The 121896-nt window shown below is 40.4% G+C and overlaps 5 protein-coding genes across 25 annotated transcripts; 4 read left to right on the top strand and 1 right to left on the bottom strand.

Moving 5' to 3' along the window:
* Positions 1 to 2327: 2327 nt before the first annotated feature.
* idh3g (isocitrate dehydrogenase (NAD(+)) 3 non-catalytic subunit gamma) lies at positions 2328 to 8745 on the bottom strand. The gene is made up of 13 exons (XM_003448163.4): positions 8604 to 8745; positions 8322 to 8369; positions 8009 to 8020; positions 7135 to 7232; positions 6919 to 7034; positions 6718 to 6778; positions 6480 to 6612; positions 4548 to 4681; positions 4335 to 4437; positions 4091 to 4237; positions 3860 to 3954; positions 3695 to 3755; positions 2328 to 3156 (listed from the first exon to the last, which is right to left on the bottom strand). Exons 1-13 carry the CDS (start codon positions 8682 to 8684, stop codon positions 3055 to 3057), a joined length of 1191 nt encoding a protein of 396 aa, XP_003448211.1. The 5' UTR covers positions 8685 to 8745; the 3' UTR covers positions 2328 to 3054.
* Positions 8746 to 8890: 145 nt separating this feature from the next.
* fam3a (FAM3 metabolism regulating signaling molecule A) lies at positions 8891 to 15202 on the top strand. Its single transcript, XM_003448164.5, has 10 exons — positions 8891 to 9183; positions 9626 to 9657; positions 9741 to 9848; positions 10183 to 10206; positions 10308 to 10431; positions 10725 to 10783; positions 10889 to 10939; positions 11055 to 11139; positions 11735 to 11861; positions 13262 to 15202. Exons 2-10 carry the CDS (start codon positions 9645 to 9647, stop codon positions 13358 to 13360), a joined length of 690 nt encoding a protein of 229 aa, XP_003448212.1. The 5' UTR covers positions 8891 to 9183; positions 9626 to 9644; the 3' UTR covers positions 13361 to 15202.
* A 3305-nt stretch (positions 15203 to 18507) lies between these two features.
* wnk3 (WNK lysine deficient protein kinase 3) lies at positions 18508 to 56048 on the top strand. 6 transcript variants are annotated; one of them, XM_025901656.1, is made up of 25 exons: positions 18508 to 19118; positions 27405 to 28570; positions 36439 to 36611; positions 37049 to 37269; positions 37671 to 37828; positions 38037 to 38125; positions 38243 to 38462; positions 38708 to 39029; positions 39220 to 39335; positions 39437 to 39637; positions 40079 to 43360; positions 43660 to 43703; positions 45314 to 45443; positions 45564 to 45680; positions 45770 to 45871; positions 45979 to 46024; positions 46128 to 46280; positions 46382 to 48408; positions 48629 to 48875; positions 50561 to 50640; positions 51378 to 51715; positions 51849 to 52084; positions 52175 to 52270; positions 52363 to 52526; positions 52850 to 56048. In XM_025901656.1, the coding sequence occupies exons 2-25, from the start codon at positions 27851 to 27853 to the stop codon at positions 53396 to 53398; spliced, it is 9831 nt and encodes a 3276-aa protein (XP_025757441.1). In that variant the 5' UTR covers positions 18508 to 19118; positions 27405 to 27850; the 3' UTR covers positions 53399 to 56048. The 6 variants fall into 6 exon arrangements, with proteins under 6 accessions (XP_025757441.1, XP_025757442.1, XP_005478154.1 ...); XM_025901657.1 differs by having other exon boundaries at positions 39217 to 39335; positions 39437 to 39604; XM_005478097.3 differs by having other exon boundaries at positions 39217 to 39335; positions 48629 to 48734.
* A 1228-nt stretch (positions 56049 to 57276) lies between these two features.
* Positions 57277 to 68203, top strand: phf8 (PHD finger protein 8). 2 transcript variants are annotated; one of them, XM_003448165.5, is made up of 22 exons: positions 57277 to 57369; positions 58227 to 58511; positions 58670 to 58755; positions 58860 to 58986; positions 60136 to 60296; positions 60411 to 60552; positions 60660 to 60846; positions 60968 to 61130; positions 61689 to 61776; positions 62068 to 62174; positions 62281 to 62372; positions 63225 to 63314; positions 63426 to 63707; positions 63816 to 63898; positions 63989 to 64158; positions 64359 to 64444; positions 64716 to 64837; positions 65102 to 65433; positions 65524 to 65619; positions 65701 to 65810; positions 65893 to 66253; positions 66351 to 68203. In XM_003448165.5, exons 2-22 carry the CDS (start codon positions 58414 to 58416, stop codon positions 66437 to 66439), a joined length of 3072 nt encoding a protein of 1023 aa, XP_003448213.1. In that variant the 5' UTR covers positions 57277 to 57369; positions 58227 to 58413; the 3' UTR covers positions 66440 to 68203. The 2 variants fall into 2 exon arrangements, with proteins under 2 accessions (XP_003448213.1, XP_005478153.1); XM_005478096.4 differs by having other exon boundaries at positions 57334 to 57649.
* Positions 68204 to 68492: 289 nt separating this feature from the next.
* Positions 68493 to 117129, top strand: huwe1 (HECT, UBA and WWE domain containing E3 ubiquitin protein ligase 1). 15 transcript variants are annotated; one of them, XM_013273138.3, is made up of 82 exons: positions 68493 to 68624; positions 70593 to 70662; positions 73894 to 73943; positions 74149 to 74218; positions 75589 to 75687; positions 76331 to 76537; positions 76678 to 76830; positions 76916 to 76978; positions 77136 to 77213; positions 77331 to 77378; positions 77467 to 77635; positions 77732 to 77832; positions 78051 to 78201; positions 78336 to 78463; positions 78548 to 78688; positions 78783 to 78888; positions 81249 to 81356; positions 81437 to 81538; positions 81691 to 81771; positions 81953 to 82059; positions 82212 to 82389; positions 82490 to 82581; positions 82663 to 82865; positions 83021 to 83078; positions 83221 to 83397; positions 83574 to 83819; positions 85178 to 85311; positions 85392 to 85504; positions 85594 to 85776; positions 85929 to 86145; positions 86243 to 86365; positions 87551 to 87788; positions 89524 to 89871; positions 90479 to 90601; positions 90701 to 90796; positions 91251 to 91520; positions 91834 to 91986; positions 93536 to 93663; positions 93781 to 93862; positions 94313 to 94489; positions 94594 to 95145; positions 95271 to 95466; positions 95588 to 95755; positions 95858 to 96006; positions 96107 to 96173; positions 96340 to 96563; positions 96652 to 96863; positions 96988 to 97170; positions 97385 to 97557; positions 97637 to 97776; positions 97958 to 98033; positions 98300 to 98398; positions 100428 to 100555; positions 100635 to 100794; positions 101184 to 101412; positions 101525 to 101703; positions 101792 to 101881; positions 102330 to 102490; positions 102613 to 102655; positions 103472 to 103786; positions 104021 to 104231; positions 105477 to 105601; positions 106872 to 107092; positions 107214 to 107605; positions 107729 to 108389; positions 108507 to 109221; positions 109361 to 109449; positions 110678 to 110834; positions 110946 to 111078; positions 111231 to 111433; positions 111539 to 111774; positions 112759 to 112861; positions 113128 to 113277; positions 113376 to 113621; positions 113715 to 113832; positions 113950 to 114090; positions 114176 to 114463; positions 114659 to 114764; positions 114939 to 115056; positions 115363 to 115544; positions 115964 to 116154; positions 116249 to 117129. In XM_013273138.3, exons 4-82 carry the CDS (start codon positions 74174 to 74176, stop codon positions 116349 to 116351), a joined length of 13659 nt encoding a protein of 4552 aa, XP_013128592.1. In that variant the 5' UTR covers positions 68493 to 68624; positions 70593 to 70662; positions 73894 to 73943; positions 74149 to 74173; the 3' UTR covers positions 116352 to 117129. The 15 variants fall into 15 exon arrangements, with proteins under 15 accessions (XP_013128592.1, XP_013128589.1, XP_013128590.1 ...); XM_013273135.3 differs by having other exon boundaries at positions 82663 to 82883; positions 103472 to 103837; positions 110946 to 111102; XM_013273136.3 differs by having other exon boundaries at positions 77328 to 77378; positions 103472 to 103837; positions 110946 to 111102.
* Positions 117130 to 121896: the final 4767 nt, after the last annotated feature.

Below are 121896 nucleotides of genomic sequence, written 5' to 3'. Positions count from 1 at the left end.
TAAAAACAAAAACTTTATTATTTTTGAGTTACACTGAAACAGATGTGTTTTAACCAATAAACAAGCACAAGAATACATGTGGAACATTTTAAGTATGAAAAATGATTTGAAATCTAATTGAAATCTTACCTTGCATGTGCTTCTGGTTGTACACAGAAATATTTCCAGCAGAGTTTTTGAGATATTTGTACGTCAGCCTAAACCCTCATACAAAGGAGGTCTGCTGACATTTTTTGTTTGTTGTGCTCGCAAAATCAAGAGTACAGCTGACACAGCAGTGGCGCTGGATAATTTCATTTGAATGTTCTCACTGAAACCATTTTGAGATCTGTAGATTATTTATAACCAAGGACAAAGTTTCAGAACAGAAAAGATTGTGTTGAATTTTCCAAATGCGATTATTGAAAATTAAATTCCACGTACCTCAGACACTGATCACCATAAATCTGGGCATAAAAAATTAACCATTATGATGGCAAGATGATACTTTATGTAATATGGTTGCACCAGCCTTTTACATGCCGCGTTTGCAGCAAAAAACCTACAGTGTAGATTTTATACAGAGTTCCTACAAGGTCTGAATAGTAGCCCATGAAGGTCAAATGTCCGGTGGTTTATTTCAACATCTCTCTCACCCCTCACAACACCAGATCATTTGCCTAATGGCTTTGGCTCCAATGGAGGCGCAGAGAGGAGCAGCTCAGGAGAGGTAATAAGACGGACAGTGTCTAATATATCGACAATGATGAGGAGTGATGGGAGATGTAGTGAGGTAAAAAGCCTGTTCCCCTGAGAGGAACAAGACCATTCAAAAAAAAAAAAAAAAAAAAAAAAACTAGTTCAAAGTAGGAAACCTCCCACAGAAAGTACAACATTTAAGAGTGAATCCAAGTAAAACGGAGCACATGTAAAAGTCTGTCCATCATTTGTGTCCGTGGAACAGACACAAATAAAGACGAAGCAAGAGATTTAAAGACAGCCAACTGGCAGGAGTTAAACTACACGCAGCACATTTCACACACTACACGTCTTGATTCCCTGTGACAAGTAAATCTAAAAAAGGATGTGCCTCATCACAAAGGATTTTTCTCCTCAGTATGTAAATGTGCACACAGGGAGAACAGCTTGTAAGTTTCCCACAGAACTGCACAGATGATAAATTGTCTACTATCACTACATTGGGATGTGCGCCTGTGACTGGAGGCCTTGCTGAAGATAGTGAGCTAAACTACGATTGTTTGTATTCTGTAAGCAGCAGGCCGGTGCTGTACTAGATTTGCTGCCTCACAGGACCGGACAGTGTATCTCAACATAGCTGTGTGGGCAGAGAATTTTAAATAACTAGATGAATCAGTGGCAAATGGTTTGGTTCGACCACATGAAACTATAATAAATTACTTGGTTTCTAACATTTTCAGGCAGTGATGATAGTAAAGCCAAAATCCTTCACATTTTTCCTAAGAAACACGTGGTCTAAGCCCAAGAACCTGCTTCCTAGAAATTACATTAAAAAAAAAGCACAAGAATTATCTTAATGTTCCCATTTTTATCCAGCAGTCTTCCTGCCAGAGATCTTTGCATCCACGATTCCCCTACCATGTTCACGCAATGCAGTGAAAAACAGCGACAGACAAAGAGCACACTGTGTGTTCTGCATATTGTCAGGACAGTGTATGTAATGGAGCACACATCCAAGCAGCTGTGAGTTTTTTGAGTGGCAGCTATAGAAAGTTGTGTTGCCACCTAGTGGCGACATGTAAAACAGCAACCTACCATCTAATTTTGAAGGTTAAGAAGTTGATGGAGCATGAAATTGTAAAACAAACAGAAAGATCAGCGAGCTTTCTCTTACTTACTAATCTTTATCCCCAGCAAGAGGCCAGAACACAGAGCTTCAGAGTCAAAGTAACAATGAGACTTCCTCTTGTACACTCAGTTGTCCATTTATGAGATACAGCTAGTCAAAACAAATCCCAGTTATTAGAATAATCGGTATGACTTGTCAGCATAAAGCAGTACAGTTCTGCAGACTCACAAATTAAAGCCTGAGAAATGACCATTAAGGCGATTTTAAACATTTCCAGAACAGTTTCAACAACAAAAAAAAGCACTGTTAAAGAAAAGATTTGTTGCAAGGCTAAGAATTATTTCAGTGGACAAGCTTAATTTTAGCTAGGTGTATCTAACAATCTGGCAGCTTGCTCTCTCTGCATTTATATCCAATTAATTTCAGGAGGGAAGGTCAGCCACGTGCATCCTAATTCTTCGTAGTACTCAAAATACGTCTCAAATATGCTGAGAATTCAAACCTCTGTTCAAAAGAAAGGTGTTAAGACATAATTTCTTTATTGATAACATCTTATGCTCACACACATACAAACAAAGTGAAACCATTCTTTTCATATCAGGCGTTATGAGCATTTTCTTGGATAGACCCAAAAACAGTATAATATTGTGATATCATCCATAGACCAAAAAAAAAAGCCATTATGGCACAAGCAGTAAAGTTCAGGTTTGACAGCAGTCACGCTCCTCTATAGTGTATCACCTTTTTAAAGTACAGTTGCTGTGATAAGAACATAAACGATGTAACAGGACATAATGAGCACTTTACATTTATATTAAGCATTAAGCACATTTTGGTTAATTTAAAGTCTGTGATGTAATCACAAAGTGAAAAATAAATAATGGCTGCTGCAGAAGGTATAGTGGACGATGCGTGGCTATACTTGTATATTTAAATATCTAAAGTAGGCCCTTTCATGTTTCATATGAATCTCTAAGATTCATATTTAGCTGGATAAGCTTTGTGAACTCCAGCAGTAAAACCGATGCTTGCAGGAGTGATAATGGAATTTTATTAAAACTAAACTGTTAAACAGGTCATGTGAAACCTGGAGGTGAGAAAGCAGGGTCATTTGTATTGTGAACAGGTCAGTAAGCTGTGTGAAACGAGATGCTATGGAAACACGGACATCCTCTCTCAGAAGGTACGCCTGTTTAAACTCACACCACCTGATAAGAGCGTGGGTGCGTGAACCTTCCCAGTCATTCTTACAGCTCTGCCGTGAACTGTCCTTTACTCTGGATGACCCTCATGACGGACTGCACCACCTCTAATGTGGTTCCTTGACCCCCGAGATCTGCTGTGTGCAACTGCAAATAAAGAGAAGAAAAAAAAAAAAAAAATCACAAATAAGCTACAACAAACAAAAGAACAGGGAGCTAACAAATATGGTCCAAAATCTGTATTAAATTATTTAACACCTCAACGTATGCTATGAAATTGTAGCACTGTGGATTCCGTCTCATGCCGCATACTGTATTTGGATAGACGCTTTGTATTTTCTTTGTGCGTGCAAAGTGTAATCAGTTTCCCACAGTAACTAGTCAGATGCTGCACATGATAGGCAGATCAGGTTTTGGAATTTACTCAAGAAACATAATCAAGGCCAACAAACACGCATGCAGGCACAACATCATGTAAAATCAGATCCCATACAGTGTAGAGCTGCACAAGAGCTTTGTGAAAGGAAAAGGGACACAATGCTGCTTTGTGTGAATGTATTGTGATGCCTTCTAGGAAGCATGCCAGAATTGCCACTACGGCCTTAAATCCTATGTCACGCAACAATGGCCTGTGAGCTTCATGGCAGCACGATAGGTGAGGAACCCATCAGTGAGGAAGGCTCACCCTGGTTTCGTTCATTGTGGTGAGGACTGCATTCCGGATCACACTTGCATAATCATTAAGCCTGGAGACATAAAGAAGAAAAAAATTATTTAAATATAATACAGTCACACCAATACACACACACACACAGAAAACAAACGAAGAATTCTATCTGGAAAAGCTTACTTAAGGTGGTCCAGCATCAGGCAGCTAGCTAGCAGCATGGCAGTTGGGTTTGCAATGTTTTTTTCTGCAATACTTTTTCCTGTGTTTCTTGTGGCCTGAAATCCAGTATAAAAAAGAAAGAAACAGAAAACATTGATTTAAAATATTACAGACATGACTCATACATTTTCCATCCTTCAAAATTCTGAGAGAACAGTGTCCTACAAACCTATTCAAGCCTCCAACACTCACCGTTTCAAAGACAGCATAGACATGACCATAATTGGCCCCAGGCACGAGGCCAGGTCCTCCCACCAGCCCTGCGCACACGTTGCTCACCACATTCCCGTACAGATTGGGCATGACCATCACATCAAACTGCTGTGGTTTGGACACGAGCTAAACGACACAAATGGAGTTAAGTAAAACAAATAAAATCAGAAGAAGAACATTTCGAAACATTCCCTGGATTCCCTAAAATGTCATCATCCGTTACCTGCATTGTGGTATTGTCCACAATCATGCTGTCGAATGTGATTTCTGGATAACCCGAGGCCACTTCTCTGCAGCACTGCAGGAACAAGCCATCACCGAGCTTCCTGTTGAAACAGAAACGCCACACTCAACATTTCCAGGACTAAGAAACTCACCATAGTAAACAAAAGGCCAGACGTGTTTGACAGAATACGTTTTCCAAAAGGTAACTTACATGATGTTAGCTTTGTGTACAGCAGTGACCCTGCGGCGACCTCTCTCCCTGGCCAGTTTGAAGGCATAGTCAGCAATCCTGAGGGAATTATTCCTGGTGATGATCTTTAGACTCTCCACTACCCCGGATACGCTCTAAAAGTAGGACAAGAAGACAATAACAAATGAAATACAGCGACATGAGTTTAAACTTTACTAGAAAGATCAATAAGATTGTAGTGGGAATAAAGTGTCGCCTGTAAAACTGCTATCTACAAGGTAGTACTAAACATTCAAAAATGATTAAGTGCAACAAACATAGAACAAACTTAGCAGTAAATAAAAATAATCATATTAATTAGTACTAAGTGGTTAATAATATAACAATATTTTTCTGTACAAATTGTAAAACAGCATCTATAACTGTATGGAACTGAATGGGACACTTTGTGTAAGCAAACATGGCTCAACAGCTACAGTTACTGTGCTCAGAAGTTTATATACATTCATCATAGAGAATAAATGTCATGTAATGTGATGATTTCTTTGAACTGTTCTGTTTTCCCAGGGTGGAATGATTGTACAGCATCCATCTTTAATGACTTAAAAAAATAAGAATTGGGTGCACAGGTTTTTATTTAGTTTCTCTAATTTACATATGGCCAGAGCATAAATACGGCCACAAATATAAACATACACTTACTTAAACCTTTTAATAAGTGGTGCTGAATCTTCTTCAGTGTCTTTTAACTTGACAAAGTCAAGGAGTATCAACTTCTTTTTAGTCATTATGATTGACTACTGGTTCTTTTTCTTTACCAGTGTAAAAATGATTTGTCTGAGAGCACTCATTGGACTGATCAGTACTCTGAAAAAACTCACTGAAGATCTAAGAATGAAAACTGTAAATTTACACAAGGTGTGAAGATCTCTCTGAACAATTTTAAACAACGGCAGATTCCAGGATCCTCAGTTCAAACAACTGTACATGAGTACAAGTTATTCAGAGATGTCATCACTTCCACCATCATCATCCAAGATCTGGAGGAAGACCCAAACCGCCACCCACAGGTGAGAGGAAACTGTTCAGGTACAACCACCAAGGCTCAAGCCTACAAATAATGGACTATGTTAGAGCCTGAATGTATACCAGGGGTCTCGAACTCCAGGCCTCGAGGGCCGGTGTCCTGCAGGTTTTAGAGCTCACCCTGGGTCAGCACACCTGAATCAAATGATTAGTTCATTACCAGGCCTCTGGAGAACTTCAAGACATATTGAGGAGGTAATTTAGCCATTTGAATCAGCTGTGTTGGATTAAGGACACATCTAAACCCTACAGGACACCGGCCCTCGAGGCCTGGAGTTCGAGACCCCTGATGTATACCTTTGACCATGTGTGCATAAGAGAAACTGAAATAAATTTGGACTTGTGCACCCAATTCCTTCTTTTTAAGTCATTAAAGATGTATGCTGTATAATCATTCCACCTTGGAAAAAAAAAAAAAAAAAAAAACACTTAAAAGAAATCATCGAAAGCCCAAAATGACCACAACATTCATGCTAACGATGAGTGTAAACCTCTGAGCACAGTGGTAGCTTCATGCACAGCAGGTAAACATCCCGGCACACCAATGCCCATTTTAGTCTGCTGTAGATTTGGATCTAATGCAGGATTTTCATGTTTCCTTGCAGCCCAGAAGTCTTATTTAGTTTCAGATAATCATATTTTATCTGTTGCATTCTGAGGTCAATATTGTCGATATTAAATTCTATCATATGACCAAATCAAAAGATTTTGCACAGTTATTTCATTTGGCAAATTAATGATGCATAGATGGTACCCAATTCCCTTTTCCAAAAAGAGCAAAAAGAGACAGATAAGAAGTGTTTAAGGGACCATAAACATGTTTTTCAGCAGACAGTAGTATTGATTGTTTTTCCTCTTGCATCTGACCTCATGCTCCAGACTGCTGTACTCTCCCTCTGTGTTCTCCCTGATGATCATGATGTCAATGTTCTTGTGGCGAGTCTGGACCCCGGGGAGGGACTGACAGTGCATCACATTGGCGTACAGGTCCAAGCTCGTGCTGTTAGTACACACACAAGACCAAATTACGTAAGAAATGAGAGCTATTTCACACAAAAAAAAAATGACCTTAATCTAGGAAACTAAAGATTTCATCTAAACTTACCGCAGCACATTATTTCTGGATTTGACAGATGCTGGCAGGGTATGTTTGGTTTCTATGTTACCTATCAAAAGAGGTAAGCAATTTCACAGTTACTTTAGTTCAACCTTCTTATTAAAAATTATACTCTACTTACAGCTATGTTCTGTTTTTCATACTTTCATACTTTGATTGAAAGAAAAAAAAAAAAAGCTGTTTGCTTACCCTTGAGGGCAACTCCATTTCGCCGGATGGCAGTGATGGCATTATTCATGTCATCATCGGTCTCCAAAGCAGAGTTGACATTCACCACCTCAAAGTCAACTGGCACACAGGTGAACCTGCAGCACAATGTTCACAAACCACACAATGGATGCAATTCTTATGTGACTGTAGATGATATGTAATCACTAAACAGGACTGAGAGTCAATCTAACCAACCTGAAAACTTCTCTGACATGATTGAGAAGCTCTGGACCGATCCCATCACCAGGTATGAGGGTCACAGTGTGCCTGCCTCCATACTTTGCTGGAGGGGGCTAGAAGATAAATGCCAAAGGATCAACTTCAATAAATAGAGAAAATTGGAGGTTTGGCACCTTTTAAAGACAGATCATCCACTACAGTAAACATATGTTATGAAAAAAAAAGTTTAGCTTTCTAAGTCTACAAAGTAACATCATGAAAATAAGGTATACAGTGAATTTGATAGTTTTTGGTATCTCATGTCTGCTTATGTCCAGATTACCAATGACATAATAACAAATAGATAAAGTGTAGTAACGTTCACTGTGGTGGATTGACAATATCATGCAATACTTTAATACACAGAAGCAGTAGGAATTCTGAAGTCAAAAGAAAAGAATAATAGTAATAGTAGTCGTATTAGTAGCAGTAGGAAATGTAGAAAATGCTGACAATGGACACAGTTTACAAATCACTGGCCTAAAATCAACCAGTACATGTCCAAAGCAACAAGTAAGTTTGAGAGATTATTGTTAGGCAGTTAATAGTGTTTTTTTAGGTTTGAGAAATATTTAAATAGATCTGATGATGTCATTACTGTGTTTATTATTGTGAATCAAGATGGTTAGAAATTCCAGTTGAAAATGATGGTAACAACATTTCCATACATCCATGCAATCCATGCAACATGATGTTTAAAAACTGTTATATTATTTTGATAATCCTAGTGCTTTTATTCTCACCACACATCTTTTTTTTTTCTATATCACAACCCCGTTATAGGAAATATTCTCGTTTAAGAAATGATGCAGTGAATTGCAGTGAACCGTGTCACGAGTCAGCTACTTACAATGTTTTCTCCCTGTTGTTGAAGGTGAACAGAGAAAAGCAGAAGGACAAGAGTCAGTTTGACAGCTGCTTAGAAGAACAGGTTTGGTCCAAATAGTGGCAAACAGAGTAGTGTCATAACCTTCACCCCACAAGAAAGTGGAAAAACACATATATACACACAATCCCCAAATTGTACTGAAAAAGACAACAACTTCCAATGCTATACAGCCTGGAAATAAAGACTGATCAACAGCAGATATTTTTATAGTACAGTAGTAATCTTAAATGTGACAAACTGACAACAATCCCATGTACCGATCTGACTCACTCACAGTAAGCGAGGTCTTATTCCGGTGACTGATCAAAGTTGTTCCAAATACCTGGAAAATAAAAAGTGCAAATGATTTAGAGCGTGTTTGTAAATGGATCCTGTGCACGGATGCCGTAAAACCTGTGACCACCCCACAGATGTGGAAAAGCCCGCTAGCTTTGCTAATCAAATGATGTTAACAGCATGACCTTGTGTTAAAAAAAAAAACTATAACGGAGTTTAAATTAGAGCCACGCAACACCATTCACAAGCGAAAGAGCAAGGGCAGCGTGTCTTGTCTTACTTTAGCAGTGTTTCCAAGGCGTCCAACCCAGAAAGGATTAATTATTTTGGACGCGCAGAGTACGGCACTGTGGGCAGCCATCTTGATTTTGCAGTGCTGATCGCGTGTTTAATAAGAGGAGCAGATGTGCCGATGTGACAGAAAAACTGTTCCTTTTTTTTAGTTATTTTAGATATTTTATTATTTCTTAACTGTGATAAATGTTGTAAGAATTTGAGTAAAACAAAACAAAACACTAAAAATAATTTTTTATAATTTTTTTTTTTGGTCACGTGAACCACTTCACGCAGACTCTGTACTAACGGGTTGAGGTCCGTAGAAAAGGCTCGGGGTGGGCTGTAGGTTATATCCGGAAGACAAATGGGTTAAATTAAACCAGGTCTTTTTCCATGTTCGTCGAAAGAGGGTACCAACTTCAGCCTGTCTTCTTATTGAAAGCGTATTTATATCAGGGACGACTCAATGAGGAAACAGCGCAAGAAATAGCAAAAAGTCCAGGGTGACAAGAGCAACAGCTCCTCGTTACTGTTCGTTGCAGCCGGGCATAGGCGGCGAAACAAGGCGATCCTCTCTTGTAAAGGTACGCAAGTGAACTTTTACGGTTCTAATTCTAGTAGAAATGTAATTGACAATATCGCTAAGGGTTCATTCTTCACTGTCTCCTCTCTGAGATTGTTTGGGCTCATTTTATAACCTTTAAACGTCATCTCTGCAGAGCCATTTTGCAGGGCCACTGTAAAAAAAATTAATAAATAAAAAAATAAAGCTAGGAAGAGAAACGTCACACAGAGGAAAATTACCCTTTTAAATTATTTAAAATAATTACATTTTTTATTCATGACTGTGTTTCTTTCAAATTTTGTCATCTTTTAAAACTAAAGGTAGACTACAGGCAAAGACTAATATTTAGTATAACTAGAAGCTGGGAAATGTTATTTTAAATAAGAACGTTTTACTAAAAAGTCTCCTGTCTTGTTAAACTTCTTTAGCCACTCTAATGTCAATGCTTTTCTTCTCCCCAGGTCTATGAAACAGTGAAGCATGAGATTAACAGGTGGGTTGATATTTTCAATAGGAACTTCCTGATAAACCCATATGTTTCTGGCTTGAGCTGATGTGTCCTGATCATTGTGACAGGCCCCCTGCGAGCTGTGGCTGTGGTGCTGCTGGTGGGTCTCACCTGGCTGCTAGCAAACACCTTATTTGGAGGGGAGAGTGCGTCATCTATGCTGCATTTCTTCAGCGGTAAGAGGAATCAAGCGGAAACCAGTTAACTAACAAGGAATAAAATTTTCCAAATATGGAAGAAAATATGACTTTACACGTTGGATTGTTAGGTCTGTTTTATGTGAGTTAAATCTTTTGGGTTTGCATTGCTAACTGGTCAAAACAAGCAGGTGGTAAACTGCAATCAGAGTTTTTAATGTGTCTGCCATTTTAGTGACAAAGCTACAAACAAGTTATGTGTGTTGATTTTTAAGCTGATGCATGTTTGATGGATGGACTTTTCCGAATGTAAGATTGGTAAGTTTAATTAGGAAATCTGTTTTTTGTTTTTTTTGTTTGTTTCTTTTTTCAGGTACAAGTGAAGAAGCAACACCAGGTAAGCAAACTGTACAGCATATCTTTACTCATTTACTAATTAATACTTTCACAAAGTTGCATTCTTATCTTCCTTCTTATGATCAACATGTTTTTTAACAGAACCCCGCCCACGAAAATATAAATGTGGACTTTCAGCCCCTTGTCCTCCAAAACATCTGGCTTTCCGTCTGGTGTCTGGTGCTGCCAACGTCATTGGCCCTAAAATCTGCCTGGAGGACAAGATGTGAGATTCAGTGTTAATTATTTCTGGTTCTTCATCTATGTCTTTGTCTCTCCTTAGTCCCTCCTTTTTTCCCCCCCTTTTTTGTTTTGTTTTGTTTTCACACTGTTCTGTTTTTTTCCTCTGTGCTGTCATAACCAGGCCTTCAAGCCTGTCTGGGGAGCTGAATGCAAGTATTGTTTCTTTCTGCTGGTCCCTCTCATCGTTTTGCCTGTTGTCTTGGCCCGTATAAGTGTTACATAGTGTGAATAAGAGTTTAAATAGCTATGTATAAGCCTTGTGGTTTTGTCTAATAGGTTAGTGAGCAGTGTGAAGAACAATGTTGGCAGGGGACTAAACATAGCCTTGGTGAATGGTAAGGCTCTCATTCTTCATGTTTTAGCAGACTATGTTGTTTTTGTTTTTTTAGCTCCTTTTCATGGTGCTGTTTTAACATTTTACTGATGTATCTTTGCTCCAGGGTTGACTGGCGAGCTTTTGGAGACAAAAACCTTTGATATGTGGGCAGGAGGTAATAAAAACCAGACATTAATGTTTAATATGCCTCTCATATCCTGTAGTCCATACACTTTGGCAGTAACAACCCATAAACTGCACTTCAGATCTCATTTGATGCTCATTTTCAGATGTTTCTGACCTGTTGAAGTTTCTCCGGCCTCTTCATGAGGGAACACTTGTGTTTGTGGCCTCCTTTGATGATGCAGCTACAAAGTAAGGATTTGTGTTGTGCTCCCAGTTCCTCCCCTTTCACATTAGCCAATTTTAATAGAAACCTGGAAAAAGTTGATATTATGAAGGATTGTGTTATAAATATTTAGTAGAGTAAAACAAAGAGGATTTTGGCTCATGTGCTGTCACATTTTTCAGATAATTAATTTCTGTTATAAAATAAATTTGAATGCATTTATCTGGGAAGCCTAACAAGTTAAACTGTCACTGAGCAGTGCAAGGAAGAATGTATGATAATGTGATAGTGAATGGCAGGCTTGGCACAAAAGCCTTTCACCTTTAAGATTTATCGGGGTTGCTACATGTGAACACTGACTTCATGATTCGATTTAAATTAGATTTACAAAGTGTAGAACTGAATTAAATTAGACTGATTCAATTAATTCTTGATGTCTTGGATGATAATTATTAAAGTGTTCATGATGAGAATTTATTGCAGAGACCACAATATCTTCCTTATTAAGCAAATGGTGTTTGTAACGTTGTGGTTTCCTTGAAATAAATGTTTAATGTTTAAAAAGCCCTCTAAACTTGTTTGTTGTCTTTGGTTTTTTGTTTGTATTTTTCACTATGTCAGGCTGAATGATGAGTCTCGACGGCTGTTTGAGGAGCTCGGGAGCACAGCGGTGAAGGATTTGGCCTTTAGAGACAGCTGGGTGTTTGTTGGAGCCAAGGGTATTGAGAATAAGAGTCCCTTTGAGCAGGTTTGTTCCTTTTTACTATTAGTGCTGATCGAGGGCTGGAGGTGGAGTCTGTGTGCTGTCTTTGATGTGACGCCAATGTTCAGTTGAAAATATTCTTCCTGTGTGAACAGATCACATTGCATAAGGTGCCAACTGGCAGTAAAGTCAGTATGATTTGGTTACAGTCACAGCAGTATTACAAAACAGCATTAACTATAACCACCGGACACTTTATTAGGTACACCTTGTTAGTACTGTTGGCTTCAGAACTGCCTTAATTCTCAAAGATTGGGCAAAGAGGTGCTGGAAACAGTCCTCTGAGATTATGGTCCATATTGATGTGATAACATCACACAGTTGCTACAGTTTTGTAGGCTGCACATCCATGATGTATGTTTTTCCATTCAACCACATCCCAAAGGTGCTCTGTTAGATTGAGATCTGTGACTGTGAGACTAAGACTACAGAGGCTCTGTTTGCACTAAAGGCCAGCACACGACCACATTCTGAACTGCTGATACAAAGCAGGATGGATTCATGTTTTCATGTTGTTTACGCCAAATTCTGGCCCTACGGTCTGAATGTTGCAGCAGAAATCGAGACTTATCAGACCAGGAAACATTTTTCCAATGATCTATTGTTAACTTAATTTCAGTGACCCTGTGTGAATTGTAGCCTCAGTTTCTTGTTCTTAGCTGACAGGAATGGTACCCAGGGTGGTCTTTTACCACTGTAGCCCATTTTCTTTAAAGTTCAACAATCATAGCTCCTCTTCTGTAAACCTGGGTTTTAACAAGTCATAATTTAAGTTAATGCTGCATTTCTATGAACTCGAAGCAGTGTGTCAGTTCTTCTCTGGCGTCGACCTGCTGAGGAAAATCCCAGCAGATCAGCAGTTTCTGAAATACTCTCAAGAGCCTGTCTGGCACCAACAACCATGCCACGTTCAAAGTCACCTTTCTTTGGGTTTCAGAGGTTTAAACATTAACCTGCTTAAAAAAACAAAACATTAACCTATTAACCTGCTGAAGTTTAAAGTTCAACAGGTGGTGTTGGCCATGGTAGCAACTCTGTTACTACATGCTTGGTGTTGCTGCCATGTGATTGGCTAATAAGATATTTGCATTTTTGATTTGGTTTGGGGGGTTTTTGCATTTGGACTACCACATGATAATGCAGATTTTTTTTTTAAATGGGCTGTTTTGAAGTCTGGTATTCAAAATGGGAAGTGATGAATAGGGAAAAACCCAATGCACACTTTTCAACAGTGACTATTAACTGCTAAATGGCTAAAACACCTTTGACTTGAAAAACTCAGTCAGGTTCAGCACTCTGTACAATTATTCAGCAGCTAGTGTGCTAAAGGAACCTGATCCCAGTCTGTTTTGCTGACATCATTTATGTTTGTCTTTCCCCCTTAGCGTATGAAAAACAGTAAAAGCAGCAACAAATATGAAGGCTGGCCCGAGTCACTGGAGATGGATGGCTGTATTCCTCTGCGGCCACCACTGGAAAGTTAACTCTGCCCGGTACCCCTCATATGCATTACAACAGAACCTGGAGGAACTGTCAGAAGGGCCAGGAACTGCTTAATGAGTGACAAAATTCAAGCTCTGGACCACAAATAACTTTTTCATTTTTCCTCTCATGGCAGTGGCATGAGCTCGGTGCAAAGATCGTCTTGACTTAATATATTTAAAGTTGCTGAAACCTGCTGTAGAGGATTTCTGATTTAAGCTTTGTGAGCCACTTTTGAGCTGAAGTAATGCTTTGGAATCAAGTAAGATTATGTTAGGCTCTGGGAAACTTCAAAGTCCAACTCAGTGTTTCCATTATGAAAATTACTGCACCTGAGAAGAAAAAAAAGAAATGGAAAAGTTAGTAGATCGAGGCAGCCCTATACTCTCACTATGCAAATGTATAGAGCTTTTGGACTTAGGCAATTGCTCTGCTTCCGCTCTCACATGAAACAGCCTGTCAGTGTATACAGCTTTGATGAGAGGATGAAGACTAGTTATCTTGTTGGTTTTAAAAACCAATGGACGAGTGTGGATTATAGAAAGAGCTATCAGGTGAACTCAGTTGTCCTCCAAGTTTTATGTCCACATATGTAAGGCTAAACCTGAGGTTTCCTTTAAGTTGCTATAAATGTAATTTTTCCGTTACAATAACAAAATCAATTGATAATGATAATGTTGACTGATAATGTTCTGCTAGGATTATGAGTGTGATGGCAGATGGAGAAAAGAGAGAGTGAGCAGAGATAAAGTGCACAGGCTTTAGGTAAATACACACACACACACACACACACACACAATGTGTATGATACTTATCAGGGAAAAGAACGTGCTGCCAGCTAGGCTGCAAACTTGCCAATGACTTAATTCATAGTGCCCTCTGTACATATTTTCTTACATTTCTTTTCCAGTAAGGCACTGCTTTTTTGACATTTACGGTGTGATTTATTCACTTCAGTCATGACCCAGGTATACTTTCCCTGAACGCTGGAAAAAAAATCTTACAGGAAACACTGCAAGTGTCAGATAACCAAAGTGTAACAGTGATGAGTGGATGAATACAGCTAGAGTAGGTCTTCCAAAGCCATTGTTGGAACTAGGTACATTTCTCTCTCTTCAGGACTGCCTATAGATTTATGTTTTGTTTTTTGTACTTGAGCAACAACATAGATAAGTGTTCAATACTCTGATGTAGAAAAACATAAACACCTGAGTGGTTTCATGCTGGAAACAATAATTCAGAGTAGGAAGAAAAACTGGGTCTGTGGACGTATTTTATATTTCATACTTTAATATATTTTTGTTGTGTAACGTAAAATTCATTAATAATAGTGCTTAGCTGCCATTGTTTCGTAGAACTTGATGTACACTAGTTGTTGCTCATCACATGTTTACAGTTTTGTTTTTTGTCTGGTTTTTTTTTTAATTAGTCTTTGTCATTGTCCTTTAATAAAACTATTTATTTTTAAATACTTAAACAGAAAGCAAACTATTTGTGTGGGTTCATCACAACACTGCCGGTGGTTCTGGAGTTGTCCCAGGCCTGCAGGCATCTTTACACTCTTTGCTTTGCTTAAAGATTATTGGTATGGTTATTGATTGGTTATTTTTTCTTTCTTTTTATGTTGAATGGATTAATTTTGCTTCTTGAAAGACTAATATATATATGAAGTGTAAAGACCTAGTTCTTCTCTATCGCTCTGTATGGTTAACTCTGTTTCAGTTGCCTTTCTGAATTAGGTTGTGCTACCAAAATGTAATTTTTTTTTTTTCTACAAAAGATTACAGTCTGTGCTTTTATTGTGACAACAATGATGATGATGATGAATAAAGTATGTTCTAATATCGGTGTGTTTTTATTCCCGTGGGCCCTAATATTGAGTCATCTGCCATGCTTGGAGAAATTCACCAGAGGGCGACAAAAGACAAAGTCTCACTGGGGTTACTCAGTTCATCCTGCTCAAGGCATTTGCTTCACTAAGCATACGCTCTGCTGGGGATAACAGCTTCGGACTGAATGCACTGTTTTTGCTTTGACAGGGAATTCAGTGACAGCAAAGAATAGCGATGGTCGTTGAATCGATACACTGTAACGTAGTAATGTCAAACACGATCAATTTCATTGTTTCATTGAAATGTGTTATGAGGCCTTCAGGTCGTGGGGGGAAAATCGTGAATTCGCGTTATGCGTTATTTGACGTTCAAAAGCACAAACTGGGGTTGAAAACCTGAGGTAGAAAAGCAAATCTGCACCTTAAATGCCTGACTTCTATCTTTCAGAATTATATTGGGCAATTCAGTTGTTTTCACTGTCACAAAAGTAGAACTAAAGTCCGTGCTGGATAGAGACCGGTGTATCGGAAATTAGAGTTTTTTGCTCTTGTGGGAATTTTGTCATTAGCGTCATACCTTGCAAGAAAAACAGTATAACATGGATGTATATGCATGCATGTGTCCATATGCAGTTACACGAGTAGTACATACTAATTTTTATATTCAAGTATTGCATTAAAATAAATTTTGAGGTACTTGAGCGTTTCTCTTTAATACTGAGTATTTATATTAAACGCTGCTTTGCACTTGTACTAAGGTGTGTGTTTGGTGGATGTGCAATATCGTACTTTTTATCTGATAGTTACAAGTTTCTATTTTCATTTATATGGATAATGTGGTGAATTATTACAGAACAGAGAGTGAAAGCTATAGTTAAAATCAGCTTCGCCTTAACCAGCTATGACTGAAAAATACTAATTGCAATGAAAGCATGAATAATGTGATGTCAAAAGACTCCAATCCGACCCCAATAAAAACGTTGGAAAACATGAGAAAGGCATAAATTATGGACTTTTAACTGTATTTTCATATACAGGGAGTGCAGAATTATTAGGCAAATGAGTATTTTGTCCACATCATCCTCTTCATGCATGTTGTCTTACTCCAAGCTGAAAGCCTACTACCAATTAAGCATATTAGGTGATGTGCATCTCTGTAATGAGAAGGGGTGTGGTCTAATGACATCAACACCCTATATCAGGTGTGCATAATTATTAGGCAACTTCCTTTCCTTTGGCAAAATGGGTCAAAAGAAGGACTTGACAGGCTCAGAAAAGTCAAAAATAGTGAGATATCTTGCAGAGGGATGCAGCAGTCTTAAAATTGCAAAGCTTCTGAAGCGTGATCATCGAACAATCAAGTGTTTCATTCAAAATAGTCAACAGGGTCGCAAGAAGCGTGTGGAAAAACCAAGGCGCAAAATAACTGCCCATGAACTGAGAAAAGTCAAGTGTGCAGCTGCCAAGATGCCACTTGCCACCAGTTTGGCCATATTTCAGAGCTGCAACATCACTGGAGTGCCCAAAAGCACAAGGTGTGCAATACTCAGAGACATGGCCAAGGTAAGAAAGGCTGAAAGACGACCACCACTGAACAAGACACACAAGCTGAAACCTCAAGACTGGGCCAAGAAATATCTCAAGACTGATTTTTCTAAGGTTTTATGGACTGATGAAATGAGAGTGAGTCTTGATGGGCCCGTGGCTGGATTGGTAAAGGGCAGAGAGCTCCAGTCCGACTCAGACGCCAGCAAGGTGGAGGTGGAGTACTGGTTTGGGCTGGTATCATCAAAGATGAGCTTGTGGGGCCTTTTCGGGTTGAGGATGGAGTCAAGCTCAACTCCCAGTCCTACTGCCAGTTTCTGGAAGACACCTTCTTCAAGCAGTGGTACAGGAAGAAGTCTGCATCCTTCAAGAAAAACATGATTTTCATGCAGGACAATGCTCCATCACACGCATCCAAGTACTCCACAGCGTGGCTGGCAAGAAAGGGTATAAAAGAAGAAAAACTAATGACATGGCCTCCTTGTTCACCTGATCTGAACCCCATTGAGAACTTGTGGTCCATCATCAAATGTGAGATTTACAAGGAGGGAAAACAGTACACCTCTCTGAACAGTGTCTGGGAGGCTGTGGTGGTTGCTGCTGCACGCAATGTTGATGGTGAACAGATCAAAACACTGACAGAATCCATGGATGGCAGGTTTTTGAGTGTCCTTGCAAAGAAAGGTGGCTATATTGGTCGCTGATTTGTTTTTGTTTTTGAATGTCAGAAATGTATATTTGTGAATGTGGAGATGTTATATTGGTTTCACTGGTAAAAATAAATAATTGAAATGGGTATATATTTGTTTTTTGTTAAGTTGCCTAATAATTATGCACAGTAATAGTCACCTGCACACACAGATATCCCCCTAAAATAGCTAAAACTAAGAACTACTTCCAAAAACATTCAGCTTTGATATTAATGAGTTTTTTGGGTTCATTGAGAACATGGTTGTTGTTCAATAATAAAATTATTCCTCAAAAATACAACTTGCCTAATAATTCTGCACTCCCTGTAAGTTTTACAGAATTATCTTTACTGATAAAGACCTCGCGTTTGCTCATTCTTGCTACACCAGATTAATAAGGCAATACATTATTCTTTTTATGACAGAGATAGAAATGTATAGAAATATCTGGGGTTTTTTGGGGGGTGGGGGGCTTGAAACTGTTAGTTCATACGGTTAAGGCCAAAGAGTAGTGCTGACACTTTTTTTCTTTTTAACTACAGCAGCATTTATATATCATAAAGAAACAAACGGTCATGTTCTGTTGAAACTGTGCTTCTTTTTCTTATATAAAGACATCCTAATGAGTCAAAGTGGGGTGTATGTACAAGATAACGTCAGTCATTACTGATCTAATGTATCAAATGAAAGTATAACATGCACATGATTTATTTAGAGTTTTCAGCTTTTTAACTTTTTCTTTTACCTCTATTCATGCTTTTACTTTTAAACTTCAGATTTTTAATTGAGAAATTTCTTGTAGTTCTACTGAATACTTTTTCCACGAAAAGCTAACAAACACACATATAAACATAGTATTTTAATTAGTAATAGTATATAGATTTATGCAGCTGTGTCTCTGTCAGTCACACATAATGTTTCAATTACCTTTGCAGGAGTTTAAAAAAAAAAAAACACACCCGCTGAAAACCCTGCTTCCTCCCCTGAAACAGAATTTTCACGACGAGCATTTGAATGCATCACCATATCCATATAATAAACTGCGGACATAAACACGCGGCGTATCGCCCTCTAGTGGTGTAGTAAGCTAACTGTCGGTTTGTGTTCGTCCTCTGGCTGATGATGAGCCCTGTGGCAAGTGAGAACGGGCAGGCGGCGCGCGCTCAGTACACGCGAGAACCTGCTGAAGGCCGTTGGACTCGTACGTTGTAAATTATGTACATAAGTTACTGATATTTTCCGGATACACATGAATGGTGTGTCGGTCAACTTTGAGCCGACAAACCGAGCAGCGAGTGAGAAAATCTGTAGACCAACGGCAAGCATCGTCTAAACTGGATACACGTATCCCAAGTGCTCCGCGCCCGTGTCTCACACAGACCGAGGATCGACGACTCCGGTGGGGATTTTCAACCTGACAACACCGCGAGAAGCCTGTAAAATGTAAAGAGGAAAAAAAACGACAACAACAAACGAACCCAGCGGAATTTTTCTTTTTGGGTTGCCGAAGCTTTTTTATTATAATTTTTTTGAGCGTGTGTAAAATATTTTTGTAGGCAGAAAGTCCAGTGTAAATCTCCTGTAAATAACACCAAGGTTTGTAGATAGATAGCCTACTATATCCAGTTTTCTGTGAGTTTGCTAGCTATTCAGTCTAAATAACGCTGGACCGACGAGCTGCGATGTTGCATTTGGGTGAGTGATGATTGTTGTTATTTTCATTTACAGTGCAAATAGTAATTTGCGTGATTACTGAACTGTGGTGCCCCGGTGAGGTACTGTTGTTATTTTGTCCGTCTGTTTGGGCATTAAGAGATCGCTCAGGAGGTGTTCATCATCCCCGGTGACACATAATATTCCATTTTAATTCACGCCGCGTTAAAACACTTAAGTGCAGACCTGCGGGCCCTCACACACCAAGACTGAGCCCATCATTCGAGTTATTTGAAATTTGCTCAGGGCAAGTCCTGGAGGTTTGATGATTTATTTATTTATTTTTTGTGATGGTGTCAGCCGTCTCAGTCACTATGCTCTCGCCCTGTATCGTGATTGTACTCTATGTTATGCATGGCGTTTCCAAAGTCAGCTGAGCTATCTGCTAGCCAATAGCTGTACATCATGGTGCATACACATCCAGGCATCACTGTGTTGGTACCATGTATTTTATATACCTATAAATAACATGCACGAATCAGTCAATGCTGCGTGACCGGCCACATCATTGGGGCTTTAAGCAATTTGCCAATTAATGTTAAAAAAATGAAAATCACCCCTGCTGTCTCCCATCAGCAGCAAAAGGTATTGATATAATATTTATAAATGTATGCATTCCCTTGACTTCACCATTGATCTATATCAAAACAGTGGTTTTATCCAGCTGAGAGTAGTAGTGGTGCATTCAAAACATTAGAGAGGGCGCTTCCTTCTTTAAAAAAAGAAAAAGGCTGACAGGTGCTAAACTCCTGAAATCAACACTATGCTGAGCTCAGAGTACTCCCGCATCCATGAAAGTTCAGTGACTGAGGGAATGGGAAGGCTCATTGGAACTCCAGGAGTGGTAAGCCAATTTAGTGACATGTAATCCTGTTTCAACTTTGGCTGATTAAGGAGCCTTTCCCGCACCTGGACCATAGGAATCTCTCAGAACTGGACAGCTCTGCTTGCAAAGGGGAATGAAAGAGAACAAAAAAAAAACCACAAAAAAAAAACAGGGTTAGATAACATATTCACTCTCTCAGTGAACAGTACTCTGTGTGTGCTACCTACACTCTACTCTCCCATGCTTGACCTGGATTGGACAAAAGTCCTTGTTGTGTTTTCAGCCTTGCGTTTCCCTAATGGGAAGAGAACAAATAATTGTGTGTTTGATCCTGGTAACCAGGATTTGATATTTTTCATTGGACTTCAGAGAAGAAAGCAACATGTGCGGAAGCACTTGTGTAGTCGAGGTGGAGAAATAATCACTTTAGTCTCAAGTTTTTTTTAATTTTGTATTGAAATTTAAAAAGTATTTATACCTGTTAAACACAGACACATCTGCCTTTATATTTTATCTGTGGTCTACAGCTGAGACCTGTGTTGTTCTAAATAGCTTCCGCTTGACATTGGGCCCATTCAAATTTTGGCCAGCAGCTCTCAGACCTTGTGTTACCTCTAGCCTGTCTCCCCATATCACTCGGCCTCCATCTCCTCTTTAAATCTCTGTGGGACGAATTTGCAGTCGTGAGAATTTGGACAGATTCAAGTTGTTGTATTAGTTTTGTGTGGAAAAGTTAGTGTCGCAGACAGGAAGTGGTTTTATGCGGTTAGGTTTTGATCTGCACACAAGACATATTCAATTAATCAGTCACTTAAATGCAGCCAGATTTTTTTTTTGTTTTTTTTTTCTTGCCAATTGGATCTGCTAAACATTTCTACTTATCCCTGACTCCCTGGTACACTGTAACCGAGCTCATTCAGTCAAGAAAATCAACAAAGGGATAATATGCAAAGTTCTGCTTCTGACTAGACTAGACTGCAGCATATGCAAATGACCTGATAATACACTTTGCTATAATAACTTCATGCCTAAACTGCATCTGAAACTACCAGTTTAGCCTTGGAAGTTTGATTACAAGGCATTCGTTTTGTTATTTTTAATGAAGAACGAGTTGATGAAAAACTTTTTGCCCCGTGGTAATTGTGTCTCTGTAGAAATAGTGTTCTTATCATTTCCATTACAGAGCAGCTAGCGCAATCTCCCATTTATTTGCTTAATTAACTTTTTTTGATCTACATTATGCAAATGTGAAAAATAAAAAATAGCAGAAAAATTCACAGTTTTCTAAATCCAGTGGTAATATTTTCACATGGCCTCTTCTGTCTTATTTTAACCGTGTGAGTTTAACCGCTCACATGAGACCAAGAAGAGCGAGTCCTAACAGTCGAGACGTTGTCATGACGGGACATTTGGTGTTTATTGCTTTAAAAATGACGGGATTAATGATGAATGGAGAACTGAGCTCTGTTCATTTAAATATTTTTTAATAATGTATTTCTGTTTTTAGGCGTGCACTTAAAGTACATTTATATGTTTATGGTCCTTTAACCTGCTCTCCCTCAGCCTTCTGCACCGAGTCGGGCAGTGACACAGAACATGCCACTGGAAACTATTCCTGCGCTAATATAATCACCTCATGTTTTCAGCCTTTTCTAAACACTAAAGGTATTTCTCCACTCCTCTCCGTGCACAACTGTAGCTGCTTTTGTTGGTGCAGAAATTTAGCTATAGTCACTGCTTTCATTCACACAAACATTGGCACATATTTTATCAGGCAGCCCCCACCTTTTGTCTGTGCCAGCCCACCGCCCTCCCTTTTCGCTCTCTTGTTCTCTTTCACACACACACATTTTTCCCACCCCTTCTGCCCCCACCCCACCCCCACTCAACTCACTCCTTCCCTCTGCCTCTGCTGTCCGCCCGCTCCCACCAACTACAATCCCTTGCTGTACCCCTCGCCACTTTATAGTCGCTCATTTTTTTTTTTTTTCATCTGTATGTCCCCCTCAATTGCAAAAACATAGCCGTCTGCGCTTACACACATACACACACACAGTCCCCTGGCTCTTCCTTTGTATGCCTGCTTAATTTTTCAGCGGCTTTTTGTTTCGAGGGATTATTCTGCTTCCCTGTGAAGTGATTTATGGAAGTTGTGCAACCGGATTGCAGCATATTTGTTGTGTTTAAAGCTATATGTTTGTCTAGGGCTTGTGCTTTTTTCTTTAATGAGTGTAAACATAAGTTACACAGAGCACATTTTTCCTATGCTCCACACTTTTAAGCATAGAGGTAAAAGTTATAAGTGAAAACAAACAGGAGCTTCAGTGGGTATTGAGAATAGAACAGAAATCACATCACTGAAGCAAAGTTGTCACATTGATTTTTGGTGCACATTTCAAAAATGATTAGGCAGCCGCAGGTGTTCTCCCATGCAGGAGCCTCACAGTAGCCTGCAGGGCAGGAGGATTGCTGCACGTCAGTTGTTTAGTTCTCATGTACTTAAGCGCTGATAGAAAACTGAACAGACAACGACTCTGACATGGGAACGTGATGTGCGCTACGCACCAGAGTCATTTTGCTGCCAAGGCAAGATGTCATAGTTTTAGCTGCAGCGTTGGTTTTATTATCTTCAACTTTAGTTTACCACGCTTGCCCACACGGGCAGTTGCTTGGTCATTTGGCTGGTGTCAGGAAATTCCTTTCGGCATTCTTTCATTGAAAGGGGACATGCGGTTTGGGTGCTAGTGACAGTTTGCTTTTGATGTGTGTCTGTGTGTGTGTGTGGTTTTTGTCTGTGTATAAAAGATACAAAGAGTGCTGAAGGGACAGAGGGATAAAGTTTGTTCTAACCTGCCGTCTGATATCTGTATCTGTGAGTCTATGTGGGTGTGTTTGGAAGGGAGACTGATCGGGTGTGAGAGACAGTGATGGTTGAACGTGTTTGATGTGCTGTGATAACTCTGTCCGGTATGTGGCTTTCATGGGAACTCCTTGCCCTGGGGACATGGGCAAATAAGCTCTTGCTTAAAGGGCAACTTCCCTCTCTTTATCGGCTGTTGTTTTTCCCCCTTTATGCTCCCTACATCCTGTTAGCCTTTACCTTTTTAGACTCACTGTACACTACAGTATGTCCTTGTGGGTTACCCAAACATAGCCAGTTTTCTGTAGTTTTTTTTATCACTGTACAGCAAGTCTTTTTGATATTCTAGTGATAGTCCAGTACAGCGTGCAGCACTTAAATGAGTAGATGACTGAAAATGAAAAAGGGTTATGATAATTGAATCAGTTCACACTTACTAGATTCAGCTTTTCAAAGCATGAGGATTTTCTGCTTTTTTTCTTAAGTGTTTATCCTTTTAAATTTGGATGCAAAATAATAGGGCCTCTATTTTGAATTTTAAACATATACTGTTAGGTCCATTAGTTCTTGAAACAGTGACACAGCTGTGCTTCTGTAAACCAGATCAGTCAAGAAGTGATTGAAGTGCAGACTTTCAGCTTTTTTTCAAGGGAATTAAGAAAAGTATTGCATTAACTGCTTAGGAATTACAGCTGTTTATATATAGACCCTCATTTCCAGATGCTGAAAAACTAACTAAGATATAACAATTGTTTTTAATACTTGGATGAAAATCCATTGAAATCAATGACTGCCTGAAGTCAAGAAGCCATTGGCATCATCAGATGCTGTGCTTCCTCTTTTGAGATGTTCCTTGAGCATCGCATTGCTGAGTTCCTTCAGCAACTGAAGTTCATGTGTGGGTCTCTCTGCATTTTTTTTTGTTTTCAGTAACTGAAAAGCATGCTTTATTACGTTGAGATCAGGTGACTTGGCCATTGACGAATATTGTTTCTTTGCCTTGAGAAACTCTTGGGTTGCGTTTGCTTTCAGTCATTAATCATTTGCACTGTAAAGCTCTGTCCGATCGGTTTTGCAGCATTTCTCAGTCTGAGCAGAGAGTATAACGCTGTGTGCTGCATACTTCAACCTGATGCTTCTATCAGCATTTGCATTATCAATAAACACTAATGACCAGTTCCACTTGCGACCATACATCTGCATGCCATAACATTGCCTCTGCAAATAATGTGCTATGCTTTAGCTCATGAGCGGTTTTCTTTCTTCCTCCATACTCTTCACTCCCTTTCATTCTGGTATAAGCTTATCTTGGTTTCATCTGTCTATGAAACTGCTTACTTTTTCAATTTCTCCATTATTTTTTGTGTCATTTTTTGCATATTATAATGACTGTAATTAGTAAATTACTGAGCTCCTAAACAGTAAATAAATACTTTTGCAAAACCACGTAATTTAAACTAGTCTGCACTTCAGTCACATACAGTAGCAAAATTATTTAAAAAAAAATGTCTCTGTCCAGAAACTTATGGACCTAACTGTGTAGGGTGCCTAGTCTTGGTAAGGGGTAAGGATAAACAAAATAGCAGCTGTCCCCACATTCCTTTCTCCCATGTTAACATTAAGAAGTACACTCTTCACTATTTGTCAGATTCTAAACATAGTTACAGGCTGAGAGCCTCTCACCAGAAGCGTTACCTGCAGCTAGTGAATCAGAGGGAAGAGTACAGGGGAGATGCTGCCGCAAACATTAGTTAATCTTCTATCAACTTAATTGAAGACTACTTGATTCAAACACTGTTGATGATTTTCTTTTTCTTTTTCTTTTTTTTAAAAAAAGGTAAAAGTAATAATAACAAACAAATTTCTTAGTATTGTAAAATAATTAATTTTTAAAAAATACAGAAAAGGGTAATCAAAAATATTACAAAGACCTTTCTGAAAAAGCTGTAAAGTTTAAATGTAAGGGACATCTTGCAACTAATTAGGTTAATTAGATCAGTAACATGATTGGGGTATAAAAAAAAGAGCATAGTGGCAGAGGTTTACCAATCTACAAAAATAAAAATAATAATAATAAAAATCACATCTGAAAATTGTGGAACAATTTCAGAATAATGTTCCTCAATGTAAAATTTTTAATATTTTGTCATTATCTCATCATCTATAGTACATAATATCACCAACAGATTCAGGATCTGTAGAAATCTCTGTGTGCAGGGAACAAGGCCAAAGAGTCAATATTTCATGCTCATGATCTTCAAAAAGCAGCACTGCTTTAAAAACAGGAATGATTCTGTTATAGAAACCACTCAATTGGCTCAGAAACACTGCCACAAATGGTACATGAATACTGTGCCATCCACAAATGTGGGTTAAATCTCTGCCAGGAGAAGACCCAGTACTGTTAGAACCCTATATCAGACAAGAATGGTACAAAATTGCTCTCCTCTAAGTCCAGTGGCCGGTCTCCTCAGTTCAGAGATGTTTACAGACTGTTGTTGGTCCTGTCCCAACTTTTTTGAGATGAAAAACAAAAGAAAACAAAATTATATGTTTTCTGTGTTTTGATACGAATAAAATATGGGTTGGGCATTGCAGTCTATGTACATTTTACATAACGTCCCAACTGGAATTTGAGTTGTAGAATAGCCTTATATTTATTATTAACAACTGGCTAGTGGCTGCTGGACTTTGGAAATAAAAAAAAGAACCCTCACTTGAGTGGTGTAGCCACAGCACCTAAACCAACCAAACTCTGAAATCAACTGTATAAATAATGTGCATACAATATGTATTACACGTCATTGATTGCTACTGATCTATCCATTTTCTTTATTACTTAATCTGTTTAATTGGAGAACTGCAAGAAAAAAGACAGATGGAAGTATTTAATTTCATTCAAGTTACTGAATGGTGGTGAATATTTGAATATTTTATTCATCAATCGAATTCCTAGAAAACAGCCTAAATAACAACATATTACATCACATTTAAAGGTTATTATTTGATGATTTTTTACGTTTGCTTTCTTTCTTTATAGTATTTGGGTGTGTCTTGCTTAATGCTGATGATAGTTTCTCTCTTAGCTTACGTGTCTGTTCCTTATAAATGTTGCTAAACTTGAATTGCTTGTTCTTTGGGAGCTTAGCAGCTAGTCTACAGTCAGTGTATTGTGCATTAGTTTGACTGACAGCTACTAGCATTGCACTTCAGACTCACTGGGTTTGAGCCTGGAGACACAATAGGCTTGATGTGAGTGTTAATGTCATTGTAATAAAAGAGATAATGGCTGTTGTGAGCTTCCAGATGATTCCCCTGTGGCAACAGTGGGCTTTGTTTGAGCTTAAAGACAAGTTCAGATTTGCAACTGTGACATTTCAGGGTCTGAGGCCAGCTGCTTCGGTGTGTGTGATCTTTGTGGGTTTCTTCATAGCTAAGTTGCTGTAACCACAGATTGTTTGGGTGCCTAATTGCAGTAGGTTTCACATGTTCACTTTCAAATTAATATGTGTGAAGTTGTAAACTTATATGCAAATTTTGTTAATAGCCTGAATTGGACTGCACTTCCTATTCACTACATTCCCATAACAATCCTTGTGTACGGCTGTTGTTGTTATCCATTAGTATGCTCTCTTCCTGTAACTTCAAATGCTTAATCATAAGGCGACTTTGGGCCATATTGCAACTTTTATTAGTAGTTGGACCCTGTCTTTAAGATACTCTCTCCAAAGTAACTCCAGGCTATGAGCCACTTAGAGATCATTTGCTGCAAGAAGGCAGGGGAGATACAATACCATGGGACAGGTGGGGAGTGATAGAGGAGAAGTGAAGATAAAGATGTTACTGGAAAGCTGCCCACTTTTGTCCACACACTGACACAAAATCACCAAAAAACTAACAGCAATCGGGTACTTTTTTACAGGAAGATCACCATTTCAGAAGAAACTTGCTTTGTTCACATCTACCTCACTTTACCTAAGGGCCAGTCAGTAGTTTTCAAAAATTACACTGCTTTAAATGGTTCCCAGGGTATGAGTTATAATGTAGTGATGATAATCATAATCACAGTTGTGTAATCTTATGAGGCTTTTGTTGCATATGTGTGGTAGTATCTCTCATACAATTCAACAATCCCTCTGAGTATGAATTATTCACACTCAACCGAACTGGCCCATAGTTCATCATCCATTTTTAATGGTTGGGATTGTATACTCCTAACTGCAGCTTTCTGTTCACTAATGGAGCTGTTGAGCACAACTTCAGACGCTAGACTCTGGTAAACATGTGATTGATGAAACCATGTGTGATCACTGACCAGGCTCATGGGATATTCTTCAGAGACTCTTTTGGTTTAATTGTACACAACTGAGGCTTTTGTTGTATTACAATTACAGCTGAGAATTTTTCTTTCTTAAGGTTCACCCTCTATGTGATTATGATCATATCTTGAAATCATTCTTTCCATCCATTCACACTGGGCTCTTGGGGCTATTCCAAGTGTATTAAATATAAATAATGTACCTGTGTTTTTCTTAACAGATTTAAATATGTCAGTTGACTGTGTTTTGTTTTTGTCTTGCAGGTTTACTTGAAGATTTCCACATGAGAGTTTGAAATAATAACAGTGCTGCTTACCCCAGCTGGCTTGAAAAAAACCTCCTGGTTTCCTGTGTTTGCTTGAGCCCAGAGATGTCTGATTCTTTTTGATTAGCACCGCACAAGTTGCTTCTGAAGAAAATGTAGGCAATGTTGAGAAGGAAAGTGAAAACAGAAACATTCCAACTGTCGTGATCTCACCCTGCTTCTGTGCTTCTGTAAAGCAGCAGAGTAAAAGAGTCAGGGGAAGACGACAGAGGAAAAGCGTGACAGAGTGACCAGTTTGATCAAGGACAGCCTTCACCTGTAGCAGTGTCTTAATACGTTAAAAGAAGTGAGAGGGTGACCACAGAAAAAGAGAGAGACGGGGACTGACGGAGGAACAAAGGTTTGGAGGAGGAGGTCTAGCAGGGGTGGGAAAGCCCATTCCCCATGGCTACTGACCCAGGAGAGCCCACAGGCACCGAGGATTCCTCGGAGAAACCTGATGGACAGAAGGAGGAGGACCCGGAGTGGGAGGGCAGGGTCGACCAACAGAGGGAGAGGACAGACAGCACCCCTTTGGACTCATCCTCCTCCCAGACAGAAGCAGGGAGAGCAGCAACAGAAGAAGATGGAGGAATCAGAGGAGGTGGTGGTGGAGGAGAAGCCTCCCAGGAGGAGACCGTACTCAGACCTATTTCATTCTCCACACCCTCCCTACCTATCGATACGGGTCAGAAACGACTGAAAAGGGAGAAGCGCTTCTTCAGGAAGAGTGTGGAGATTTGTGAGGAAGACGATGAGGTGGATGTGCCCACCTTGGCATCACATAGTGCCCCCCACCTGGAGCTGCGCTCATCAGACTCAGTCTTTAGTAGTAGTCCCCAGCAGCATGGGGTTGCTTCATCCTGTGCAACCTTGGGACATGAACTGTCTTGCACCAGCTCAGTCCATGAGCCTGGGAAAGATGCTCCTTCATCTGCACCTGTACCGAGGGGGAAGGAGAGGGACCGAGAACAGGAAGAGGAGGCAGAGATGAAAGCTGTTGCTACCTCTCCTGGAGGAAGGTTCCTCAAATTTGACATAGAACTGGGCAGAGGAGCCTTCAAGACTGTCTACAAAGGCCTAGACACCGAGACTTGGGTGGAGGTGGCTTGGTGTGAACTTCAGGTAAGACAGTCTGTTTTCTGTTTTTTTTTTTGTTTTTTTTTTAATTATTATAATCAGTGCACTTAAAGAACACAATGCCGTAAGTTTACTGATAATACTTATACTTTATTTATCCACTTCAGAATTTTAAACACAGTATTGCTGTTGTAAAATGAACAAAGATCTGGAAATCTCAGCACGTAGTCTGCTTCCTATTCAGACTGTGTGACTGCAGTTCCGTGGAGACTGAGGTGAAAACGAGGAGCATCACTTGTAGCTGAGTGACAGCACACAGTGAAAGTGGAGGCATTGCCTTTTCTAGGACTGTATGAATAATAGAATAATAGACTGTCAGCATATCTTCTTGTTGTGATAGGTGTCCTATCAGAAAGACTATGCCATGCATTTACCTAAATTGTATGAAGGGGATTATTGTTTTTCAGGTTTGTATCAATGCTTGTTATAGGTGTAGTAATCAGGAAAGAGACAAATATCAGCACACACCATAAAGGGGATACACGGCATCTGTCTTGCTTTATAGAAATAAATTATTAAACAAGCTGTTTCTTTTTGTAATCATGCAGTCCACTGCATGTATCACAAGTACTAAGAGAAGATAAATTAATGTTTGTATTATTTGTTTTTGTATTATTCCTTTAGGTGTAACCAGGTCTACAATGCACAGCCTATCTGTTGTTTATGAAATGGAATTATGAATGAGATGTATTTTGTGAGAACAGAGTAAATAGGAGGACTGTAGCATATGTAGGGGTGACTGCAGCAAACATCACTCTGAGAAAATCTTTTTCATCCATTGTAATTGAAGTGGGAGGAAAATGACGAATTATTATAAATGTTTAATATGGCCCCTCTGTCAAAGCCTTTACACACTGTAGCCCACCAGACTTAATTATGTGGAGAAGGAATGGGAAACATTGTTATATGGTGTGAATATTAAATATGGTGGGAGGCAGCCTCGTGGAGGAGCAAAGAAATGCATCCCTCTGACTCTTAGCCTCACAATAGACAGCAGTGTTACAGTTAGCCATCTGATCTGACTGCTGGCTTTGTGTGAGGAAAGTCAGTCATGTGTTTGGTTTGGAGCTAATTCCAAAACAAGAGCCTTGGATAATCCTTGAGATCAGGCTCTTTCTGTTGGACTAACAAGCAGCAGGAATGCCCTCATCACCTTCTCTGGTATTACTCCCAACACTTACTGAATCAGGTTCACATCAGCAGTTGTGCTCTGCTGTTTGATATGTCATACTGACACAGCACTTGTTCAGAGCTACTTAAATAATCGACCTGCCCTTTTTTGGGGGAAATTTACCGAGCTTGCAAAGGTAGCATGTTTCACCTTCAGTATCAATGTTAGAATTGTTTTGCCACCAGACAGTTTTTTGTCATGACATCAGCAACAACATTTTTTTGAAATCATTTTATGAAAATGAAAAGCCATCAGGGTTAAGCTTCACCCATCCAATCCTACTGAGAACAGCAAGTTTTGGGGGTAATTGTTATAAAACAGGCTGCTTCAATCCAAAATTATTAAGTCATTTGAGAAGATAATAGATAATTTACTGTATAATTAGATTTTGTATTACAAACAGATAGTGAATTGAGAAAAACAAACAGACTGTGATTCTGACACATAGAGCAACAGCTAGGAGAAGGAAAAAAGGCAGCGTGTGAGAAAGAAAAGTGACAGACACAGGAGGTGATCGTGAAGGGGAAGAGAAGGAAAGACAGAGGGGGACACAATGAGCCAAACACAGGATTACCATGGCGCCCCTCCCAGTGAGCAGCCATGTAGCTAATGCTAAGCTACCATACGCAGGGAGACACATGAACACACACAAACGTGCACATACACAGAGGCAGTACACAGAGGCCTGGTCACACGCCTATAGATGCATCCAGTGTCACATTCAGTGTAACATTCAGTGCAACATTCTAGTCACTCGGTGCACATGATCTGACCCATTTACTCTAAATCACCAAAGTGTACTCATGGTTTCAATGTTTTCAGGTTGCCATTGACTAGACAAAGGTGATCATAATAATAATGATTTAAAGCCGTGATGGCAATGATTAGACAGAGTTGATGTGGGACATTAATTTGGTCCTAATAACGAATGCAGTGTGCAATGTCTAAATCTAAGTTAATTCCTCTAAAAGACTTCAAACAGTGGTCATCCTATTTTAAAGCACAGGGAATTAATAACAACTATATAGGCTGAACAGGATGATAAATGACTTGTACATGACTAGCCAGTGCACTGTTTGATGCTGTCCACTTTACTGTGAGACTGCAGCCTGGGAGCACCATACTCCTGTCCTCCTGTGACCATAAAGAAAGGGAAGCCGGGGGATTAGCTGTCCAAATGCAGCTTGAATGAGTGGGTAATTAAAGTTCACAGTGTGGACACCATCCCTCTTCTTTCCTCTCCCTTTCCCAGGGAATTCCACACCTCACAGAGCAGAGCTATACATCGACCTTGCTATTGCTTAGGTCGTATATTGCCATCCATACAGGGGAATGTGTTTGTTTGAATCCCATAACTGGGAGCTGTTGCCCTCTTGTCTGTCTGTGTCAACATATCACTGTATGTGTCTGCCTGTCACCCTCCCTCCCTCCCTCTCTCTTTCTCTCTCACCCCACTTTCCCCCTGTACCCATACTCTCCCCCATCACTTTTTTGTCTGTTTGAGTGAGCATGCAGAGTGATCCAGGGAGTTAATTACAGTGGGTGCCTGTCAGGCTGGAACAAAAATCCTGCACAGACAGCATAACCCGGGAGGCAGAAACCAGACTGGTTCAACCCAGTCATCCCAGACAGGTCCAGCACACCCCAGGCCAGTTACATTCACAAGACTAGAAGCATTTAGGACTGAGTTTAACAGTAGTCACCACTTTGGGTTTGGTGATTTTACTTGTTTTGTTTCAGAGAATTTTAGCTCCATATAAAAAGGTAAATGTCAGCTTAGGAGGCTGCCTTCTCCAAACACTTTACCATGTGTGCTGGCTTGGTAAAGACTCCATACAGTCAAGTCTAACAGTTTGGAAGTGATAAGAGAACACATTTGGATTTTTTTGTTAACTGTCATATTGTGTATGTTCTATTAAAAACTGTCAATTTTGCAGTGATCAAAGTATCTTAGTGAACTTCAACATGCTCATCGACTTGAGAATATTTGCAAAAGGTGTTTATTCTGGATATACTTCTTTGGGTTGGTCTGATATGATAACAATAAAAACAATAAAGGGAGGAGTCGGGGATTGTGTTTGTTGTTTCTAATTGTGAAAGACCAGTCTGGTCAGGAAAAGCAATGACATAGTAATGATGGGTGACTAAAATTAGTTCAGGCTAAATCAAATAGACTACAGCTGAACTGACTAGACCGATTGGAATCAATCTAATCAAACTGGCCAGGCACATATTTGCTGGGTCTCTGATAGTTGACAAGTGTCCTTGGGGCTGTATCCTCCCCCCAGAGTCTTTATTACCTAACCAGCCAGCCAACTGAACCAGAGATTCAGTTGCTATTGATTGCTGTAAACAAAAACCGCATAACACTACCATTAACTGTATAGCTTGATTAGAAATCAATAAAACGTAAGCACTGGTGATCCATTTTTTATGGTATGATAATTGTCAAAGGCAGCACATTGAAAAAAACCTGTTTGGTCAGATAGCAGTCAGTTAGCACACAATTTCATCTGAAGAGTAGGTTTCTGGTTTGACAACATGCCTAACCAGAAATCTGTGAAGAATGTGGGACTAACAAAAAGACACCTGCTTTGTTTTTAAAACAAAAAAGTAGACATTATAGTATAAAAGGTGTCTCTACCACTGCACAACAGTAGTACCACAGTAAAACAAGAAACAATTGAACACATTTCTTGTAGTGGTAAAGGCTAGCGTGTTGGCTAAAGGAGCTAATAGATCTTTGTAAACCTGGCCCACTGGCCTGGAGTCTTAATCTGGTATGCAGGCAACCCTTTTGCAGCAATCTGTCTTGTTAGTTTGAGCTGTTGGAGCTTACAGTAATCTAATCTTAGCCATCCACCACCTTAAAACTCTAACTTCAGGACAAGATACGGTGCATGCACCCTGATAAATGTATAAATATGCACCTTCAGTATGAATAACGCTCCTCGGATAGTGCTCCAAATTAGTCCCCTTTATCCTGCTATAGCCATCTCAAATAAGAATGTAACCCCAGTGTTATATACGTAAATGTGATACCTACACAGTGCTTGCCAAAATAGATGGTTTAAGGCTCACATGGTGCGTTCATGATCCCAGCTTCATGCCGTCGACTTGTGTACTTTGTAAGCTATATCCTGCCCATTTACCCCGGTGTTTTATGAGGCTACTTAATAACCCGCGGCTTGACCTTCTGCTCTACCAGATGTCTGATCCAAAGAAAATCTCACGGTGCACATGGTGCTTAGATCTTATTCTGTTTACTGATTTATAGTACTGAAGTCCCTGCCACAGATGCACCATGTAAAAATGACATGATGTTGAAAGTATTAACAAAATAAGAGGAACATCACAAAGTATTACATACTTAAATATTTTGTGCAGTAACTATGGCCAAAATCAGTCATTGTAATGCAGGGTGAAATAATTACTTCGCATGTCTGAGATTCTACAATTACCACTGTGGGCCCATCTATGACACACTTTAAGTAAAAACTGAATATCAAATTATTTTTGAAAGGGAAAGGTTCCTCCTTTTAGGGTTCACCACAGTGGATCAACTGCCTCTGTCTCACCCCATTCCTAGCATCCTTCTCTGTAACACCAGTCCCTCAGCATCCATTATCCAGTATATCTACTGTCCTTCCTCTGCACATGTCCAAACCCTCTTAGCTTTACTTCTCTAACTGCTTAACCAGAGTTACCCATCTAATGTACTCATTTGTAATCCAGGCTCACTTGGTCATTGCTGTCTTTTTGCTAGTTCCATAGTCTTCAAATCATACATCATGCATAGAAGATTGACACTAGGAGTACAATAGGTTTCTGGCCTCTCCCATGCCTGGATAATATAGTAGACAAGCAAACAAAATAAATACGGTAGGAAGTAGTGTGGTAAAGTTTTATTCATAATCCTGATGACTATTGTCCACCTTCTCCAGTGTACACATTGAAAAACAAGTGCATATAATTTTGAGTTTTCTTGTTAACAGTCTAAAGTATTAAGAATAACAGTGCTGGAACTAGATTCATTGTCATTCCATCTGCATTTATATACACAGGATATGTTGAATTTTTATGATTTCTCTGTTTGAAAGCAGAAATGTAGAACTGTCTGTGTGTTTCAATGTTGCTTTCTCATTTAATTGATGGTTAACAAATTGCTCTGCAACTGTTTTTCTTTCCCCCTCGTGTCTATTTATCATTTTGTTTGTGAACTCTTTGTCTGCGAATTGCTGTTTTTACCAATGCATTATTTGTACTGTCATATCTATTCATTTATATTTTTGACTGTTAATCCAATTAAGGATCTAAGGGGGATGGAAGAAAGGGCAGCATCCACCTTGGACAGGATGCCACTGCATCACCGTCCCAACACAGAGTGATAGACAGCCCTTCACACCAATAACCGATTTGTAATCACCAATTAATCTAACAATATCAGATTTTTGCTATCTTTTTTATATTGCACTTAGTCTGTGTAATTGTAATTTGGTGCAGGTAGCAGTTTGAGTAAGACAGCTGTGGCTTATTAATAATACACTTAGAGGGATTTCTTCATTGATGCTGTGTCTCCGTTTATGAGAATATTAGTGTGAATGTGTGAGCTGGTTCACAGTGGGCAGTAGGCTTGTGTGAGTACGTCTAGACAGATATTAACTGAACTCTTAATGACCTTTGCTGACCCTAAGGGTGGCTGATGATGCAATGCTCTGTGGGGAGACAAAATAGACGCTGAGGAGGCAGCAGACAGAGTCACACTGTTTCACAGTGTGCCAGACAGCGAGGTAGACTGGAGCTCTGAATGAGGACACAGACAGTACTCCTTGACAAAATACAGCACAGCATGAGCACACGCGAAAATATGAGAAAAGGTAGAAGCAGGCGGCATTGAGACTCACATTTGCATAAGAATGCTCATACATAGTAACATGACAGACTTGGTAGTAAAGGCAGGAAGGTGTAAGGGCAAGGCTATTCTGAGGAACTAATTCTTAGTGAGTGCAAAAAGGAGCAGCTTTTTTGTTGATGCGTCTTCTCCGTTGAGAGGGGAGGGTGAAGAGATTGCTTAGTATTTCCAGAAAAGGACACCAAACCAGTATCGACACAGAGAGCAAAAGTGCTCTGAAAAAATAAGTACAGAGCTTTTAGTGTAGGCAGAAAAATGTATATCAATATATAAAGTGACAGAAAGCTGCATAACAGGATATCGACATTACATGAAAATCTGTTGATCTGTGTCCAAATATCTGCAGTACTCCACCTCCCTGTGGGGGGGGGCGGGGTTTGTGGGGAAAAAAAAAGCAAGCTTAACATCAATGAAATCGATCAGTGGAAACCAAGTGTTATGATGACTTCTATTTATAGTGAGGTCTGTTTGCGACACAGTAGTGGCTGCCACCCAACTCCCTCATTGATAATAAGTGAAACATACTGTATTGTTTGTTTTTTATTTCTTCATAAGTTTCTTTGCATAAATGGCATAAAATTTGTATTTCTTTTAATAATACAAAACCATGACACTTAACTTTCCTATTAAAACTGTGATAATTCCCTGAAATAGCAGATCCCTAGGTTAATAAAGCTCAAAAGACCGCATACCTGAAAAGCCGGATTTGTATACATGGATATAGCAACAGTTGTTAATGACAAAGTCTAAAAATACACACTCACTTAGTGGAGCCAGCAAAGTCATCTCTCACAGTGAAATGCTTTAATTGCCAGTTTTATGTGACTCTTAATAAATTCTCAAATCACTATCCAACATAGCATATTCTGAAATATTTTTCCCCACCTGCTGGGAACTTAATGTTCGTGTATTTTCTATGTGAATATAGTACAGCAAATTATATTAATTAAAGTGTTAGTATTTTAAGAAAAAGCAGTATAATGTCTAGAAATGCAAAAAGAAGAAAACAAACATGCTTTATATGTTCACAACAGAAGAAAAAACCTTTATGCGATCCGTCTTAGATATTGCAAAAGACTATATACCAGTGTGTAACTGAGGGATTAGTCAGTGGCTATCTCTGTTCCTATAGGAAGCTGCTTGTGCCAGTGAACTGTATTTTTGCAACAGCCATTCTGTCCGCCATACTAGGGATGTGTGGCAGATGCAGTAGAAATGTGTTTTATAAAGCCAGTGACTGGGTGTTGTCTTTGCAGAGCTACATCTATATGCTGCTAGCACCATCTAGTGGCAGTAGGTTTTATTGCTTCATTATGGAAGTGCTGTCCAGGGCAGGCTTATATTTTGGGTTCCTTTGAGTAGTCAAGGAGTAAGGGAGTTAAACAGATGCTGAGGTTCATGACATGACATGGTAAATGGTAAATGGCCTGTATTTATACAGCGCTTTACTAGTCCCTAAGGACCCCAAAGCGCTTTACATATCCAGACATCCACCCATTCACACACACATTCACACACCGGTGATGGCAAGCTACATTGTAGCCACAGCCACCCTGGGCCGCACTGACAGAGGCGAGGCTGCCGAACACTGGCGCCACCGGGCCCTCTGACCACCACCAGTAGGCAACGGGTGAAGTGTCTTGCCCAAGGACACAACGACCGAGACTGTCCAAGCCGGGGGCTCGAACCGGCAACCTTCCGATTACAAGGCGAACTCCCAACTCTTGAGCCACGATCGCCCCATGACATGACATGTACCTCTTATTTCAGGATCGTAAGCTGACCAAGGCAGAGCAGCAACGCTTCAAAGAAGAGGCAGAGATGCTAAAGGGGCTTCAGCACCCCAACATCGTCCGCTTCTATGATTCCTGGGAGTCCGTACTTCGTGGAAAGAAGTGCATTGTACTAGTCACTGAACTCATGACATCAGGAACACTCAAAACGTTAGTATAACCTTCTCAAATCTGGTACAGATAGCTATTATTGAGTCTGTGTTTATTATGTTCTAAAAAAAGAATTATTTCAGTTAATCTATAAAATGTGTTAATCCACATTCATTTGTTTGTCTTGCCAACACCTTGGCACTCACTTCTGTTGATGAATATGATGAATGAGATTGTTCATACTGCAAAACACAGTTTTTATTGTGCATAGAGTTAATGTACTATTAATTTGGACAGATGTGTTGCTTTATACAGAGATATATAATGTGATTCAGGTGAAGTGTCATGACATTATCACAACACATTAAAATTCAGGAAATATAAGTAATTCATAATATTCCCCTATCGCTGTCAGTGTTTTGACTTACACGTTTTGTCTATTGGTTGTTTATTACAATATTCTTTTGAGTTTGATTGCTTTTATTCTCTATCCACAGTTACCTGAAGCGCTTTAAGGTGATGAAACCCAAGGTCCTTAGAAGTTGGTGTAGACAAATTCTGAAAGGCCTTCACTTCCTTCACACCAGGACTCCACCAATTGTCCATCGGGACCTCAAGTGTGACAACATTTTTATAACAGGCCCCACAGGATCAGTCAAGATCGGTGATCTGGGACTGGCCACTCTTATGAGGACCTCTTTTGCAAAGAGTGTTATAGGTAGGCTGCTTGCAGTTTATAGATTGAATGCTTTTTAGATAAATCATGCCATGTCTCTATAAGATTAAGGCTTTTCCTCTGCATTCAGCACTACTAAGATTTTACAAAAGCCTCACTTAACTTCAGTAGATGTATAGTTTATTTCTATGTTAGTGCTGAGTGTAGAAAGAGGGCACTGATGATGAAATGCCATCTCTCTTAGCCTGCAGAAGCAGTGCCCAGTAAAGATAAATTAGATGATCAGTAGGTAGATTATTATCAATTTGAAAATTCTTACATTGAGTCTGAGGAAATTTCTGCTTTGTGAATGGTATTACATAACTGTAAATACAAACTCTAATCTGTAGTGAAATAATATATAGATGTTTGGGTTGTCATAGAGTACTGCTTGGTTTTAACAGGAACTCCGGAGTTCATGGCTCCAGAGATGTATGAGGAGCACTATGATGAGTCTGTGGATGTATATGCCTTTGGGATGTGTATGCTGGAGATGGCTACTTCAGAGTACCCCTACTCTGAGTGCCAAAATGCTGCTCAGATCTATCGCAAAGTCACAAGCGTGAGTCTTTGAAATATTCGCAAGCAAACTCTGTGCATTTGTGGTGATGATGCATAAGGATCTAATTGATTGTTGTTTTATTTAATTGTGATCTAAACTATTTGGCTCAACTCTGAAAATGTTTTGATTGTTAAATGCAGGACTTAAAATCCTAATTACATACGTTCCTGTAGAATACAATGAATTTCCTGTTTCTTTTATTTTTCAGGGTATAAAGCCAGCCAGCTTTGACAAAGTAAATGACCCAGAGATCAAAGAGATCATTGAAGGCTGCATTCGTCAGAACAAAAGCCAGAGGTAAGCAGGATTTACTTTCATAACACTATAGCATCCACTCTATTATGCAGAGTGACTGGTAAAGTGATCATTAAACATCCCAGTCTCTTCTATCATCGAATTCTCCTTTCTTGACAGACTCTCCATTCGAGACCTGCTGAACCATGCTTTCTTTGGGGAGGACACAGGCGTCCGGGTGGAACTAGCTGAGGAGGACACGGGCACCCAGGACTGCCTGGCTCTCCGAATTTGGGTTGAAGACCCCAAGAAGCTGAAGGGGAAGCACAAGGACAACGAGGCCATTGAGTTCAGCTATGACCTGGAAAATGATAGTGCTGAAGAAGTGGCTCTAGAGATGGTAAGGCAGGAATAATTAATGCCTGATAAGCTGATCGGCCCCGTAGGTGTCAGGTACTGTTGACTGGGAAAAGGCTTTGATTTGATATTTGAAAGCTTAAATGTAGATTAGGAATTACAAGCCCTTCACTTTATCTATCAGCCACTTCAAGATTTCTCCAGCTGATCTAGATTTCCTCAGCTGACATTTGCCCATTAATTAATTACTCTCTCTTTGCCTCTGTGTTTCCCACTTCCTTATTACAGGTGAAATCAGGCTTCTTTCATGAAAGTGATGCCAAGGTGGTCGGAAAATCCATCCGGGACAGAGTGAACCTAATCAAAAAGTCAAGGGAGCGTCGACAGCAGCAGGTCCTTCAGCAGCAGGGCTTTGAAGAACGAAGAGACTCCACTCTCACTTCCTACACCTTTACTCATCCATCTTACCCATCCTCACTGGTGCAAGGGGCAGCTGGACACACAGGAGACGGAGGGGGAGGTGGAGTGCAGGAGTCCGAGGAGCTTCCTGAAGTGGACCAACATGTCAGGCAGCAAAATATTTTCAGTGGGGCAACCCTAAATCTGCCAGGTACAGTGTGCTCCTTAGTGACATATCCCATGTGCCAGTAGCTGATCAAAATGTGAAATATGAAACAATTATAATGGTGAAATTTTAAATGAAAATTTAAAATACATGAATATGATTTGGACAAGTACTTTTTGTGTAGTCTGAATTTTTATAGCGTCTTACTTTTTAAATGTCTTTGACTACTCAGAAGGAGAGAGCATTGGATCTGCAAGCTGTGAATCTTATGCAAGTGGACAGAGCCAGGCATACTCTCTGCAAGGGGACTCATATACCCACTCACAGACCTCACTAGCCACAGTTGCATCTGTAGGTGTATTTTTATATCTTACTGATAAAATTACTGTTTTTTGAACTTAAACACTGTATATATATTTATATATGTATTCATTATTTTTCTTGCACAACAGAGCACTGGTGCATTGCCTCACCCTCAGATGCCCCCCATTGGTGAGAGTACAGGTGTTGCTACTGTACCTCTTGGGCCGAGTGTTAGTATGACAAGCATGTCCATAGGACAAAGTGGAGGAGGACCCATGGGTCAGACATTTCTTCACTCCGGTACCGTGGTTCCGCAGGTATCACCAAGTGTACCTCAACAATACTTTCAGGTGAAAATGGTGATAATGTGCATATTAAACTGACAGCCTAATTTAACATCGGGGCAATGAAGGTTAACATTAATTTTAATGTGTTCTTTTCCATATAATAACTGTTTGTGCCATCATAAATCATCCTCATAATCATCTGAGATTTGCCATCTGGTTTTACACTACACAGGGTTTCCCCCAGGAAGTTGTTTGTCAGAGGTGGTGAGATGTCTCTCTCATTAAATACTATATTACCTTGGAGTGTGAAATTGTGATTCTGGTTAATTTTGTGGGGAGGCAGCCAACCTCTGCTATAAAGCACTGTGGGACACCCTGATTAAAATTAAATGTGTTGATAATTTATGCTTGTTTCCAAAGCTTAATCTTAACCCAGTTTTTCTGCTACTTTCTTTTCCCCCTTCTTTCAACTCCAAACATCATTTTGCCATTATCACTCAATAGTCACAAACATTCCCATCAGATGTTTTTCAAACCGCCACTCCCCACGGATCAGTTGCCCCTTCACAGTCATACATACCACCTGTTTCCCCACAGGCACCCATTAATGTTCTCACTGCATCCATGCCAGTCAGTGATACTGCTGGACTAGCAAGGACAATTGTGCCCCACGCTCAGCAGACCCAACACCCTGCCACTCCCTTGCAGATCACTGACATCATTTCCCAGGCTGCACCCCAACAAACACAGTCTGTCGTGATCCCCCAGCAGACTATTGTCCCACAACAACAGATGGGAATGGATCCCCAGACCTCCACCCTTCATTTGCAGCAGCAGCAGCAGCAGCCACAACTGCAAATGGGGGGCCAGTCGGCTGAGCTTGAACAACAAGTTACTGCCGCTCAGCCTGCAACAGAACAGCATCAACACAGCCTTTCAGCTACGTCCATCGAGAAACATCAGTCTGAGACTCAGCAGCAGATCTGTGTACAGCAGTCTGCCCCACATGTCCAGCCAGCTTCACAGCAGCATGTGTTCACACCACAAACAGGTATGGAGCAGCGAGCTATGCAATCAACAGGGGATCCCTGTGAGCAGATAGTGCTACAATCACAACAACAGCTTCAGCAACAGCAAACTTTGTTACAACAGCAGCAGCAAAAAGAGCAGCAGCAACAAGCTTTACTGCTTGAGCAACATCAGCTGTATGTCCAGCAACAGCTTGATCAGCAACAACAAAGAGCACTGCTTCAACAGCAGCAGCAAGCCCAGCTACAGCAGCAGCAAGCGCTTAAACAAAAGCAACTGTTGGATCAACAGCAACAGCAAGCTCTCATTCAACAGAAACAAGAGCAGCAGCAACAAGGTCTTGGACCGCAAGAGCAACCAATTTTTCAGCATCAGTTAGAGCAACAACCACCAAAGCAACCTCCTTCACAGCAACAGAGTCAGTTATATCAACAAATTGGACAGCGCCAAACTGGAACACAAAAGGAAACAGAGAATCAGCAACAAAGTGGGCAAAACGAGCAACAAATGTTATTGCAGCAGCATCCCCAGCAGACGCAGCAGCAGAATGAACAACAACTGCAACAGCAGGCCTTAATCCGGCAAATGGAACAGCAGCAGGCACTGATACAACAGCAGTTAATGCTACAGCAGCAGCAGCAGCTTCAACAGAAAGCTCAGCTGCAGCAACAAGAGCAGCAACAAGCGCAACTCAAACAGCAGATAGAGCAGCAGCAGCAAGCTCTGTTGCAACAACAGTTAGAGCAGCAGCGTCAACAGCAAGTCCTGTTACAACAGCAAGCAGAAAGATTACAGCAACAGGCTCTGATGAATCAGCAGATTAAAGAGCAGCAGCAAGCTTCCATCATTCAACTTCAGCAAACTGAAAAACACAAAGCTGTCCCTATTCCACAAAGCAACAGTGAGCAGCAGATTCATCATCAACCAACCGATATACAGCAGATGTGCATCCCACAACTGAACTCTACTCAGTTTACACCTCATGCGTCTCAGCAACAGCTGATAGAGCAACAGCAGCAAGTAGCACTGATGCAGCAGCAGCAGGCATTTGTTGCCCAACCACAGCAGCACACATCTGTAATGGAACCTCACATATCAGTTGGCGCACCAGTCAGTACTGAGGTAATTCATCACCAAACTCATATTATATCTCAGGGCCAAGTGCCCATGACCATTCCTACTACTGTTCAGACACCTGCAAGTGTCCCAGCGCAAATCCTTACACAGCAAGGACAAAGTGAGGCTCAGCCCCAGAACCAAGGCCAGAGCCCAGCCAGGTTTATAGCTCAGTCTGCAGCCCAAGCACCTCAAGCTATGACAGAGGGCCAAGTAACTACCCCATTATCATTGATTCAGGGACACACACAAGTCATCCAGAGCCAGCAGGTTCCTTCCCAAAGTAGTTACCCTGGGCCTGTTACTCCCACACAGAGTCAAGTAACTTCTCAGCCAATCCAGGCTCATCCTCTGACCACAACCTTTACTCAGTCACAGCCACTGCATGGCCAGGTCCCAAAGGCTGATGTTCAAATGATGGGCCAACAAAGTCAAACTACTGTCCAGCTTTCAGGTGCAGTTGCTTCAATCCCCAGTCAGATTCAACATGAAACTCTTATTCAGCAAAATGCTCAAATGCCAGCGCTCACCCAGCCCCAGATCCAACAACAAACTCAAGGCCAGCAAGCTAGCCAGTTGCATGCTCAGTCTGCTGCTGGTCCTTTGACCAGTCAGTATGTCCCTCACCCTACCCAGCAAGCCATACCACCTGTACAGTCTGATATAACTCATATTACCCAACAGCTGGAACAACAGCACCCAGTAATCCAGTATCAGCAGATGATTCTGTCACCTGGCTCAGCTGGAAGTTGTGGAACTAAAACAGATGGTCTCAGTTCAGTAGCTGCCCCTCTTCGTCCTATACAGACCAAACAAGCACAAGTCCCAGGCCAAAGATCACTACATCCAGTTGTTCAGGGTGACCCTTCAGTAATTCAGTCCATCTGCCAGCCTGCTGTTCCTCAGTATACTGAGCAGTACCAACAACAGCTGCAGAAGCTTTCTCACGTGCAGCAATCTCTCGCCATGCCACCCCCACAGACCCAGTTACCGGCACTGCCCAGCTCAACTCCTGTTCAGCAACCACTTCCTCTGAAACCAGCTTTGATAACCTTTGACGAGACTCAGCTTCCCTCACAGTGTCAACCTACTTCACCTCTAATGACGATTGCTCCTGGACAATTAGGCCCCAATAATGTGGCTGAGCCTCAGTCCCAGGGCAAGACCCTGTCTCTGTATAGCCACCTAGTGCTAGGTGCCCCTCCTTCTCCACAGCACCATCCCAAGCAGATGCCACCAGCTCACACACAAACACAAGCCAGCAATCAGGCCCAAGCACACTCTCAAACACAGATGCACAGTCAGACACACTCTGAGACACCAATATCTGAGCAGCCTATTTTGCCCCATGCTGTCTTTCCTACACAGCAAGTGCCCCTAAGCCCTTTGCATACCTCATGTCCTTCTACACTATCATCTCTTACATCCCTGCCATCCACCTATCCTGCTGCTGCCCCTGCTCCAGAGCTGCCTACATCTTCACCAGCAGCCCAGGTAACCTTACCAGGGCAAGTTGACTTTATACCCACCTCCCCTCTGCCTGTTACTACTCTACAATCACTTGATTCTAATGTCCCCAAACCCAAACTGACCCAAGGCTCGCTGCAAGACTGTGACCTTTCCCTGCTGGGCATTGCTCAGGTACAAGAAGTATGAAAGTTTGCTTTATAAATTTGATAATAACTTTACTGACATACTGGCAGAATAAGTAAGAATACTGCTAAATCTAAATATTTGAAAATAAGCTTTGACTGCACCTTTTTGATTCATACTAACAAATTTTGATTCCTAAGTGTATTCATAGAACATGTCCTATATGTCATTTGTCATAATCACATTATTGCTTTACTTGACGTTAACATAGCTAATCTATTTTTGCATTCTTTTCTTCATGCTGGCATGGTTTGTGTGTGTGTGTTTGTATATATGTCACTTTACAGGATGGTCCTTGTAAGACAAGTGCAGATCGTCATTCTTCATCAGGGTAAGTGATATCATTATAGTCTGATTTCCATATAAATGTAATCTCAGTACTGAGTGAAGCTGTAATTTGCCATACAAGGACTTAAAACTTGCTCAGAGACTTGGTTTTTCTTTTTAAATTGAATTCATTTTGCAGCTAAGTAGTAGTGCAAAAAGATTATGTTTTTTAGAAATCCTAAAAGAGTCTTATGATGTAATAATGTTTTACATTTGAATCCTTTACAGTTTCACATTTAATGTTGAGTGAGAGCCTTTAAACTGCTTCAAGCATGGCTGCTGTTTTTAGATCTCCTCTGCATTTTTCCCTGTGTTGCACTAGATTTTAAACACTGTGGCCAAATGACAAGCCTTTATCTTTAATCTCATTTTGGGTAACAGTGCATAGTCTCAGTGATCTTTCTTTGGCAGGCCAGGAGTATTTGGTTTTGGTTGTTTTGGTTCAGCCAGAAAAGTCCATTGCACTGTGTGCTGACATGCAATAACATGCTGACAGAAACCATAGTTCAAGTGGTTTTTGTTGGATGTTCTTCTCATTGACAGTCTGACCCTCAGGGTCAGATTCCTCGCACATAGAACTGCCGGTATTGAAAACAATGAGAAGCTTGCTTCTGTTTGGGCCTCTGACCAACGTGCCACATTTGGAATCGGACACACAAACTTTTCATCTGAAAACTAGTGTTTGATCTCTGCTTCATAGACAGGAACTTTGCTGTTATTACCAGTGATGATTCTGGACAGCCATTCACAAATGCAGGTTAAAGCTTTATTATGCAAAGAAGAATCCATATGTAAACATAATTCAGAAACACTGCCATCTTCTTTGGGCCAAAGTTCATTTAAAATGGACTGAGGCAAAGTGTAAATATGGTCTGTGACAAACAAAATCTGAAATTTGAAAACATGAATGCTGAGGCACCACACTAAATAGGGAAGGGACCATCCAGTTTGTTATCAGAACTCAGTTCAATAACCTGCATCTCTGACAGTATGTGGTTACATTAGTGCCTATGTAATAATAACCCTGAACATCTGGAAAGGCACCATCAGTGCTGAAAGATGTATACAGGTTTTAGAGCAACACATGCTCCCATCCAGATGACATCTTTCTTAGGGAAGGTCTTGCATATTTTAGCAAGACGGTGCTAAACCACATACTGCATCTTTTACAACAGCGCTGGCTTTTTAGTAGAAGAGTCCAGATGCTGAAGAGGCCTGCCTGCAGTCCAGATCTTTCACCCATTTAAAACAATTAATGCATCATGAAATTAAAAATACCACAAAGAAGACACAGGATGTTTGAGCAGCTAGAATCCTACATGAGACAAGAATAGGACAATATGCCTCTCCCAAAAGCTCAGCAGCTGGTCTCCTCAGTTCACAGATGTTTACAGACTATATTTAAAAGAAGAGGGGGCGCTACCAAATGGTAAACAGGGCCCTGTCCCAACTTTTTTGAGACATGTTGCTCCAATGAAATTCAAAATGACCTTTTGGAGATTTGGAAATCATTTTTATTTCTATTTTATACAGTATCCCTACTTTTTCATAATTGAGTTTATACATTTATACACACTTAAGATTTACAATACAATTTCTCCATGACACCTTTAGGTCTATACCAGCCAGTGGCGAAGACCCCTTGCAGCTCTTGGCGAATGGAAAATTAGAGAAACTTAAGTCTCAGAGACGAGCTTCTAGCCAGAAGGCTGAGAAACACCAGTTTCAACTGAGCATGCTTCAGGTGAAAAAATATAGGAAACACCAACACCGACTTTATTACTATATTTGTTAAAGTATGTTTATGGATATTAAAAGATTAATAGCAAAGAATAAATGTGATTATTTGTCTTGTACTTAATAGGTGTCCGGCTGTGGGGACAATATGGTGGACTGTCAGTTGGAGACTCACAGCAACAAGATGGTGACATTTAAGTTTGACATTGAAGGGGATGCACCCGAGGACATAGCAGATTACATGGTACATTACTGTATATTCCTGTAGTTTGCACTTACTCTGAAAAGTATTGTTTTAATTTTTGATGACTGCCATTTGATAAAACTTTGCAGGTGGAGGAGGACTTTGTCCTTGATGTGGAGAAAGAAAAATTTGTTGAGGAGCTCAGAGCAATAGTTAAGAAAGCCCATGAAATTCTTCAGACACATTCAGAGGTACTATCAGTCTATCCTCTTTAGTTTTTCTGTTTTGTTTGAATAATGCTGAACCTGAGAAAACGTGAATATATATACAAAATGATAAATCCTTATTTTCGTACTAGACTGGATTGACTGACCAGTTACAAGTCAGCACTCCCACTTACTCCAGTAAGTTTAAGCCTATACAAATGTTCTGGTAGAATGGGAATATGTTCTATGTGATGTTTCTCAACTTAGTAGAAAACAGTAAACAATCTTTACGGTTTCTCAGTGGACCCAGTGCCCCATTCCTCCCCAGTGGGACGTTGGCGGTTCTTTATCAACCAGACTATTCGCCACAGAGACTCTCTTTCCAGTCAGGGAGCAACCACACCATCACCCACTGCAGAGACAAGGATTCCCCAGTCTCCTCAAAGAGAGAAAGGTGAGCACTCCTGGAGTCGGTTTTATTACTTTGGCTTATTAACATGGCCCATTTGGCCACATAACAAAAACTTAACTCCGTGTTCATTTCTGCGGCTGTAGAAAGTGAAGGATCCCAAAGTCTGGAGTCCTTGACTGGAATGGGCTCTCCTTCCTACCCCACCCTTTCTGCCACCTCCCCCCCAGACTCCACTGTTTCAGCACCTACCTCCATGAGCCCCTCTGCTACCGCAGCCCCTACTCATCACACAGCACCTGAAACCAGGCCTGGACCAGTCTCTGTCCCTGTCACCACCTCAACTGGCCTTATCTCAGCTTCTGCTGACCAAATTTCTATCGCTCCTTTAACTATAGCAACACCTGCTGCTGCTCCTGATGCTAACCTCACCAGCTTGTCCACTGCTCCTGCTGTTGTGTCTCCCTCACCCATCACTATTCATCCTGATAACCTGACTTCTCCTGGAACCAGTGTTTGTTCCACTGCGAGTCAAAGTGTAGATGATACTCTGATCTCTGCTTCAAGGCCCCGTATGTCTGCCGTGGACCAATCTTCAGCCTCTTTTCATTCCCCTTCTCCTGCTGTAGTCATCCCTTCTACTGTAAGCCAACTTGGCATAGAGCAGCAGACATACACCCAAGTAGCCCAACCAGCCCCACAACAACCACACCAACAGCTACAGTCTGCATCACAGCAGCAAGTACCATCACCACAACAGAAACTGCAGTCCCAACATCAGGTGTACCAAGAACAAGTACCACTACAGCAGGAACGAGCACTTCAGCAGTCTCTCCAGCAGTTGCATCAGCAGCAGCTAATTCAAACACAAATACCACTTCAACAACAGCTGACTGAGGTGCAGGGAATGTCTCAGCATTGTCATTCAGAGGTGTTACAACAGTCTCTGCCTCTGCCACCTTTTCCTCAGCAACCAACTGAACAACCCCTTGTTCAACAGCAGACCTCAAAGTATGCCCCACAGTTGCTGCAGCAGCCTCAGTTACAGCAGTTACAACAGCAGATTATGAGTCCTGCTGGTCCACTGCCCCCCAAACAAGCCCACATTGATCAACAACAGCAGCAACAGTTAAACCTACAACAGACATTACACTTACAGCAGCAGCAAATGGTGCAGCAGCAGCTACAGCAGCAACAGCATCAGATGTTTATGGGTGCTGCAATTTTGAAACCAGATCAAAACCAAATGCTGCCCCAATCAGTTAGTCAGCAGTTTCTTCAACAGCAGGCACAGCTAAATGTTTGCCCAGTACCACAACAGCAGGCCCCACAACAAACCCAAGTGCCTGTTGAGCTGTTATCACAACACATACAGGCACAGAAACAATCACAATATACTGAGCAGCAACAGGAGATGGTTAAAGCTGTGGACACACCCCTCAAACAGCTGCAGTTTCCACTACAGAAGCAGTCCTCCTTACAGATGTCAGAGTCAGAGGTGTCCACGGGAGAGACAAGTGTTACAGAGGACACAGGGAGTTATTCTGCCCCCTTTCATCCCTCCTCTGACTCCTCTCTGCCACCTCTGCATCTGGGTACTGCTGAAACCCCCATACCCACATTCTCCCACGTAATGACGCCATCCCCTGTTCAGCCTTCCTCCGTAGCCGAGTCAGACAGTGAAGGCCCCCCCAAAATTGAATTTGTAGACAACCGCATAAAAACCTTGGATGAAAAGCTAAGGAATTTGTTGTATCAGGAGTACAGCAGTGGGACAGCACTGGCTGGGGGAGCTACCTCTGGCCCAACATCAGCTGCCTCCACATCAGCAGGTGGTGATGAGTCATCAGAGCCACAGTCAATCCACCACTCATCTTTCCCCCCACCTGCCTCCATCTCAGATACTTCCCCACAGTCCTCGTCCTCCACTACTTCCTCCACCACCTCACGTTCATCTTCCACCTCTCCTGACCCAGAGAGAGAAGGAGGTGGAGAGAAAGCTTCCAAAGAGCTGCCCAACTCTATGGAGTTGGACCCAGTGGAGCAGCAGCTTGGCCCATCACTCCTCACCACCTCTGTCTCATCCAGCCCACCTACCCCTCTTCTGCCTCCCAATCAGGATGACTCTGCTGGGCCCCAACGCCCACCTGTACCAGGAGAACCAACCATTCTTGTGAGTGAATACCACAGATTAGATTTCAAGTGAATTCTCCTTCAGTTTGTCTTTCACTGTAGTGAATTATAATTATTGTACTGTTTCAGTGTGTAAATGTGACTCCACTATGTTTCAGCTGTCCGCGATTATTTGTATTATATAAATGTTTGAGTATCTCTGCGTTTTTTTTAATGTCTCAACTCCATGCAGCCACTCTTAATTGTCTTAACTGTTCTAGGCTGTACCCTCACATTCTGACACCAGTGCCATTGGAGATGCATCATGGCCCCCCAATCAACAACCGATCCCCCTCCGGCACGGACAGCAGCAGCACAATGCAGGAGGTGGATATTTTGGCCTAAACCTGACATGTCCTAGTATCAGAAATCCTGTTAGCAAGAAATCCTGGACTCGAAAATTCAAAAACTGGGCATGCAAACTGCGTCACTCCGCCAGCTTGTTCAAGAAGCCCAGAGTCCAGCAAGGTAGCGTCCTTTTAGGGAGTAAGCGCGCGCGAGAGAGAGCGAGAGCGAAAGAGAGAGAATGGGATGTTGGGGCATGGACCTAAATCTAATATATAGTACTAATTTTAACATAGCAAAATAACTTTTTTAACCCTTAAGGCTTTAAAGTTAATGTTAATGGACATTAATGTTTCCAGCTAAATAATACTGTTTTATGTATGTTTTTTTTATTTGGTTATAGTCCCCCCTGTAAGTCCCTAGTGTTGACATCACTGCATACATTACTGTTTGTTTTTATTTATTGATTTTTTTCTAAATTCCTTTTTACTAAATTTCATTTTCTTGGCAGTCTTTCTTTTTGCATGACTTGCTCACTCAGGGGCGAGAACAGTGGAGCGTAGAGGAGGGTGGGAGATTGGCACAGTATAGGAAGAGTTTGCCATCAGAAATCTGATGTCCTCCCAGTGCTGATGAGCTATGGAGTAAAGACAAGCTGTGCCTGTGCCAAGGAAATATTCCTTCACATCACACCTCCCTTCATTGTCCCAAGTCCACATGCACTGCCAGCAACAATCATCTCACCTGCACCTGCTGACTCAGTGTAGACAGTGTAATGCAACTCACATCATTACACAGATAGCATAGATGCTAAGTTACCAAGCTGATGTTATGTAATTGTTTGTAGTTCAGAATACATGTAGGCTTATCCTGTAAACTCATACACAGTAGCACTGCTCCAAAACAATAATATATGATGTAGCTGTAGTGAAGTAAGTGTAAAATATATAGCGAAGGTCATAATATGTTAGAATACAGTGTGCGCATTACCAAAGGATTGTAAGTTACTGCCGGGCTCTTTTGCACATGTTTAGGCTTTCCACATGGCTAAGTTTTATCATGCTTTTCAAGTATTCCAGTCATCTTGCATGTAATCGTGTTTATGTGTGTAAAGTGTGTAGCAGTAGCTTAGATCTTCTGTTACAAGAGCACATGCATGAGCATGTATGTTATGTTCTACACGCGTGACTAATAATGGACCATTACCTGTAAGTAACACATATACCAGGCTGTATATATTTTATGTTAATTTTTATGTTTTATTTTTCCCTTAAAAATGGCTGTGGTGATCCATGTACACACTCTAATGTCGTAATCCCAAATATCAAACACACTGACCAATATCACTGTTGCTCTGACAAAGATCTTAAATGTGATATTGGGCTGTATTGTCTAATGAGTGGGTGGAGCAGTGGTGACTTGGTGAGAATGAGAGAGTGGATGTGTGGGTGGGCTATACTGTATTTAACTGGTATTTTAAAATATGTTTTTGCTTTTAATGAATGCATTTATCACTACTCCCCACACCCCACGTAGTTTTTTTTAACAACTTTAAATTCACAAAGACCTCATTTTAAAATTGTCATCCACAGAAAGTATGTTTACACATTTTACAGACTTGCATGCATGTTAAAGAAGTCACAATGTTGTGTGATTTGAATGGCCAATTCTTAACACTGTGCCTTTGTGTTTGTTCTCCGTGTCTGTCTTTTTGCATTTGTATGTCTCACTGTCATGCACATTTTTCTGTTTCTCTTCCTTTCTTGTATGTCTGTATCATCATTTGTGTGTTTTTTATACGTGTGTTTGTGTTTTTGTATCTCTGTCCTTGTCTTTCCCTTTTGCTTTCATCCCTTTCTCATTATCAGAAGCAGATTCAAGCAGTCAGCTGTTGAAAGATGAGAAGGCAGGAGCACTACTTAATCCACCTACTAAAGGACGTTTTCAGGTAGGAGCACATTAGCTGATTCTTGTTAGTCTCACTCTTTGGGACAGTCTGAACTAGGGCTGAAACAAAAAATTTTGGTAGTCGACTAATCTGCCAGTTTTTCTTTGATTAGTTGATTAGTCATCGATTAATGTTTCATATTCATATGTTTCCGGGTCAAAATAATGACCCAGGAAACGCTTAGCAAGCATCATCCTGAAAAGTTTCTGACAGGTAAGCTAACATAAACATGACAATACGAACATTTACATAAACAAGGTATCAGTGTGACGAACTAACTTAACTTTGTAAAACTGACCCATTCAGAGGTGATGTCACAGCTCCAGGGTGCCAGCCTTTTAAATGTTCGTACACTGCAGTAATGCTGTCGTGAAAGGAAAGCTCTGCTTTGCACAGTCTGCATTTAACTTTGCTTGTTTTCTGTGAAATGCTTTCACATTTTTTAAAATCTCTGTTTCCATTTTCCGCTGACCTCCTGTTTTGCAGTTCGCACTACATTCTTTTTCCTTACTATTGTCTGCAGTCTTGGCAGACGATATAGGTGATACTTTCCCCATAGCTTCCTGTAGTGTATTGCAGTTACAAAAACACATTTACTTGGCATTAGTATATGAAGCGTTGACAGTAAAATTTCGCATCAACTAATTTTTATAGTTGACGTCATGAATTATGCAGACAAAATGTTGCAGCCCTGGTCTAAACAAGCAATGAAGATTTCCCACATTATTAATCACCAGGTGACTCCAGTGCCCCAGACCTCTCCTCCAAAGGATCAACCATCAGGCCATGGTGGCACTCACAGAAAAGTTGGCCGTTTCTCTGTGACCCAGACTGAGACTAAGAAAGATGACAGGCAGACTGACAGCTCGCCAGTGTCTCCTGATTTGGTGAGGGAGAGGAGGAAATCTCGGGCAAAGGAAGGAGATAAAGAAGAAAGTAAGAGAACTCCATCAATGGCCCACGCTCCTCGAGGTCCTGGCCACAGCCACTCACCCCTTGGAAGCAGTGATGATGATGATGAGAGTGAGCTGGAGGATGAAGACCTGCGAAGAGAATTACACAAGCTCAGAGAAAAGTAAGTCAACAAGGGAAAGAAATTTTATTATTGTACAAGACTTTTGCCTCTCCATTTATTGAATTTTCTTCTTTGTGTCTCCGTTTATTTTTTTTTCTTTCCCACAGTACATAACCGTTCTCTTTCTCTGTAGGCACATCAAAGAGGTGGTCTCCCTTCAGGCTCAGCAGAACAGAGAGCTCCAGGAGCTGTACAGGCAGCTTCGTTCCCTCAAAGACCAAAGACAGAGTCTGCCTGCCTCCCTATCTCGTACCCCTCCTCTTCCTGCAGCGCCCCCTGCCCTCTCACCTCGCAGGCCCAGGCCAACCAAAACAAAGTTTCGGCCCAGGCCTCACTCTCACGTAGACAACAATGGAGTTACACATGCTGGTGAGGCCTTTACTATTTCTTTCTCACTTTCTTGTTGTTGTTTTTTTATATTTGCTCTCTGTGAAACTGTTTCTTGTATGCCTCATCCAGGGATTCAGCAGTCAAGCAGCTTTTCAGGTAGTGAAAAGAATAGGCTATCACTGTACTGCAAGCCAGAGCACCTTACTATGCTACCTGCTAAAAGAGGTACGGTTTATCCTAGTAGTGCTAAAAAACGGGTCAGTATACCATAATTAATGTCAGTTGGTGCCATGACGAGTCGCCTTGTTTTTCCACAGATCACAGTCCTCTAAGAAAAAGTACATTCACAGATGAACTGCACAAACTTGTTGATAATTGGACAAAGGAGACAGTAAGCACCACCCCGCCTAAGCCTTCACTGAATCAAATTAAGCAGATTCAGCAGGTGCAGGAGTTGGGAGGCTGGAGCCAGGGAACTGAGGTAGGACTAGACATGATAAAAGTGTTGTTGGTATATCAGGCATATGTTTCTTAATAATTAATTATTTGGATAAATAAACTTTATATATTTTAAATGCATTTTACTGAAAACTGTTGCTTAATGTTTATGAGGGGAAAAAAATCTTTTTTGAGTGTGATTTTGAATTACCAAACAATTCTCCATGGTTTTTTAGACGAAAAGGTGATACAACTAAGTCAGAAAGCTTTAAGAGTTTTAGACAGTTTCTTGAGCCAACAGTACCAAAAGGTTTGTTTTGTTATTGTAGTCATAGTCTCTAAGTATTTACTACTATATTTGTGCAGGTGGCTCCCCCAGGTTGGTTTCCAGTGGCACAGGCGCCCACAACCCCTGCAAGTTTGAATGTGGCAGCCTCTTCCCATTACACGGGTGGAGGAAGCCTGTCCACCCTGCACTCTCCAGGACCTCCACCACAAACACACATGGCTCAAGTCCCACAGATGCAGCAAAGTTTACACCTTCATCAGTCTCTCCCCCTCCAGCAGATTAGCTACCCACAGTCCCAACTCTGCCAGCAGATACCACAGCCCCTGATGCAAACTCCCATGCAGTCTCAGTCTTTGTCACAGACACCACCCATCGCCCAGCCTCAAAGCCAACCGCTGCTGCCTTCCCAAATGCCCACATCACCAGTGTCCACAGCTACATCTTTGCTGCCTGGTAGTGGTACCGCTGCACCCACAGATAGCGCTGCTGCTGCTGGTGGGGCATTTTGCTCCTGTTCCTCACCCTCTTCCACCTGTTCCTCATCTTGCTCTACTGCTGCTCTACCTACCAGTGCCAAAATTCACCCAACACCCCCCACCTCTACTCTTCCTCTGGGACAGAAATGAAACCAGGTGAAGTGTGAGGCCAATATGAAGGTCCAAGAGATGGACGTAAAGCAGATCCATTTAGAGTGTTAGTTCTGTGTACGTGTGAGAGAGTTGTGACTGCAATGACATATGGGTTCTAGTGTACTTGTGGATGTGATGGGAAATGAATGTGAAAGAAAGGTGATAGGTTGTAGTATGTACAGGCAGAGGGTAATGTGAAGCATGGCTGGGGTTTCTGAATCAGTATTGAGCTGTATAAAGTCTTTGATGTATGAGTGTGTGCATTTATGAGTGTGGGTGGATTATTTGAGTACATATCACTTCTGTCTTTGGACGCAAAATAACATTAACGTTTTTGTTTGCAAACCAACTCAGCGGGACCTGAAATCTCCCTAAACAGAGACGAGAAGGACAAAATATTTGACGGTGTTGACATTTTTCTTTGGATTTGTCAATGCTTACAGTGAAAGGACTATCAATTTTTAAAAGTGCAATTAGTAATGATCATCTAAATTGATCAGCACGTATTGTTTTCATTTGTCTTTAAGGCATAAAATATTTTTGTAGAAGCACAATGATTAATACCTGACGCATAGGGGATTTTTTTCATCATATTTTAAAACTGTAAGCCTACAGATCAAGTGTTTCAAAGGCAATCAGAAAAAAGAAACCCAAACTGACAGCAGCATGTTTCAGAGGTCAGCACTTATCTGGCTATCCATTTAACCGCAGTGCAACCAAACACACTGTCGAGGTGTCGTGTACCTGTACAGCATGTGCTTGATTTTATATTGTTTTATGTTTGTAACAAAATTAATATGACCAGATGAACCCATAATATGATGGTAAATTCAAAGCTGCCATCTCTGTTCAGTAAATATTTGGGTGCATTCAACCTAGGACTGCATGATTTTATGGCTGGCTTGACTTGCCTAATGCAAACTGCTTGCACTTGCTGTATATTCATGAATCTCACAGTTACTGTTTGCAGCCCACTGAGGTAACAAGTCATATACATTTGCTTTCAATATGATATGATTTCACATTTGACATTTTCCTTTATTTCTGCTGCATATCATCTATACCAGTGCTGAAGAGGAAGATTTAAAAGGAAAAGAAAAAAACTGCCAAGCTATCATTAACTAAATTATAAAGGTATTCTCATATTGCCTTTTTCTAAAAATACTGCATTTTTGTGAGTGTGTGAGTTTATGTTTTTTCTGTGTGACAAAGCTTTGTAATAGTCCTGGTATATTGCATTAATTCATGCATCAAAGCAGCCTCTCAAATGTCACTGTATTCAAGTGGAATTGTTTACGCTGCCTATGTTTTAGGCTTACTTTCTAAAAAAAAAAAGAAGAAGAAGAAAAGGAAAACAACAGAAACAAAACAAGTGAGCTCTTCAGTCATACACCAGTTCTAAGTTTGATGTTCAATACCAATGTGAGATCCTCACATGCTCATGTGTCAGCTTTGTTTGGCATTGTACAAATTCCTTGTTTCAATTGTGAGCAATTTAATTATTAAATATAGCCTGTTTGAATTCAATGATCAGAAGATGAATTGTGGGCCACTGTGCTTTATGCACACAATTAAAGGGTTACTCGAGTCAAACATCCTTCATTTCTTGATTTCTAAACTCATTTTGTAGATGCAGACATTCAGAGTAATATATCAGCAGCAGATATATTACTGTACACTCTGACAGCTTATCAGCCATACACACATTAGACCATCGATGGTTAGGTGTTAATACATTTTTTTGGTCTAATAAATAGCCAGTAGTCAAAGCAGTATTTCTGATTTATTAATAATAGATTGTGTGCCACAGAAAACGGGAGATTTAACAGACAAAGACTGCTAAATGTAAATTAAAGGCATGAAACATGAGTGGTTAAGAGGAATAGTTCATGCTAAGTGGTATGGTTGTTCAGAAGCGGCATAATCTAGAATATAAATTCACAGTACTCAGTATTTGTTGCTTTTCAAGACTACCCACATTTTCACAGAGATGTACTGTAGTTCATTATTAGTGAAGGTGTGTGTGTCGTCATGTCTGATACTAACATGCATCTAACAAGCTACAGCTTAATGATTATGACTCATGAAGAGAAGCTGACTTTGTCCTTGAAGTGTTACCAAAATGTTATCAAAAAGACAAAGATTATTTTTGTATTTTGGAATGAGGTTGTACAAATTGTAAAATTGTGTTATCCCCGCTACAAATCAGAGGTTATTTGAAACTAGAAAACTGGTTTTCATCCATGTTTACATGGGACTCCCTGTCTTGCTTTAACTCTGACAGGTGAAGCTCACTCCAGATCATATTCAGATCATTTTTGGTTATTTTGCCACCATATTTTAGTTTTGAACGACTGCAGCCCAGATGATACATAAAGTAATGCCACCTCACCTTCCCACTGAGCTTTAGGTCACATTAAATTAAATTAAATTGAAATTAATACAAATTAAACAGAAAATCTGGGGGCTCCCAAAATGACACGATTGAGAGCCATGGTTAAAAAGTACATTTGGGCAGAAAAGAAAACTAAAGGAATAATGTATGTTGCAGGTGATTTAGCCTCTGTAAATTGTAACTAATTCATCTGTTGATTTTATTTATGTTTTGTAACTAATCAAAATAAATGATGTCAAACATCAAATGACACCAGTGTATGGGAGGTTTATTTGTACCTTAAGTTCACTGGGCACGTGGGATGTTCATATATATGTTATATATATATGTTATTATGATGATAAAACACAATAATCATTTGTAAAACTAGTATAACCTGGGCTACATTACCAGTCAAAAGTTTGTTTTTTCTTTAATTTCATGACTATTTACATTGTAGATTCCCACTGAAGGCCTCAAAACTGAATGAACAGATAAAAAGTCAAAACATGTTTTATATTTTAGATTATTCAAAATAGCCACCCTTTCCTTTGATTACTGCACACTCTTGACATTCTCTCATTTAGAGAAGCTCATTTAGAGAAGGCCAAGGGTTTGCAGGGCTGTTAATAAAGCAAAGACTTGCTAATTTCAGGAATCTAAAATATAAAACATAATAGAATTATTTATCATTTTTTTCATGCTACATAACTCCCATATGTCTTGCTACATGTATTTGATGTTTTCATTATTTATCTACAATGTAGAAAGTAGTAAAAATAAAGAAAAACCATTAAATGAGAAGGTGTATCCAAACTGGTAGTCTGACTGGCAGTGTATATATATCTGTTAGTGCCAGACGTTTTTCTCCATTCTCCAGAGGAGCCTCATAGATCACAGCAGCTAACACCACTTGACCTTTTGTGCATTCCTGACCTGGAATCGCTGTTAATCATAATGCCAGGATGTATTAGACATGGATAGAAAGAGTGTCAGGAATTAAAAACATTTTTTTTAAATAAAATTCATAAGTGATGAAGGGCCTTAGGCAAATTAAAAAGAGAAAAAAAAAGATAATTGAATTATAAAATATATGTACACTTAAATCACAATCCTAATCACGACACTTCACCAGTTGCACTCATAGACTGATGTGTGTGGTTTGCATTTCTTAATACAGGTTCAATAAAATGACAAAGTGAAAAATAATGACGTAAATACAAACTTTTGAAATTATAAAATCAGGTTACTGAATGTTGGCAATAATTATTTATTTTACTTGAAAAGAAATATCCGTTTCAAATTATAGTTTGTATTCTGACTGACATAAAGTGTGAAGGGAAAAGAGATCAAAAAATTTAAATTAAACGTTATGAGAGTGTGCAGTTATTTGACAAATCGTATGTACTCGCATGCTGATAATTATGTAGTACATTTCTGTTTCTATGAGATGACGGCAAAAATACACGTCTGCAGCGTCTCCTGACGCATAGAACTGAATTTCCGCACCGTAACGTAGTTTCCTGAACGCAACTCAATTTTTGACTGTCTACAACTTTATTGTCCCCGCCACGGCAGACAACGACGAACAACGGTCTGACGTTACTACCTTTGAAATGGCGTCGATGCAGTTAAATACGATGTTATTTGTTGTTGTTTTGTTAGTTTAGGTGGTTTTGTGCTACAATTTTCTGGTCCATTGTGAATTTCTGGACCTGGCCTTTATATTTGGGCATTACAAAGTTGATAAGCAAAAATGTGGTGAAGCAAATTGTTAATAATTTACGTTGCATAATAAGGCCGCAGCTAACCCCGAGCTTGCGTAGGGATTACAACGGCTTTTCAATAGTTGGCCCAGCCGCAGCTACATTTTGGTGAGTTGCTATCGTGGAAAAAAAAAATCCAAACGTCTTAACCAGCAACAACGTTTTTCTGGCTGAAATATACCAGCTGCATCAGATACATATAAGGGTTCATTCACGCTTCGTAGCTACTTTTGCTTAAGTTAACATCTTGGCAAATAATTTTCTTCTCTAACTACATCGCTTGCTAACGCGGCTAACGTTAGCGTTAGCTTTAGCTGACTTGCTGTATGTATAAGTGCGTTGATAAAGCTAGCAACACAACATTCACTATGCATAGTGTTTACAAACGGAGCTAACGTTGGCGTTAACAGCTGTTGAGCAGAAGCGAGCTTGAATTTTCGTCCGGGATGAGTCTGAGCTTATCTGCAAAGATTAATATTTGACCGATATGCGCCGATACTCATTAATTCATGTACCACCGAAACAAAATGCTGACCATTCAAGTAAACGACTAAACTTATTCGTTATGACGGGAGCAGGATTTATATGTTGCTCTAATCAGCTCCCTACTAGCGACTGTGGGGTCATTATGGCGAGCTGCTAACAAGTTTTGTTTTGTTTTTCTTTTTTCCCTTTATTTTAACAGGTTTTCAAGTAAACCTCTGGACATGTGCATCAAGTAGAAGAATCTGAACGTGAAGTGACAGATTTCACCAGCCTTACCACTAATACATAAATAATCATTCCTTTTCTTGGTTAATTAGTCTCTCCTCACTCGTTTCCATTAGATTTGAAAATATTTTACATAAATATTTTGTACAAACACACTGAACATGGCATCAGTGCCCGTGTATTGTCTGTGTCGTCTGCCATATGATGTGACACGCTTCATGATAGAGTGCGACATTTGTCAAGACTGGTTTCATGGAAGGTAGGATGTTTTCGTGCTTTGACCCACTTTATTAGATTTATGATGTGGTTACATCTGTTGTCTTCACTGTAAAATTTCTGTGTCTATATTGGGTAATGGAGCCATTCATTGTTTATACAGATATTCTTTGTTTTGATATAAGTATGCTTTTTGTGTAGCTGTGTTGGAGTAGAGGAAGACAAAGCGGCTGAGATTGACCTGTATCACTGCCCCAACTGTCAGGTCACTCATGGGCCTTCTGTTAGTAAGTTATCATTTCTTAAGTAAAGCTCTCAGGGTTGGTGTTATTATTAGTTGACTTTTTCATAGGAATGTACAGGTTGAAAACTGTTTTCTCCATTTTCTTAGTGCGCAAACGCCGGGGAGGCAATAAGCAAGTAGATGGAGGTGCCACTGGAGGAAGAGACCCAAGTCAGCCTGTTAAGACAGGGAGCGCACAGTTTGTTAGGGAGCTACGGAGCCGAACCTTTCCGAAGTAAGTCTCACCTACCATCCTGCTAAAACAAAAGTTTGAGGAAAATCATGGTTTGTAGTGTGTTTTTCACATTGTAAGAACTTAATGTACTATTGCTGTTATAATATCCTAATTTCTTAGTCAACTAAACAACGAAAAAAATGTTACACATAATACTCCAAACACACAAGAAGAAGAAAAACACTTAAACCAATGTTAAATATAATATGAAAACGTTACTACAAAATATGTTCACGTTTTATTAAAATGTGACAAATTAACATCCGAAAAACAAATAAACAGCGACTGAAAAGTGTGATACACTGTGCCTTGCATTATGAATTCCCAGGCCATCCAATAGATGTAATCTCTCCAGCGTGTTCCATGTCTACTCCGGGGCCTCCTCTCGGTAGGACATGGCCAGCCAGAGCACCTTACCCTAGAGAAGCCCGCCTTAACTGGCTCCTTTTAATGTGGAGGAGCAGCAGCTCTACTCTTAGCCCCTCCCGAATGAACTCCTCACCTTATCGCTGAGGAAAAGTCTTTCCACACCTATGAGAAAGCTCATTTTCGCAGCTTGTTCTTACCTTTATATAACTAGAAATAATAGTGTTGACAAAAAAATCAGGCAAAGATTAACAGATTAATGGTGTTTAATGACGATGCTCCATCTGGTGCCAGATGGCTGCATAACATTTAGGACACAACAATTTACCAGCATTTAAAATGTAAAACAATGAGATAAATTATAGTGACTGTTAGTTGTCTGGTTGACTAGTTGCTAACATCCCAAATACATTGCTATTTAAAGTTGATTGCATTACATTCTACTAGTCTTTATCTAACACTGGTCTTGAAACCGGTTGGTGAACCAGCAACACCGACTACTGACTGAATAGATATTATAATTTCAGGAATTTAGTGGTTGCTGGATTTTGCAAGGACTTTAGGTTGCCAGCCAGTCTCTAGTCCTCTGTGTATGTGTGTGTGTGTGTTAGTAAGGGAGACTGGTGCTATAGTTATTACCGCTTACTCCATATGTCACTATTTTAGTTACATCCTGCATTTTTGATCTTTAATGTAATAACACTGTAAAGCACTCTGTCCTATTATTGTTTTTTTTTTTCTTGTGATCAGAGTGAAAACGTACTTTTTGTTTTTCTGTGACAGTGCGGATGAAATATTGTTAAAGCCTTCAGGGGCCCAACTTACAGTTGAGTTTCTGGAGGAGCATTCATTCAGTGTACCTGTCATGGTTCTGCGGCGGGATGGCCTGGGTATGACCCTACCTCCATCATCATTTGGTGTCAGTGATGTGGAGCACTACATTGGTAAAGTTTTGATACATTTACAATTTAAATTATGGTTAGGTTGTGTTTTTGGAATAGGTAAATTCATTTTTGTTTGCTTTGTTTTCTGAAACCTGTGTATTTTGTTAAATTCAGGTTCGGATAAAGAGATTGATGTAATTGATGTTTCACGCCAGTGTGATCTGAAGATGCGTTTGGGCGACTTTGTTGAGTACTACAACAGCCCCAACAGAGACAGGGTCCTCAATGTCATCAGCCTGGAGTTCTCTGAGACCAGGTATGAAAAGACAGTCAGTCATTCTACAAAAAATAAGTTTAAGTAACACATTGTCGTTACTGGTGTGGAGTTTTGAAGACTAAATAAAAGTTTTGGACTTATCTTAGACTGTCAAACCTGGTGGAGACGCCTAAGATTGTGAGGAAACTTTCCTGGGTGGAAAACCTCTGGCCTGAAGAGTCTGTTTTCGAGCGTCCCAATGTGCAAAAGTACTGCCTAATGGGAGTGAAGGATAGCTACACAGACTTCCATATTGACTTTGGAGGCACCTCAGTATGGTACCATGTCCTCAGGGTAAGTGGAGGAATCATTTTAATTGTTTCAAAGGTTTCTGTTTACATTCATTTTTTGTGTTTGTGTTTTAAATGAATAGTTTTGCATGTTTTTAAAAGCTTCCCTTATTGTGCTTACTCAGGGTGAGAAAATCTTCTATTTAATTTCCCCCACCCCTGCCAACCTGGCACTTTTCGAGCGATGGAGTTCATCATCTAACCAGAACGAGATGTTCTTTGGGGACCAGGTTGACATGTGCTACAAGTGTTCTGTCAAACAGGGAAACACCTTGTTCATACCAACAGGTAAGCACTAGGGTAATTCTTTTTGTTAGAGCGGAGTTTTGTTTTGTCAGATATCTCAAACTAATTACATTAAATCAACTACAATATGAAAACCAGGCATTTCAGATGGTTTCTACATGGGCATACATGATGACAACACAAAAAAGCCATAGAAAATAAGTAAAGTAGAAACTGTCTATGTTTCTGTGGCGGAGTCTTGTTTCTACCAAGTATATTGCAACAATTCAGCTTATAGTTCAATATCCAAACAGAGGTCGAACAGCTTTTAAAAGTTACCAGTGAAGAAGAAGAGTGATTGGTGTGCATTCTTTCTCTCTTTGATTTAGATTATGAAAGCAATAACATGCCACAAAATGTTTTGTGAGCAATAAAGATTACAATGGTGTTTACAACAGCTTAGGTATTGTGTATGCACCACAATACCTAAGCTACATTTTTATATTTATACATTCTAATATTTATACACAGTTTTGTAAAAGCCTTGTTTTAGAGAGACGAGCCAAAGCTGAGAGAAAATGATCTGCTTATAGTGTGGATTTTTATTTATTTTTTAACCAGGGTGGATTCATGCTGTGCTCACTCCAGTGGACTGCTTGGCTTTTGGAGGAAACTTCTTGCATAGTCTCAACATTGACATGCAGCTGCGGTTAGTTTTTTGATAAATTTATGTATGTTAAGCATATTTAATTGAGCATGATTGTATTCCTTTTAACTGAAATGTTGAAATGTCAGTGTTTAGACATGGCGGACGAAGGAACTTGCACCCTTAATTGCTGTGGTTCCTCACTTCTTGTTCCTCAAGCCTGAAGTTCTGTATTTGGTTAAAATTACTATACTTGTGGGGGGGGTTTTCTTTCTTTTTTTCTTTTTTTCTTGTCTGCAGAGATATTTTAACCTGGTGGCAATAAGTAACTTTTTGTGCTGTGGTATTATTTAGGGCATATGAAATAGAGAAGAGACTAAGCACAGCAGACTTGTTCAAATTTCCCAACTTTGAGACTGTGTGCTGGTATGTAGGAAAGCACCTTCTTGATACCTTCAGAGGTAAGCACTTTGGCTTTTATTATGTTTTTATTTGAACTACTTGACTGGCCTGTGTTTGCTGTTAATGATTGTTGTATTGTTAACTTTGTGGTGTTTGGTCTGACAGGTTTGAGAGAAAATCGCAGGCATCCTGCCACTTACCTGGTTCATGGGGCGAAGGCCCTAAACAATGCTTTCCGCAGCTGGACCCGCAAAGAGGTAAAACCTTAAACATTTGCAATGTAATGTCCCATTTTAGTCCTGGTTTTACTGATTCTCTTATTGCTTGGTTTATTTCCCCTCTAAAGTTGACTTTGAAATATGGGAAGTTGTTTTTTTTTTAAAAATTATTATTGTTTTGGCCCAGAGAATGCCACTGATTGGAGCAGAGATACAGCTCTACAATTGTTTTAATACATTAACTTTAATGCAATAAAATCTATAGTGTCATAAATGATTACATAAAAGTTACTGCATGGTATTTTTCTTGTTTAGAAGCAAAAGATTGAATTGCAGCAATGCTGTTAAGAAAACTGCTAATTTGGGATGTGTTTTTATTTGCTTCCTAGCGAAGAGTTAAATGAGAAAATCAGTGCCACTTTCATGTTTGTCTCTGTCAGATGGCCATAAACTGCTTATACCTCTGAAGCTCGTTTGTTTAATCAGTGTAGAAATGACGTCCTGTGGCTTTGACGCGGTTCTGTTATGTCTTGGTTCTGAGCACTTGCCAGACAACCAGCAGAGACTCCAGGAAGTTACCGATCACTGACAGGAAATACTGCTGCATGACCAAAGTCATCACACTAATCTTACCCCTCGGCAGCCATCATGGCATTGCCCTCAGGCTCTGAGCCCGTAACTTTTCCTTGTAACATCATTTGTGTAACTGTAGAGTCTGATGCAGTGACATTTCTACAGTAAAATGATATATGGCCATTTCCCCATTGTGACAGTTTGTAATGTGTGAAATAATTATAAAAGTAATCATAGTAACATAAAAAGAGCATAATATCACTTGTAGCTTTGGAAAATGTTGTAAAAAGATGATTGATGATTTTCTCTTACACTCAGGCTTTAGCAGAGCATGAAGTGGAGATTCCAGAAACCATCAATACTCAGGCGCTGGTGAAGGACCTGGCCAAGGAAATTCGTCTGGTAGAGGTAAATGAAATCACTGAAAGCTTGTTTTTAATTCTACAAATGTTAATGTTTAAATGTTATTATTACTCTTTCTATGTTTTAATAATTTTAAAAAATGATCTGTTTTTTCAGGATATCTTTCAACAAAACATTGGCCGCACTGGTCCTCAGTTTCCTGGTTCGCCACTCTCCAAAGCTCCCCTCACCACCTCTCAGAATTCAGGACGGCCCCCTGGAAAAAAGAAAGGGCCCAAGCCCAAGGAAATGACAGGGGGTGTTGGGCCCCCAGGAACCAAAAAGAAGAGTCAAAAGGGACTACTTAAAGCAGAAGCAGGAGAACTTGATCTGATTGAGATCCACACCAAACATACACTCAAGAAATTTCAACCTGGAAAGTCGAAACACAAGAACAAGGTATGATGTTTGCAGATGTTTGTGATGATAATGGGAATGCTTAGCTACCATTTTCAGTGAACAAGTTTCATTTTCATATATCCTTATAGTGATGATCTCTCTTTGCAGTTGGAGTTACCATTAGAGGAGTTTGAAGGGAAGATAAATAAAAGCAAGCTGAAACTTGTGTTGACCAATGGAAAAATTCAAGGGTAAGCTTTACAGCCATTTCAAGGGTTCCTGTTGGTTCTGTGATCTTACCACAGGTTAATGTGTTTACCTGCTGTTTTTTCTGGCTTCAGTAAGAAGGATGGCAGCAGTAATGGTGCAGGAAGTGCTGGAAACTACAAACATGTTGTGACAGAGGGATCCAGTCTGTCCGACTTGGAGTCTGAGGATGAGTTGCAGATTGATGAGACCCCACCTCCACGACGAAAGACAGCTGGACTGAGTAAGAAGAAGAAGCTGAGTGGTAAGTGTATTATGCATTCTTGAATGAAATATATACATGTGTTAAATCTGTTCATTCATTTATTCATCTATTGCAAGTAAAATTTGTCATACTTCAGTAAAGCTGTTTGAATGCCGGGACTAATAACAAAATGTGGTTTCTAATATAATTCAGTAGTAGTTTCAAAGCTGTAATTTAATAGTGTTAAAATGTACCTTCAGGTCTTCCTAGAAAGCTGCCCAGAGCCAAACCCTGCTCTGACCCTAATCGCATCAGAGAGCCCGGAGAAGTTGACTTTGACATTGAGGTGAGATTATTATTGAAACGCCCATCCTTTCAGGTCTTTGAGTTCCAATTCGAATGTGTTCTTTACTTATAACAGTCAGAAAAGGTCAGTCCCAAAGATTTAAAGAAACTATTCACTACACTATAATTAATGTTTCATCAATTAGAGCGGCTCGCTTATATTGACTTTGTTATCCCCTGCTGAGCAAACAAAAACTTTATTTCATAAGACAAGCCATGGAGTGTTGACAAGAACTTGATGTTCAGTTTTTAAACAATTGATGTGGCTTCAGGAGGACTACACCACTGATGAAGAGGCACTGGCTGCCCATGGAGTGAAGGGTGGTGCAGGGGGCATTCTGGACTTGCTGAAGGCGAGCAAGCAAGTGGCAGGCTTGGACTCTACAGCAATCGGGTAAGATTGCCTGGATCATCTGTGTGTTGGAACTTATAAATAAACGTAATAAAATTGTACTGTGTGAAGCTGTGCAGCTGAAACACCCAGAAAACTTTGTATACCTTTGTCATAAGTGGAGGCGGGTGAAAATGACTCATATTGTTGATGAAGTAATCTTGAAAACCTTTATGTTTTACAAATTTGCAATGGGTTTGGGGTCCGACTTTGTGTAAGAGTTTTATATTGCGAAGTGATTAGTGATGAGCTGTGTACTTTCCTCAGTGAGGAAGCCCCAGCCTCTCCCAGCACTCGTGATGCCATTCAAGGGATGCTCTCCATGGCCAACCCCCCTTCGTCATCCTCCTCTTCATCCTCTTCATCTCCTTTGTCTATATCTGGAGGCCTGACAGAAGGATTAGGGGTCGTCAAGGAAAAGGGCGGGAAGGCTGTATGGGTGACAGGAGGGGTCAAAAAGACAGCAAATTCTGAGAAGAAACCTGTCATTCAGCGACCTGGAAAACGTCCAATTAAACGACCAGCCCGTCACCTTAGTGACGAGGAAAGTCCAGATGAACAGGAGACCCTGGGAACTTGTTTTAAAGATTCAGACTATGGTGAGCAGTACAACTTTGATTAATTTTCCTGCTCAAGCCAAAATTTAATTATGATAATTTTTTCTTTCTTTCTTTCTTTCTTTTTTAAAGTTTACCCATCCTTGGAATCTGATGAGGAGGATCACACCAACAAGACTAAGATGAAGCGGAAGAAGAACTGGGATGACACACCATGGAGTCCAAAAGGTAAACATAGCAGAAGGCTCTATCAAATTTCTTTTTAGCTTTCTGATGTTTAGTCACTCAATAACTTATTTTCATATACAGCCAGGGTGATGCCCACCCTTCCCAAACAGGATCGTCCAGCCAGGGAAGGGGCTAGAGTTGCCTCTGTAGAAACTGGCCTTGCTGCAGCTGCTGCCAAGCTGGCACAACAAGTGAGTGGGGGGAACTAATAAAAAAATCTTGTCTTCTAATATTCCTTGGAAAAGATGAAAAACTTTGTTGTTTGTGATTCAGGAGCAGCAAAAGCCTGCTAAAAGGAAGTACACGAAAAAGCAGCGTCCCCCTGCTCCTGTCATCACTCCACCTCCTGTTCAGACCGAGCCAGCCCCACCCTCTCCAACACCTGCCCCAGAGTCTGCAGCAGACGTCAGCCCAGACAGAAGAGTGGATTATTACTCTGCTAGTCTGTTGGACCATGAATATACAGCAGGACCAGGACCTTTTGGCTCAGGAGGACCTAGAGGCAGTGGAGCCATGGCTCCGGGTGTATTTCTTACATCAAGAAGACCTTCCTTGTCTCCACAAAATAGCAGCTCTCACTCCGGTGCATCCCCTGCAGGTTTATCCAGTCAGGGCACAACAGGAGTTGGTCAAGGTGAGCATAAACTTGAGTAAACTTTAATTTTGACAGCATAATTTCACATTTTGTAAAGTTTATTTGTTTTTAATGTTTCCCTTATACCTTGATTTAGGGAAACGTCCAAAGAAAGGACTTGCGACTGCAAAACAGAGACTTGGAAAAATCCTGAAAATTCACCGTAATGGCAAACTTCTCTTGTGAGAGGTGTTGGAAATGTGGCTGAAGACTTGAAGAATGAGAATGAAGAAAAGACCTGAAGTACGTCTGAAGGAAAAAGAGACAATAATCTATATTTTTTACTCCAGATAAATTTGTTTACTGTTTTTACTTGTTACCGAACCTCACAAAAAAAATTCTTGTCCTACACCAGTTACTCTGCCCAGTTCTGCTCACCCTCACCTGCATAAAGGTATTTTCAGAAGCGCATATGTGGCTTTAAGTGAATCACTGTAATGTGCTGGACAAGCACTTAACGTGGTAATTAACTGTTAATTACCACCTATTTGACGTCGTATTTGGATTTCAGAATGTCAGGTGGACATTGATTTAAAGTGGTAATTGACAAAGGCAAATGGTTTCTTTTGTTTAGGCCATTTTAGAGGTTGTATTTATGCAAAACATTGTACTATACATCGTACATTTTTTTTTCTTTTTTTTTTTTTAAAGGGAAAGAAAACAGTTAATGTGATATTTGTATAGGCCCCTTTCCCATGCAGAAGATCCATTGGTGCAAATACTGACAGAGTTGTAGTATTATTTTTGTTTAGTTTCCTTTTTACCTCATTTTTACTACAATAAAAGTTGTACAAAACTCAAGTGTGTGCATATAATATGCGACATGTATTAATTCTTTTTGAGAAATTTGCCCCTGATGTTTGTATAGAAAATAGATCTCCATATATTGTAGCTCTGCCTATGAAAGCTGACATGCTAGACTAATGCCAGGACTTACCACCATTATTCTATTTATTCTTTACATATTTATTTAACAGGGCAGAACTTTTGCCATCTCTTATCCTGTTTTAATGTTGTATGTTTTTACAACCTCATCTTCTTGGTCCCTACGTCAAGTATTTTCAACCACTTTATGCCTGTACAAAAACTGTAGCCATTGCTTTGTTGTCACTGTAAATACTTGTAATATTTGTAATTAATATAGCTGCTTAAATGCAGAACAATTTTAGACTTAAAAACAAACAAACACAAAAAAAAGGTTCCTGCATGTTGCCGTAAATTGCGCCCCAGATGTTAGCAGGACTCTTGGGTCAGAAATAGAAATGTGTTTTTGTATCACAGAATGTACTAGTCCTAAAATGTTGGCAGAGATGTAGATTTAACTTTGTGAAGGTCCAGGACATGAGTTGATATGTAAATATATGTTGTAATTTAAGTTCTTTTATAGTTCAAAAACTTTCAGATCTTTCGTAACATGACTTGTACATTATACATTGCTGTATTTGGGAAATATCTGAAATAGTTCTTTTTTATATTTGTATGCAGTAACTCTCATGCTAAGTCCATGTTGTCTTGTTAGTGTTATTGGAAGCGTGCTGGAAAATGCCCTTGTTAAATTTCATCTATTTAGTTTTATATTAATTATTGTTGATTTTCACTCTTGTGTTGGTGTGAACTGTGCATTTTAAACATGTGTTTTAAATACGACCTGGAAAAGATAAAATATACCTTGGGCAAAATTTCTTTTTTTCTTTGAGTTTATTTGATGATTGCTGAGTCACCAAAAGCACTACCGGTGGGTCTTCTGATTTCTCATGTCTGCTGGAGAACCAAGGTGTCAGTGCATTCATGAAGGTGTCATTTAGGAACGTTTTTGAATACACAAACAAGGAATGTTGTGTTGTATTGAAAACCTCTACACTTAATGATTTTTTCCAATAAAAGTACAGTTTCATTAACTGTAGAGATTAGCAACCTACTTGGGTATTTTTAATAAAGGGTTTAGGCATATTTTCTCATGGTTTTTTGATCTGTGAATTACCGTACTATTATTATTTTAACATCTTAACATCCCACAGTTTAATTTTAAGGTCGAATACATTTGTTAATACAATGTCCAGTCTTTATTCCACAAATGTCAGTGAGTTTGAATGCACTTTGATATTAAACTATATTTTTCAGAAAGCCTGGAGACTTCTGCTGTGTGCTTTCGTTTGCACATTTAATTAAAAAGTCGAGACAGGAAATACCAGTTACTTTCAATCTGAAATGCCTTAGCATTTGTTATTGTTTTTGTTTTGTGGGGTTTTTTTTAATAGCAATTACAAGGGAGTGCCCTGTGTAAACGCAACAGCAGGTATTCTCGCGAGAACCAAATTGCCCTACCACTCGTTAGTGCAAGATGGAGAAGCAAATGTAACACGCATTCGAGGTAGGCAGAAAGACTTATTCTAAAGTGTTGACACGGGGTTTAGCAAAGCGGTGACGGACGTCTATCGTCCGTAAATTGCTGATTGCTTCTCGTCACAGGATCCGAGCCACCAAAATAGTGTAATTTTAATGGTAATGTATGCGTCTTTTGCAGTGTAAACCGCCATTTTTAATTTAGCCGTGATCCCATGGATAGAGCATTGTGCGGACTCAGAGCCCTCACGGCTAGCCGATTAGCTCGCGCGAAACCCTCAAACACAGAAGCCGCACACTTAACACGCAGAGTCATGTTCACTGTGTGTGGGTATTTGCACCTCTGTGCAAGTAATTCAAAGCCAGTTTTCTCCCTCCGTTGCGGCTTGTTCTCTTGGGGGGAATGAAGACAACTTGAGTCAAAGTGTGTGTTACAGATTGACTTTTCGTGATGTGCTAACGTTAGCCGTCAAAGCTGAATTAGAGTCGAAGTAGCAAATGTTAGCCAAAAGTGCTAGTAAACCTAGCTAACATCAGATGACTAGCTGTTAACTTTGTCTACGTTAGCGCCACTACTGACTTAGCTTTAACTGCGTAGCAAGCTACTTAAGTAACACTTAGAAACAATGGGATAGGAGCTGAATGAACACGCTTTCAACTTAGAGCTAACTCAGTTAACTTGGGAGTAATAATAGCCTTTACTTCACTTTGTGTTTCGGTTGATGACTTCAACAGTCTATCATGTCAGCAGCTATAAATGCTGTAGGTTGGTTTAGGATTAAATGTGCGTTCATCGGTAGAATCAGCATGATTTCGTCAAAGAAACTATTGCATTCGGCTACATTAGCAAATTTTATTTATCCCTTATTTATAAATGTGATGCCGGTGAGTCTCACTGTCTCATTTACAAGAGAGAACTGTTTCAGACAGCAGCAGCAGCATATACAAGTCTTGAGATCAAGCGGTGATACCACTTGGTGAAAACATACCGAGATGCTGAAAGGTGAATTTTTGTTACCTGTCAGATTCCCTTCACCATCTCATCATACTCTTAATCGCTGTTAATTGTAATGGTATGACAAAGAAGTAGACCACTTCTCAGTCATTGGCTTAAATCTCCCCTGAGTGCTACATGGGTTTTTGTATTCTTTATTACTGAATCAAACTATTGCCGGGATAATTCATTTATGCCAGGCCTCAGCTCGCTCATTAAAGGTGATCAGCTTATTAAAGTATAAAACAGTTTAAAAGTGGAGATGTGGCAAGTTTTTCTGCAAATATTTTTATGTACTTTAAAATCTGGGCACTTAGGGTAATTCTGTTCAGTGATATAGAGGTTGTGATATTACAGTACCATATGATTTAATGAGAGGGATTGCCGAAATGGAAATTGTTTTATGCAGACTACTACTCTCTCTCATGGATTTTTCATAAATAAAGTTCTGTTTGGTTGGCATAAATAAGGCATGCACATCAACAGCAAGTCTGAGCTGAACAGTGTAGTTTAATGGCAGACAAACAAGTTGAACTTGAGAAAATTTTAAACAGTAAGGATCTGTTGATTGTAGTCTGTTTATATAAAAAATAACTCCCATAGCAATTATGCACACTGTCCAATTAGTAACAAGATATAAAAGAATTCAGTTTGTTTAAAAATAATGACTTGAGGAAGGTACAGATAAGTTAGAAATGTCATTTGCATGTGCAAAACCACACATCCTGAAACCTGTGTATAAAAGGAAACTGTTAAGGCCCCCAAGTTAGAAAATGAGAGGTACAGCCCTGTTTCAGAGTTTAAGTGAAACAGAAATAAGTTAAGTGTTTAACTATATTTAATTTTACAAAGTAGAAAATCTTTCAGTTTTAATGGAATTCTGCCTGAAACACTGACATGACGGACGTTTGGAGAAATAGAGATGGTGTTTCAAGTGTCCAAGCAGTTTCATTTTCTTTTCTTCATTCAAAACTAATTTCATTGTTTGTCATATGTTTTCAGATTGTGTAAAGAAACAGCATAGTAAATCAATGATGAGAAAGGTGGAACCACTGAACCAGATCAGATTCTGGTGAGTACTGCTGCAACCCCCCCATCCCCCACCCCCCCCCCCCCCCTTTTCTTTTTTTTCTGCTTTGACTGAACTGAGCTGGCAATGCACACTATACATGAAGAATATACCTGCAGGGATAAATTGATGTAACAACTTAATATTTGTATCAGTCGATTTTTGCATCGCCTATTGGCAAATAAGATGGTACTCAGAGATGGCAGTGGTTGATGTTTATCTGTTTTGTTAGAGGACATTTCCACGTGCTAAATGCTTTGGTAGTTTGAAGGGCTGAATGACATAAAAACGGTTCAGTATTTTTTTTTTTTTTTTTTTTTTTTTTTTTAAATAATGGTTTCTTTGTCTTCATATGGCACAAAAAGCAGAGTAAATGTCAAAAACAAAACACCCCCTATAGCTATTGACAGAGTTTTGGCACATACCAATTTGAAATAAGAAGGAGGAGCAAGGTATTTCTGACAGTAAACACTTCGGTGTATTTGAAATATTTTTCCGCAACTCAAACTAGCAGAAGTTATTGAAATTCCTAAATAAAAAAATGTGACCTTCTTTTCTGGTTCCATGTGGTTATATTTGTCTAACCAGATGGTCTTGGTGAGATTTACTGTGATTTCTATTTTTCAGCCATTGTTCAGCTCTGAACAACTGGGCTCAGTGACAGTGTTTGTGCTGCTCATCATACCCAAATATTAATTTAGGGAAAAACCATAACCTCTCACAGGGTGTGTGGAGCTTTTGGAAACTTTTTTGTTTTATGTCTTTGCTGTAATCAATATTGGCAGACATCCATATTTATAAAAAAAATCCCTGTAAATACTATTTTAAATAATCACCAATATACAACCAATGTCAGTAAAATATCCACTGATATTGCAATAAAATATTTAAAACAAAAAACATCCTTTAAGATAATGCCTAGATGTGGCAGGGGTTTAATTTAGTCCCCACTAATTTTGTGTAATTTGAATTTGCCTATCAATAAATAATGCATGAATATTTCAGATTAATTTGGTAAACAAATATAGTGCCAAAAGAAAACAATGCTTCCTTATTTTTTCCTTTTCTTCTTCCTTTTTTTAATGACACTGAATTTTGTTGAATTAGGCATATGGAGAAAACTACACTTAAATCATATAGAGCTATAATGTAGCACTGGGTAACTGAGCAAGGTCAGTAGGTGTTCTAACATCAGTATGCTAGCTCTTAAAGATTTGAATTAAGTACTTGCTTACTTCATCAGAGAAGTCTTACAGACATAATGCAACAGTGAGTAATCTTTAAAGAATATCAATTGAACTAGACAATTAGCAACCTCTAAGCTTATTTAGCTGAAATAAAGTGTATACTCCTGACTTGTCCAGGTTTCGTAAACAGGCTTTTGAAAAATTCTGATTTATTTATTTTGTAAATATTCATGGATCAAATACCTAAAGTTGTTTTGATGCAATGTGCTTGCTTGTGTTTTTCTAAGTGTTCACGGTGGCTAGCACAATATTTTGATGCACATGTAAGTTCGTATGAATATGTCGGCGCTCACGCTGGTGTACCTGGTATGCTTTCATGAAAATAACTTGAAGAACTGTGTCGACTTAATATGATAAGATGTTTTGGTGGTGCATCCCACAGAGGGCCCATTGCCCCGTTATAAATACGCACTGCATCGATACAGACAGCAGTGGCTTCTCATTCCCAGCCGTAGCGTTATTCACTTTTTGCACACTACCCACACTCATCATGACTGTGCCAAGAGCTAGTGCCTATGTGCTATGGAAACAGGCGGGGATACTGTAATACTCCGGACGGAAGAACAAACTTCTTAATTGATTCGGTAGTCAATTTTCCCTTCTGCAAACTAAAAACAAACTCGCAGTGTCACGTTAGAGCAGTCCGACAATGATTCAGCGAGTTGTTCTGCGTTTCTGCTCACTGCTCAACTAACGGTAGCTAGCTCGCTAGCTAGCGCGTGCAACGACTGTAGCTTTAGAGCCAGGAACTCCGAGCCTAAGAAAAAAAAAAGTCACGTTAGTGTTTCCAGGTATTTTGCACACATTCATCTCTTTGTCGCTAGTCACCGAGTTGTTTACAGATTCATCTTAACTGGAGTAGGGCCAGCACAGAACTAGGGAGTGCGGGCTCCTTTTTGCGGCCTGTGCAGCCCCGACCTAAATTAGTCAAGAGTCAGGTCAGGACAGGATAGTGAATCTGTAAGGTCTGGTTTGACAGCTGTGCCACAAATGGTCCTAGCGGTTTGAATTTTGTTAAGTTACATTGTGAATGGTTATCGCTGATGACACGCATGACTTGATTATGACTTGGCTGACTTTTTAAAAAACGTTTGGTGACTTAGAATTTCAGAGGAAGATCGTTTGCTAACGGTACCGGTAGCTCGGTGTTAGCTGGTCAGGGGTTAACATCTCCGCAGCAAACATTGCCGATCGTTTCCGTCGCTACGTTGAGTTTTACAGGGGTTCTTGTTTTCTTAGACGTGTTGCTACCTAATTACAAACAAAACGCATCACGTTTATGCCCTATAATTGCAGTGTGGGCTTTGAATAGTCACTTGTTAACGTTAGGTAAATAACGTAAAGCTATTACCGACCCTAGCTTGTTAGCTAGGTAGCTATAACTTTAACCTGTAAGCTTCGAGTCGTTTGAGTTGATGGAAAAGCAAACAGAGAGGCGCACTGTTTGGCTTAAATCTCCCCTGAATTTGAAAGTGATGAAACGTCGGGCTAATGTTTTAGGCCAATAAATGGGACCCAATATAATTTGATTAACTTTGTGTCGTACATTGCTCGCTAGCCGTCAGCTAATGCTCTGCCCGGTTTGCTTTGTGATCATCAGACTTTTAGAGAGCCTGAGAAAATGTCAATGTTTTCATCACCTTTTTAACCACTGGTGGTGATCAATCATTTTTTGCTGTAACAGATTTTCGAGGATTATCGCCATATCATCTACCTTTGCTTATTCATTGAGTGCTCTGCCAAATGTTGAGATTTGTAGTCGACTGTCTGTATTTTGTTATGTGTATTTCAAGTACATAATGTACGAATTTCCCTAGATATATAACCAGCTGGTACTTTTTTGTATTATATTATGTACTGGATATTATGCAGATAATTTACATATTTACCTGGAGCATTTTTTAATAATGTGTACTTTGAAAAAAAAATGTATGTTTTGTATTATGGCATGTGGGACACTGTTTTGATGTAAGGTTTGATTTTGCAGATAGAGCGACTGGAACATGCCCTTAAGTGGGCATTGCCAAATATTTTTTTGTAAGTATGTATCTTATTATTTTTGTTTTTTAAGTCATTTTAATGTTAATATTTCAATATCAATAACTGTTTGGCTGGGAGTATTTAGATATGTAAAGTCCAAATGTATATTTACACAAGTGCTATAGAAGAATATCTGCATCACAGCACACTGAAATTAATTATTAGATGTTGTTTTATGGGTTACATTAACATTTCTCAACAGGAGCAACAAATAGAGATTATCGACAATGAAGGTCGACAGAAGCAAGTTAAAGAAAACACCTACGGAAGCTGTGAGTATATTTGATGCTGGCTGTGTTTTCTTTCATAGCTCCTAACCTCGCTGCTGCCTAAATTGCATATAGTTGGGATATTTAAGATGACTTTTCTCTAGCCAATTGTGATAAGAGTTCATATTGGGAGCAGGGGCTAAAAGAACTTGTTGAAGATGCTTCTTACTTTATATACATATTGTGAGAAATTTACGGTTTGTCATGTCCAAAAATACGGGGGGGCAGGGCGGACTATGACTGCAAGCATGATGTGTATGATACAGTTGACAACTCGGATAATTTCTCTAGTAAAAATCTGGGAATTTTCTTATCTGTAATGTTTTGATAAGCAGAAATGGCTGTTATCCTTGTTTAATGGAACCCCAGTTAACAAAACTGGATACAGAAATAACTTTATTCCAATGCTGTTAATTACTGTGGGTCTGGCTAAAACTGTTTTGAGCACCAAACATGTCTACAGGAAAAATTCTGGTATTTATCTTAGAAGGATCTTGAACTGTCTGAACTGAATTTAGTTAAATTGAACTGAATTACTTTAATGTTGGAGTTTTTAAGAATGGTATTGTGTTAGCGCTGGAGACTTAAAACATTTAACGGCCATACTGTTGTTTACCTTGATGATAATGCCTGCACAGCTGATTGCAGTGATAAGTAAACAGTGACAGGAGAGGACACGTCGTCTTGTAGGATTGTGCTATTCAGACATGGAAGTATTGGTCAGTTAAACCAAGTAATTCACTATGCTTTTTAACTGTTGGTTCAAAGATGTTGAACAGTCTTCCACCACTAGGCAGACTGCAGCAGCCCTCACTTTTTTTTGAAGGGAAGTTGTAAACAAGCTAGGTGAAAAGTAAAACAAGTCACAGCCCTGCTAAAGAAGAGGATTCTAGCAGTACTTTGTTTTAGAAAATAAATGCCTGTATCAAAACTGTTTCTGAATAAAATGGCATTTAACCACATTTCACACAAGGGTATTGGCATTAAAGAATGCTGTGGTGCTAGCATTAGCACCACAGGCTCACTTTGTTTCTCAAAGAGTGTGATTACCAGCTTAAAGTAGCTCAAATACACACATAGTATTTCTATGTACAATTTTAAGCCCAGTTCATTAGATTGTGCTCAGTTTGACTTTGACTTGCTTTTTGACTTGTTAATTGATCTTTTCTCTTCCTTCTCCTATTTAAACAACTTGAGTGAAAGTATTGTGGGTTATTGTGTTTGTCCAGAGTTGTTAGTTCAGTGAAAATGGAGATTTTTACTGTCTATCAGCATAGAGCATCTGTTTAGGGTGCTATATTCTGTTTTGAGACTCATAAGGATCCGGGAACTCTGCTTGACCAAATATTTTTCTAAACCTTCTGCACCAACAGCCTGCTGACTGCAGGATACTTATAGAGAAGCTCAAGGCATGCAATGATGAGCAGCTATTGGTTGAACTGCAGCATATCAAGACCTGGAATATTGGCAAGGTAAGAAGATTAGGCTGAAGGAGAAGCTGCTCCTTCAGTCTTTTATAAAACACAAACTCTTATAACAAGGTTCCCATCAGTCTAGAATTGTGTGGAATATCATGAATATCATCAAATATATTTGAGAAATTTCACAATACCTGCTGACACAAGTTCATGACATCATTTCCGCACCACACTCCTAGAAACATCTCCCCGAAATGAAATGATAGAAAACAGTCAAAATGTCTAGATTTCCTCCTCCTTTGTCCTCTCTTAGGCAGCGTGTAGTATGTCTTAGCAAGTGTAGTAATAATACAGATTAACAGAATGCAAAAGGGAATGGGGATTTAATCCTAACTTAATGCTACAAAATAAGAGGTGGTTGATGTGTTCAAGCTTTAAACCTGAGAAATAAATTGACTTTGACTTTATTAAATTTATAAAAACTTATGAGCTACAAGCAAATATAAAAATAATTATGTATGAATGTCATTGGCACTTGCCATTGGTCTGACTTGCTGTCATTACAGAATCCTAATGGTCAGAAGTACTACTGATTTGAGAGTAGAATACAAAATCTAAAACTTTTTTGGGACATTAAATTAAATCAATCATATGTAATATTTGTTTGAAATGTGTTATTTTTGATCTCTTTCAACAGTGTGAGCTTTACCATTGGGTGGATCTGTTGGACCGCTTCGATGGTATTCTGTGTGATGCAGGCCAGACAGTAGAGAATATGTCATGGCTGCTGGTGTGTGACCGTCCAGAGAATGGACAGCTCAAAGCCTTGCTTTTGGCAGTGCTCAACTTCACGGCTTTGCTTATTGAGTACAGCTTCTCTAGGCACCTTTACAGCTCCATAGAGGTATGGTTCAACCAATTCAGCTCTTCAATACTACTGATTACTTATTTATGTTTGTTTTTTGTGCTGTGGATATGTCAGAGAAAATGAAGTTCACAAACTTAAATATTTCTTGTTTTATCTACCATCCACCCCCTTTACAGCACTTGACCACCTTGTTAGCATCATGTGACATGCAGGTGGTCCTGTCTGTGCTGAACCTACTCTATGTGTTCAGTAAGCGATCCAACTACATCACAAGACTGGGATCTGACAAAAGGACTCCTCTCCTGGCCCGTCTGCAGCACTTGGCTGAGGTCTAGTGAACTTTTATCATTGTGATTCTAGCTGTCCCTCAAGAAGCGGAGTTGAATTGTTTAGTCTCTTTGTTCTTTTCTGCAGAGTTGGGGTGGGAAGGAGAATGGCTTTGGTCTGGCTGAATGTTGCAGGGATCTGCCTATGACAGTAAGATTTCTTTTCTTTTTTTTTTTGAGTGAGTGATGTTTCATAACGATCACCTTCATATTACTGATGGCCAGAAAGTTTTATGTTTCTAAATAGATGCTGTCAAAAACTATTAAATTACGCCTACTTATAAATTATGTTTATGTTCCCACTGCAGAAGTATCCTCCCAGTGCCACCACACTTCACTTTGAGTTTTACGCTGAACCGGGCCCTGAGGTCAAAGTAGAGAGAAAGGTATAGGCATCAACATTTACTTAAGCAATCAAAGTAAAAACTGAATAATATTTGGAATATTCTGTTGACTTCTTGACTTTGTCCCAATCATTTCCAAATGTCATATTCCCTCAGCAGACAAGTAGTAACACACTACATTATATTCACATCGAGCAGCTTGACAAGGTACAGTCAAATTAGAATTGCATCATTAACAACTTAAAAGCCACATCTTGGCTTCTTGACCTAATACACAGCTTGTTTTGTCTCATAGATTTCAGAGAGCCCATCAGAAATCATGGAGTCACTGACAATGATGTACAACATCCCAAAAGACAAACAGACCCTACTGTTTACTCATATTCGACTAGCCCATGGTTTCTCAAATCACAAGAAGAGGTTGCAGGCTGTACAAGCCCGACTGCATGCTATTTCTATACTGGGTGAGCAGAAAACTTTTTCCCAAGAAAGTGACATGATTTTGGTCCTAGTTTTAAATTCTGACCTTTTCTCTCTTTTTCTTTGCCTCTCCCCACCAGTGTATTCAAATGCACTCCAAGAGTCAGCCAACAGTATTCTGTATAATGGCTTGATAGAGGAGCTGGTGGATGTCTTGCAGATAACAGACAAACAGCTTGTGGTAAGAAAGTAATTTTTTTTTTTTTTTTTTTCCAAGCTCGATCACTGTCATTACACTAAATGTACTTTCATTGTATTAATAAAATGTCTTTTGATGTGTTTTGTGACTGTGTCAGAAGATGATTACTTTCAGTGCCTTCTTTATTCTTAGGTCTGCACAATCTCTGTCCTTTTTCATTGTCTGTTCTCTGAAATGCTGTATTGGATTTTGTTCTTCAGGATATCAAGGCAGCCTCTTTGCGCACTTTAACTTCAATTGTCCATCTGGAGAGGACGCCCAAGCTTTCCAACATCATCGACTGCACCGGCACTGCCTCATACCATGGCTTCTTGCCTGTGTTGGTTCGCAATTGCATACAAGCAATGATTGGTGAGAACATAGCCGAAATTATGACCCAAATTTGTAATGAGTGATATGCAAGAAATTTGGTAAATAAAATCAGAGCTTTTACCCCCCCCTTCTTTTTTTTTTTTTTTTTTTTTTTTTTTTTAATTGCTTACTAGATCCTCTGATGGAACCTTACCCACACCAGTTTGCAACAGCACTCTTCTCATTCCTTTACCATTTGGCTAGCTATGATGCTGGAGGGGAGGCCCTTGTGTCCTGTGGAATGATGGAAGCCCTCCTTAAGGTACATGCAGGCCCTATAATACATCATAGCCATTCATAATATTGTCTTTAAGAAATGTATCAATGATTATCTTGTACTTCATAGGTGATCAAGTTCTTGGGTGACGAGCAGGACCAGATCACCTTTGTAACAAGAGCAGTACGGGTTGTGGACCTCATCACCAACCTTGACATGGCTGCCTTTCAGTCCCACAGCGGCCTTTCCATTTTCATCTGCAGACTAGAGGTTTGTTAGGCATATTCCTGACCTAGCCACTTTTAGATACAGTCACTCAGTCCTCTGCATTTGGTCATTCCTCTCTATCAATTTCTTAATATAGCATGAGGTGGACCTGTCGAGAAAAGAGTGCCCTTTTGTCATCAAGCCAAAGATCCAGAGGCCTAGTGCAGCAGTAGAGTCTGAGGACATGGACACAGACATGGAGAGTAAGTGAAGATATGAAAATGTTTTGAACTTCAATAATATACCAAAAACTTTATTAGAAAACAACCAACCACATGACGTCATGTTCCGTACTGACAGAAGATTGCTCTAAAAGTTTAAAAAAAAAACTTAACTAAAAGCACTTATTTCTTAAATCCAGTTTCACAGACAGTGTTACATCTGCGTCACTTTTTGAGAGCAGGGCTCAATGGTGTAAATTGGCCTCTATATGTATAGTGTTTCATGTCCTCTTTAATGTTTAACATCAGGATGGTGGTTAAAATGATCTCAATGGACTGGTATTTACATAGTGCTTTTCTATTTATACTGACCACTAAAAATGCTTGACACGACACATGCATTGATAGATTTATTCCACGAAATTGTAGCGCTTTGTTGGTCTCACCTCTACATCTAATTTAAAATTGATTTGACCTCACATGGACGTCTCTAAACAAACGGAGCAAACCCACCCTGGCACAGGGAGAGCATGCAGGCTGTGTGCATGATGGCTCCAGGAACGTGTGAACCTAGAACCTTCTTTCATGCTGTAGATGGTGCTAGCTTTTATTTACTGAAAACACATACCCTGGTTGGAATCTAGATTGCTCAGGCATGTGGGATGGTATGGTAAGAATTTGTTGTCACCAAATTCTGTGACTGCTTGGATGGTGTGAAACATTCAGGCTGGTGCAGGTTGTATAATGATGAGGGCAATCTTTGTGGACGAGATTTGTGGCAACTTTAAACCTGTTATTAATTAAATGCCGCTGCTGACTTGAGAATTTTTGTTGATAAACACAACAGTGAATTCTCAGTGCTTCACCAGCCTTTCCAGTCTTTGGGTAGAACACTTCTCATTTGAAAAGAGTGTTGTTGGATGAATGCGGAGCTGACAGATCTTCTAAACGTATTGGGGTAACTCCTTCACAGAGAGAATGTTGATGTTTTTGAATTTTAGTTGGCATCAGAGGAAAATCTGTTCCAAAATAATCAAGCACTATGTGAATGTGTTTGATCAAACATGGCAGGTGAACAAGGACATATGACTTCTTTGCCAAAAAGTTGATTCTTTTCATCTGGATGTAGCGTTTTCAGTGGGAGAAATGTTTCATCATTCATCCAAGTGACATCTTCAGAAGTCTTGACTTCTTGATCCAGACATCCAGATGAACAGAATCAACTTTTTGGGATTTCCTTACCTGGATGATTGAGCATGCATCAAGATATGGCTTTGTGAATTTCCAGCAGTCAACTTTCCTCCTCTCTGATTCACAGCTGCTGTATTTTACACAAGTGCTGGATTAGCCAGCTAAGCTGCAGTGTTTTGGTTTTGATGTATTCTGACTTTCAAATCATTTATGAGCTTGAATAGTTAAGAGACGATGATCTGTTGCAGTCTCTCCTGGTGGCTTTGGTGGTAGTACAATGCAGGGTTGTGACACGCCTTTGTGTCCAAATCGTGCAGTTCTTAGGGACTAAAGTCGCTATAGGTTAACTTTGATTTCCAATAGTGATATTCCCAAAACAGACAAACCAGTATGTGTTTAGTGTAACCATCATTTATAGCTAAGGTCTACTGGTTTGCTTCTCTCCTGCTTTGTGTGTTCACTTTGACTGTATTTTAATTAAGCTGAATTCACACTAAAGCTGTTCTTGTTTACATGCCCCGCTGCTTTTGTTGTTAGATGACTGTATGCGCATCAGTGACACAAGTGACACCCATTAAGACTAATATACTAATACTAATAATACTAATAATAATATACTAATATACTAATATACACTGAGTGATGTTCTGTTGCACTATGTGGTACAAAAAAGTATAGTGCTTTTAGGATTAAAACATGCAAACCAATTCTAGTAGCTCCTCCAAAACAGTGAATCAATAAAGGGCCATTTCACCAAATGCCAATTACTACAAAGCCTCCCATGTATGAAAAATTGAAATATTTCTAAAACTTAACTTTTAGAACTTTTAAATACAGTTGTACATATTTCTTTTTAAACAATAATACTCATGTATAACAATAATGATGATGCTTTATACATTTTTTTTTTTTTTTAAATTCTTTGTCAAAGAGCTTTTAGTCCTGTTTGCCCCTGCTTATGTGATGACGTTACATTAAAGTGAATACTGTATTCAGAGAGTGGGTTAAATCACTCTTGGTTATGGAATCTATACAAGAAGAAATTACAGCTATATTATCAATAAAGGGGATCGTGCCTAACTTACAGCTATGGTTTTCCTAATCAAGTCCTTGGTTGGTCGTGGCCAGATTTTATAAGCAGTTGGTTAGGGTTATATAAAATATGAAATATTCCCCTGTTGTTTATATGGAAACATTGTGAATTCTCACAGTGTCAGAAGTTGCTATGGAAAGCAGCCCTCGACCATCAACATCTTCTAGTTCCAGAGCTGAGGGAGACCACCGAGCACAGAGCAGCACTACTAACACGCCTCGTGCAGGTACGCACATCGCACACAAATGAATATATGAATGTTATCACTCCTGCGTTCTTCAGTTTCTATGATTCTCATCTCTTTAGGTATGCAGTGTATCCCCCAGAGGGCAGCTCTGTTGAAGTCGATGCTAAATTTCTTGAAGAAAGCCATCCAGGACCCTGCCTTTTCTGATGGCATCCGCCATGGTGAGTCATTGGAATCCACTTCTTTGTTGTACCGATGAACTTGAGATCATACATCTTGTACTAATCTTGTTTACATATGTTGCTGTACATCTCATTATGGAAGTGTTGTGTATTTATGTAACTGACTTTTTTTTTTTTTTTAAAACTCCAAGTAATGGATGGGTCCTTGCCTACCTCACTCAAGCACATCATCAGTAATGCAGAATATTACGGCCCCTCACTGTTCCTCCTAGGTGAGTACACAGTTACACTCTTTCACTTTACGGAGGAGTCCTCATCTGACTTCAGAAATGCAACATTTTTCTCATATTAAACTTTCTGCTTCATCAGTGTTTTTATCCATTTAATATTTTATTGGATTATGATTTCTTTCCCCACCACCCCCGTTTTTGTTTTTGTCTTTCTGGTTTTTAGCGACAGAAGTGGTGACGGTGTTTGTGTTCCAGGAGCCATCTCTGCTCTCCTCTTTGCAGGATAATGGTCTGACTGATGTCATGCTGCATGCCCTTCTCATCAAAGATGTGAGTTTCTAGCTCTTTCTTTTCTTAGTCTTTGATCACTTGTGGCAATTCAATATCAGTTTTGATGTCTGTGTCTTTGTACACTCAATAGATTTTTAGAATTAATTGTTATACATATATTATACAGTGAAACATTTCAAACTCTTTTGCAGGTTCCTGCTACCCGCGAAGTATTGGGTTCTCTCCCCAATGTGTTCAGTGCCCTCTGCTTGAATGCAAGAGGCTTGCACTCTTTCGTTCAGTGCCAGCCCTTTGAGCGACTCTTCAAAGTGCTTTTGTCTCCTGACTACCTGCCTGCAATGCGACGACGGCGTAGCTCTGACCCTTTGGGTGAGAATCCCCCTGTTGTTTATTTTTTGCCTTTGGTGTTTTTTTGTCTTTGCCTGTGAACCACATTTCATTGCATAACATGTTGTTTGTTTTAATTCAGGTGACACTGCATCCAACTTGGGTAGTGCTGTGGATGAGCTCATGAGGCACCAGCCCACTTTGAAAACAGATGCTACTACTGCCATTATTAAGGTAGTCCAAATTTGATTTAAAAATATTTCAAACGTTGAAACAGAACATGTCAAGGTATCTAAAGCAAAGTTGCTGTTACAGTTGCTCGAGGAGATCTGCAACCTAGGTCGAGCTCCTGAGTACATCTGCCAGAAACCATCTATCCAGAAAGCAGATGGTACTGTTGCAGTTCCACCAGCACGCTCCAGCCATGCTGCCGAAGAAGCTTCAAGTGAGGATGAAGAGGAAGAGGAGGCCCTTCACACATTCAGCCAGCAGCAGGGGGAACCAGAGAGCAGCAGACAGTCAGTGCCACTTGAACTGTATGACTCTGAGTTCATAACACAATAGAAAAGAAAAAACAGTCTTTACAGACTTTAATTACTTTTCCAGGTTAATTGACAACATTTCAAATATACGGTTGGTGGTTGAAGTTTTGATAATGTGTGCATTCTTGCAGGGTGGTTGGCACTGAGGAACGGATACCCATTCCTCTAATGGATTATATTCTTAATGTGGTAAGTCTTTGCTTCAGTGGTTGTACTGTCTGGTTTATGGTGCAATATATTCTAAGCTATAATTTGGAAATGGTGTAAGCTATTAAAGCAGTGGTTACCTTTATCACTTAAGTCCATAATTTGGTGTGCATATGTTCTCCAGATGAAGTTTGTGGAATCCATTCTAAGCAACAACACCACAGACGACCACTGTCAAGAGTTTGTCAACCAGAAGGGGCTTCTGCCTCTGGTCTCTATTCTGGGCCTGCCCAACTTGCCCATAGACTTTCCCACATCAGCTGCTTGCCAAGCAGTTGCTGGCGTCTGCAAGTCGATACTGGTGAGCATAACCTAAAGATCACTGGAATTTATTTCCAGTTTCTTTATTTTTTATTTCTTTATTTTTTTTTTAAAGAAAGTGGCACACATGGAATGCACATTGCTGTTGCACTCCGTACACTTGTTTTAATAGGCAGTTCATGGGCAATTTGAAAATGACTCAATCCTTCCCTTTAGACTCTCTCACATGAGCCTAAAGTACTCCAGGAGGGCCTGTGCCAACTGGACAGTATTTTGACATCTCTGGAGCCACTTCATCGACCAATTGAGGTGCCTGGTGGGTCTGTGCTTCTCAGAGAACTGGCTAACGCAGGCCACGTCACAGATGCCACATTGTCAGCTCGTGCAACACCCCTTCTACATGCTCTTACTGCAGCGCATGCTTACATCCTCATGTTTGTCCATACCTGCAGAGTCGGACAGGTAAACACAGATGGTTTTTGTGTGTGTGTGTGAGTGTGAAAGTGAAACTACTTGACCTCAAAACACTTCAGTTCAGAAGGTGGCTCTCCACCCATGTTGTGATTTCCAAAAACTACTAGAAGCAAGTGCCCATTAGGGCTGCCACGATTAGTCGACTAGTCACGATTACGTCGACTATCAAAATCGTCGACGACTGATTTAATAGTCGACGCGTCGTTTGAAGCTTTCTAAGATCACAAAAGACGCAGGAATAAGTAGTAGGATTTTAAGAGTGTAATAACGGACTGAAACAGAAGATGGCAGCACTGCATTTACAAGGATGCCAGCTGCCATTAAACCCCGAAGAAGAAGAAGAAGTAGCTCTGTCCCAGAATTCATAGCGCAGCCCAGCTCAGTTTACAACAATGGCGGCAGCTAGTTAGTTTTAATATTACTGTTATTATTCTTTCTGGGTCACAAAATAAACGTTTAACATATTTTCAGGCGAGAATGTAACTGTGTAAACCTCAAATATCTGGTCAGTTTATCAAGACACCACATATTTTCAAAAGCGCTCCGACATTTTCGGAGACGTCTGTTAACTACTAGCTCAATAGCTAGCCGGGGGCAAGGCTCACTACAGCCCGTGAGAACACCGGACTCCCGGCAAATCGTTTTCAAACCCACCGCCGTCTTTCGCTACTCAGGTTTAACATACATAAGTCACTTAGATAACTTAAAAATGTTATTGTTTGGCTTTTTTAGTATTTAATTTGTTCCTGAGTAAATCGGTTTGGCTGAGATTAAAGTTATAGTTTTTACACAGCTGAATAAACGTCAAGCAGACAACTGGTTATCAGAAGTGTGAGATGCTCCAGAATATACTCCGGTGTCCTGTTATATTTTAGATAGCAAGGAGTTTATTAAACTTCAACAAAAAAATCTGCAAATTTCATTAACATTTAATAAACTATCATCTTGTCTTTATTTTTAGTTAGCACATATCTTAAACACTTAAAGCTGTAAGCTAATGATAGTTATATAAGAGCAGATGCATGCTGGCGCAATAAGCTGTACGTTTTACGTTCAATGGATGCATGATCTGATTAGTCGACTAATCGCAAAAATAATCGGTGACTAGTCGACTATCAAAATAATCGTTTGTGGCAGCCCTAGTGCCCATGCAGCTAATTATTTTCTGTTCAGTCCACTATGCAGATGCCTTATGAGGACAGAAACACATTGAAATCCAAATGTTAGATCTCAAAAACATAGAATTTACTTTTCTTTTGCTAATGAATGAAAATTCAGCCTTTGTTTGACAAGTGAGACCCAAACTGATTCAACAGCTCTAAATATTTCTGTTGTCTTCTAAACAGAGTGAAATCAGAGCCATTTCAGTAAACCAGTGGGGCTCTCAGCTCGGCCTGAGTGTTCTCAGCAAGCTCAGCCAACTCTACTGCTCTCTGGTATGGGAGAGCACTGTGCTACTGTCCCTTTGCACCCCTAACAGGTGAATAATCTTATCCTTTATTCCTTTACCTAAACTTTGTAGTTATCACCCCTAACAACTTATTGCTTGTTTCTTAACAGTTTGCCTCCAGGATGTGAGTTTGGCCAGGCTGACATGCAAAAACTTGTTCCCAAAGAGGAAAAGCCATCTGGCAGCACAACAGCATCTTCAGCCTCTGGCTCCAGGAGAACTGGTAATGTAACCATTTAAGCTTGTTCATTAAAAACTAGCATGTCCTTGCAGCACCCTTCAACAAATACATACTTGTCCACATTCATCCAGCAGAATCAGAGGCAGTGTCTGTGGATTCCTCTGCTGGTGGTCTATTAGAAGGCATGGGTCTAGATGGGGATACCTTGGCTCCCATGGAGACAGACGAACCCTCTGCAGCAGACCCAAAGACCAAGTCCAAACTTACTCCAGCTATGGCCACCCGCATCAAACAAATTAAGCCCTTACTCTCTGGTAGGAGTATGTCCAAGGCACACATATTATATTTTTGTGTCTGTAAATGTTTTAGTTTTTCCTTTATCTTACAATATTTTAACACTTTTTTTTCTTTATTCTTTTTTTGGAAAGTCAAAGTTTGTCTTACCTACCCACATGTGTCTTTGCAGCTTCATCTCGGTTAGGTAGGGCTCTGGCCGAGCTCTTTGGCTTGCTAGTAAAACTGTGCGTGGGCTCCCCAGTGCGCCAACGTCGCTCCCACCATGCCACAAGTACAGGCACTACCCCAACACCTGCTGCCAGGGCCACTGCTTCTGCGCTCACCAAGCTGCTCACCAAGGGTCTAAGTTGGCAGCCTCCACCCTACACACCCACCCCTCGCTTTAGGTAAGAGGAATTTGGCACTTCCACCTCTTTTGCTAGTATGTGCTTATCACAAGGAATGATATTGAACAGTATATATATTTTCTTCTTTCCCTGGCAGGTTGACTTTTTTCATCTGCTCAGTGGGTTTCACATCTCCTATGTTGTTTGATGAAAGGAAGTACCCTTACCACCTTATGCTGCAAAAGTTCTTTTGCTCTGGAGGACATGATGCCTTATTTGAGTGAGTCATATTGTATGGTGCAAAATGGTACAATCAAGTTGTTTAAAGCTTGCTTGGTAATATCTAGAGCGGAGCTATATGGGCAAAAATAGAAATGGTATGTTGTTTGTGATGAGAAGCTTATTTTAACATGCAGTGAAATTCTGGCCACAAGTTGGGCCCTTTTCTTTAAAGAACACGAGTACCTCGTTGTTTGGAGGACTGCTGTTTATGGAAGTGGGTGACTCTTGTGTGTTAAAAGACCACCACGTAGCTGCAGCCAGCAGCCACCAGGCCTGTATTCATATTTGCATATACTCAAACTCAAATGGTGTGACTTTGGTAGAGTTTGCCAAGCAGACAACATACAACTCAGAAATTCATCTTACTTTTGGACTTGGAATGCCCGATATGACTGCTCTCTGCCATCTTTGTTTTTATGTACTGTGCTGGAAATGGGGAGACTAGACACACAAGTGTTTTTGAAAATTCTCATAGAATTCTTGAAAGAAATGGTTGTCTCCTGCCATTTGTGACGCAGGTTTCTTCATCTCTAAAATTATGCATTCATATTTTTGAAACTTTCTGAAAGTCATGTGGCCTCTGCTACTTTACTTTCTACTTGACACTCCTTCTCACTGACCTGATCGCTAATTATGCAGATAAAGCTTTACTTCAATTAAGACCATACACATTTATTAAAATGTAATCTTAGTTTCGTGATCCATCCCCACATCCATTTTTCTTAATCGCTTGTCCAATTTAGGGTTACAGGGAGCTGAATCAGTTGTCGTAATGCGAGAGGCGGAATGCACTGTGGACAGTTCACCACTCTATCGCAGGGCTAACGGAGAAACAGACACTCATTCACACTTAGATTCACAGCTACAGCCAGTTTAGTATCGCCAGTTAACCTAACGTCCATGTCTTTGGACTATGGGAGGAAGCCAGCGTACCCAGAGAGAACCGACACAGGTACAGGGAGAACATGCAAGTTTATGTAGAAAGGCCTTAGATGGCCAATGAATTTGAATCCAAAACTTTGCTATCAGGTGATGGTGCTAACCAATATACCACCGTCACTCATGTTTCATTTTTTCAAAAATTACAGACATCATTTTGTTGCCCATCCCCCAAAAATATTATTTTGACATTTACTTAGAGTTTAATTGGTTGAGTTTTTTTTTTTTTTTTTTTTTAAACCAGGACATTTAACTGGGCACTGTCAATGGGAGGGAAGGTACCTGTATCTGAGGGTCTGGAGCATGCTGATCTACCAGATGGGACAGGGGAGTTCCTGGATGCCTGGTTAATGCTGGTGGAGAAGATGGTGAATCCAAGCACTGTGCTGGACTCACCCCATTCCTTGCCAGCTAAAATGCCTGGAGTTACACCCACCATGCCACAGTTCAGTGCCCTAAGGTTCCTTATTGTCACCCAGAAGGTCAGTATTAACTAAAATAACCAATTTCTAAGTGATTTCTAAGAGATTTTGTCTTTTGAAAAGATGGAAGAGATGAGCATTTATCCCTGTTTTCAAAAACTGTTGCTCAGTTGTATTTCTGCATTTTTAGTACTGTGTGGAGTAGTGCTGGGCGATATGACGATATATATCGTGTGGACGATAGAAAAGTGTCTATCGTGCCATTTGTCTTCTATCGTTTCTATCGTTTCTAACCCTAATTTTATAAATTATTACATAAAATATATCATTAACCCTTTACAACCGGTCGGAGCAGGCACACTCCGTTTTGCCTAACTATTTTTAAATCCCTGTAGAACTGGAACCACCTAAGGTAGCGCAATAATTTTTTTTGCATATGAAACCGTAGGAGTTGTACTTGCATCTTATTCCATTAGCTTGCCCTAGGTCACAGTTTCCTTCCACATATAGCTTTGCAAAAATTGCATAAAAAGTACTTCCAGCAGCAAAAACATAATATTCCAGACTTGCAGCAACAAAAACATAATATTCCAGAAACACGCTTTGCCGATCCGATCAGCTGTTCATAGCACTTCCTACGTTGGAATGTAAGTCAGCACGAACTATCACATGTCCGCCATTACCCGTCCGAAACTGGAAGTGACGTCATTTTCGCGGAAAATTTAGTTTTTTTTACCTTCAAAGACTATGTTGGTGTTTTTTAAAAGTCATGTTTTCTGTATCGTATCTGGGATGCTTAGAAGTCAAATTACACTGTTGGAAATAGTTTATTTTGATGCACATGCTGTTTTTTTGCAAATTTGCATTATAATATTTATTTTCATTTTTCCTGTAGTATATAAAAATTAGTGTATCTCAAAAATAAAACTATGACGACACTAAAAATAAATTTCTCGTTGTTGGAAACTATTTTGTGCAACTTTTTTGTATTTACAGTTTTGAGGGATAAGCCTCTTAAATTTCTCTTACTAGAAATATATGTAAAAAACAAAACAAAAAAACGATTTTCAATTTTTTTGTAGTTTATTGCACTTTTTTGCAATTTATGTAGTTACTATGGACTTAATGCATACATATTATTAAAATTTGGGCTATAATGGTTGTATTGATGTATAGCAACTTGAAATGCTCCCACAAATGGCACTACAGCATGTAAAATGTAAAGATAAGCTCTGGCTGACTTGGTTCTATGGTAGGTCTTAAAGGGTTAAATAGCCTGTGGCAAATATATTAGTGTTGTCTTCTCACTATACATACTCTTAACTTTATGCAAGAGAAAATAAAGTATAAAAAAATGATATTTTTCTTAAAGAAACTCCGTCTTGTGGTTTTGCGACATGGTGCTGCTTTACGTGCACCTGGATTTGCGACATGCTTTACGGTAACTCAAAACAAAGACTGCACCCTCTCCACTCGCTGTTTACAGACTGCATACTTTCCAGATGACCACAGGTCAGGTGGTATATCGTGATATATATCGTTATCGTGATATAAAATAATTCATATCGTGATAAATATTTTTTCCATATCGCCCAGCACTAGTGTGGAGAAACATGAAAAGGATTGCAACAAATGTCCATGATCGTCATGTCCCCTAGAAATTCTTTATACTGTATTTTTTTTGTAGGCTTTAAATATGGTAGAATTTATTTATTTATTTATTTATTTATTTATTTTTTAAATCTAAGGATTCTGTTGGTGTTTTATTATTGTAACACATTTCTCTTTCATAAAGGCTGCATTCAGCTGCATTCGCAATCTGTGGAATCGGAAGCCACTGAAGGTGTATGGGGGTAGGATGGCTGAATCCATGTTGGCTATTCTCTGCCACATACTAAGAGGAGAGCCTGTTATTCAGGAGCGCCTGGCAAAAGAGAGGGAGGGAACAGTGCGCCCAGATGATGAGGGAACCTCTGCCGGTTCGTTGGGTCCTGGCACGGCTCCAGGAGCATCTTCATCAAGTGGAGAGGCACCACCAGTGAGTGGATCAACTTCTGGAGGGCCAACAGGAGGATCAGCTGATGATTCTACCAATTCTACGCCTCGCCGTGAGCCCCAAGTTAACCAGGCTCAGCTAACACAGGTATGTATGGAAAGCTTTGGCAAATTGATCTTTCTCACCTGATTTTAGTCTCAGTTTGGGGGACTGCCTCAGGAAGGGCATTTGGTGTAAAAATCTACCAACTCAAAATATGTGGTGTAGTGACAGATATTTTTTTTATTTTTCTTATTTGTTTGTTTTTCATAAGTTGTCTGATGTAACATTATTCCATTATATAACATTATTCCAGCAGCAATATTTTTTTTTAGCTTGTTATGCTAGTGCTGCAGGTAGATGTGAGAGTACAGGTTAACTGCGTAATTTTATATCTAGATGCCGATGATTCTGGGTTTAGGAAAGAGTCATAGTGAAGAAAAAATAAGGACTTGAGAGAGAAATTTCAGTGCTATAATAATAGTGTTGGAACAAGGTTTGGTTGGGGGTTTGAGAGAGATTAGAGAGATAATTTATAGAGGCCTCTGTCATGTTTCAGAAAGAATGACTTACACGACTTTTTTTTTTCCTTCAGCAACCAAACTCGTTTGCTATCACTCACCTTATGTGATATTTTTATGTAACATCCTTTTGTAGTTTCTTTTTTCACAACCTCATCTCTCTCTGTATCTTTCTGTTGTGTGTGGTGTTCCAGCTGATGGATATGGGTTTCTCAAGAGAACATGCTATGGAGGCTCTACTGAACACCAGCACCATGGAGCAGGCCACCGAGTACCTCCTTACACACCCTCCTCCACTTCTTGGTGGAGCAGTAAGAGTAAGCTTTATACACAAAAACACAAACACAGTACTTTAGTCCTTTACAATGTTTGAGAGAGACTTGGGTAGCTAACATTGTTGCTCTTATTCCATCTAGGATCTAACTATGTCTGAAGAAGACCAGATGATGAGAGCAATTGCCATGTCACTCGGGCAAGAGGTTAGCATGGAGCAGCGCTCTGACTCTCCTGAGGTGTGCTTCTTTTTTCAAGACAAAAGCGTAGTGTAAAACATTTTTTGCTAATTGAAACTGAATGAAGGATTAGTTATGGGCGATCGTGGCTCAAGAGTTTGGAGTTCGCCTTGTAATCGGAAGGTTACCGGTTCGAGCCCCGGCTTGGACAGTCTCGGTCGTTGTGTCCTTGGGCAAGACACTTCACCCGTTGCCTACTGGTGGTGGTCAGAGGGCCCGGTGGCGCCAGTGTCCGGCAGCCTCGCCTCTGTCAGTGCGCCCCAGGGTGGCTGTGGCTACAACGTAGCTTGCCATCACCAGTGTGTGAATGTGTGCGTGAATGGGTGAATGACTGGGTATGTAAAGCGCTTTGGGGTCCTTAGGGACCATAAAGGCGCTATATAAATACAGGCCATTTACCATTTAGTTTACTGTTTAGCTAAATAACTGTTGATCGTTGGTGTGTCTCCTTTAGGAAGCAGCACGACGGCGAGAGGAGGAGGACAGAAGAGCCAGGGAACGGGCAGAAGAGGAGGAGGCACGATGCTTGGAGCGCTTCATGGAGGCTGAGCCACTGGACCCCCAGGAGCTACATGCCTTTACTGACACCATGCTGCCTGGCTGCTTCCATCTTTTGGATGAGCTACCTGACACAGTCTACCGACTGTGCGATCTGCTAATGACTGCCATAAAGAGAAGTGGCCCTGAATACAGGGATCTCATCCTTGGCCAAGTTGTCCAACAGGTCAGTAGATGTTAATGCTGTAGCCTGCTCTACGAGTTTATTTAAATTTAAAATGCAGGTTTTTCATGGACTTGAAAAAGGTAGGCAAGTCTCTTACTTGGAACCTTTTCAGGTGGAATGTTGTTAGTATATTTTGAATGGAGGTAAGGCACTAATGCAGTTCCTAAGCACCTCTGTACATTTGAAAGATGTGATTGTCGTCACTTCTTTAAAAAAAAAAAGAAAAAGAAAAAAAAAGTTAAGCATCATAGTGACCCTAACAATAGCCATTTGTACACTTGTATAAGCCTGATTGTTGACATGTTGTGTGTAGGTGTGGGAGGCAGCAGACGTGCTGATCAAAGCAGCTGAGCCGCTGACTACCAGTGACACAAAGACGGTGTCTGAGTGGACCAGGCAGATGGCCACACTGCCCCAGGCCTCCAAGCTGGCAACACGAATTCTGCTGCTCACGCTGCTCTTTGAGGTACCAGAATTTTAGGTTCTCGTCATAGAATGTTTATCCATACAATGCATTTGAAAAGTGTTAGGCCCGCTTAAGGTTTCTACATTTTGGATTATTACAGACTCCTAATCAATTCTTTGCTACAAATGTTTTATTTGAAAATGGCAGAAATTCCAATTACAGAAGCATTTTTACACTTTAACACCATATGGTCTTTAAGTATTTCTTAAACTGGATTGAAGAAGACGTGCTCCTAAGTGAATTCATTGGACAGAATTGGGAAAGGGACACCTTGTTATGGAAAACCTCAGTTTAATGGTTTATGTAAGTGAAAAGCAATCCATTAGGTTGAGACACCTGCAAGATTAGATTATCTCTGGGCACAGATCTGGGCAAGGATAGAAATACATTTTTGCAGTATTTAATTATCCTAAGGCACAGCAGGCTCATTCATTTTTAAACGAAGGAAGCAACCACCACTGCCAAAAACAACCAAAGCCCCAGTGGCCACTGAATATTAATCCAAAGTTCCTTTATGGATGAAAAATGTATTGGATGGACAACCATTGGCTAGAGCATTCCACCATTCAAGCCTTTATGTTATAGTAGTCACACGGGCATGATTCCTCAATGAAAGGCATATGCCAGCAAATTCCTCTTTCACACAACATAAAGATTGAACTTTTGCCACATTTCAGATTTTGTGTTTGTGAATCACACTTCATTAAAGTGAAACAAAACATAGATAATGCAATCTTAGATAATACCATTCCACAAAAACCCCCCAGAATACTATCCTTACAGTGACACAGATTGAGTGCATCATTACACTTTGGGAATAATGTTTTTAGGGAGGATTTTTAGAGACAAAATGGCTGTGCTTGTGCAATGCTTCCAGGAATAGGAGACACTTGGAAGAGGAATGTGGGCCGAGGTTATAGCACCGTTCCCAAGAATATTATTTTTGTTTTTGTTTTTTTGGGGGGGCTGTCCATGTTACAAAAGTGCTTTTACCAAGTACTAAGTTGCGGTGGCATTTATGTACACGTTTTTTTTTTCTTTTGTTTAAATAGATTAGGGGGAAGTTCTGAGACTGGGCAAGTTTGTTTTTATAGTGCGTTTCACTATGTCTGAGAGTTCAGACTCCTTTTTCCTCGTCCTCTCACTCTCCGTACTTCATGGACACAGTGATTGTTGAAAAGCACAAAGAGTTTGATGAATTCATGCATTTTTTTTTTTCTCCATCAAATTGAGGCATATTTTGGAAGAAATGGCACATTGTCCTCTCATGTACCTTTTATAGTGCCACATACAAACAGCAATTTTTCATAGAGGAAGCATTACAGTTTCACGCTTTGGTGCGGCTACAAATCATGCAACATGCACACTGTGCCCCAGTTCATCTGAAGTGAACCAGGGCAGGGTATGCACAGTGTCCTTAAGTCCTTTGTACACCTTAAGATGAGTCTGAACAGTAATGTTGAAATCTTATAAGGGTTTAAGTAGACAAATGAAGCATCGCTGATTACCTATGCATCTCATGGAATTATTTGTTTTCCTTTTTCTGTAGGAACTAAAGCTGCTGGGTGCCAGAGTGATTGAGAACAGTGGAATTCTTGATTTGCTCATAAAGCTGCTCGAGGTTGTGCAGCCTTGTCTACAAGCAGCTAAAGAACACAAAGACATCCAGACACCGAAGTGAGTTTTGCACACCCCTACACTTGCAAATATGACACCAGCTTTTCATCATCATAGCACTGATATGTTTTTGTGATGAATTTATTTATGATTAAAAAGCTTGACTTTTTTCTGCAGATGGATCACACCAGTGCTGTTGATCATTGATTTCTATGAAAAGATGGCAGTCTCTTCAAAGCGCCGGGAACAAATGAACAAGGTAAAAAAAAAATTAAAATAAAAAAACAAAACAAACAACAACACAAAGCCAAAACAAAATGTAAAAAACACAGCTACAAATTATAGTAGTGAACTAAAAAATGAAATGATCAGCCTTGGCACAGCAATAAAAATGAGTATATATGAAGAGCAGCATTTTGCTTGTATACATATTGATTACTCTTGGATTTCTTTATTAGAGTCTTGTGTAGAATTAGCTATAACTATACACAAAGGTATTTTTTACAGGTACTGAGTGTATAGGAATTGGACAAAATGTATGTAATCTTGTACAAACCTTTATCCACAAATACTGATTTAAGTTGTTTTGTTTGTTTGTTTTTAAATTTATATCATGATTTCTTGCATAAACTTTGTTGGAGGGTATTTATGTTATTCTGCTACACCTCTCTTGTATACTTGTGAACAGTTTGTCTTGGTTGCCTTCTAGTATTTGCAGCCAAATGGGAATAACTGGCGATGGTTTGATGACCGCTCAGGCCGTTGGTGCAGCTACAGTGCTTCCAACAACAGTACCATTGATTCAGCATGGAGGGCTGGTGAGAGCAGTGTCCGCTTCACAGCTGGACGGCGGAGATACACTGTGCAGTTCAACACCATGGTGCAGGTATACATATTCCTTTTATATTTTTCCAGAGAATGTCCCTTTTAAGGTTAATTGTGTTAATAGACTTGGCTGGTTCCCTTTTCTAACACAACTTTATTGGGCAGGTAAATGAAGAGACTGGTAATAGGAGGCCAGTTATGCTCACTCTTCAGAAAGTGCCTCGCATCCCCAAGCCTTCCAAGACTGGTAGTGTTACTGATTCTGAGCGAGAGGAGGGCGACCGGGGAAAAGTGGAAGAAAGCCAGAGCGATTTAGATTCAGGAACAGCAGTGGAGATGAACGCTCCTAAGGATGATTCCAGCCAGCTGAAGGAGGCGACATCTGGCCCCTCATCTTCCCTGGAGTCTGACTACTCTCAGGGATCTGATATTGTTGTGCAAGGCTTAACTGAGGACATGACCACCGTTCTTATTCGGGCCTGTGTCAGTATGATTAGTGTCCCTGTGGACCCAGACACCCTTCATGCTACACTGCGTCTCTGTTTGCGCCTTACACGCAATCACCACTATGCAATGATGTTTGCTGAGCTGAAGAGCACACGGATGATTTTGGGGTTGACACAGAGCTCTGGCTTCAATGGCTTCACACCACTGGTTACTCTGTTGTTCAGACACATCATAGAAGATCCAGCCACACTGCGACACACCATGGAGAAGGTAAATCTATTTTCATACTGAAACTTTAAATAAAACTCAACATGTTTAAAACCTTCTGGTATTTAAACTATAGCATTATTTAAACTATATTGTCTAATAACATAAGCCAATTTTTGTTGTAATAGGTGGTGAGATCAGCAGTAACAAGTGGAGCAGGTAGTACCACATCAGGAGTGGTATCAGGCAGCCTTGGTTCCAGAGAAATCAATTATGTGCTTCGTGTCCTGGGGCCGGCTGCCTGCCGTAACCCTGAATGCTTTACTGAAACTGCTAGCAACTGTATCCGCATTGCTCTACCTGCACCTCGTGGAGCTGGCACAAGTAAGTGTCCAAACTTCTCCAATATGTGAAGTTTCTTTTTAAGTAAATTAAAAATAATTGAGCTATAATACACATTGCTTCCTGTAATATATGTTCCTTGCATACATTCTTTTTCCTCCAGCTTCTGACGATGAGTTTGAGAACCTTCGAATTAAGGGACCTAATGCTGTGCAGCTGGTGAAGACCACTCCTCTGAAACTATCACCATTACCACCGATCCCTGACACCATCAAAGAGGTCATCTATGACATGCTTAATGCTTTGGCTGCCTACCACGCTCCTGAAGAACGTAAGACATTTTAACAAGATATTGACTTGAGACATTTTTGTGTAATTTGCACCAAAAGTTGTTTGAACATTTCAGGTATTAATGCATTTGTGTGTGTCTCAGCTGAACGTCCAGAAGAACGTGCAGTAGCTGTACCCGGTGGTCAAGACCTTTGCCAGATTTTGCAGGATGTTGGTGATGATGTTTACCAGCAGTACCGGCTCACCCGTCAAGGAAGTGACTTTGACTCCCAGTCTGCATTCCATATCAACGTGAGTCTTCAGTAACACATAATCCTATTGTGCATGTGCACTGGAGTGTGCCATTTGTGTCCGTTTCTAAGTTAATAATAAAACCATTTCTTCTTTTCAGACTCAAGTATTTGCTGCTGATGGAGGCGTTGCAGAGTCTTCCCAGTCTGGTACACCACAAGGAGAAGGTGAGACTAAAAGCTCCTCTTAACACCTGCGAATAGAGAGTGCAAAATAAATCACAAGGCTGAAACACTGCCTCATGTGAACTCGGTGAACTTCACTGTGAACTCACTTCTTGTAAGTTCAGTTTTATACAAGGCATAACTTATTGTGCTATGCTAACTTCCTCAGCCTCCACACCAGAAGAAATGCGGGAAGAGAAGAAGGAGCAGGAGGGAGAGAAGGGTACCACTTCAGATGAGAGTAAAGCAGCTAAGGTCAAGGCAAGCAAACCTCTCATGCCTACTTCTACCATCCTGAGACTACTGGCTGAGCTAGTGCGCTCCTACGTGGGAATCGCCACGCTAATCGCCTCCTACTGTTATACAGCTGGGCAGTCTGAGCTCATTAAGGAGGTGGGTAGCTGAACAAACTCTTCTCAGCCATTCACACATTGTATTCTCAAGCCTCTTAACTCATTTTGACATGCATGTATCCTAACAGGATTGCAGTGTCCTAGCCTTTGTGCTCGACCACTTGCTGCCTCACACCCAGAACTCAGAGGACAAGGACACCCCAGCCTTGGCACGTCTTTTTCTAGCCAGCCTAGCAGCTGCTGGGACAGGCACTGATGCCCAGGTGTCCTTAGTGAATGAGGTAAAGGCTGCCCTAAGTCGAGCCCTAGCGATGCCAGAAGGTGCTGAAAAACATGCCAGGTAAATGGAATAAAAATGTCATACACCCTGACTGTGTGTGAGCTTTTGTTGTTGTTGTTGTGTTTTGTTTTTTCTAAATCTATACCAACCCATTTTCTCTCATCTTGGCAAACCTATTTTACAGACTTCAGGCAGTGATGTGTATCATTAGCACCATCATGGAGTCATGCCCTTCGACATCCAGTTTCTATAGCACAGCAGCAGCCAAGACGCAACATAACGGCATGAACAACATTATAAGGCTCTTCCTTAAGAAAGGACTGGTCAATGACTTGGCACGTGTGCCACACAGCTTGGATTTGTCCAGGTATAAGATTAGCCTGAGAAACTTTTCCTGAAAAATTAGCCAGTAGTTATCTGGTTTACCAGTTAGCAATCATATAACTTAGGTTCACTTCTGTCATAGTACATTTTTGTGAGTAGTTCTGTTTCAGAATCAAGTTGGTTTTTCAGCAGTTATTAATACTGAATAAATTAATCTGAAAGGGCTCCTTATTTTCCCTTTGTGTCCTTTGCTTTAGTCCCAACATGGCCAACACAGTGAATGCTGCCTTGAAGCCACTGGAAACTCTCTCACGAATTGTTAACCAGCCTAGCAGTCTCTTTGGGGGCAAGGGAGGCTCCAGCAAGAACAAGACTGAACACGACCCTGTGGGCACTGCCAGGGACAGCAACAGCAACACTCAGGACCAAGGTATCCAAATGAGACAGATGAAATGCTTTAATAGCCTACTGTTCAAATGTATGACGCTCATGTGTGCCATCTGTTGTAGGAGAGTCGGGTGAGGCAGAGCCAGTGGATGGCAGCCACAGGGTCCAAGGAACAGACACTGATCTGATGGATGGAGAAACCGAGGGAGATGCAGTGGTCATTGCTGGCCAGCCAGAGGTTCTTAGCACACAGGCTATGCAGGTAAATAATGTATTAACATTGCATTACACACAACGCACATAATAGCTCAAACTACACTCAGATCTCCTGATCTGTAACATTTGTAATTAAAGGTCAGAACACAAGTGTGTAGATACCCATTCATTTTGTGCACCATGTGAAGGCTGACTGTGTAGTTGTATATCCTTTCCTTTCCATGCAGGTAGAGAATGAGTTGGTGGATCTGATTGATGAGCTGTTGGAGAGAGATGCTGGCACGGTCAACAGCACAATTATAGGTAGGCAACTGGATTAATTTCAGGGGTGACAATGAGTGTTGGTGGGTAGTGAAAAGTATGGAGCAGTTCTCTGCACTGCTTGTGATAACTTAACCTTTCCATAATAGGTGGGGGAAACAAATCAGTGCATTGAAGCACAAGCAGTGTAATTTAGTTTTGGTTTTTTTTTTTAAAATTATGTATGATTTCAGACTGAGTTCACTCTTGATTACAAACAGGCAGAACAGCCCAGAGCTGATGTAGCATTTGTTTGTTCTGTTGATTAGTTGGACGCAGTGGTGAAGATGAATCGCAAGAGGACGTGTTGATGGATGAAGCCCCCTCCAATATTAGCCAAGCATCAACTCTTCAGGCCAACCGGGAAGGTACATTTTGACAAACAAAATGAACAGTTATAGATATAAGTGTGTGAATGTGAGAGTGAATGAATAGTGGAATTGTAAAGCGCTTTGGGTGTTTAGAAAAGCGCTATATAAATGCAATCCATTATTATTATTATTATTATTATTATTATTATTATTATTATTGTAACTTCTGTTCCCGTTCAGTCGATTCACTCAGTACAACACATAAGTATGGGATATCACGCCCCTGTGTGACCTGGGGAATGTTGCCATTCCCCCGGTGGAATGAGCTCTCGCAGCCCTGGGGCAAAGCGAGACCCTTGGTACTCCAGTGATATAGCTTCTATAATCCAGTGAGACAGTCCCTGTTTAGACAGAGCTCTACCTCCTGGCTGGATTAGCGAAACAGACCAACAACTGGTCACATAAACGCACATTCTGAGAGCACTCAATGTCGGTATGTAGCACATGCACTGCACACAAAATGCATCCTCCTCTGCTCCTTAGATGCAAAAGAAACGGAGCAAAAGCTCAAGCTGAAATTCCATTGAGGATGGGATGGAGGGATACACAGACAGAGCATGAAGGTCACCCACTCACTTTTCAGAAACCAAAGCGAAAAGCAATGCAGTCGTTTATATGAAAGAAATTTCACATACTCAACGGGTTCAAAAGGGGGGCAGAAAAGGGCTTCTAGCACCGAAGATAGGTCCAGTGTCCCTGAATGAGACTTAACATTGGGTCTCAGCTGGTGAACCCCTTTTAAAAAAAGATTATGGCCAGAGGATGTGCACTTGGTGTCACCCTATTAAAGCCAATATGACAAGCAGATATAACTGCTAAATAAACCTTAATTGTAGAAAACGAAAGGGCCTTATCCAGCAGCTCCTTAAGTAATGTCAAAACATCCACAATAGAGCTTGTGGATCTATAACAGTCCGAGTCGCGATCATAGATGCCATCATGCCCAACAAACCATAGTATCATTTGGAAATGTAGTCTGCATCTCAGCTGAAACTGAGCGAGGCAGCAATGAAACAAAGCCACTATGTGCTGCGACAAATGTGTGCGGCTGGAAAGCAAGCATCTTTCCAAACCAAGGAAAGAAATCTGCTGAATCTCGGTTAGCGTTGGGTTACTTAAAGTCATCCCTGGTTCTTTGATAACAGAGTGAGGTGTTTTTGAAAGTTCATAGAGAAACTCAATGACATCTGTGTCGCTCTGGAGCAAGCGACAAGAGCCCAGTCATATAGATGAGCTAGGATGCGGATGCCCCTCTTTCTGAGGGGGGCTAACGATGACTCTGCACATTTGTTAGGAGGCACATTTGACTCGAACTTGTTAAGGAGAGGTGTCAGCGGGCTGTTTGCAGGAACCAGCGACTCTAGCTCTCCCAGGCACATCGCCTGGTACGTCTGGAGCATAGTGACGGGGCTCATGATGCGGACAGTACCAGCCTGAGCATGATAAATCTTGTTCAACTGCGATGCGGAGAATCTGCAGTGCTTGGACAGCAGAGTTGCAGGGTCACTGACACGATGGTTGTGGGACAGGGCCAGATAATCAGCCAGGGAAGACTCCATAGGAGGTGGGTTAACTAAGTCAGCCTCCTCAGCGCCTTCCAGCTCTATGTACGGTCAATAGTCATGCACAGTGACGCGTTTCCATGATGCGGTTAGCTTGGAGACAAATTCTGGGAACATGGCTAGCACCACCAGGGGCAGTTAAGCTAACTTCAAGCAGCAGACAACAGAGCTAACAAGCAGCAGCAAGCTGCAACTATACAGAATTGTTTTAGCGAGGTGAAGAGCATAACAACTGAGGGATGACTGTGATGTAAGTGGGTATATGTGCAGGCAGGGCCATGCACATGTCATCACAGGACATCCGTGTGCCTTTAAGGCGTGAATAAAGGTTTCTCTAGCTAGTACAGGCGGGGGTGTGATATCTCATACTTGTGTTGTACTGAGTGAATTGACTGAAAGGGAACACTATTGTTCTGTTATTTGTTGAGATGTACATGTAATGTATTGACTGGCTCTTCCATCAGACTCCATGAACATCTTAGAACCAGAGGATGAGGAGCACACACAGGAGGAAGATTCTAGTGGCAGCAATGATGATGAAGACAGCCAAGATGAAGAGGAGGAAGAGGAAGAAGAGGAGGAGGAAGATCAGGTAGGGATTAATGCAGTGAAGCTCGTTAAAAAACTTGATTTTTGTTCATGTTTAAGATTTTTTTCCTGTACCATTTAAGGATGATGAAGAAGGAGATGAGGATGATGATGATGAAGGTTCGGAGATGGAGTTGGACGAAGACTTCCCTGATATCAATGCTGCACCACACATTCGCTTTGAAAGGTTTGACAGGGATGATGACCTCATCATAGAGTTTGACAACATGTTCTCCAACAACGGTAAGCAGGATAATCTGATTTTTGTAAGGCCACGTAGTTTTCACGCCCTTAATCCCAAAGTAGTCCTTTCTAAGCAAATCTATTTTTTATTTTATTTTTTTGTATAAAATTGAGCTTCCTGATTAACAGAAAAGCTTCAGTTTGATACTTGTACTGATGTTTCTTGCAAAAATCATCAGTATGCAGAATATTAATAATTACACCCGTTGTGCTGCTACCAAAATGTTTAGCTCTACTAAGTGGTTCTGTTCAGTAGCTGGTTAAAAATAACAAATCATAAGATACAGAAAATGTATTTAAATAAGTTTTACTTTTCATGAACGTTTTTAGGTTTATGCTAGAGGTTTCTCCCTAATGTCTGCGTGCTCTGTTCTGTTTTTCTCTATCAGCTGACATCCCTCCTTCCCCAGGCAACATCCCTAGCTCCCACCCACTGATGGTGCGTCATGCTGACCACGGATCCCTCACCCTAGGTGTGGCAGGCACTAGCAGCCGCTTGGCGCAGGGCATGGGCCGCAGCCAGCGAACACTACGTCAGCTCACTGCCAATAGTGGACACACAATCCATGTCCACTACCCTCATAACCGTCAGCCCAACCCTCCACTTATCTTACAAAGGTTGAAACCATGTTTATTTATGTGGCTCTATTAAGCAGCTCCTGTTTTACGCTAGCTTTCTTTGTCTGCCTGAACATTAAAAAGGCATTTCCTCCTTTTCTTCCTTCTTCAGACTGCTGGGTCCCAGTGCAGCAGCAGACATTTTACAGCTTTCCAGTTCTCTGCCTTTACAATCACGTGGTCGTGCCCGCCTTTTGGTTGGAAATGAGGATGTGCATATCATAGCTCGTTCTGATGATGAGTTATTGGATGACTTCTTCCATGAGCAGAGCAGTACTGGAGGTCAAGCGGGTATATATTACCATAGACTTGAGCATTGTAAGGTTCGGGTTTATTGTTAACCTGAATGCGTAACATTTGTATCCTTTTGTTTCTTTAGGGACCCTCTCTAGCATTCCTACTGCCTTGACTAGATGGACAGATGAGTGCAAAGTGCTGGATGCAGAGAGTATGCACGACTGTGTTGCAGGTAAACTAGAGGTTTCTTTTCAGTGGTAGTAAGGTAGTCATATGATTAATGAAAACATTTTTATTACTTTTATGACTTCTTTTATTTATTGTGTGTGTGTGTGTGTCATCTTTTTGGTACCTTCAGAAAATATTTATATTCCTGAGAACTGGACCATAAATAATTGGATATGGTAGTCAAGTGGTTGGACATTCCCTGTTAATTTCAGACAAATCTATAGTTAGCATATAGGCTTTTTATTGCATTTTATTTAAAGACAGCAGTTCACATAGTTGGGATCTGATTTTTAGTGAGATGGTTAGAATTCATTAAATTTTTTTGGTGACCGGTGAAAAACAAAATGTTTTAGTAACTTGACCAAAAATTACTTTGGCTTGGTGACATTTCACAAACCTTTTGAGTATAAATTGAAAACTATTTTGATTTTAATGCCTCCATCTGCTTTTAGTGGTTAAGGTGCCTATCCTGCAGCATCTGGAAAGTCTGCGAGATGAGGAATTGGAAGAGCGCAGAGAGAAGAGAAGGCGACAGCTAGCTGAGGAGGAAGAGTCCAAACAGAATGAAAGGAGGGCCTCTGGAGCAGAACAGGCCAGAGAACAGAGCCTGCAGGTTAGCAGATGATTGCTGTCTGTGCATAAGGATGTATTTTCAGATACAATAGTGCATGCATTTTTGGTAGATGTACTCATGTTTTTTTTTTTTTTTCTAACATCAGCATTTTGTGTCCACAGGGTTCTGGATTGGGGACAGTTAATGGTGCAGAGAACACAGCAGGTACTGACATTTATAAAGATTTTGCTTTTGTTTCTGTTTTACTGTTAAATTCCTTGACCTATGTGGATTGGACAACCCAGAGGCAAGTGGCCAGCTTGCTGTGCGTGCTGTGGGATGAGGTAGTAGTTTGTATAGTTTTAGGATCACACCAGATCTGGGAGATAACTATACAGTCTACTGTCTTTCTTATGGCAACGCCATACCAGCTCGACATCTTCATTTGTTTCATAGGAGATGATCTCTTAACTGGTAAATTTTTTGAACTGAGAATTATTGCCGCTATATTGTTTTAAGAACCTTATTCTAAATATTTACATTTTTGATATACAACATGTATAACTTTTGTTCAATGTATTATTTTTGTCTGTGCTGTGGTGAGGTAGTAAGTTGTGTTGTTGTTGGGGATCAGGATTGTGCACCCCGTTAAGGAGATAACTATACAACTTACTGCCTTCCTCAGCAGAGGCCTTTGTCATCTGTTAAATAGCTATTCACCAGCTAATCACCACATTGTTATTTCTGACATTTCTGTGCCCTGATTTTCCTTTTTTGAATATTAACACCTTTTTGAAAGGGTTTTGAAACATTTTTGGAAGCAGTTGTGTGAATGAAAAATGTTTACTGTAATTACATATTTTTAAGAGCAACACGTGCACAAGTAGCTGGCAGATATAGCAGAAAAGTGATATTAAGATGCAACAGTCATGTTGAGGCATTGTCAGATATGTAAATTGTTTTTAAGACTTGAATCCATTCAAATAAAAATAATTTAAACTGTCCCTTTTCTTCACGCAAGTGTTTCTTTGAATATTGCAGAGGGTGAACAGGCTCAGGGTGGTACTGTGTCATGTCTGGATCCACCCAGGGTTTCAGAGGGCTTCCTTACTGCCCCACCATCTGGAGAAGTCACTCCAACCACACCTGCTCCTCATGAACAGGCCTTAGTCTCCCTGGAGACTGCTATTAGTCAGCAGGTCCACCAACCAATAGCTGACCTTTTACTGGCTGAGTCGCATGCTAGCTCACTGGCTGCTCTGGCAGGGGCTGGCCTTCCACTCTTGTCGACAGGCGAGAGGCCAAACAGTGAAGCAGAGGCATCTCAGATGGAAATGTCCCCGGCACCTGCAATCGGTGAGAGAGTCGGAGGTGGTGGTGGAGGGACGTTGGATGAAGGCAGGGAAGGTAGACTAACTTTGAAAACTCTATTTATACAGACTGGCCAACAGTAAGGAAGCATATTTGTAATTTAAATAATGTTGTAGAAGCTATCGTAACACATAATGAAACCAAGGAATTTAGATGTAGTGCATTAAATGATCAGATAACTTCCTAGCCCGAATGATAAGCTCTCTTTCCTTTTCACAGCTTCTCTAAGTCCAGACATTGTAGAGAACTCTGAGCCTGCAGCAGCTGGTGTGTCACAACTGGAAGGGTCACCAATGGATACCAGCAGCCCTGCCTCTGCCACCCAGGAAGAAGCTGCTCCCAACCCTGCCCAGCCCACCCAGCTTTCTCAGGAGCTGTCTGGAAGTGGGGAAAGTGGCCTGACTGACAGGCAAACTGATGCAGAAACTGGGTGGGTAGAAACTAGAAGTTCATTACTGACCAAGTCTCTGTTTAAAAGCAATATATTCTGCCATTTGAACCTCTTGAGGAAGTTTGACAGAAATAAATCACGGTCCATATTAGGGCTGGGCTATATCATACCGTTCACGGTAATACCGGTGTAATTTTGGGCAACGATAGGAAAATGAAATATCGCGATAGAATATGGGTAAAACGCGCATGCGCAGTGCCTATGTTTACATACGCACATGGTGGCGACACAGAATGAGAAGAGCCAAAGTGGATCGTTAAATGAAACGGATGAACCAGAATTGGTTTGTAAAAATGCTGCAACTTCAGTGGTGTGGAACTGGTTTAGCTTTCGTCCATCAGATACACAACAAAGCACTATTTTTGGTAGCGCATGCTAGCGGGCCGTCGTTATTACCGTGTTGTTTGGAAAATACGGCACACTTAAAATCAATCCTTTGATTTTTCTGAAAATCGACAGTGCCCCTTATAATCCCGTGTGCCTTATGTATGAATTCTGGTTGTGTTTACTGACCTCAAAACGACTTTGTGTGGTACACGGCGCTCGAAAATCTGTCAAATGTTTTAGTACGACTTTGCTAAGCTACGAACCCGCACCGCTTGATGGATTGTCGGAGCATCACGGCTATCGTAGGCAGGAGCCTCGCGGAGTGATACGTACTGTGCTTCAACATAATTTTACCGTATTGTGTGTGTATAACCTCTTTTTAAGTTTTGTGGATATTATACATGGTTATGCTGAGGATATGTCGGCCAATTTCTACTGGAAATGCCTTTTGGTTAAACTGTCCGCAAGGAATTTGCACTGTTACATTTTTATATAACTTTAATGCACATAAAAAAACAGCTGCTTGTTTAAGTGAAAATACATTGATGGGGTTTTTTGCACTAATAAAGTTGTGGAGTTGTAAAGTATTTTGTCTAGTGTCAATTATATCGTCAGTTATATCGTTATCGCAAATTTTCAAATGTATATCGTGATAAATATTTTTGGTCATATCGCCCTGCTCTAGTCCATATGTATCTTTAAAATTGTTGTTCCGACCTCAAACCTTAGGTAGGTACTTTATGAAACAAATGCAGCTATTTCATGATTTTGTTCAATTTCCACATAGGATTCAAAAGGCATCTCATGCAGTTAGAACTTTGAGATCAATAGATATTGCACATAATTTTGATAGCAATGATAGTCTTTGTTTTTTTTTGTTTGTTTTAATATGTGCAGCTCTACTTCTGTTTCATCTCCTGGGGAAACTATGCCCAGGAGTGACAGTGCTGACAGCCAGTCTCAGGCCATCCAGGAAGAGCCCCTTCCCTCTACAAGCAATGAGGAGGAGGATCCACTTGCAGGTAAAGTACTCTGCTACTTCTGCAATTGTTAATATTTTTATGCTTTTGCAGGGTCAATACCACTGTATTCTCTTATTGGCTTGCCCATTAGTTTTCTTCTTGTGATACCAATCATCCTTCAACATCTTAGAATTTGCCTAAAATGCTATGAACTTAGAATTGAATTGAATAAATTTGGTGGTCAAATGTCAAGGTCACCATGATCCTAAGTCCATAATATTCTACTGGATGGATGTCATGCCTCAGGAATACCTGAAGGAGATTTGATTACAATTGGTTTAAATGTTCACTTGGATGAATTGATAAGAATATGGTAGTCAGAGGTCCATGTTAACATTAACCTCACAAAAATGTTTTTGCCATATTACAGCCATTATGATTACCTCAGTCATATCAATAATTTGATTAAAGTTTTGACATTTTATAGTATTTCTATCTTTGCTGGAGTAATTATAATGCTTTGCAAAAAACTGTGTTCTGGTTGTTTTTGTGACCATATTTCACATTTGGCCAGATACTGATTTTTACTGCTGCTGCTCCTTGTTGATGGTAATCTTTTGTACCCTCTATTTAATTTCTGCTAAGTCTTCATTGAAACTTGAGATACTTGAATGTAAACAGCAACTTGGATGGTTAGTGGATATACGACTGAAGGGTAGAATCTCTGCGTATGCCACCGTCGGACTACGTGATATTTTTATCTGTTATGATATGTCTGATTGGACAGCCATAAAATGTTGCATTTATTGGTTGAGAGACAACAGATTACACATTGCTCCCCAATCAATCATGACTGCTGTTATTTATGATGTGTGTGATGTCATTGGAAAGGAGGAACTGACTAGCATGTTTAAGATAAACAAAAAGTGGTAACCAAAACAGTTTGTGAAATGCTGGCTCCTATTTTAATCCGTTTTAGTATTCCATCTAGCTGCTTTGTTGTCATCATTCTGGTTTATCATGTTTATAGTATTACACAGCTTAGTGGTATGAAAAACATCAGTGTGTTTGTTTTGGTTAGCTGCCAAAAGTGATACAACCTTCATGGAAGAACCATAAAAATTCTAATGTGAACTTTTGGACATATCTTGCAAGATGAGCCCTTTTGTTGCCAACACAAACCGATGCTTTACGTTGCCTGGATTGGATGACAATCTGCCTGATATTCTGTAGTGAACCCTGCAATAATAAACTGTATAATATTAATTTAATTGTTTCATTTTCGTTTTTTTTTTTTTTTGTTTTGTTTTGTTCTATTTTGTGATGGCAGGCATCAGCCTGCCAGAGGGTGTAGATCCCTCCTTCTTGGCAGCTCTTCCTGAGGACATCCGCCGAGAGGTGCTGCAGAATCAGCTTGGCATCAGACCACCCTCCCGTCCTCCAGCTGCTACAAGCTTGCCATCTTCTACTGCACCTGTATTGGGAGGGCCGGGGGTTACAGAGGTCAGCCCTGAATTCCTGGCAGCATTACCACCTGCCATCCAGGAGGAGGTGAGAAGTTATGTTTTTTAAATTGCATGAGTAAGCAAAATGCTTACTCATAGATATTTCAAACAAATCCTTAAAGAAATCAATTGGTTCTATTTACTAAGCATGCCATTGGTTGTCTTAGGTTCTTGCCCAGCAGCGAGCAGAGCAGCAGCGCAGAGAACTAGCCCAGCAGCCTCCCCAAGGAGACACACCTTTAGATCCCGTAACTTTCATCCAGACACTGCCATCAGAGCTCCGTCGCAGTGTTCTTGAAGACATGGAGGACAGCGTGTTGGCTGTCATGCCTCCAGACATTGCTGCTGAAGCTGCTGCATTACGTAGAGAGCAAGAGGCACGTCAGAGACAACTGATGCATGAAAGACTTTTTGGTCATAGTTCATCTTCAGCCCTCTCAGCCATCTTGCGCTCACCGGCCTTCACTAGCCGGTTAGGAAGCAATCGTGGCGTCCAGTACACCCGACTGGCTGTGCAGAGAGGAGGGACATTTCAGATGGGTGGAGGAACAAACCACAGGTATAATAACAGTGATTTAATTTTTTTGAAATGTTTTCCTTTTTAAATAAAATGTCGGTTTGGCATTTAGGAAATCTTACAGAAGTTTTGACAGGTGACATACTGTTACTACTCTTTCTTCAGACCATCCAGTTCAAGTGTCGACTCCCTGCTGCGCCTGCGTGGACGATTGCTTTTGGACCACGAGGCTTTGTCCTGCCTGCTGGTTTTGCTGTTCGTGGATGAACCGAAACTCAACACCAGCCGTCTGCACCGTGTGCTCAGGAACCTCTGCTACCATTCTCAGACACGTGGGTGGGTCATTCGCAGCCTGTTGTCAATCCTCCAACGAAGCAGCGAGAGTGAGGTATGCGTGGAGACCTCACGTCTGGAGGACTCTCGCGGCAAGAGGACCAGCCAGGGAAGCTGCGGAGGAAAAGGCACAGCCACCTCGTCCCTCTCCTCATCTTCATCATCTTCTTCTTCATCCCCAGCTTCCTCCTTAGAGTTATTGAACAGGGTGGAGTCTCGCAGTTCCAGTCAGCTTTCCTGGCTCTCTGTTTCTATGGATGCAGCCTTGGGTTGCCGAACAAACATTTTCCAGATTCAGCGAGCATCAGGTAGGAAGCATGCTGACAGGCATTCAGCTGGAGGCTCTTCAAGTTCTGGGACATTGGGAGGTGTGTCAGCGGGTGCAACGAGTGTCACATGTGCTGGAGGTGGAGGCTCCACTGTTCACATCCACCCACAAGCTGCTCCAGTGGTCTGTCGACATGTGCTGGACACACTTATCCAGCTAGCCAAGGTGAGGGTTTAGCTATATTGATCTAAATCTTTTGTCCATTCTGTGTTCTAAGACTTGAAATGAAGTTGGTTAAGGCAAGTAATTCAGTGTCCTTTTGTTTTTTCTTTTCTTCTGTAGGTGTTCCCCAGCCACTTCACGCAGCAGCGTTGTAAGGACTTGTCAGCTTCGTCTTCTGACCTAGACTCTCGTCTTTGTTCAGGCTCCTCGGGAGGAGGGGGTGGAGGTGGAGGCTCCAGGTCAGGGTCACAGTCTCAGAGCAACCCTAATGCCTCCAACACCCAGAACTCCCTGGGGTCTACTGCCTCTACCCTCCAGTCTCTAGGAATCTCCACCGATTTTTGGGACCTACTGGTCAAGCTTGACAACATGAATGTCAGCCGTAAGGGCAAAGCCTCAATGAAGACGGTGCCTCTAGGTGGAAGTGCAGAGGCAGAGGGAGCCCAGTTCAGCTTAGAGACCTCTCCTCTAGGCCAGCTGATGAACATGTTGTCCCACCCTGTGATCAGACGGAGCTCCTTGCTCACTGAAAAGCTGCTGCGCCTGCTCTCCCTCATATCCATTGCCCTCCCTGACAACAAGGCCACAGAGGTGCCTGCTGGACACCCAACTCCACAGGCTCCTAACCCCAACACGGCAACCAGCTCAGGAGCCACAGCCTCAGTCACAACACAAGGCACCGCTGCAGTGGGCGCTATGCAGTCCACTGTGGCAGGCCCAGGGGCTTCTGTAGGAGCTGTAGCCCAGGGTACATCCTCAGGGACAAGTATAGCAACCTCTCAGACATCCTCTACAACAATCTCTATACCCACGTCCACTGGAACAATCTCTACAGGTACTGGTACTTTATTCCTGAATAAAATGTGATCGAAACTTAAATTTAAATCTTACAATGCAAGAGATTTTATTAGAAAATGATAATTTATATTAATGAAAATGTTTGGGGGTTTTTTGTTGTTTTTTTTAAAAAACAGGAAAACAGAGGGGTGTTGCTAGCAATACAGAGAGTGAAAAGTTGGCTTCCACTGGACTGACAGAAAAACAGCTTCAACTCTCTGTGGAGGTATGATGAAATGATTTAAAGAAATGTCGAGGGGTTTTCCAAGATATTTCTCTGAATAACTTCTAAGGGTCAATTAAGGCACACTTGCTGGTAAACTGAGTTGAGTTGAAGTCAGGATACATTTAGCTTTTGGGCTCAAAACTAAAATTCAGTAATATTTTGCATTAAGTAGCTCTAGATCATCAGGCATTTCAGTTTTTGAGGCAAGGACATCAGATATTGAAAACACATTTTTCTTTTAATATCCTGTTAGTGGAAGAGTTGCCTGATATTTGCGATTCTCTCTTAGCAGAGACACAAATGTTAAAACACATTTTAGGAAAAAGCCTGTCTTTTTTCCCCCAGTCTACAGTAAATTCTTCAGTAAAAATGTGTTTTAAGAAGTAACAAAAGTGCAGTGGTTTGTCTGTTAAACCCTATTAGGGAAAAATACAATGCTAGACTGCCAAATAACCAGACTACTTTGAAAATGTTGACTGTGTTTTCTTCATCCAGAATTAAGAGAAAACACCAAAGCTTATGTCTTTTAAGTCTTCAGTAGATTATTATGGATGGATAATATTACTCTGTGATGAGGGAAAAAAAATCAGAGCAGATAAGTTTTTTTGTTTGTTTTTGTTTTTTTTATGTCAGATTACATAAAAAATTTTAAAAAAATCTTAACGCTCAACTCCTTGCTTGTCACCTTTGTGCCAAAGGTTTTTTGGCATAATCGGTGTTTGGGTGAATGGGTGAGTGAGGCAAGTTGTGTGAAGCGCTTTGAGTGTTCAGAGTAGAAAAGTGCTATATAAGAACCAGTCCATTTACCAAATATATGTGTAAGCAGCCATCAAGGAAGTTTTAGTGCTGTCCTTGTGTGTTAGTGCTGGCCCAGCTGTTCAAGTAGGCCAGGGAACTGTAACAGCAGCAATCGCACTTGTCAAATACATGCTTGGCTGCAGTATGGACAGATCACCTCATCTGGTTATGCCCTTATTGGTAGCTTTTTGTGTTTAGGAGCATAAACAACAACTTGTTCATGACAGTGTATTCTCGGAACCTGGATTCATGCAGAAGTAATGCAGCATAACATGTGTCGATAGTTTTAGGAAATTGTCTTACTGCTTGTTCATAAAGACATTTTAACAAATGAGATCATTAAGTCTTTATATATTTTTCCATTCTTTGTTTTCAAAATTTATTTTTGCATTGATGTGTTTTCACAAACGATTCTTTTCCTCTGTGAAAGGTGTTGACATCTCACTCGTGTTCAGAGGAAGGTCTGGAAGATGCAGCTAACATTCTGCTGCAGCTTTCTAGAGGAGACGCTTCCACCAGAGACACTGTACTCAGACTGCTGCTTAGCGGTGCAAGACATCTCGGATACACTCTTTGCAAACAGATCGGTAGGTTTTGGGGAAGAGCATAGGTGCCAGTTCATATTCCTCTTTTCAGTAAAGTGCAGGGTTTGTTTGTTTTTTACAAACTTTTGGAACATTATTTCTTTTTTTTTTTAGGGACATTATTGGCCGAGCTTAGAGAGTACAATTTGGAGCAGCAGAGACGGGCACAAGCTGATTCACATTCCCCTGACGCACCTCCCGAGGATTCCTCCATATCAGCTAGACTGAAGGGCAAGATGACAAGCAGGTTAGCTCATGACAATTCTCATCGGTCAGTAACATTATTTTGTCTGCACAGATGACTGGCAGATTAGAAAAAAAATTATACTCATCAAATTTGCATTGTAATGATGACTATAAACTCCTATGCCTTGTATGTGTCTGTTGATTGGGACACAGGTTTGACGGGTCAGAGAGTGTGGTGATTGTTGCGGCACAGAAGCGCACTCTTGGGGGACGTGAATTGCAGCTTCCTTGTATGAGCTCACTAACATCCAAGACATCGACACAGAAGTTTTTCTTGCGAGTGCTGCAGGTTATCATTCAGCTCCGCGAGGACACAAGGCGCGCCAACAAGAAGGCCAAACAGACAGGGCGCTTGGGTAAAAAAACATGCTACATATACAGTGCTTTCTTGGTTTTTGTGTACAATACAGTCATCATGTCTCAATGATTAAAACCCCTTTCTTCCATTTGTGACTGGCAAGGCTCCACCAGTTTGGGCTCAGCAAGCAGCATCCAGGCTGCAGTGCGCCAGCTGGAGGCCGAGGCTGATGCCATCATCCAGATGGTGAGAGAGGGGCAACGGGCACGTCGGCTGCAACAGGCCCCCCCACCCACCGCCCCTTCTGCCTCTGCCGCCGTCGCTGCCGGATCCTCAATGGCTGCCCCCCATCCTCCCGCTGGGGCTGCTGCCCCTGTTGGCACGGCTGCTGCTGCCACGGTTAGCATGGGCTCCACTGACAGCAGGCATTCTTACTCACACAGTCAATCATCATTTTAACGCTTAAAAGTCATCATTGACTATGCGGTGTGACCTTCACAGTGAATTTATTCATACTTGGTGTGGTGGTCATTAAGATAAATACGATTAGTCATTTGCCTTGAATTTGCCTGTTTTGGATTTGGACATTTTAATCAATTAGCCAAACCATTAATTATATTGCATATGCCTTTAAAAAATGGGAAACTCCCAATTCTAACCTTTGTATTGGATTTAATTATTTGTAAACATATTACATTTTACATTCACCCTATAGTCTGCTACTTCAAGTGATTTATGCATTGTGACATCTGCTTTGCTGCTATGATGAACATTGACAGCTCCAACAGAGAGACAGATGGGCCAGTGATTCATTGCACTCTTTATCATTCCTTGCATTGATGTAGTCTAGTTTTGATGGTACCTAGATGTGAATGTGCTGCCTGCTCCAAATGGTTTGATTTGTTTCACTGAAGTCGTCTGTTTGCTGGCTGATGTTGCTTCATGCTTTTGGCCCACCCTCCCTTCCTCCCTCCCGCCTTTCCTTCCTTACTTGCTGTGTCAGTGGATCATGGGAATGTCATTTTGCATGACAGTCTCAGTCAAGATTGAACACTATTAGGGATGCTCTGATGTTCTTGGCCAATACTGTATCAAAAACAGACTGGATGAGTGTATTTTATATACTGTTTAATTTTCAGCCTATTAAAAATGTAACCATAAATGTAAATTTGTTATACAAAACAGATAAATATTAGTCACTGCTCTATTGGCTAATAGCCCAGTTTCAGTAAAAAAGGCAATTATTGGCCAATAAATCTGTGCATCCCTAATTATTTCCAAACAAGCCATCATGTTAGTCATTATTTAGTTTTTTGGTTTTTTTCCCCCCTGTTGTTTACACTTTGTTTCTGCCTCTGGTTCTGCCTGGTTTATTTTTTGTAGTCTGAAGGGCAGTCGGTTTCAGAATCCCAGGCAGCACAGAGAGATGATTCTCCAATGGATGTGGACCAGCCGTCTCCTCTAGAGCAAGACCCTGCACCTCTGGGTATGACTCACAAGCAGCCTGTTAATTATACCTTAAAACACTCTCTGCTTTACTTTGATTTTTGCTTCAGTGGAAGATGCTTACATCTAATTGGAGTTCCTTTAAAAGGAAAAAAACCTTTTTTGTTATAACAAGCAGCTGCAATACAGATAAATACATTTTTAATCACAGACTCTAGATCAGTCTTGTTAACAGTCAAAATGAAATGTATATGAGCTGACAGCAACGTTGATGCAATGATTCAGTCTATATTGTAACTTTATTAGATGAAGAAGGAAATGGTCAATCAGAGAGTGAAGAGAGACTTCCAGATCTCCCTCTGCTCAGTGAGCAGCTGTTGTTGGATGAACTATGGGATATGCTCGGGGAGTGTCTGAAAGAACTGGAGGAATCACATGACCAGCATGCCGTCCTGGGTAGGTGGAAATTCAGAAATGTATATACTGTGATTTTTATATTTTACTAATTGCTATCAGGGATTAAGTAATATGTTCCCCTAATGCTGTTTTCCCAGTTCTCCAGCCTGCTGTGGAGGCATTCTTTCTAGTCCATGCCACAGAGCGAGAGAGCAAACCTCCTGTGAGGGATACGCGGGAGAGCCAGCTTTCTCACATCAAAGATGAACCTCCACCACTGTCTCCAGCACCTCTTACACCTGCCACACCTTCATCTCTAGACCCATTCTTTTCCAGGGAACCATCCTCCATGCACATCTCTTCAAATCTGCCACCAGACACTCAGAAGTTTCTCCGCTTTGCTGGTAAGCCTAAAATATTCAAATAAGGAGAATGATAAAGCTTTGTTTTACTTCATGGTATATGTTCTAATGGGAGTCCTTACTCTTTATTTCTAGAAACTCACCGCACAGTACTTAATCAGATCCTGCGGCAGTCAACCACTCACTTGGCCGATGGACCTTTTGCAGTACTAGTTGACTACATACGCATCCTAGACTTTGATGTTAAGAGGAAGTAAGGAGAATTATTTTCAACTTAAATTTTGTACTTTGAAGTGTTCCATTTTCCCCCCTGTTTTTCCTCCTTTTTTTCCCATCATTGACATGCTGGAATTTCTGTTTATCTCTGTAGGTACTTCCGCCAGGAATTGGAGCGGCTGGATGAAGGCCTGAGGAAGGAGGACATGGCAGTACATGTGAGGAGAGATCATGTGTTTGAGGACTCGTACAGGGAGCTGCATCGTAAGAGCCCAGAGGACATGAAGAACAGGCTGTAAGGCTTCATTACTCTTTCTCCCTATATGCATGTCTCCTCAATTCAAACCCACTCAACTTGATCCACTCACCTTCTCTTACAGGTACATTGTTTTTGAAGGGGAGGAGGGTCAGGATGCTGGCGGCCTGCTGAGGGAATGGTACATGATCATCTCCCGGGAGATGTTCAACCCAATGTATGCCCTGTTCCGCACTTCACCAGGGGACCGTGTCACCTATACCATCAACCCATCATCGCACTGCAACCCCAACCATCTCAGCTACTTTAAGTTTGTGGGTCGTGTTGTGGCTAAGGCAGTCTATGATAATCGGTTACTGGAGTGCTACTTCACCCGCAGCTTCTACAAGCACATCTTGGGCAAGAGCGTCAGGTATTTGAGCTACTAGCATTTAAACCCAAGTGACCTAATTGTTTAAGACACGTTGCACCAGTTAGTGTAATGATCTCAACAAACCCATGCCTAGTTAAATACAACACTAAATGTTGTGGCAACCGGGGAACCAGTCAGCTATAGATTTTTCTTGAACATGTCAATAATATGATTACATTTCTGTGGTATTCCTAGGTATACAGACATGGAAAGCGAGGATTACCCATTCTTCCAGGGCTTGGTTTACCTGTTGGAAAACGATGTTTCCACCCTGGGCTATGAGCTGACATTCAGCACAGAGGTTGGTGTCTATTCTTCATGTATTTTTTTTTTTTTCTGTTTCATGGAATTTAATATGTTCCTTAAAGGTTCGAAGTTCTCATAGAAGTGCTGTTAAGGTTTAATTACCTGAACCCTTAAAAATGCTACTGCTATCTAGGGCAATGTTTTTGACTGTCTTTGACTGTATGTGTAGGTCCAGGAGTTTGGGGTATGTGAAGTCAGAGACCTCAAACCAAATGGAGCCAATATTTTGGTCACAGAGGAAAACAAAAAGGAGTATGTGCACCTGGTGTGCCAGATGAAGATGACAGGTGAGTTTTTTCTTAATAGTAATGCTTTAATGCATCAGTGAAATTAAATGCTAAAATAATTAGTGTAGGTAGGCAAAAACAATAAGTCATCAGCAGATGCCATTTTATTGCCATGTTATAGTATATAATGCAATCTAAATGATGCCACTAGGTGGCAGCACTGCAGCAGTATTAAAGATGCAAAATTGAGCTACAACCATACATTATTGAGAGATGCTTTGAATTTTCAGGTGCTTAACTGAAAAATAAACAAATTCTCACTTCTGCAGAAAGAGCTTTTCGTGAATACTTTGGCTTCCTTTCTAGGTGCAATCCGCAAGCAACTCGCAGCCTTTCTTGAGGGTTTCTACGAGATCATCCCCAAGAGACTGATCTCCATCTTCACTGAGCAGGAGCTGGAACTGCTCATTTCTGGCCTGCCAGCTATTGACATCGATGACCTCAAGGCTAACACTGAATATCACAAGTACCAGTCCAGCTCAATCCAGGTAGGGATGAGGAAATGTTTGCAGTGTTTTTAATTGTTTGGTAACATATGTGCACGTTTCCTCCTGGAGGACTTAACAAATACACCAGCATGTAGCTGGTGTATTTATTTATATTTTTTTGTTTTGTTTTGTTTTGTTTTGTTAATATGGAGCACCTTGAACTTAAGTTTCCAGCTGTAGAAGTGATGCAGACACATTTGGTTCGATAAAGCGTTTCATTTGAACTTTCACACATAGCGCTGCATATGATTTGGGAATATTGAAGCCTTATAAATTATCTTAAATGTTTCTTGACCACAAGACACTTGCATATTGCTTAAGAATCACATTTTCTTACTATAACTGTCCTCAGAAACAGAAATGTATGTTTGTAACTCGGATGCATTTTTTTTTTTTTTTTTTTTTTTTCTCTCCTTTAGATTCAGTGGTTCTGGAGGGCCTTGCGGTCATTTGATCAAGCAGACCGGGCCAAGTTCCTGCAGTTTGTCACTGGCACATCCAAGGTTCCCCTCCAGGGTTTTGCAGCTTTGGAAGGCATGAACGGCATCCAGAAGTTCCAGATCCACCGTGATGATCGATCCACTGACCGCCTGCCATCTGCTCACACTTGGTAAGCATGTTGAAAGTTGATATGGCACAAATATTTGTAGATGGTTCAAAAGAGCAAAACCTTAAAACTGTAATGTTTTCTTTTTCATCCTCAGCTTTAACCAGCTGGACCTTCCAGCCTACGAGAGCTACGAGAAGCTGAGACATATGCTGCTGTTGGCCATTCAGGAATGCTCCGAGGGATTCGGACTGGCTTAAACTCTGAGACTCTTAACACACACAGACATGCATACACTTAATTTTAGGTTTGCCTACTCCTTACACATTCGCATTGATAACCTTTGAACGCACACACATGCACACACCAACATAGACATTACTGGATTACTTGTTGAATGGCCTAGACTTGCTGGTTTCTATTCCATATAAAACAGATAAAACCAGCAAGTGAAATAGACTGATTGACATTGCGTACAACACAGAGAGCCTCATTCTGACACTGTTGTGTCTCCCTTCCCAATTTAATGGCAAATGCAAGAGGGGATTCAAAGGATAAAACATGGACTAATATAAGAGATGTTTTCTTCATTTAGTTTGATTTCTCTGTACAAAAGGTTTGGGAGTTTATTATGTTCAATCTTTTTTGTTCTCTGGCTGTGTAAAAAAACAAAAAACAAAAAAAAGATTGTTTGAACAGGATGGTTATAAAACCTTTGGGGAAAAAATGTTGGTGGTTTCCTGTTGCAAATTTGTGACCTCACAAGCTTTGATGACGGGGAACATTTTTATGAGGGGTATATGAACAACTTGAAAAGTTTTGGAGCTATTCACAAAAATGCACTTTTCAAAGTTTTGTGGCATTTTTAAGGATGGTACAAAAATGAAGAGAAAACCTGAAGGAGATTTAAAAAAAGAAAAGAAAAAAAAAACATTAACCACATAAACTCTAGAGTATTTTTGGCTATTAAATCGCTGACCCAGCCTTGAGCCTTTGAATCAGAGTGGAATAACTACATGAATAAATGCATAAAAATGCGTTCATTGTCTCTTTTAACAGTGTTTTAACCATTATTTGCAGCAAATTAATTTCATCAAAGATGTCTCTATTCATAATTCTACTTAGCAGTACAACAAACACACACAAAAAAAAATTGTTGCCAGTCCGACACTCTAGTTTGTGTGGCATGAGTACCAAATTGAACCCTTGCAATGCTACGAATCAGACTGACTGTTGGAAAAAAATCACTTAAGCTTGTAATAACTGATGCCATCGAGAGCAGAGTGCCTGCTGGGTAAAGGGATCAGTTGGAACCAGAAGAGGAGCCCAGTTTGGCCTCCATTTTCAAACCTGTCCCCTATGTGTGGTTTTCATTACTGATGAAAGAGAGAGACAACAAAACAATGGCAAACACACATTTTCACCTTCACTGTCAGATTGCCACCTTTCCTTGGTTTTAACCAACCTGAAGGCATGTGATCTACTTGTGTGTTCAGTTTTGAAGTCTAAGGACCAACAATGGTCAGGTTATCTTGTCATTTTGCATCATCAAGTTTATTTAGGTTTGTCCTTACTGAAATGGGTTGTGTGGTCTAAACAAAACAAATCTGTTATAAGTTTAACTCTTATCAGCATTGCATGGTCATATTTAGTATGAGTACAAGGAAACTGTAGTCCTCTCCCACATCGGTGCTAAAATAAGACAAGCAAAACACAATTTCTGGAGTCTAGCAGCTTTGGTCGTTTAACAGTTAAACATGTTGACATACCAGATAGCAAAAAAGCAATGGGCACAAATTGTGTAAGTTTTTCTTAGACCATTTAAAACCACAGGCTACCCAGAAACCAAGTGTGTGAATTGACTCAAATCCAAAGATTACTGGAAACCACACCACATGACCACAGCTGGACAGAGAACTGCACACCAACACTTAATCTCAAGCCTTTCTGCTCTGTATGCACTACTCACATCTGTTTTCATTTGTTTTCTTCTTGTTTTACCTCGGAACCCCCACTAAAAAAACAAAAAAAAAAAAAGTTATATTTCCACTGAAGTAGAGGTTATGGTAAACAATACTGTTGATGATTTAGTGAGAAAACTTAAAAATGATTCAGTAGCTTGAATAACTATGTTTAGCTTGGATTAATTTGACTTGTTAGTCTCTCTGATTATTGTGGAGGGATTTTGGCCGACTTTTCTTTAAAAAATTGCTTCGCTTCATTTACAGCCATTCATTCATTCATTTATTCATTCATTCATGTGCAGCTCTTAAGGTACTGCCACAGCATTTCAGTCTGGATTCACTGAACCACTGCAACACCTTGAGTCTGTTTTTTATTTCTTTTTCCTCTCCCTCACAGTCATTATGTTGTAGGTATGCTACTGTGCTTTGGATCACTCTTATGTTCTACGAACCATTATGGGCCACACTTTAGCCGTCAGATAGGTGGCCTCACGTTTGACTCTAGAATACTTTAATATTCATCAGAGTTCATTGATAACTTGGTGACTATAAGGCTGTCCAGGTCCTGTGTCCCATCACCCCTCTACCACGGTGCTGATAGCAGGTATGATGTGCTGATATGCTGTGTTTGGCTCTGTGCGTTCCGACCAGACATCTCCACTTTGGTCTTGTTTGTCTGAAGGACATTGTTCCAGAGGTTTGGGGGGTTTTTTTTAGATGCAACTTTCCAAACCTAAACCGTCCGGTGACAACTTTCTCTTAGCAGCCCTTCAGTCTTTTCGTAATTGTACTGTCATAAGCTTTTAATATTTAACACACTCACTGAGGCCTGTGGAATCTGAGATGAAGCTCTTGGGCTGGGAGAAAAAGATTAGGGCATTGTTTCAACACCCAACTGAATTCTCATGACCAGCAAACTGCCAACATGTCTTTTAGAGACGCTCACGATCACTTATTCAAGTGCAACATCTGGCTACTGTTTATCCTCTTAAATCCTATGGCAGCAGTAAGGATGCACAGAGTCCTGTGAAAACTTTTCTTTTCACATGACTGTCCCTTTTTGTTTTAACAGCCGCACATCACTCTGAATTACCACAGTTGAAACTTGTGATATTTGCTCTGGTGCTTGGTGAACGTGAACAAGAACAAAAACGGATGTCTCATTTCGTGTTTATGAGGACATCGTGCCAAATACTCAGTTACTGGAACAGAGCAACATCTGGTCAGTCTGTTTTTTGTAAATGTGTTCTAGTGCTTGTAATTTCCTGTCATTCCCATTATCATCTGCTTTTCTAGGATAATTCATGCCTTGAACCACACACTTATTCAAGACCCTTGAACTCATGGACTTATTCTTAAGAGTTAAGAATAACATCTTAACATCCCTAAGTTCCCTTCTCCACAGTTTTTGTCACATCCACATTTTAGGCTTAAAAATATGTGGTTAAATATTCTTTGTAAAACCACCTTGTTATTAATTCAAAAGAGAAATAATCTAATATCACCATTTACTTTCAGAAAACCTTTGAGTCACAGTACCAGCGTGTTTAAGAATATTATACAATGGTGTGGAAAAGTGTTTGCCGAGATGAGTGAGCCAAAATTCATCCACAGCAAAGTAAAAGACTCATTGCCAGTTGTCCCAAACACTTGATTACAGTTGTTGGTGCTAAGGATGGCCCAACCAGTTTTTTTTCCCCCCTTAATAATAAAAACCTTAATTCAGAAACTGCATTTTGTGTTTAATTGTGTCATCTTTGTCTAATATTTAAATTTATTTGATCTGAAACATTTAAGTGTGACAAACATACCAAAAATAGGAAATCAGGAAGGGGGCAACACTTTTTCACACCACTGTATCTTGTTCTGCTTCCTTGGGGTTCCCTGCTCCTCTAAACCCCTCGCATGTCTGCACCTGTCGTTCCCTCCATTTCTCTCAATAATCCCCTGTGTATCCACCTTCTTTTCACTGCTCTCACACGCCAAATTTGTTCCACTTCAGGACTCCTACAACACCAGAAATCGAATTGAACCCACCCACCAATGTTTCTTTACTGTTTCTTTGACCCTCCCCCCACCTCAGCTCCCGCCACAAACCTGCACACCAGTGGCAGAATAGTAAGCGTCCATGTCTGATTTGGTGCGTGCTGAGGCGTGATAAATGAAATTACAGTGCTGCCATGCAGGGATTTCAGAGCCCCGCAGTAAGACCTGGTTTTACAGTACAATGGCCAGCCACATCTCCTGCATGTATGAAACGCAGATGCCATTTTCCATTTGCCACACTTGATTCACATTCTGTAAGCATCTGTTGCTTTGTTAAGGCTTTGGTTTCCAATTAAATGGTGGGAAACTAATTAATGCTTTCAGGGAATTTGCCTGGCAGAAGATTTCACTTTAGTGTTCATCACTAGAGTGGGCTAACTTCTCTGCTAACCGGGGGGGATATTTGATTTCTCTTGAAGAAATTATGTTGCACCTCTGGCTCAATGTTTCCTGTAAGCGTATATTAAGGATGAAGATGTCAGCAGTGCTGCCAAATGAGCTGTTGCAATGCATTGCGCTGGCACCTCCACTGGGTGGGGATGATTAGACTGTGCAAGACTGAACAAGGTGTTGCCTGTTCTCCATGTCGGTGCATTTTGTTTTACAGAAAAGTGGCTCTGATTTCCATTTCATGCTCTGGAAGTGATTTAGGGGTGACTGTTGTGAGAGTTTAAACTGTGTGTGTGTGTAGCATCTGGTGCTGCCAGTCTGCAGTATGGTAAATTCAAATTTCACAGTTCTATGGTACACTTTGAGAAACAAATACCCCGTGATTGTTTAAAAAGACAGCAACCCCCCCCCCCAAAAAACTACATCATGTGTCGACTGCTTTAAGAAAATGAGTTAAAGCATACCAAAAAAAAAAAAGAAAAGTGCTCCCTACTCATCAGTGATAGTGGAGCTGAGGAGGAAATGAATGCCAATGGAGTTCATTAATAACGTCTGTGTATGAGCCAGAAAGCTCTCAGCCTAATTCATTTTACTGCTGTGGAATAAATCACAATATTACTGCTCTCACAGATAAAAGGTTTTCTTTCAGTACTGAGCCCAAACGGGCAACGGGACAAAATCGGTTCATTAGAGTAATTGGTTTAATGTTTCTAATTACCTAGAGATATTTATACTGAAGAAAACTCAAGACAGTGCATAACCCTTTCTTTGCAGAATTAATCAGCCATTTATTTCCAAATCAAGGGTTTGATGATACTCTGAGGTGCCACAAGGAAAAGCGAGGCTTGAATATTCATAATCAATAAACTCGGGCTTTGCTTGCAGTGTGAACACCATGCTAACAGCTCACCATTAAGTTTGTGCATTAATCACTGGGTAGGTGTTCCAATTGCAAAGTATTCCAATAGAAAGTTTTAAATTTAGAAAAATTACTTTTTTTTGGTCATATTTATCTCTACTTTCTGAACTTCTTCCAGCTGGTGATGGGAACACTGTGTACCAAATGTACGGATGAAGGAGAAGCTTGACATATCAAGGAGGACAGGAGCAGCCCTCAGTTTTGACAGCAGTGCAGCGGGTTGGGGAGGGTGTTATGTGCTGTTGTTGAATGTGTCGGCATTGTCATCACCTCCTGATTAGGCTGCTATCTCTGCTCTGCCTCTGAGGACGACGTCTGTAGAGAGCTGCAAAAAGTGAGTGTGTATTTCAGGCAGAGGAGCTGAACTCCATGTAGTGACAAATCTTTGTGCTTCTGTTTGTGAAGCAGAGGGAGATTGGGGAGGAGGGGGAGGAATTAAAAAAAAAAAAGTTGGGCTCAGGTGGTTGTACATAGGCTGGCTTTGGG

Source organism: Oreochromis niloticus, linkage group LG20 (assembly GCF_001858045.2).
Source record: "Oreochromis niloticus isolate F11D_XX linkage group LG20, O_niloticus_UMD_NMBU, whole genome shotgun sequence".
NCBI lineage: Eukaryota > Metazoa > Chordata > Actinopteri > Cichliformes > Cichlidae > Oreochromis > Oreochromis niloticus.
Note: the sequence above shows the minus strand (reverse complement) of the source record. Positions and strands in the feature narration are given on the sequence as shown.

Bases quoted from the DNA above. Each gene is read 5' to 3' on its own strand.
- idh3g (XM_003448163.4), bottom strand. From the start codon at position 8,684: ATGGCTGCCCACAGTGCCGTACTCTGCGCGTCCAAAATAATTAATCCT. The intron at 8,370-8,603 runs GTAAGACAAGAC...TTTATTTTCCAG, and splicing joins GCCTTGGAAACACTGCTAAA to GTATTTGGAACAACTTTGAT. The intron at 7,035-7,134 runs GTTGGTTAGATT...ATTGTGCTGCAG, and splicing joins CATGTCAGAGAAGTTTTCAG to GTTCACCTGTGTGCCAGTTG.
- fam3a (XM_003448164.5), top strand. The intron at 10,207-10,307 runs GTAAGCAAACTG...GTTTTTTAACAG, and splicing joins AAGTGAAGAAGCAACACCAG to AACCCCGCCCACGAAAATAT. The intron at 10,940-11,054 runs GTAATAAAAACC...GCTCATTTTCAG, and splicing joins CTTTGATATGTGGGCAGGAG to ATGTTTCTGACCTGTTGAAG.
- wnk3 (XM_025901655.1), top strand. From the start codon at position 27,851: ATGGCTACTGACCCAGGAGAGCCCACAGGCACCGAGGATTCCTCGGAG. The intron at 28,571-36,438 runs GTAAGACAGTCT...CTCTTATTTCAG, and splicing joins TGGCTTGGTGTGAACTTCAG to GATCGTAAGCTGACCAAGGC. The intron at 37,270-37,670 runs GTAGGCTGCTTG...TGGTTTTAACAG, and splicing joins TTTTGCAAAGAGTGTTATAG to GAACTCCGGAGTTCATGGCT.
- phf8 (XM_003448165.5), top strand. From the start codon at position 58,414: ATGGCATCAGTGCCCGTGTATTGTCTGTGTCGTCTGCCATATGATGTG. The intron at 64,445-64,715 runs GTGAGATTATTA...ATGTGGCTTCAG, and splicing joins AAGTTGACTTTGACATTGAG to GAGGACTACACCACTGATGA. The intron at 66,254-66,350 runs GTGAGCATAAAC...ACCTTGATTTAG, and splicing joins CACAACAGGAGTTGGTCAAG to GGAAACGTCCAAAGAAAGGA.
- huwe1 (XM_019349539.2), top strand. From the start codon at position 74,174: ATGAAGGTCGACAGAAGCAAGTTAAAGAAAACACCTACGGAAGCT. The intron at 82,060-82,211 runs GTGAGTTTCTAG...ACTCTTTTGCAG, and splicing joins ATGCCCTTCTCATCAAAGAT to GTTCCTGCTACCCGCGAAGT. The intron at 107,606-107,728 runs GTATAATAACAG...CTCTTTCTTCAG, and splicing joins GGTGGAGGAACAAACCACAG to ACCATCCAGTTCAAGTGTCG.